Genomic DNA, 144,179 nt, shown 5'->3' on the forward strand with positions numbered 1-144,179 from the left:
GGTTGGTGTCGTCGTTCGGCCACGCCAAGCTGACCCCTTGGCCTTTTTATGCTATCGATCCATGTCTGAACCACCATGCTTACGTCTTGGCGAGGGGTGAGTGAGAATCGCAACCTCCCGAGATGCCAATTTGGCCGAGGCATCGTAGCGTGCCCCTTACGACGATGTCGCTCGGTCATGCCAAGTCATCGACGTGGCTTGCCATGCCAAGCCACGTTGCAGCAGCATTTCTACGTGATTGCCTCTCCTCGTCGAAGCATAATCACTGTTGTGGGAAACAACTTTTTTAGTCGTGGCATGGGGGCCGACGCGGCTCGGTTCGAGAGTCCGAATGACGGGGATCTCGCACGGCGTCCCTCGAGGTATCCCGATGGTCGATTGCAGTATTCTGGTCGGGACATCGCGTCGGGGGGGGAGCTTCGCCGCAGCGTCGGGAAGAGGCGATCCCATTCTCGCACCTGCACACAGGTCGGGCCAGGAGCTCGACCCGACCCCTCCGACGATCAAGTCAGCGATGTGGAGGGGATCTTGGATGAAGAGGTGCCTCTGTGTGTTTTTTGTCTGTGTCTGTCCGTCCCCCCCCCCCCCTCCCCCCCCCCCCCGTTCGTTTGGCCTTTGATGGCGTCTGACATTGCCATTGGAGTTGCGTGGAGAACCGAACTGCCACAGGGTATGGGCAAGCCTCTGTCATCGTCCTCCTTTGCCTCGGCCGAGCACGCGGGGTCAGACGATGAAGTCGATGTTTGGGAGCAGGTGACATTGGCGCACATCGAGTCGACGTTAATGCCCTCTTCCTCGGGCAGAGTGTCGTCCAAGCGTGGCTGACGTCGTGGCTCATCATGTCACCATTTTTACCCTTATCATATTCCCCCCCCCCGAAAGGAGCTATGCATCGGTTGTTGTAAAAGGGGAGTCTGATGCATGGCTTCTGACTTCAGGTGGGCTGGGCGCGCAGACGCGGTCTCGGGGAGCATGGAGCCGAGGAGCACGATGCAGGCGGGCTGGCCGCGCAGGTGTGTCTCGGAGGGCACGGAGCCGAGGAGCACGACGCAGGCAGGCTGGCCGCGCAAGTGTGGTCTCGGGGGGGCATGGCCGAGGAGCACAACTCAATCGGGAAGCCGAGCAGAGGTCGTGGTCTCAGACAACGTGCAACCGAGGAGCACGACGCAAGCGGGCAGGCCGCGCAAGCGTGGTCTCGGGCAACGTGTAACCGAGGAGCACGACGGAGGCTGCGCAGGTGTGGTCTCGGGTAACACGCAGCCGAGGAGCACGACGCAGGCGGGCTGGCCGCGCAGGCATGGTCCCGGGCGACATGTAGCCGAGGAGCATAACTCGGTCGGGCAAGCCGAGCAGAGGTGGACTCGGGATCCCTCGACTCAGGCGGATAGGCCGCGTTGAGGTGGACTTGGGCAAACTGCGACCGAGGGACACGGCTTAGGCGAGTGGGCCGCGCTGAGGTGGACTCGGGCAATCTACAACCGAGCCATGCGAATGCAAAAAAGGGGGTTAGGCCGAAGCTAACCGTGAGCCAAGAGGCAGTCATGTAGACACGGGGCCTTCGCTCGGAAGAGACTGAGGCAGGGGCTAGATTCCTTGCACTAGGGCTACACCGGATAGCGACCGTGGGTGCTCGACCTCTGCTGTCGAAAGTCGCTGCTCCTCCTCACGGCTACCCAGGCCTCCGCCGCGATGTACTGATTAGCCCGCTGGAGCACATCTGGCACCGTGGTGGGGGGTCGCTCCACGAGGGACCAAAGGAATCTGGAAGGTCGCAAGCCTCTCATAAACGCCTGCACTAACAGAGAGGGATGAGCGTTTGGCCACCCCCGAAGTTGTGTTGTAAAGCGATTCACAAAATGGGAGAGGGGCTCGTCCTCCCTTTGGTTGAGTTCGAGGAGCAGCGCAACGGACGGCTTTGGTTGAGCATAGGCTAGGAAGTTGAGCTCGAAGTCTTTGACGAGCTGATCGAAGGAAGCGATTGTCCTGGTCTTCAAGCCGCTGTACCATGTGCGGGCCGGCCCCCTCAGAGTCGTTGGGAACACCCTGCACATCAAGGCATCAGAAGTCCCATATAGCGCCATCTAGGCGCGAAAAGCGGCTACATGGTCCGCTGAGTCAACGGCGCCGTCGTAGGCGTCCAGCGAAGGGAGCCGGAAATGCGGTGGAATCACTTGATCTTGTATCTCGGGGGCGAACGGGGACCCTTGGTGTTTGTCTGCCCCGAGCTCTCCCTTTGACCTGAGAACCTCCTGTTGTACTTCGTCAAGTCGTTGACTAACAAGGCTCAACTGGGCTCGCAGGGCGTTCGTTGAGTCCACAGATAGCGCCTTAGGCTCAGGGTGACTCGTCGTATCTTCCGCCTCTCGATTCCCGGGCTAGGCTATTGGGTTCCGAGGCGAAGCGGGGAGCTCGGGAAATGGTGCACGAGTCCGGGTGGGGGCCCCCTGCTGCTGCAAAGGCCAGGTCATATGCGGGGGCGTCGATTGGGAGACGAGTGGGATGATAGTCTGCACCACGCCCATCAGAGCTTGAACTTGATGAGCGAGGTCATGAAAGGCCTCGGGCGATACCGGCGAAGGGACGCTCGGAGCGCCCTCGGGCGGAAGCAGATCCATGTTGTCGAATAAACGCCAGTAGCGTTCCGAGGTTGCGGGGAGGTCGTCAGGCTGCGGCCCGTCACGCAAGGGGTGCTCGGCCTGCACCCCTGTTAAGAACGATCCCTCGGCAGGGAGTTCGTCGGGGTCGGTCTGAGGATCTCTCGACATTCGGGCCCTCCTTCTAGCGCCAATTTGTTGTGGGAAACAACTTTTTTAGCCGTGGCCTCGGGGTCGACGCGGCTCGGTTCGGGGGTCCGAATGATGGGGATCTCGCACGGCGTCCCTCGAGGTCTCCCAGTGGCTGATTGCGGTGTTCTGGTCGGGACGTCGCGTCGGGGGGGGGGGGGGGGGAGGGCGGGGGAAGCTTCGCCGCAGTGCCGGGAAGAGGCAACCCCGTTCTCGCACCTGCACACAGGTCGGGCCGGAAGCTCGGCCCGACCCCTCCGACGATGAAGTCAGCGATGTGGAGGGGATCTTGGATGAAGAGGTGCCTCTGTGTGTTTTTTGTCTGTGTCCGTCCTCCCCCCTCCCCCCCCCCGTTCGTTTAGAACTCTGGGGTATTTATAGGTAAGTTTAGTGTTACCTGATGTGCTTGCCTGCAGGAGCAGGACCGTACCTCTGATGGCGTCTGACATTGCCATTGGGGTTGCGTGGAGAACCGAACTGCCGCAGGGTATGGGCGAGCCTCGGTCGTCGTCCTCCTCTACCTCGGCCAAGTCGATGTCTGGGAGCGGGTGACGTTGGCGCACATCGAGTCGGCGTTAATGCCCTCTTCCTCGGGCAGAGTGTCGTCCAGGCGTGGCTGATGTCGTGGCGCATCATGTCACCATTTTTACCCTTATCATATTCCCGCTGCATGTTTGACCCGTGATCTTGTCGAACGATTGCTTCTCCTTATACAACTGTATGTGATGCTACTGCTCGGTCCGACGTGAGTTATAGCTTCGGTGAGGCACGACACGTTGTGGGTATAAATTAGGTCAAAAATCGCTAAAAATTTTGTCAAAGAAGATTTTCTAATTTTTTTTGCATAAATATAGTTTTTAGTATTTATTTTTTTAATTTCAATTCAAAAATAGTGTGATAGTGTAACTCATGTTCATCTGAATTCTAAAATATCAAAATTTTTATCAAACCTTTGAAATGACTACTGATGCAAAAATTCTCACAAAATTCTGGATAAATAAATGGTCACATTTTCTATTTTTTGGATATTTACAAGTCCTATTCTCAGTTAATTTAGTTCTTAAAAAGCTAAAGTCTTTCCAACTTTTTTTTATCAGATCACAATGAAATTATAAATTTTAAATTTCATGAAACCATAAAATTATCTGAATGGCCACTTTTTTTTATTTTTGAGCTTTTAAATCATATATTTTCACTTAATTCAGTTTTTTAAAATATTAAAATTTCCTCTTTTTTATTTTTGTTTTGATTAATTAAAACTGATTAAATTTATAGCAGCAGAATGTGTTTACAATTCCAACTTACCATATACGGCAATAGATGTATCACAGAATTTCCAAAGTATAAAATACCAGCAACAACACATTCAAGGCTTCTTCTGTACTTGACACTCATCCTGTCGATGGTAAGCTCAAGACATCACATTAGCAACCAGCAAAATCTTCCATTGATGAACTTCTCTTCCTTGATAATTCATATTTAATGAGGAGTACAATGGAAAAATATCCACAAAAATTATTTATTTTTTATTTATCCCATACGCTCCGGGGAGGTGAACAATATATCCTGATAAAATAGAATGAATAGACAAAATACAAGTCAGGATTGACAAGATGCAAGCACCATTATTTTCTTACATCCTAGAACACCTCCCACTAATGAAGCAATTATATACAAAATTCAGATCACAGGCTGAACGATTCGCCGGTTACAACCCTAGTCATGGAGAAGAGGGTTTCGTCGCCTGGTGTCTGGTTCAGAATAGATATCACTGGTTCCACCGTTGGATCTTCCCACTCCAAGAGGGATTCACAAAGCCAAGACCTGCAGCGTTTTCGGGAGAATCTTGCATGAGCTCTTCGAATCATCCTATGTTACGTCTGAAGCATGTCATGTCCAGCCGTAATTGATTGCTTCCTGGTGTAGCACACAAGTTCTTCATCATTTTCAAAAAAAGTTCCATGTTAGTGGCTGATTTGGCATTTTGCTTAAAAATAATAAACCATGTTCTCAACCTGTATTCTATACATCAAGCTAGCTTAATAATTACAATCAGGGAAAAAAAAAAAAAAACAGGGACAAGAGTCATGATCGGATGTACAGAGTATGACCATTCCCTTTCAAACTACAAGCAGCTCTACTCCTATTGTTTCTAAATTAAAAAGAAAACAATCCATAGGACTCCTAAACATGTAGAAACAAGGCTGACCAATATATGTCACTAGATCACTCCAAATATGATCAGGCAACTCTTGCTAAAGATGTAAAGGTTATCGAAGTCAATAAACAATTATCCGCAGAAACAGAGTCAAAAAGGACATTTAACAATCTAGCTCCAAATTATGGACTGAACTCAATCACCTTATAAACAATGGTATCAATCAGATTTATAGCAAAGACAAAAAAATGGTTAACTGTGTTAGCTGATAATGAGACTAGAATATTTGTGATCCATCTATCCAATCCGCTTAGCTGTCTATAATGATATTGTTTCTGACAGAGCACCACACAGTTTCCTTTCTTTTCCCTTTATTTTGTTGCTTTCAGTCAATATGCAATTCAACCACTTTGATACTAGCATTAACAAATTGAGTCCAATTCAAAGGCTAGGTTATAGCAATAATTTTAATTCAAGTATTATGCAGAAACTTCAAATTCTGACTACATATGTTTGTTCTAACTGAACAAAAACAGGTCAAAGATTAATTTATCGAAAAGATACTGATCAGATATCCCATTTCTCGTGACAACTTCAACAGAATAGTAGAGACAAATAAGATCATGAATCCACTTCAAGCAACAACTTATAAAGAGAAAACAGTGCACAAAGAAGACCTTACATTTCCATTAAGTGGAATAAGACTGCTGAGAAGATCATCATTTACCGAGACGGTCCAAAGAGGCATCTGTGTCATCGACCCCGGAAGTTGGTTCATTGTTGCAGACATCACATCTACTCTGTAGAATGAATGGTGATGCTTATCAAACAATCATGAGGCAAGCATATAAGCCCTGGTAAGATAAAGGGCCAAAAAACAAGCAGTATTCTACCTATTCTCGATTGTTGAGATGTTATTTCTGATGTAATGAAATAAATTAATATTCTCTTCTATCTGCAATTGACAATATGCTTAGTAAGATTAGCATCCAAGAATGACCATTAAGATATACTAAAAATGGAAAAGTAACAACCATCAAGAATTTGCCCATATACAATTTCATCATAACCACTTATTCACCATCAACAAGTATGAACCATCAAGAACTAAAGTTTATCAACAAATTGGCAGCATCATAAGTTCATAATTGCTTATCATATGAAAAATTTGCAACAGTTCCATGCAAATATTACAAACTCCTCAAACTTCTGCATATCCTTTGTCAAACCTCTTAATTTTATCACAACTGTTTTAGCCAGAGACCAATATGCCTCGTCCATTGGCATTTACCACAAATTCTAATATTCCACCAACATTATCTAAAATAATATGCCTCGTGAACTGGGACATCCTTTTTAAATTAGGCTTCACTCAGCCCAAAAGCAACTTGTTCTCTGCTGATCCCTCAATTGCACACATTTCCTTGAAGTACTTATTAAGTTATTAGTACTATAAATGCATCATCAAGCTAAACATTTTCAAACCATTATTCTAACTATTTCAATAAGTTATGACCAAATCTATTTCAGATCAAGCCTACTATAACTTAAACTGCTAAGAAAAAAAAATTCAAAATTCTCTCATACCAGAAAGAAGCAGAATGACCGAAAAAAAATCTCAGATCTTATTTCTTTGGCAGTTCATTTTGTTCAGCCGCTTTAAATATTCCCATAAAAATATAATGACTCAAAACCTCAGTCATAGAAAAAATACAAAAGGATATTAGATAGCAGACCATGCCTCCCTCAAGATTTCTTGCAATGTCTTTCAGAAATCTTCCATTTTCATCCAAAAGGCACCTCATTTCTGCATCCGACGTGGCAACTATAAGCTAAACAAACAGAAGAAATGGCATGATGCCACTAACAATATACATGAGATAACAAGCAGTTAAAGTTAATGAAAAAGTAAAGATAGTCATCATGGATAAAAAAGTAAAGACCCAAACAATGCTTGAAGAAAATTTTCATACATTATGAGACTCCCTAGCCCACAAGAAAAATGCTTATGGAGGTTTTGAACTCCTAATTTACATAATACTTATTCTAATTTGCATAGTCCACTCAAGCCCTTTATAGCAAAACTTTTTGTGAGTGAGAAGGAACCACAAGATGTTACCAATTACAACAAATTTGAATATAAAACAATAGAAAGAACGCTCAAGTCCTTTGCATAAGACTTGTTCTAATTTGCATACTCCACTCAAGTCCTTTGCAAAATTAAAATAAACTCTCCTAATTTGCATAATACTTATTCTAATTCGCATAGTCCACTCAAGTCCTCTGAGAACAAGAAAGAATTTTAGAAATTTTCAAAAGATACCATGAGTGGCAGAAGTGGTAATTGTCCATACATAGGGACCTGGAGATGTTCAAATATGTATTATTTTAAAAAAGCACACAGACAAATTACATAAAGATCAAACACTTATTCTCTAAAGACAATAACATAGGGTGGTCATCGAGTTGGGTAGGGTTGGGTTGTACCAAGTCAGGTTGAGATGGAAGGCTAAGAACACAGTGCTGTCTCATACCTAACTTGGTCTCACCAATATGTCGAGATTTCTTAACATTAATCAAACCCATATACAAACCTGTATATTTAGTGGGTGGGATCAGTTGGAGTAGACAAGGGTTAAATTAAAAAATGCGGTTCAGACTCAACAGCTTTTGCTTGTTTTAAAGAAAAATACAATTTGGTCCAGACTGGGTCTTATTAACTTATGATCAAGGTAACATCTGCTTGGCAACCCACCCCAGCCATGAAACTAGATCATGAATCCTTCCTAGATAAGGACACAACCCATGAACTCAAATGGGTCAAATAAAAAGAAAAACATAGGCCAGATCAGATGAGTTCAGATTAAGATTAACATCTCTGGATACACCTGTTTGAATGCCTTCCTTCCTTCTTTTTCCACATGACAAAATCTCCAAGGCTGACAATCTCTCATGATTCAAATCCATCCATTGAGACCCATACATCTCATCATCAATCAGGTCATACCTACCATCAACTCCACTAGCCCTGGCAACGCATTTGCAATTTGAAGCACCTCAAGTGATCTCATCACTTCACTCCAACAGTAAGTTGTTCTACAGCCCAGAAAAGGTAAATAATAAAATTTTCCTTTTTGCCCTTTTGCCTGATTATAAAATTAAAATATTCTTTGAAAGTTCATAAATGCATTTAGCTTTCTAGTTTTTTTTCAACATTGTTGAGCATGACAACAATGAAAGGTACACTTGGTCATTCCCCATGTTGACAAGGTATGGCATGCTACACATACCATGTTGGCATAGGACATGTAAGGTTACGTCCCACTAAATAACAATCTATAAAACAAACCAAGCTGTAAGTTATTCAACGGCTGACAACAGGTAAATAAATTTTTTTTCCCCTTTGCCATGATTATAGAATTAAAATATTCTTCGAAAGTTAATTAATGCAATTAGCTTTCTATTTTCTTTTCAACATTGTTGAGCATGACAACAATGAAAGGTACACTTGATCATTCCCCATTTTGGCATGGTATGGCATGCTACACATACCATGTTCGCATAGGACAAGGTTAAGTCCCACTAAATAACAATCTATAAAACAAACCACTAGCAAGACCCATGATAAATTGCACCATGATTCCATAATGATGGAACATTTTCTGGCAGATCTACTCCATAAACTATGTAACATATCGGCTTTTAAATACTATAATAACTTCTCCAATTGAAAGATATCCTCAAACATTGATAACGCAAACATTCACAGAGTACACAGTGACTCAAAACTAATTCCAGCAATATCTCTTCCCAAAAAGACCACTTCCGACTACAGTTCCACATTTACTCGTGTCAGAAATCCTATCTTCAAAACGACCCATGCTTCACTAAATCACCCTCAGCTCAATCAAACAATTGGCTGAAAATCACATCAATTTGTAACATCACCTGCAAAAAGGAGAATCCCTGCAACTAAACTGCCATCATATTTTATGAGACTATGAAAATTACATCACAATGAAGCATGATCCCATTCCCTGAGAATACGCAGTCAGACAATTCTCTCAGATTAGTGAATTTAATTAATCTTCTTTTTCAATATATCTAATGTTCTATCAGAAAGAGTTGAGGAAGGCCAAATTCCATATCAAAGCCAAGAAAGACTCAATACAGATCTGTAACTATTATGATAGTTTATTATTATGCTCAAATATTTTCATGATACCACCAATGATTCTTTTGTAAAATAAGGAAGCTCTACCAACAAATGAGTATTTAAATTAACAGTAATTCTCTCAAAAAGATTTGGAGACTCAAATCCCTGTGGGTTTGTTTCCACTTGTTCAACAAGCACAGAATTTTGGCCACCCTAAAAAAGATTTGGCAACTCAAAGTCATGTTCATTTTCTTTCTTTTGTTTGGTGTTTTAGAGATTAAGGAGTTATTCTGCATACCAGTGACTAATTTATCCACCTCTAGTTTGCACTTTGCAGCAACTGCTGACATTTATAAACTCATTACCAAACAGTAATATTCATGGTTGATTTAGCTTGACCATGCCTGATATGGATGGATATGTGGAACTCCATATCAAGGTCTGTTATACCGAAACATACCGCCCATACCGGGTGGTACGTACCGGTCCGACAAGTTACCGGCACGTGGACCGCTCAGTACCACTATAGTGCTACAGTATTATACTGTAGCACTACTATAGTATGAAAAAGTATAAAATTATTTGGTACACCAGGGTGTACCGCTCGGTACGCCCTGATGTACCACCCGGTACACCGGTACCATATCGTACCGAGCCCAGGTCGAAATGCCGGCACGGTACGGTACGACGAACCTTGCTCCATATTGTCATCTTTTAGATCACTTATGTTGTGTCTAATCTTAAATGACAAAGCTAGATATAAACATTTTACAGTAAAAGAGTTTTAAATGAATTTCGCAAACTAGACGTTCTTCATTGACATAACATCATCATCAGAAAAGATGCACATCGGAAATTCTGGATGAATTTACTGAAACAGAGGGAGGTAGTCAATAAACCCAAAGGACTTCCATGAATATTCACTATAGAAGTAAACATAAGCATAAATGCATATCGTACAAGGTGGAAATCATCAACATCAAAAAAAGATTCTATGAGTGATTGAAGATAAACGAGGAATAGTCACATTAAGGATTCTCACACCTATTTTGTGTCAAAAATTATTTTCTTAAAGCTTTGGTAAGATATCTCAGTATTGCACCAACCTTCAGATGGAAGCTGATCATGGATGTTCTTATGATTCATGATAAATGAAATAGGAGCCATACAAATATTTGCTGTTGAAGGAGAACCCACCATCTGATCCTAAAACATCATCAGAACAAAGATAATCAAGATAGAATCCCATTAAAGGAATTAACAAGGTAAGATTTTCTTTAACAATGAATCATAGATTCATTAGCTTAATCCTGAAACTGCAATCTCATTATATTACATCAGCCAGCAAAGCAAAAACATTTAGGAGGGTAATTAATGAGAAATTGGATGCATATAAAATTCATATGCCAACAGAATAGGTCCCACATGACTCACATTGCAGAAAATTCTTTTACCAAGTCCCAATGCAAACTGAGAAAGGTGATACAGGAATTTCTGTACTAACTTTCTTAAAATATAATCAAAATAAAAAAAGAATTTGTTCACAAGATGAATGAAGCAGTAAGTATGCAAAAAAACCACAAGAACAAATTCAAGGTTACCTTCATTTCTTTCATCTTTTTTGCTGCATAATATTCTTCCATCTTCCTCCGTTTGCCATTTTCCTTATTCTGCAAGAGAAACTAATGTATTGAAATGCATGTAAAAGATAAATCAAAGGTTTCTTCACATTATTTTAGCACTTAAAATACTTTACACTATCATCGGGTCTGATAAATTTTATAACCCTGCCAATTCGTTTAAAAACCTGAGCTGGAAGGAAAGGTGGTCAACCAACATTTATCAGCATAAAAGTAGACCCTGTGTTGGAACCTGGCTTTGTCCCATTTTCTATAATATTTATCCAATGTTTATTTCATCCACATGTAAGCCTTTGTGCAAAGACCATATACTTTCGGTTTGCACTGTAATCCTAAGCTTATTCACATGCAAGTCTATGGATCATTCATTAGGCATGCTCAAAAGAGGGATGTTAGAGCTTAAAAATAAAGCTCACCCTGTTAGACTAAGTAGTGCACATCAATCTCCTACAAGCAGTCTGTTCAGCTATCTAGAATATTGGAGACTGTTGCATGCTGGACATCCTTCACAAAGACTGATATTAGTGAACTGCAAGAGGCCCAGTCACAATAAATTCTAGTTGACCTTAATAAAATGATGAGCTGGGCAGGTGTGTTTTCTAAAGGCTCGAGTTTATAGTACCAATCAATCAAACATATCTACAATTTTTTCACAGGATATTTTGCCTGATAAGCAGTTACTATTTGTCACCTATAGTACCAATCAATCAAACATATCTACAATTTTTTCACAGGATATTTTGCCTGATAAGCAGTTACTATTTGTCACCATATTCCTTTTAGGTTTATTACATAAAGAAACCAGAAAAAAATAGTTTGTATGTCCCTAGAAGAGCATTAAGTACAAAGGAAAGCCTAGTGCATGACAGCATGTAGCTCTCAATCAAGACAAGGTCAGGCAAGAGTCAGATGCACACTATGTACCATTCATCACAATATCACATCCATGCATAAATTTCAAAAATTGATGAGTTAGCGTGCGATTGGAATAATGTACACATGACGGGATGCAAACTTCTCATAGAGAAGATTCTATAATCATGAAGGACAAGTATAATAAAAAATACCCCTCCAAATAAAATATAAAACAAAATGATGGCTATGTTTGATGATGAAGACCATCGATTGCATACATTGTGATACACAATACTTTCATATGTGAAGCATAATGAAGTGACCAAGTAAGACAAGCATGCTTTCCACTAGGTTAGTTTCACACTAAGCACCAAAGTCATAATCCAGACTCTAAACAAATGTGAGATCTTATAATTTCATAATCCTAGAAGTTTCAACAAGAGAGGTCTTTCTCCCCTCTTTTCACATCACTAATTCTAAGTGTCACACTTCATTTCATCAATGTCTTTATAGGCTCCTTGGAACATGTCTATCCCACCTTATAAGGCTTCCCTCATTATGTCCATAGTCAAAGATAACTTTAATTGTTCTTGAGTATAGGCATTTCTTCCTTTTATATTCTGGTAATTGCTCTTGGTCATCTTAAGCCCCCACATCTTCATCTTGGCAGCAGTATTCTTTTGTATATATTTAATCAGAAAACATTATTATATATGTAGAGCATAACTTTATCACTTCAACATCATAATATACTAGCAAAATTCTGCTAAACCAGTTGGAGCAAGATATGACCAAAATCTTTTAGTCTCAACAGGTCCATTCAATGCCAACAAGCTTGGTCTATAGCGGCACACCACATATACCTAACACGTTGAACATTCTGTGCCATGTTATAGGTGTAGCTCTTGTGCATGCTACTAAGCTGGCTTCATGGTGTTTTGTTATTTGGGTTGCCACTTGCATCCAGTCACTTGGTTGTTTAAATTACATTCAATAAGATATTTGGTCCTACTAAATCATTAACCATACATGCAATCCGATGAAAATTAGTGTAGGTAGAAAACTGGAAAGTTATGAACTGTTGACATACTCATTGTCGCCGAATGCAATTGTTCTTTGGTGTTTTGATTGAATGGATTTTATTTGTATTAAGTTGGTTTACTTCAACAAAATTAAATAGCATGCAAAACCCAGATTATGGGTCCAAGGGAGGTAGGGTGATTCTAGTAACTATGGTGCCCCTATTATTTCCTATGATATAAAAGAAGATATGTGAAGAAAGCACTTAACATTGTTGTTAATAATAAAAGACAGTTACAACCTTGAAATATTGCTCTAATAATAATAGCAATTTAGTGTATTATAACAACTCTGTGATATGATGCAATTAAACCCTGAAAATATTGTCAAAAAAAGCTGATGTTGCTTCTAGACAATTACGTATAAACTTCCAGTTAATATAACAAGCACAAAATTAAAGCTGAAAAACCATATAAAATCATAGCAAGTGAAAAACTCACAATCATCCACTGACACCTCAGTGCAACATCTCTTATAGTCTTCTGAGGCAGCATAGCAGCTATCTTGGCATACTTCCGTATATTTGGTTCATTAGCATATCTGTCTTCCACAAACAAGTAAATTAATACTGGAAATAAAAAACAAGAAGGCAAAGCAGTAAACACAAGGTGATATACGGGCAGTACAAAGAAAAGCATAAAAAGACAAATCAGCAAAAACTTACAAGCATAAGTCAATCTGTTAGGAGATTATGATTTATATTCAATGCCCAATCATTGCAGAAACATGTGAGTATCAAACAAGTCATTTATAACATGAGAACCGTTTTGAACAGGTCAAGACTTCATGCAAAAAACTCATAAAGGCATATACCGTCTGTGAAGGAATATCCAAAACCAAATCAATTAAAAGATAAATAGAAAAAAGGGCAGCCCGGTTCAAAAGGCTTTGCAAATCACTTGAAAGATATATGTAACAGAATTTCCAAGGCATCCCCGTAGAAAATAAGAAAGGGAGAAGATGAAGAAGAAATCTTTTTAAAAGTTCCCCTACTAACCCAATTGTCATCTGAAATTTTTTTCTTCTATGATCTACAATAATCAATCATCCATCCTCACGCTATAAAGACGAAAAAAATGTTGAAGGAAACTTTGAATTGTGGAGCCAACATAATGAAGATAACAGTACATACTTGAGAAGGCCTATGCTCAACATATCCACTTCTTCCGAAGACCAATATGCAGGTGAGCCTGAGACATGTGTGAACCTCGGTTTTGGTTCACGAAGAACAGATCCTGCAGGGTACCGAGATTGAGTCACAGTATCCATATGATTGGTCATGCAAGAGGCAGCAGATGGAACCATGATGCTGTTCCCAGGAATCACCCCCATTAAGCTATCTGTTGCACCTGAGCGGAAAGAAACCATGCGAGGATGATGGAAAGAAGAAGGCGTGTTTGCTTGGTGAGAACCCATGTTAGAATCAGCCGCCATCTTACACCAACTATTCACGCTGACGGCACCAAGTTATCACGGCCTATCAGAAATTACTCAGCCTCAAACAACCTAAACGAACAGGTGATCACTGTCCTGGTTCATTATCAAAGAATCAGCGAGATCAAGCTTCTGGTAGGGTCGATTTCCAATACTGGACGGGCCAAAAATCTATGTTGCCAACAACTCGAATTGTCACTGCACCTGAGATCGAATCCCTCGTAGATGCGAAAAAAGCAACCTTTCCTGCAAATTTACAATGAAGTCAGTTAACTTCAGCAGACGAGTTTTATTAATGGTGAGTCCCAAATTCAAATTCCAAAACCTATGAGGTTTCACAGACCAACCGACCCAAAAACCCATAGATTCAATCTTCACTGCAACACCCACCGAGAACCTCCAAAATTCGCAATCCCGAAGCACATCAAACCGATTAAGAAGCCAAGAAAGGAATCTGTTTTCATTCATCACATTGATGAAAACCTTGACCTCGACCAACCAGCTTCCCAAAACCACATCAAGAAGCCGAAATCCCCCGACGTACGTCAAACTAAGCCGAGAAAATCCCCAGAAAAGGAAAAAAAAGGGGGGGGAAATTAAGGAATAAGCGAAAAACATAACAGAATGGCAACTTTCGATTACTCACCTGCCTCCAGCACATTCCGGTGGCTGTTCGTCCTCCTCGAGGGGGCAGAGAGAAGGAAAGCTTTGCAAGAATCGAAACTTTTTTTCTTTCTACTCTTTCTCCTCCTCTCCGGTGGGAAAGTAAAGGAAAATTCCCTCCTTTTGCTGAGCGCAGAGATCGACAACAACGGATCTTTGGATTTCAAAAGCAGGGGATACGAATCCCGACACCAGAATTAGATGCCGATACCTTCTCCTGGCTCGCGAACCACCCTTTTCCGGTCACCTCTTTCTCGTCGATTCTCTCGATCACTAGTATTTCTCCGCTCTCCCATTCTCGTTTTCGACTCCGGCCCCTCCGATCGTTCGCGCTCCTTCTCCTGCTCCCGAGATAAGATTTCTGGCAATCGGCGAAGTGCCCATCCCGTTCCACTTCCACGCCTCGCCTACTTTAGTCCATGACGCGGACCGCAATCGCCCCTCAATTCGCGATTTAATCACGAAAAAACCGTAATTTGGCGGCAAACCCTCCGAGCTCCACGGGAAAACGTGGCGAATCACTCACCCTCCGATCCGGTCGCTTCTTAGAGACGAGGCCTCGCGGGTGGGATCTGACGGTCAAGATCGCCCGATACGGATCGCCGAGGGGCACCATTCCGCTGCGCGTCGCCAACAAATACGCGATTACCGTACGGTCAAAACAGATTTTAAATTTGCGTCACGAATTAGGAGTGGAAAAGGCTCGTCATACCCCCTGCACGTATGACACCCGATCGACCACATCCGGGCCTCGTGTGCGGCCCATTGCGGGCCCCACAGATTTTGTTGAATCGCGGAATGCACGTGAGCGACCGAAGGAAGAGTGGTCGTCGCTGCGAGGGGCGGGTGTGAAGCAGGGTTTGCGTAACGGTTTTCGTGATTGGAATCTCCGGGCGCAGGGATCCGACGGCCACGAGGGTCGTGATAGAGAAAAGGACGGAAACGCCGGATATTTGAACTCCACTACGCCGTCACCACTTCCGCGAAAGACCACTCGGATCCGCTACAAGTGGCAGCGGACCAAACGAGGCCACGGTCTTCGCTCCGACGCGGGCCGAGCCTGACGAGACCATTCGACGGCTGGGCTCCGCGATTCCATTGTGAATCGCGTACAATAAGGAGAAGACAACGGCGCGGCGCGGAACACGTGGAGGAAGGCTAGTGGCAGAAAATGGCGGCAGAAAGGGCGTGACAATAATATATCACCCACCGCGAGTGGAAACCACCAGTTTTCCTCAAAAAATAAAATAATAATAATAACAATAACAATAACAATAACAATAATAAAAAGTAAAAGACTCAAAAATAGGAGACTCGTGACCCACTAAATGCTGCTGCCCAAAAAGGGCCGAGTTGTTGAATCGGTGATATGCTTGGCACGAGTATTTTTCAGCCTTAAAATTAAAATGTTTGTCCTCGTGGAATTCAAATTTTGATAGTTCCCCCTTGGCAGAGATAAATTTATACCGATTTGATCCAAATATTTACGAATTCATATTTCCTCTTTTGCTAGATGCTCTCTCGAGTATTTAAATTTACAAGTAAAGAATTAAAAGAACAAACCAAAAAAGAATTACTTTTACCAAATTATAAACCTCTTTTTTCCTGCTGGTAATGGATGTATTTTTCCAATTACTTTACGATAGATATACCCTTATCTCGTTGCATGTGTACATACATGTAAAAGAATTTTGTTGTAGGACGCGTAGCTGATGGGCCGTTATCTATCGACTATTATTCATTTGTTATTGTTATTATCATTATCGGAAAGAAGAAGAAGAAGAAAAGATACATATTGCACTACAAATGCTCGGATCCAAAGGACGACGGATGGATGGATATATTTCATTTCAACATGCAAACCAACTCGGATCGCACATGGAGCAGATCGACCTGATTAAAGATGTAAAGCAGAAATCACTAAAAGCGAGTGCCACTGAAGACGAGTTAAATCATAGGAAAAAGGAAATGGACGGACGATGACAAACTCTCGGGGGTGGGGAAAGGGTTAGTCGGAGTGGATGGAGTAAGTGGCCACGAGCCATGCAGCCACCACAGCTGACTCATCTTCCACACACACACACACACACATACGCTCCCTGTCGTTTAATATGCACGTATCTTTTTAAAGGCTGCTGTCCTCACATTTATTTATTCCTTGACTGCAAGCAAATCCGTCTCCCCATGCACTTCTTCCATGATTCAAAGATCAAGCGGACAAGCACTGCCCTCATCTCATCCTTTCTTCCCTGCTGATGGATGCTTTCCGATGGTCGCGCATCATCGATCCGCTTTCTTTAACTCTTAACCGTTGATTAAGACCTTATTCAATTTTGATAGTATATCTACGAATCTCTAAGACCTTATTCGATTCTATTTCCATTTCTAATCTAAAAACAAGTTAGGGGTATTATGATTGTTTTCCGCGATGATTGATCCAAAATCGAATCTAATTATAGTATACATGAGGCCTGATAACATATCTTCTATTTACTTTTTTTTTTTCATTGATATCGATGATCCTTTCTTACTTGAGATCTAATCTAGCCCATTCATGAATTCGCATCGTTATGTCATCTAACCTCATTTACATATAGTATTTTTCTACTTCAATTTTTCACGGTGTTCCAGCTACGTGGACCCTAATACCAATTATTATGACTCTATTAATCATTTTTAAGTAATCCAACCTCCGAGCCAAATTAATAATAGTTTACCATCAAAATTTTATAATTTAATTTAATTTTTATTCCACTCCCTACTCGAGGATTAAACTAGGGGTCTGGTGCTAGCATTTATTTTTTGATCATACTATAAGATTATATGACTCTATCTAATTATGTTTGATATATTATTGATATAATTGGATTCTGATTACGATTATCAGTCAATATAAAAGAAAGTCTAATTATAATAAGATTTATTATGAGATATCTTAATGGGAGGGATTCTTTTAATTACTTATCTTAAACTCTCTATTCTCACATATAAATAGACAATACATTATGGGTTATACATATGAAAAATATAATATGTGGATATGCAAATACGAGATGCGGATACCTCACATATATGATTCAGAAATTATAAATTTTCTCTTATTTTTTTAGTCACGTGAATTGAGAGATTATAGATCTTATCTCATATCTCATTTCTCTCAAAATCCATCAATATTAGTGGTCCTATAAAAGATAGGGAGAGAAAAAAAGATTAGTCTACTTTTTCTTGTAAATTGACATTATTACGACTTTCAGATCCTACAATAGTATGCTTACGGATCAGAAAAATATTTTTCTAAATAGTATCAAAAGATACACATCATAAATTTAGAGATATCTTGTTATTTGATTTTAGATTTTGGCATTAAAATTCATTCATAAAATAATAACATACTTTGTGCTAACAATTGGTGTTGGAGCAGTTGTTTTGAAATCCAATATTTTAGATCTCCTTGTTAGCCCCTTTAGCTCGTGAAAATGTGTTAATCATTTTTTATTTACAATGCATAAATAATTTGTCAATATTATCGATCTATTTTTCTATCCAATTCATTATATCGTCAAATTGTAAGTGATGTTAGGTTTCTTATACTTGATCGATAGACTACCGTTGACAACTTATTATTGATGATAGTATTATTGAGGGCGACTACCTCTCTGATGATTGGTCGTCTAATCATGGGCAACGGCTATACAATGTCGTTGGTGTGGCTAGCTACTGTAGTGGCTATGACAATACTGTTACGATTGTGTGTAGTGGTGATAGTCACATCTTGCACAATAGCGATGGACAATAGTTACGGTGCCTTGCATAGCGCGATGATCACGCTGCACATAGGTGACGGCGATCACACTACCATAAGATAAATCATCAATGATAAGTGGCATGACAACAAAATATTGCCTAATTGCTTCATATGAATGTTTACTTAGATTACGACTGGCTGTGCCCGTGTCGTCTTTAGCAATGTAAATGATTTTATCACCGTAATATTCTATTTCTTTTTTAACTTTAATCGGGCACTGAAATAATTTCCGATAAACTTTGAAAGAAATGTATTGATGGGTTCACTTTTACTTAATTAGGAAGGTTATACAAGTCATTTACTGTTTTGGAAGTGAGCATAGAGTCTACAAAGGCTGGTTCAATAAATCCACCTGATGAACAACTTAATCCTACATATTGTCTTGCTTTTAAATAGTCCATAGTAAGCTGTAAACTTAACCTGCTGGAGAATCCCTTCAACTTATTAAATCTACTTGTTGCCTTTGCTCAGTGAGTTGGACAAGGAAAAGGGATGCAAAGGACCAAGAAGAGCATACATAATATGAAGACATCCATCAACTAGATTAGCACAAGATTGCGTGGCCCAAGAATGATTGTAATAAATGTTCAAGGGATGTTCCAACAAAATAAATACACAACGAATTTAATAACATAGCCATATTAGCATTGCACTTGAACAAAAAAGTGTTTAAACTCTCTTAGGAAGAGTGCTACCTATCTAGATGTGTTACTTTTCCTGTCGTTAATCTTATGGAAGATATTGACTAATAAATGCTGCTACGAATTGTAAAGACGACGACTCATGTTACAAGCCTTGAAGGGTGAAACTTAGACTGTTGTTTGAGACAATAACAAGAATTTTCCAAGCTAAAGGACATAAAACATGTAACAGGTTACTGTGAACATGTAACAGGTTAGTGTAAAGGACATAAAACTTTTCACTATACTCCAGTTGAACTTGTGAACAGGTTACTTATACATACAACTACTGAAAGGCAGTGATATAATTTCATGTGGTGATCTTGTATATTTACAGGCCACATCATCTTCTCTTCCAGGTTTCAAATAGATTTGGCATCAAGCACGATTATATATAAGGATAAAAATTAACTAGTATGTAGCATGGATAAAATAACAGGTTATTTAGATGAGGTTTACTAGAAAAGAGGTGGATGCAAGGTGCATGGGAACATACATCACACCATATTCTCTTAAAAGGATAAATTAATATTAAAATTAAGTTGGCTTCTTCTAAGAAAATTCATCAGGAAAATTTCTTAACTCAAATTCATGATAATGCTAAAATCCACATCCCCTGCAAATAGAACGTCAGTCGAGGAAAATCCATGTTTTGCTACGCCTGGGTTCACCTTCTGCTAGGAGAAAAAGGAGCACATCTTGAAAGTTGGAAACATTGTGCAAGGCATCACCACCTATTCTTCGGAGGCTTAACTTTGTAGATCCGTATAATCCAGTTTGATGTTGTAAATGCCTCTTCCAGGTATTCAAGCTTGATGTCCTTGTTTCCAATTTCCACACCTCTGGCACGATCATACCTGCAATACAGAAAGTTACAAATTAATTACTATGATGTGTACGGTTGGTCGTGTGTAAAGATTAGTCGAATCTTGTACTGGACCAAAATATCTGGGCAAGAACATAATAGACATGGGAGTATGGATGTTTGCAACCATCAATGTTAAAACACCGTCAAAGATCGTCTGACAAATGCTAATCAGGACCTTCCAGCAGCATAAGCCCTAAGTTCTTTGATATTCCACAATCACTACCCTGATTCTTAGTTCACAACTTACAAGCTGCAGACACAAAAAGGATCTAAATCGAATGAAAGATTCAGGTAATATGTCATTTGTCTATTATATAGATGGTGGGCGTGTGTAGCCCAGTACATCTTCAATACCTACACACTCATCATATTCAGTAAGCACAATTTTTGAAATCCAGAGAAAATATACTTAGGAAGTTGGAAGTACTATATGTCATCATCCCTTTTTTCGGACTACACATCAAGTCCGAGCCTACTCAACATAGAAAGGATATACACATGCCAGGCTTTGGAAACATGGACAAATCAGCTATATATATATATATATGTGTGTGTGTGTGTAGCCCAGTACATCTTCAATACCTACACACTCATCATATTCAGTAAGCACAATTTTTGAAATCCAGAGAAAATATACTTAGGAAGTTGGAAGTACTATATGTCATCATCCCTTTTTTCGGACTACACATCAAGTCCGAGCCTACTCAACATAGAAAGGATATACACATGCCAGGCTTTGGAAACATGAACAAATCAGATATATATATATATATATATATATATATATATATATATATATAGATATGTGTGTGTGTGTGTGTGTGTGTGTGTGTGTGTGTGTGTGTGTGTGTGTGTGTGTGTGTGTGCTGCTTGCAACTTTGTTATGATTCAAAGTATTACATGAAAAATAAAAAGCAGATTTTTTCTTGTTTTCTCTAGTTGTCCAACTCACATCGGCATTAATATGATGTGCTCCTACTTCACTTTATAATCTTGGTCAGAATTCAACTCAGTAGAAAGTTCTTTTGCTAGAATTCTCTTTGGCATCTTCTTGGTGTTTTGAAATATTTTCCTTTTGTCATGGACACCAGTTGGCGGTTCAGATTTGTTTCTCCTAATCATATATTAGAAAGGCCTAGTATGGTATTGATTTGTTTAGATTTGGACTATATATATAGTTAACCCTTCTCGCAGACCACACATATAGTCCAAATCTAAACAAATCAATACCATTCTAAGCCTTTCTAATACATGATCAGGAGAAACAAATTTTAACCGCCAACTGAAGTCCACGAGAAAAGGAACACATTTCAAAAAACCAAGAAGACGCCAAAGAGAATTCTAGCAAAAGAACTTTCTACTAAGCTGAATTCTGGTCAAGATTCTAAAGTGAGGTAGGATCATATCATATTAATACCAATGTAAGTCAGACAACTAGAGAAAACAAGAAAAAATCTGTCTTTTATTTTTCATGTAATACTTTAAATTATAACAAAGTTGCAAGCAGCATATTTATGATACGTTGATGATGCCATGTGAGCTGCTTGAAAAAATACTAGGGGCATTGTTAACACAATACTGAGTAATGTTCTCAAAAAGGTTGTCTTACAAGTTGATGTGTAAAGGCCCAACTATTGTAATGTCAATGAACTATTTTACTGGGGAAATCATATGAACTGCAAAACTCAAGCTCCTAATATTTATCAGATCATTAGATATGAACTCAGGCAGAGTCAACTATGCAGCTGCAGGTTTGTATTGTTGGACCGAGGCTCATTCTTACAAAAGTTACCATGGCTGATGCAACATTAAATTTTTTAGTAATGAGGTAACAAATACAATGTAGGATATGGCAGATACAAGTAATAAAGCTCTATTTCATGCAAAAAACAGAATTTTGGGTTGTGTACGTGCTAATTAACCGTAACTATTGGCCCAAAGCACAAAAGAAATTATGCCACAAAAAACAATTTATCACCACGTGTCATATCTGAAGATCACATAAACTGTCAAGATACCAGCAACCTCTTAAGTCTACCTTTATCCTAATGCCAACTCTGCTAAACAACAAGTGTTTTATCCAAATTTCCTTTGTAGAGGATTTAAAAATAACACATTCTTAATTTAAACTTAGCCAGCCAGCTCCACATTCTCGAGTACCATCTTTATGTTAAGAACAAATATTTGAAAATAAAATGACCATATGCTTATCCTCACTAAAACTGAAGATTTGGTTGATTTTCTTTTGATCAGAAATATTAGTTATCATCTGAGTTACACACTACATTGCAGTGAACATATTAAGGATAAAATAAACAAATGGCTTACCCAGTAGGCTTCCCATATTCTGTAGTCACCTCTCCAAACCGGTAATAGGAGAGCTTGTACCTGGTCCATCAACAGATATAAGTTTGTCTAGAAACTATAGAACACCAAAAGCATTGTGAAAAACGGATGCGAGTTCTACTGATTTGATCACTGGCATTATGCATCTTCTACAAGTTCTAACAAGCAAACTAAGAACAAAGTCCAGGTTGAAATGTACAGAGTCCATATGGTTTGGCCCCCATGTGATAACAAGGTTTGGTATAGGACTATGGCAACCAAACAACTTCAAGATAAAGGATCAAATATGTATATCATAACTAATCCAATGATTCCGAACTACCTTTCTGGCCCAACTGTGTTTAGTTAATGTTTTGTGCATGCTTTGCCTTACAAAACAATGAACATACAGTGATGACATGTTTTTAAAATTGTATTTAAGTACTAATGTTGGTGCACTCCCCAGCAAGCACCCAGAGAAGCTTGTTTCCCATGCATATATGCCATCCAAACCAAAATAGTAGGCTTCATAAAGCTCATGTGTTTTCTCTGTAAACTTTTTATGCAAGCATTTCATACATCCATATATGCATATGCCCGTATCTACAGTAGATCTCCACAATCCATTAATCTCAAAGCAGACATTCAGCCTCCACAGCTAAATGCAGATGGTCACATATTTAATGAATAATAATATAAATTATACTCATCCAATGGCTTAAGACTATGTTATTTCATGAACTTACTAATTATAGTTGAAGTTCAGGTCTACATTAAATTTAATAGATGGTTGGTGAAGACTTTGAAGACTGCTAGCGGAAACATGTTCAAACTTACATGAGACAGTTTAACATCTTTGGTGCTGCTCCCTTGTCAACACGATATTCACCATTCACAAGATAATCTGGTTCCTTTATTACAGGAAAAACTCCACCACCAATTCGAACCATCCAAAGAAATCTACAAAATTGGATCCGAAAACATCAGAAGATTCAATATGCATGCACAAAAATACCAAAATTACCTGAAGCAATCATCTATATAATATTATAATGAAGAAGCCTGAGTTATAAATGCAATGATCAAATATGTGCTAAGCTAATGCCTTACTTGTTAATGTCATCTGAAGAATACCCAGTAAGACCTCCAAATACAACAAGTACATAATCTACATCCAATGACTGCATTATCTCATAAGCTTCATGCTCATATGATGACATTGCCCGCCCAACAGTGGCAATATGTGTATTGTTCCAAGTATTATTGTCCACAATCACAGTCCTATTTCCCATTGCAGTTATCTGGTAGCCATAGTCCCACCAGGACATCACTTTTGCATCTGGGGGAGTATTTTGACGAAGCCAATAATAGGCCTCACGATAATCATCAAATATGACCCTGCCACCATGGGCACCCCTGGCAGCCAAGACAATGGAAGGAGAAGAGTATGCCTCTGATGTGACCCAAGTGCAGTGAATAGCATATCTGCTAAGCAAGTAAAATGCACCAACAAGCACAGCAATAGCACCATTTCGTTGGAAAGGAAGAGATTGATCAAGCAATGCCTGCAACACAATAAAATGGAGATATCTGCCATATAAACATTATACATATCCAGACAAAATTTACATAAAATATTTATGAACAATATCATTTCAACATAAGGAAGAAATTATATTTTGCATTAGATACAGATGTCAAACAAACTCCATCATGAGGCTGATGAAAATAGAATAATAATTAAGGAAAGAACCATCAAAATAATTTATAATAAAAAATTAGAAGAACTAAAGCAGTACAAAACTTACAGCACCAACGTACATGAGAATATGCAGTAGATGTATAGTTCAATTGTGATAGATGCTGCTATTATATTAACAAGTTAAGGTGAACTTTGATGCTTCTAGTATCATATACATTCCAGTGATTTAAAAAGCGCTAGACACCAAAAGGCGCCAAGCTCCAAATACACCCAAGGCACTAGATGGTTGCCCAAGCGCTCGCCCGAGTGAAGTGAGGCTCAATGATTTAAAAAGGTGCTCGGGCGAGGCGAGGCGAGGGGAGGCCCGAGCGCCTCGCTTCACTTCCAGGCACTGGGCGCTTCGAGCGAGCACCTGGGTTAAACCAAGCGACCGAACCAAGATTTTAGGTTTGGTTCGGTCTCCGATGGTTAGTTGGTTCAATCGAACCAACTAAAACCAATATAAGTTGTTGCTGCCCAACCCTAACCCTGCTCGTTGTCGCTGCCGCTCCTGCTCCCGCTGCTAGCCGCTGTCGTTGTCGCTGCTCGCCGCTCCTGCTCCCGCTGCTGCTGCTGCTGTCGCTGTCGCTGTCGCCGCTCTCGCTGCCTCCTTACACTCCCACTCCCGCTCCCGCTTCCTTTTTTCTCAGTCAGCACCCCCTTACACTCATTTTCCTTCTTCTCCTTCAGTATACTATTAACAGTATATTAATAATAGTATTTATATTTATTAGATTAATAATATATTATTTTAATTTTAATACTATTAATTTTTATTTATTTAAAATTATTATATTTAAATAAGTATATTTAAAATTTTAAATAATTATATTTGAAATTTTAAATAATTATATTTATTAATTATATTATATATTTTTATATTTTAGTGCCTCGCTTCGCTCGAGCGAGTACCTAGCGCCTCAAGCGTTTTTGGACCTTGGCGCCTAGCACTTTTTAAATCACTGATGAGGCTAAAAAATATAAAAATATATAATATAATTAATAATATAATTATTTAAATAATTTTAAATAAATAAAAATAGCTGTATTAAAATTAAAATAATATATTATTAATCTAATAAATAAAAAATACTATTATCAGTATATAATTAACAGTATATCGTTAACAGTATACTAAGTTAAGTCGATATGAGAAGAGAGTAAGAGTAAGACTGAGGTTGCTGACTGAAAGCAGCGGCAGTAGTAGCAGCGAGCAGCGACAGTGGCAAGCAATGACAATGGTAGCGGTAGCAGCAAGTGACAATAACAACAGCGAGCAGCAATAGTGGTAGTGGTGAGCAACGATAGTGGCAGCGACAATAAAGAGCAGCAACAGCGGAGAGAGGCAACGGTAGTAGAGAGGAAATGTCGACGGTAGAATCACGAGCAAGGTTAGGGTTGGGGAAGTCGTGAGAGAGATGCTAGGAGGTCGATATCGATGCTTTAGTTGGTTCAATTGAACCAACTAACGCAAATGCGACCAAACTAAACCCAAAACGCTGGTTCGATCACCTGGGCCCTGGTTTAACTAGGCGCTCGCCCGAAGCGCCCGACGCCTAGTCTAGGGCGAGCGCCCAAGCGACGCCTCTTTGAAGCACATCGCCTAGACATTAAACGAGGTGCAAGGGCCTTGCCTCGCTCGAGCGCCTATTAAAATCGCTGATACATTCACAATCCAGGTAACATTGTCAAAAAAGGTAGCTCTTTTAGTTTGTGATTGTTTACCAACTAATAAATGTCCTAAATCACGAAAAAAAACAAGTATAACGACCAAGAACATCATCAACAGCCTGAAACATTGCATGTAACCACACACAACAGAAAAAAAATCTTACCACATGGCTAGTCAAGAAAGCACGATCCTTAGGAAACAAATAACCTAAAAGAATGTTCTATGGAACAAACTTTGCATATAACATCATGATTCTATCTATTGCAGGACAGAAATCTAATTTTATTTTAGTACAAGCAAGCAACATTCTTCATAAATCAATCAAGTGTCAAAACAGTTACTCTTTTGCATTTCTAATATATTTTGGGCCTCCTAATACACCTATAGTCCTGAAGGACAGAAGGCATAGAGTAGAAGGTTGGCCCCAATTGCTTAATTGTTATTCAATTAACTATAATCCAGCAGATATGCATCTCATTATAAAACTAACATTCCTCCATGAAGCATCCACGAACCAAATCTTGTTAACTAGAACACAATGGATGCTCTCTTTGTATTCTTAGTCCTAATGTCTATACTCCAAGTGGGTCAGAAGAAGGAACTGAATTAAGAGACAAGTTTAGATTGTAAAAAAGAAGCTTGCAGAATCATTCTGAAGTTTTATGAGGTGTGCAGAGGATGATCTCAACTACTGAGTAAATTAGCTTAGTCAGTTACAAAGTTATGACCATTTACAGATTCAAAAAAGTAGATTTTTCAAAAAGTTCAGGATAGATTATGACACATAATTGTAATCTAAATGCTGCAAATGATTGGAAAATAATATGAATGTTAGTGCTAAAATATCTGGTTGTCTTATGACTACACTTGAACATGATTAAGTTTTATTTAACAATATTCCAAAATTCAACGGTATATCTGATGGTAATATGGCTGTGCAACCTATGTTAATGCTTTATTAAAAATATTTCCAAATGCTGAGACACCTGAAAGAATAAATTATTTAAAAACACTATCAAGTTCAATATTTTATCATCATAACTTTCTGACCTAAATGGAGAATAACTAAAAATTGCATTGTAATATGCAATACATTCATCCAAATGGAAGACACTACCTTAGCTGAGGCCTTCAAGTTAGATGTCGCTTTGCTAGAAACTGTCAAAGCAGCCTTGCTCTTCTTGCGTATCAAAGTTGTTAGATTTTTTATCGTGGCAGAGATTGCGATAGCACTAATTAGGCAGACTGCAGGTGCAGCAACAAGGATCAAACGAACCATAACACTAGCGAAGTACATGCTTGTCAGGCCATACATGACTATGAATATAGTTGCATCTGACAACCGCTTAAAGCAGAAGTACAGGCCCGCAGGGAAAAGAATAAGAAGGATGTGGAAGTCAAACATAAAGGATGACCATGCTGTCGGTTGATGCTCTGAAACAGAGGCAATAATCGGAATATGGTCCTTCGCATATGTTGGATCAAGCAAGGAGTAAAAACGGCCTGTCCATGGAGAGATATAGCCGGATGCCATACCAATTCCAAGAGCAAGAGTACCAACACCTATTGCACACGTCAGAGTAATTTGCAAGAAGGACTGGAATAACTTTGTATCATTTAACATGTCCTTCACCCAGTATAGAAAGTAAAATACCTACAAAAAAAAACTGAAAATCAGGCTCATTGCAGTTTAAGTGGCTAAAGATCTATTAGCTGAACAGTTGAGCTAAATATAAAAGCATAACAGATGAAAATAGTGCTTCCATGATCATCCACATTACCAGCATCACTCACCATTAACATAAATCATATAGAAGCCTTAAGAAGCAAGAGTCACTGTGCAAACATTGATAAATTGTGAGAAAAGCTCGCAACTAAGAAGTAAGAACCATACAACATAATCCCCGATCCAAAAAAAAACAAAAAAGAATCATATTTTAGTAGTTGTACGTTCTTAAACCCCATTTTCTTGATGAATTTGGAATACTAAATTTTCTCTAATAGAGATCCAAATTCCAAGTCATATTTTCATCAAATTTTAAGGATCAGATTTTGAGTCTGCGTGGATGATTTCAAGCATGACATACATGAGTGGGGATTCATAAATTCTAGGAGCTAAAATTCCAGCAATGCCCCTGAAATTTAAATTATAGGATCAAGAGGGCGACACTGACTTAGACGATGGGCTTAGAGGATATCTGGCTCGAATCCATACGAAACCCCCATATGGACAAGGTTTGAACTCAATTTCTAGGAGAATTTGGAACATGTGATTTGAATATACTATAGGATTTAGAGGGTGAGACTAACTTAGAAGATGCCCCTGAAATTTAGATTATAGGATATAGAGGGTGAGACTGACTCAGAAATTCCAGAAATGCTCCTGAAACTTAAATTATAGGATCTAGAGGGTGAGACTTACTGAGATGATGTGTTTAAAGGATATCTGGTTCAAATCCTGATGAAATCCCCATATGCACAAGGTTTTGAACTCAATATCTAGGAGAATTTGGAAAATGCGATTTGAATATACTACTTTAAAGTTGGGATGACTATATCACTTAGGTTAAATTCACAGATGTAACAAAAAGATATTAATTAGGATCAGGTGATATAGTCATTCCACTATTATCGATCCAACCAGAAAAAAAAGGATATTGCCTTGGTAGACAAGTATAGTCATCAGAACAATATCTTTTAAAAGTAGGAACAGAAAAAGAATTTTTCTGCTTGGAGAGGATCCACAGTCATCTTTTCTACCTAAAATTGCAAAGCTTTTTGATAATTGTTAAAACCTTAGGTGCTGAAATAGGCCAACAATGGGATGGCTAATGTAACTTTCCCAAGGTGCTACACTCAACTAAAAAACAGCTGCTCATAACCTATACAGAACAATCCAGCTACAATGCAAACCCTCAGATTTACAGAAATAACTACATGGCTTTACCCAGCCTTCTCATTATGATCCATTTATACAAGAGGAATCCATCGAGGGCCTTTAGAAGATGGACTGTGCATTGGCATTTGTATGCCAGCTTTGGTGCTGCCATTCTGCACTGAACTATCAGAACATAATGCCAATATCAAACATGCATTTAGCCCCTAACTTAAAATGGAAATAACATTGTGTAGATGACAATAAATGTAAATTCACCATGCATGGGATCAGATGATCAGACTGAAGACTCTTAAAATCTGTTCAAATCTCAAACTAATAAGTGGCACAAACAGAAAGAGTAGTGATTTGCATGAGAAAGCACCTTCAGTATATGAATAAAGCAATTGCTAGTTCATAACTGCTTTAGGTGGTCCTAAAGTTTGAATTTTCTTTTTCTTGCAGTAAGACTTTAACCTTGAAGTGGAAATGGCTGATGGTAGCAGCCTTACTAATTCAATTGTCCTCACCGCAAGAGAATAACAAAAAAAATGGGCACTACTATACAACTGAATGTATAAAAATTAAATAGCTTCATGTTGAGATTTTAAGTCAGATTGAGATCGTATGAACATATTCAAAATGTATTGAAAAAAAGCAACCCTTCTAACATTCCTGTGGTCATGTGTACCAGGAAACAAGAAGCACTATCTTACGAGCTGGGAGAATCTATGGCAGAATACTATTCATGTATCACTTTTTTGCTTTGGTCGCTGAACCAAATAGAAGAAACAAACAAATCAGAATCAAGAAAGAAAAGAGAAGCTAAACCTGCATCAAGAAAAACACCCCCATGGCCGCCATGTGCTCTCCAGACTGCACATGCTGGAAACCCACAAACCTGATCTGCATGGCGAGCATCATTCCCAGCACATACATGCAGTTATACGCGACATAGAGCCGCATCGAATACCGCCCTGTCACCAGCAACACCAAAACATACAGGGGAATCAAGTTGATTATAAACACGTATCCTCCCCACGCCGACACCATGTAGAAGTACCCGAACGCCGAGGCCAGCGACCAAGCCAGCGATCCGGTGTTCACAGCCTTGACGAAAAGGTAGAACGTGAATAGAAGCGCAAAGATCGCGACCCCCTCGTTGTCATACGATCCGGCGACGGACCTCGAGATGTAGCCGGGGCAGATGGCGATGAGGGCGGCGGCGACCAGCCCCGCGCCAGCGTCCCAGATCTCCTTGCCAAAGAAGTAAGCGACGAGGGTGGTGTTTGAGGCAAAGAAGGGGGCGGTGAGGACACAGACTTCGCGGATGTGAACGGCAAAGGTGAGGAAGCGGAGGGCGCGGTAGATGAGGGCAGCGGTGACCATGAGGCCGGGGTAGAGAGTGCCGCCGATGATGCGGCCGAGGGGATACCAGCTCTCCGAGTCGAACCAGTTCCAGAACTCATAAAAGCCGTTGCGGGTGAGGAAAAGGGTGGTGCGATAGTTGAAATAGGGGTCGAACTCGTGGATCATGGACTCGTAGCGAAGAACGCTGAAGAGGCGGATGGCGAATGCAAGGACGTAGATGAGGGCGAGGGTGGCGGAGCGGATCAAGAGCTCCTGCTGCTTGGTCTTGAGCTTCACGAGGGCCTTGAAGGGAGGCGGAGAGGAGAGGGGCGGAGGGGGCTTGGGACCGTTCTCGGCCTTAGCGCCCATCGCAGCGGCGGAGGATGAGGAGCAGGAAGAGCAGATCTGGTTAGGGGTTTTGGAGGAGGGAGAGAAACCCTAGGAAACTGATCGGAGATGAAATCGGGGGTAGAAGACCAGCGGGGGAGTCTAGTCACCAGTGGTGAGCTTTAGATTATTTGGGTCACGATTCAGTGTCTGTTTAAGCATAATTACATTACTTATCTATTAAAAAATATAGTGAGCCAAGTGCAGGAGAGCGAAGTTACGCACTTACTTTGACCTCTAAGCCATCATTGATTTTAATTGACACAATGAGTAAGTATATTTACAAGTAATCATCAACTTTTTGAGTTGACTATTATATATATATATATATATACACATATATATATATACATATATATGTATATATATACTGGATACGAAAAGAAATATAAGTAATCTTCATTAAATTATTTATTATGTATTTAACTCCAATTATCAAATTCCAAGCTAAGACGCGGTACGAATGTTGTCGCGGAATGTATATCAAAATTAGCTCGGCAAACTAAAACAAATCGGTACGACTGATGTACATCTAATTCCCCCTTTTCTGTTGAACATAACTGACATTAAATCTACCGATAGTTGTTAGTGTAGTGGATGCTGATCGGCAATGACGTACATCTAAAATATTATTATTCGAGTAGGTGTTCTCCCTCTTATTAGTTGCTTAGACAAAAGAGATAGCTATATTATAATTATTTTTATTTTCATGCGGGTTGGTTCAAGTCAAATTAACGTGGTAAATGTAGGCTTTAACCTAAATTATTTTATCTTTTTTATTTACTTTTAGGCTTAACCCAAATATCTTTTTATTAGATAGTCCTCGAATTTCTCAAATATAACATACGAGAAGGCATTAAGGATTGGATGAAACCATATAATCGGATTAGAAAGATAAAAAAAGAATGAATCGTTTCACCGATCGATTAAATAAAATATATATGATTTTATAAATATAACTATGATTATTTAAATATCATTGACTTTAATTTTTTTAATTATTTATTTAAGATGATATTTATGTCAATTATAAAATTAGAATTAATATGATAAAAGAAAGAAAATGATATTCATGGCTTCTCTCTTCTAGCTACACCCTCTCTACCTGATCATCCCTTAGACTTTCGAAAGCTTCAAGTAAAGTATGCCAGATGACACTATCAGCATGGCTCAAGACATGAGGTACTCTCCTAAGGATCATGACTGAATCTCTCACGATCTACGTAATGGACATATGTCAACAAGTCATTTGGCCATGACCCCTCTTCGCTGTAGGCAACGACAATTTGATCATCAATGTGAAGTTGCATATATATTTGCTTAGATTCTCCCACTCACCAATGGGGTACATGCCCTGCATGTGCATTAGTTAAACCCTCATGTCACCATATGACAAAACACCAGTGTAACATTTGTCGTCGCACCCACCATTTATGACTCTTCGTGCACTCTCACACCTAGTCACTTTACCCTATTGCACTATCGCACCTGACTTCGTGGCCCTTTGTGCATCGCTAACACTTGGTTACTTAATTGTATCGTTCCATCGCGCTCAGCCTCATGATCCTTTATGCGCCCCCATGCCTAGTCACTTAATCTTATTGTGCCACCACCCTTGGCCTCATGGTTCTTTGTGCTCTCCCGCGCTTGGTCACTTGACACTTTCGGCCCATTGCACCTAGCCATAAAGCCCTTCATGTGCTCCAATGCTTGGCCACTTGACTCCACCATGCCACCGCATTCGACCCTATAGCCCTTCATACAACCCCATGTCTGGTCATTTGACCTGCAGTGCACCACTTAGCATAACTTCTCAATCCTCTACACATCGCCACCCTAAGTTTTCTTGAATAAGTGCATCATCATCTATCGAAACCTTGACTCTTTAACCTCACATACGACTCCAATAATTGTTGAAACTATGTTATCATGCCTTCATAATGTACTTCATGGTGGTACCATAGTCGGTCATACTCTTCTACTTCACCATTATTGCTAGTGCACCAAATTGGTAGAAAACCCAACGAAATGATCAAGTCAAATTAACTAAGTCAAATAAATTAACTCATACCGACTTTAAAAGAATTTCGGGATTATATCCCATATTCTTTTATATCAACATACCTTAGTGAATAATAGTTCACTAAGGTATGGTTATAGTGGATATATTATAGTGAATAAATTGACTTATCCCTATTTGAATTGGTAATACTACTCGGTCGGGGAAGTGGGGGGCATATGTTATAGTGAACATGATATGGTTAATACGTTAGTATTATATATAGTTAACGTGTCATCTTTTTAATCGCTAATGTCATATAGTACCCTATTGGGAAATCTTAGGGGCGACATCACATGTGCAGTGGAAGAATATAAAATAAAATCCCCAATTCTCAAATATATGTTTGTCGTCATGCGAAGATTGATGCAAAAAAATCTACGAAATAGAAAACCACATGTAAGATATATTGTGTTACATAGGGATATTGTATATTCCTGAATCCCTGTAGATCTTTAGAAGAGGGTGAAGGAGGTCAAGCGCCCTCATCTCTGACGGACGGTGATCCATATAATAGGGTTACAATGACGCTCCTTAAAACTCCAGGTCTGCTTTGAGGTGGAGAGGGGGAGCAGAATATGAGAGAAAACAAAAATCTCTAGCCTATAAATTATTGAAACCCTCTTATTTATAAAAGTCCCCTATCAATTTAACCCTAATGGATCCTCTCATATTGGGTATTGGATCTCTATCCAACCACACAAGTCTCTTAGATTAATGTATCTCTATCAAATAATCTCTCATGAGCTCTTATTGGATCTTATATATAGGATCCAATAATTCAAGGCCTTATTGGATATCCAATAAGATATGGGGGCTGATGGATATCTCATATCTGAACCTCTACTCATAGCAATGTCTATCATATATGTGTGTGACCTTCTAGGCTCAATATCGAGTTGGCTATGAGTCATAGTCGTCATAACTCCTTATGGCTCAGAAATTATTATCTCTATAATAATTCACTCGACTCATCGACTGCGGACATACTAGGCCACTACATCGTAGTCCCTAGATGATACAAGAGAATCCAATCCATTGGACCTATCTGTCCTCAGTTACCATGTACCTATAATCTCTCATCCATCTAATATCCAAAAGGTTATATACCGAGCATGGTGCTGTCGTACCCATATGGTTTCTACTCGAGTCCTGCTCTAATTGGATTCTCTCATAGAACTCTTTTTCTCTAAATCCGAATGACTATAGCTAGGGATTTGTCTGAGCAAGAACACATGGGACATTCCTCTCATGACACCGAGAATGAATGATCATCTATCGACACTCAATAGCCCTCGTAAGGTTGACTATCACTCCCAATAATCGATTTTGTTAGATCTGAGACATCTAAACCTGTAAGTTTGATATCAAAGAGTTGAACACTTATATAAGACATCATTGGTATCTCAAGTCTAAGAACCAAATATACCACCAGGACCATAGAATCGTTGTTTGACAATAAGGCATCATCAACCTTTCAGCATTCTGTAAGCGGATTAATTAATGAACTTATTCCTCGAGGAATGAGTACCTATATTGTATCCCTAGTGTCATCACACGAGGAGTTACGAGACCAGCTGCATCCATGACCAGTTTAACTAGTTTGGCTGATTGACTAAAAAAGAAATCATGTTAAATTTGTATTGGCTTCTAACTCAAATAATTCAAAACTGACTTACATATGATAAAATATTTATCTCACTATAATAAAATAAAAATAATCAAAATATAGTATCATATTACTATCATTACTTGATTGAAATAATCAAATGACAAACATAGTTTCGCTGCCCATGGTTGTGTACAGGGAGTGTTCAAACAGTTCGAACCGAACCGTTACAGATCAAATCGAACCAAAAAAGGATTCGATTTAGTTACAGTAAGATATTCTAAACTAGAACAATTTGAGACCTATCTAACCATTAAAAATCGGTTAATCCAATTTGATTAATCGATTTTTAATTTTAAATAATTTATAAAAATATATAAATGTAAAATGAGCTGGTTGGATGAACCGATTCAATTTAATTAAATTGACTTAGAATTTTGATTCAACTGAATCAATATTATAAAAAAAATATGTCACATATATCATTTTAAATATGCTTAAAGAAAAATTAAATATAGAAGGAAGAAAGGAATCAACAACAAGATAACACAAAGACAAAACTAAATTATTAATGAATCGGTTTGGATCGAACCAATTTGAAATTGATTCAGTTTAGGTTAGATTCAATTTTTGGATTCAATTTGAACACTCTATAACACTGAAACCCATCAGTGGAGCACCGAAAAGATTACCAAACCGACTCTGAAATCTTATATCTATGCGTTCAGATTTTGGATGGAAATATATAACATTAAATTTAAAGAAACAAAAACACAAATCACTAACGGAGATGTATACATGTAATTTATTTTTTTCTAAATAAAAAAATTGTTTATGTTTTCAACAGGCATATATATATATATATCCATGAAACTTAAATTTATAGGGATTAGTATTCATTTTGCTTATAATATTTAACTATTGTTGTAGGAGTGTGATATGACCGATATAGCCGTCGTGTTTTGATCCGTTATGACAAACCGTTACGACGGTGGAAAAGTTGTTGGCCGTTATTAACAATTTAAACTCGTTTAATGTTGTTTCGGCCCATTAAACCCGTTATAACGTGTTCGGGAAGCAAAACCCTCGTAAGACGTTCGCTCTCTCTCCGCGACAGCGGGCGGCCAACCCTCCTCGCCTTTCGTTCCTGGCTTATTATTCGGCCGAAGGCAGGCGAAGCTCGAGTCTCTTTTCTTCGCTTCCGACGTCGATCGCGCTTTTGTTTGTGCCTTCAGGTGTAAGAAGCTATCACCGTGCTCTGTTCCTGGTGTCGTCAAGCCGATGGCGGCTAGGGTTTGGAGGGGCTCTGCGAAGGACGCGTTGCTCAATAAGCTCAAATATATATACGGCGTGGGGCCAAGGCGATTTAGCGCGACCTTCGAAGCTGCCGCCGGTGGCGCTCCGAGGATCCCACATTCGTCTAAGAAGGTAAGGAGCCTTTTGCTCTCCTAAGCATTTTGTCGAACATGTGGTTGACGGTTTGGTTTATGTGCATTGCTAAAACGAATTACCGCGACGTAGTATTTTGTTCTTTAGGTAGTAAATGCTGTATTTTGCTAGATTTTTGACCTCATTCACGGAACACAATGTTATACCATTTCCTGTCCGCTTCATTCAAACAAGTGCATACTGCTAACAAGATGGTATACTTGTTATGAATGATCGACTTCTGACTAAGTAGTGGAAATTTTGAGGTATGCACTCCACGTTGGAAAAAAAAAAAGGTCAGTAACATCTATAATTTTTCCTGTGCTGAGGAGTAATGATATTGTACGAGCACAAGTTGTCATGTTGATGATAATCAGAGATGCTAAGGATGCTTTCAGTTTTAGTTCCTAGTTGAATTTGATCATCCTTTCTCACCGTCTAAAACCTACTGATTGTCCTGTATAGTACAAAAAGGTTTTCTGTCATAGAAATGCCTGCCTAAACTGAAACAAAATGTCAGCCATTTTAAGCTGAAATTGCTTGAAGTCTGCAGAGCAAATTAATGATGAAAATGATTTTGGTATGTCACTTAGCAAATTTCATGTATCAAAAATGGTAGTTAGGTATTGGACAGAGATCAGAAAGAAGTAAATCAGCATAAAGGGAAAGTAACTAATTGATCCCAGTCAATATGAAAAAGTTTTTCATGCTGCCACCTTTATTTGCATTTTTTTACTTAGAAAATAAAACTAAATAAATGAGACGCTGACGAAAGAGCCTTGGTATTCCAGGGGAAAGAAAATTTGAGAGAACAATGTGTAAAGTTAGGAAAAGAAGAAAGAGAAGTGATAAGGAAAAAAGAAGATGACAGATTAAGATGCTAATGAGGAAGGAAAACTTTAGGGGCACTATATCTAAAAACCTTGTTTATCCAGCTTGTGTAGAGAGAATGAGCACTTTAAAAGTTTCAATGACCTAGCTATGGATTTTATGGATTTGTTGACATCAAGTATATCCAAGGCACCTCTTTGGTGTTGTGGAAGTGCATACTAGATAGGATCAGCACAATTAGATGTTCAAAGCATACACAATTAAATTGTCTTTGATAGTTGTATGGTATGAAATCCCCTTACACTAAGCCAGCCACTTCCTATATGGGTTGATCCAACTTATAGCTTTGCCAAGCAAATGCAATAGCTAGTTTGTTATTCATTATTGTACACAAGTGATGCCACATAAGTTGAAGATAGACGACATCCATCTTTGTGCTAAGTTCTACCACAGTATCACGTGGGATTACCTAAAGCATGTGGCCCACGGGCAGTACTCATTTGTAAGAGTTACCTTAGACCTTTATCTCATGCAATGCGACTTGAACATAAAAGAAAAGGTTAGAAAGATAAATGTGTAGACAATGTCGTTATCACACGAAATGGGCAAGATAATCAGATCGCAAGCAACACAAAGCATCCAGCTTTTATTAGGCACAAAGTCTCTTGAAAGTGGGCTAAACAATCTCACACAAAGGGGGTTCCCAAAGCAAGTATAGGCCCAATGTTCACTTAGCACTTCTGTGAAATGGAAAGTTAGCATACTACAGACGTTGCAATATCCCTCTCTCAAACGTATAACCAATGCCCCATTCAATTCGGTGCCACCCATGGGTTCAAGGGTGTTGAGACAATTGACATTTCTCACCATAAGGCCATTAGCCAGGAATTGGCCTGTGCCACATGAGAACGAAGTTGTTTTGACTATTTTTTCCTCTGTACGACGTCGCACAACTAGAAACATTTTTGAGTTTTACAAGGTAGAAACAAAAAACAAAAATAAAAACATTGAAAACAAATCAAAATGGGGTTATAGGTAGTACTTTTTGCCTTGTACAAGTTGTCTACGAGAAAACACTTGAAAACATCGAACCGAAAAGCGTCATAGACATGCATCGGACATCTTGGCTGCATTGCTGCATGACATTCTCCCTGACTTGTTCTTTCAATGCCTTAAAGTTTTCTTGTAGGCTACAAATTGATAATCCTTAGCTTGTAATGTGCTTCTCAACTTTTATTGTTGAGTTGTCGACTTTGGTTTGCCCATTTTATCGTAACTCGCCACTGAGCTGGATCAGTTGGGGAAGTTGGTTGAATTGGAACTCTTCTCGTTGAATCTTTTGGATATGTTGGTCCGTAAGAGAAGAGCCTTTGGGCTTGCGTTTAAGTCCTTATGAGTTGTTACTCTACAAGAGCTTGATTGTTGCTTTACAGGATCGCATCTTTTCACAAGTACATCCAGAGCTAAATAAATGAACATCATTTTATTAATATGCATAAATTATAAATATTTATTATAATTTATTTTATCATCAAAATACAAGTCAAAATTAGCTCTAGGCCTTATTGAGAAACATAGTGATGTTAACTCAAAAATAAATCCAACTGGCTCTACCTAGCGGTAGAGAAGGTCTAGTCTCCATTGGAATTCGATCTTGTGCTACTGGGAGGCTGCTCTGAAAATAAAAAAACAAAGAAATTTCAGTAACGCTGAGTAGGACCCCTATAAGTCAAGCGCTCCCCCAACAGTGGATGAAGATGTTTTATCCTACGGGATGAGTTTGTGCTCTCCCAACTGCGGATGGAGACAAACCCATAACACACTCCCAATAGCAAATGGAGTTGTGTCTCGCACCCACTAAAGTGGGGACACGTTCCTTCCAGGAGCGGATAGCCAGCCGCCACATATGACGGCCCGCTAATTCCCGATGGGAATCGCCCTACTTGTCCCGCGCAAGGAAACAATATAATTTTATATTGGTCATGTCTATATCAGGATGAAATAATACATTGAAATATTTCTTTTGAACATCATTAATGTCAAATAATATCAGTTAACCCTTAACTAACTTGAACTATAGTTCAATCAATTCAATTGAACTCGATTTAACTAGAACCTAACTGAATCAGTCTCTAATCCTTATTTAACCGATCTAGAATTATCCTAGACTACTATAATTTGAAACATATTAGGTTCAATTTAGGTTAAACAGACTTGAATAAGTGAAACCGTTTCTGAATCACCTTGAATCGGTCTAAACTAATCAAATCTGATTTGGTTCACTCAATGTTTGGGCTCAAATCAAACAAAATAAGGGTAATGGGCTAGATTGCATAATATTGGGCTAGGTTGGGTTTCAGAATCACCTTAAATTGGCCTAAATCGATCAAATATGATTTGGTTCAATCAATGTTTGGGCCCAAATCAAACAAAATAAGGGCAATAGACTAGACTACATAACACTGAGCTAGGTTGGTCCAGCCCATATACTGGTCATGTGTTTTGCACATGATTGTGCATGCACCACATCAGACTGAGCCAGCACATGGATTGGTCATGTGCACTGCACATGACTGCCCATTTTGGGTTGGGCTGAGCTAGCCTGTAGGTTGGGGTCGAATCTGTGGGTTGGGTCTTGTGGGCTGTGGCCTAGCCTATTGGTTCATTTTAACTCAAATTCTAATCAATTCCTTCGATGCTGAATTATGACATCATAGAATTATAATTAAACATCTAATCATTAGCAATAAGTCATTAAAACATAATAAAAAAACAACAGATTGAAAAGATAAAATTGCATAAGGATGAAATAGTATTCTTATTCAAGTATTGTAGAAATCTAATAAAAATCAAATATCATGCATCCAAGATAAAAATTTTAGAAATGCATATGACATGAATAATTTTAACTTGTTTTAATCCCAAAATAAAAGTTTAAACCTTTAAAGGGATAAAAGAAGATTTTAGAAACTTCATATAACATGTTTTAATCCAATAATAAATTTTAGACATTTAAAGGAATAAAAGAATATTTTAGAACTACATATAACATGTCTTAATCCAAAAAATAAAATTTTAAACATTTAAAGTAATCGAAGAAAGTTTTTATTTTTCAACAAGGCCCGAAGAACCTCTCTCTCCTCAGTAAGATGCAACTCCTCATTTCTTTCGTTGCTAGGCTCGCTTGATGAGGAATTGAGAGGAATCCCTTCCCTTAAATAGGAGGAGGTGAGCCCTTCACCTAAGGTAAATTTTTTTAATTTTCGTATTTATTTAATATTTATTTTTGTTTAATTTATTGACAAAAATAACATCACCCTACTTAGTAGTATATAATATCACCTTTCTTGGTATATTGAATAATTATTTCCTAAATTTCATTAACAAGAAAGCAAATGAAAAATTATACCTAAATTAGGGATTTGATTACATTTCTCCCCTCCTAAAGGAACTTTGGTCCCCAAATTTAGCTTACCTCAATAAATAGCTACTCTCTCACATCTTCTCTTTCCTGAGTTGCATCTTGGTCCTTTATTAAGGGTATAACTTTATTCATTAGAACATGCTCTTTTCTTTCCTAGATCCATAATGGTTGCTTTACGAAGGTGACATCATCTCTTAGTTACATAGATTGGTAAGACGTGACATAGGATGGATCCTTGATATATCTTCGGAGTATAAAGACGTGGAATACATCATGGATGCAAGCTAAAGCTTGGGGCAATGCCAATCTGTATGTCACAGGTCTAACTTTCTATAAGATCTCAAATGGGCCAATGAATCTAGGGGCTAACTTCCCCCTTTAGCTAAACTTTATGACTCCCTTGGTTGGCGACACTTTCAATAAGACGTGATCACCAACTTTGAACTCCAGATTTCTTCGGCTTCGATTTGCATAACTTTTTTGGTGACTTTGGGTTGTTAATAATCTCTGATGTATAATTCGAACATTATCAGCATATCTTTAAATCAATAGAGGTTCAAAAAGTTTTTATTCTCCCACCTCATCCTAGTACACAAGTGATTTGCACTTTCTCCAATAAATAGCTTCAAATGGGGCCATCTGTATACTAGAATGATAGCTATTGTTATAAGCAAATTCAATTAAGTGCAAATGCATATCCTAACTTTTACCAAAGTCCAATGCACAAGATCTTAAGAGTAAGGTATACAGTTTCGAATAATATCGTCCGTATCGGGCGGTACGTACCGGTCTGTCAACTGACCGGTGCACGGACCGCCCGTTACTGAATGGTATATATATATATAGGCGACGTCGTCGAAAAAGGCGACGTCGCCCGTGTGGGAGTAGAAAAAAAAAATTTTAAAGGCAACGTCATGTCGCCGTCACCTTTTATAAAAACATTTTATATATAAAAAAATCTTATGTGTGTGTGTGTGTGTGTGTGTGTGTATATATATATATATATATATATATATATATATATATATATATATGTATATGTATACACACACACACAACACACCGAGCTGTACACCGAACGGTATATCGCTCTGTCATGACCTGAGCTGGAATTGCCTAAGGCGTGAGGCACCCTTGCGGCCAAAGACGCGAACTTAGCTTGCGTTGCCTAAATCGCGAGTCACCCTTGTGGCAAAGATGCAAACTTAGCTTGCGTTGCCTAAGTCGCGCTTCGCCCTTGCGACCTTGCTCCGCAAGGATCAGCCACTTTGTAACCTCTCGCAGGTCCCGAAGGACCTGTAAAAGAGAAAGAAAGTTAGATCGAAAGAACGAGCAACGGACAAGTCCCGAAGTCTCGTGAAAAGGGAAGCTTTACAAGCAATTCGACGAACACCTTGTGTGCACAAGAGAAAAGAGAGAGAGGGAGAAAAACAAGGCTTTCAAGGATGAACGAACAACTGCAAGCCCACAAACAACCGCTCACCTGGTCCCGGGCGCAAAACCAAGTTCCCGTAAAGGTCACATGCGAACTTGCGAAAGAGTGTTCAACGCCCGGTATATAACCGAAGCCCCATCCAGCCATGTGCCACCCGGGGGGTTCCTGGGGTCTGAGATGGCTGACATTTTGGTGAGCGGAGGCAGCTCTCCGCTCACCTCCCGCGGCACGCGAAAACGGAGCTGTTTTGGGGCTGTTTTGCTCGGTTCGGTGAGCGGTCGCTTTGCAACGCTTGCAGCTTGTTCGAACTTACATATTTACAAGCAAAATGACCCAACACCATAGGAAAACATGCTGTCAAGCAGCTGTACATGCGGGTGTGAGCGACGAACGGTTCGTTGAACGGAGTTGTTGCGGGTGCGCGACGACCGTTCGTGACATTCTCCCCCACTTAAACTGTCGACGCCCTCGTCGACGCTTGTTGGTAGTTGTTGATGACTTCTTCTTCATGTCGCAGGGCGTCTTCAGGCTCCCAACTTGACACGGACTTAGCTGGTTTTGCCTAAGTCGTGCGGCACCCTCGCGCGTCCGTCCGCAAAGGTCAGCCTCCCCGAAGCCTCCCATTGTCCCTTAGGAGCAACAAAAGAGAGAACGGGTTAAAGAGAACGCCTCAATCGGGATCCATAAGCAAACATGTCCGAAAAACACTTCATAGACAATGCAAATTACAAACAGACTTTACAAGCTCTGAACAGTTGCACAACAAAGGGTAAAATGGTCCATTACAGACCGATAAGCTCTCGCACGTGTCTACATGACACAACCTTTATTTACAAGCCTAAAGAGGCCACCAACCCAACTAACATGGGACTATTTAGCCTTCGGCCGCCCCTCTACCTGCTGTACAAGGCATAAACATGCCAAAAGACAACGGACAGACATAAGCATTACATCCAACATCTTGTTTAGAAGTTTGTCCGTTACATTCTCCCCCATTTATCCCTTCGACGTCCTCGTCGAAGCCTTTGTGAACACTGCAACTCTTCGCCTTTGCTGAGTCTTCAATCTTTCGCTCCAGCTGCAATGCGCCTCCTGGCTCCCAACTGCTCTCCATTGCTGTTTTTGAGTAGTCAAACCTTTGATCCGCCATGCTGCTTCAACTCACCAATGACTCTGACTCTGGTGTGGGGTTGGCTGAGTTGTGTTGATCCTTGTTGATTCCTGCGGATCCACCAAATGAAGGAAAAGACCATCCTTACTGCGCCAGTCTCTTAAAAATTCCACATGCTGCTTGAACTGGGTGGATGCTTGTTGGAGCTTTAACGAGCATCGTCTCGCAAACTTCTGAAGTTTTGGGTCCTTCCTCCACAAAATCTGCTCATTGACTCTTCTTTCAGTTAGTTGTCACATCCAAGTAGGTTCGCATCACTTCCGCTTTCGATTGGCATTTCGTTGGGAAATGAAGCGGACAATCTACTCTCAGTAGCACTGATCACCGTTGGTGAGGATTTGACAACTATTGTCTTCCATTATCTTCGAAGGGTCTTTGAACTTGTGCAGAGCTCCTCTGCTGGATAGATAAGAGAACTGGGGTACTCGGTTTCGCCCATTCTCTTAAGAGTTGAGAAGGCAAAGGTTACTTTGACTTCGCCCGCCTCCTCGAGGTTGTACTTCATGCATCGAGCTGGTTACTGGTCTTCGCCTGCTCTTTGCTCACACTTCTGAAGCACTTGAAGTGTTTGCACTCCTTGCGTTGAGTTAGCTACCGTGATTCACCTTCTCAATGCCATCGAACTTCTGGAATGCGGGAAGTTTTCACCCCAACTTTGAGTAATTCTCTGATAGATGAGGTCGCCTCTGGGATTGTACCGTCTTCTCCATCAACCCTGCCGCCTACTCCACTGAGTAGCAAAGGTACAGCACCGCGTACTGCCTGCTTCGTTCCTTGGTCGTGCACTCTTGCATGACCCGAAGTCCTTCACTTACGGCTATCTTGATGAGAAACTTGTTGACACCGGTCTTACGAAGTTTCTTGGCCTCTGCCCTTCAGCCTTGTCTCGGTACTTGGAGATTGCCTCTGCATGCTCCACCTCCTCGGCCCCTTTCACGACCAAGCGCTCTCCCTCCATGAGAGCAAGGGATCAATGACTTGCACGGAAGTCCCGCCTCTGCGGTACCATGACACTGCCATGCCCATGGCCATACTATCCGTCGCCTCGCCTCTGTATCCCTTTTCTTCACAATCAGTAGAGATGTCTCCGTGGCAATCCTCTGAGTCCACCTCCATTCTAACTGATGCTTGATTTTGGGTAGCTAAGTCCCTCTGGACTCATCGTCGCTTCCTCGCCCCTTTCGACCCCCTGCTTCAACACCTCTGTGTTCTCCAAGCAGTCCGTTTGGTCGATGGAAAGACAGACTGCAACTCCCATGCATGGCCTCTGCCATCACGTTGTAGAGTTTGCACCGATTCTGTTCTCCTTAGCTTCCTTGGTAGCAACGTTCGCTTACTCGACCTTGTCCTCTGACTTGTCGGGCTCCCTTAAGCGAATATGAGCTCTGGAGAAGTCCAACTCTCCAACTGCTTCGATCATACCTCTGCATGATCAAATCCCTCCCATGGAACTCATTGGTACTTGCATTCGAACTTTTCCCTTGGTGGAACCCAGCCCCCATATGCTGATGACCAAGGTTTTCATCCGATGCAAAATTCGGTGCACGCCCGGAAGACCCGCCTCTGCGGTACCATGGCCTTCACTCCTTGAATCCATAGCCCTTCTTGCCGTCGTGTTGTTCACCAAAGCTGAGCTCCCAGTAGCTCCCGATCATACCTCCATATGATCTCATCCCTCACGGGACCATGTCGTGTGTGTCGCATTGCCACGAACTTTTCCACCACGATCCGCTGCACCATGTCGCCTCCTGGTGACATCTCCATTGCATTCTGATCCCTGTGGAATAAACTCGAATTGTGAACCCTCCATGTGTGGCCTCTGCCAATACATCGCAGGGTCTCTTCCACCTTCGAATTTGTTCGCTCATTTGGCAATCGACCTTCATCCACCCACTCTTGGGTCACACCTAGATGAAGCACCGCTCTAGGACAGTCCGTCGCCTAGTAGCTCCCAAAGTCCACCGACTTCACTGTAGTTTGTGCACCATTGTCTGGATCCTGGGCCTCTGCCTCTACCAGCACAATCTCCGCTGCGCACTGCTTCCTTCATGGCAACTTGAATGGCAACACTGTGGCATATTCTTCAAGAGTACCCGCCTCTGCGTCCTCTTGCCCCGTGCTAAGGCCCTTCTGAACCCAACTTCGCCTCCGCAAATTGAGTCGCCTTAGTTCCTCCATCAAATGCTTCTCCGAGTTAAGGTGCATGAGCCGCGAAGCTCCCTTCGTCTTTGGCACCATGCAAGATGAGTCCGCTCCGTCATAAAGAAGGACCCATGGAACAACATGATCCTACTCTTGCCTCTGCAAGAGTTCATGTCCTTGACCTCTGTCTAAGGAAAGCACTGTGCCTCTGCTCCATGTTCCAACTTCTATGCTGGCTCCCTTCATGCGGCTTGGTTACTTCGCCAAGTTACACCCAAGTTGCTCCGCTCCTCGTTTTTGCATTGAGTCGATGGTGGCCCTCACGCCCACCATTCCACGGGTCAGCCCTCCCTTGAGTCCGATCTCCACATCGACTCCAAGTGTACCTTCATAAGTTGCTTTAGGTCGCTCCCCCACTTGATCTCGCAATGCATCCACCAATGCATTCTCTCAAGCGAGATCATGCGACGACTCCTCGCCGCTTGCTCAGTCCATCGAGCTTCGTGGAGTTGTTGTTTGTTGAGGTACTCCTCCTCAACATGTGAGGTCCATGTCACATGATTCTCCCTCTGGAGAGCCGAGACTTATCCCTCCTGGATAACTATCCCGTTGGAGCAACATCTCTCTTCGTTTTGGAGACCACCATCCCCTTGGACTACTCCGAACTGCTGAACAAACTGTGCACTGTTCTGCCTCCTGCAAATGCACTTGCTAGATTGCGATTTCATGTCAATACAGCCCCCGCTGCACCCCTCAAGGCCTAGCAACATGCTGAACTCGTTGCACACTTCAGCCTCCGACGGACGTATCCTTCACATGCCGAAGAGAAAGTTTCAATGCTCCATGGCGCCGAGTTTCGATCGCCTTGGGATGGCCACGAACATTCCATCGTCCGCATACAAGCCCATGCATGAGTACCAAATTCTTCGAGTTAGCAATTCCCCTCACCTCTGTGAGCTTTGCATAACTCTTTTGGTCGTTGAGCAACTCATTCCACCTTGCATGGTCTCATTCTTGCCAAGCGCCTCGCTTGCCTAGAGCACCATCAAGTATAGTTGTCAACGTTGAGCCGTAGCTCAAACTCAGCCATCCCAACCTTTGTGTGCTCCAAATTCTTCCAAGCTTGCCTGTTCTCGTGGTGCCTCTTGCGCGAAGGGTTGGCCATTCCTCTGAATGCCAATCTCAGATGCTCGCTCCTCTGAGCGACTCTTTTCCCTACATCTCCATGCCCGTTTTCCCTCAAACGGTCGCGCGTGTGCTGACTGCCCTCAACGCAGCCCCGCTAGGTCCCCCACGTTTGCATGTCAAGTGTTTCTATGAGTGCTTGTCCCGCTCTGATACCATATGACACGGACTTAGCTGGTTTTGCCTAAGTCGTGCGGCACCCTCGCGCGTCCGTCCGCAAAGGTCAGCCTCCCCGAAGCCTCCCATTGTCCCTTAGGACCAACAAAAGAGAGAACGGGTTAAAGAGAACACCTCAATCGGGATCCACAAGCAAACATGTCCGAAAAACACTTCATAGACAATGCAAATTACAAACAGACTTTACAAGCTCTGAACAGTTGCACAACAAAGGGTAAAATGGTCCATTACAGACCGATAAGCTCTCGCACGTGTCTACATGACACAACCTTTATTTACAAGCCTAATGAGGCCACCAACCCAACTAACATGGGACTATTTAGCCTTCGGCCGCCCCTCTACCTGCTGTACAAGGCATGAACATGCCAAAAGACAACGGACATACATAAGCATTACATCCAACATCTTGTTTAGAAGTTTGTCCGTTACAAACTGACTTTAGTTCAGGAAGCTTTCGCCACTTCACCAAGTACTCTGTCTGCTCCGCTCCGCTAGGTAGCTTTATCTTACGATCCGCCAGAATGGTTTCCACTCGCTTCTCGTAGGAGGCTGTGATGGGAGGAAGCCAAGTTGGAACACTTCGAGAAGCATCTTGCGGATCCGAATTGTAGGCCTTCAGGTTGCTGGCGTGAAGAACGTTGTGAATTTTGAACCACGCCGGCAGCTGCAACTTGTAAGAAACATTGCCTACTCTGCTGATAATTGGGAAGGGCCCTTCATACTTACGCACCAATCCTTTGTGAACTCTGTTCCTGAAGAATTGGAGTGATGCTGGTTGGAGCTTTACCAACACCAAATCGCCAACTTTGAATTCTTGTGGTCGCCTTCCCAAGTCTGCCCACTTCTTCATTCGTTTGGCCGCCTTCTCCAAGTAAGCTCGCGCAATATCGGCATTTCGATGCCACTCCTTTGCGAAATGATAGGCTGATGGACTACTCCCAGTATACCCAATTGCCATAGTGTGCGGAGTCGACGGTTGTTGTCCTGTGATAATTTCGAAGGGGCTCTTGTTGGATGCAGAGCTCCGCTGCAAGTTGTAGGAGAATTGGGCGATGTCCAACAGCTTCACCCAATCTCGTTGATTGGCACTCACGTAGTGCCGGAGATACTGCTCCAAGAGCGAATTTATTCTTTCAGTCTGGCCATCCGTCTGGGGGTGGAGGCTTGTAGAGAAGTATAACTTTGACCCCAACAATTTGAATAGCTCGGTCCAGAATCGTCCCAGGAACCGAGCGTCTCGATCACTAATGATATTGTGTGGGACTCCCCAATACTTCACTACACCCTTCATCATCAGTCTGGCCGCCTCTTCAGCTGAACAGTGTAGGGGAGCAGCAATGAAAGTTGCATACTTTGAAAACCGATCGACCACCACGAGTATCGATCCAAGTCCCCCTACAGGTGGCAAGCTTGATATGAAGTTTAAGGAAATGCTCTCCCATGGCCTTTCTGGTACGGGCAACGGCTCCAAAAGTCCCACCGGCTTCCGCTGCTCCACCTTGTCTTGTTGGCAAGTAAGGCATGTTCGAACATACTCCTCCACATCAATCCCCATCTTCGGCCAGTAGAAGGCCCTCTCCACAAGAGCCAACGTTCTGTGAATGCCGGGGTGTCCAGCCCAAAGGGAATCGTGACACTCTTTTAAGAGTTCACGCCTTAAATTGTCCACTCGGGGAACATAAACCCTATTCCCTTTTGTGTAAACAAGTCCCTCCTGGACCCAAAATCGTCGTGCCTTGCCTTCTTTGATGAGCTGCATCAGGATAACTGCCTGGGGATCACTATATAGTCCATCTCTGATTCGGGAGAGGAAGTTGGAGTGTAACTGACTTGCTTGGCCTCTGCCCTCCAGTTGTGCAGCATTCACGCATTCCACTTTCCGACTCAGCGCATCAGCCACGACATTCGCCTTCCCGGGCTTGTATTCCATTGCCATATCAAATTCAGCCAGGAAGTCCTGCCACCGTGCTTGCTTTGGGGAGAGCTTCTTCTGAGTTTGGAAATAACTCAGGGCGATGTTGTCTGTCCTCAGCACAAATCGCGACCCGAGGAGGTAGTGTCGCCAAACTCGTAGGCAGTGGATCACCGCTGTCATCTCCTTCTCATGCACTGGATACCGCCTCTCGGTCTCGTTGAGTTTGCGGCTCTCGTAGGCCACCGGGTGACCTTCTTGCATGAGTACTCCACCAATAGAAAAGTCAGAAGCATCTGTATGGACTTCAAAGGGCTCTCCATAGTTTGGCAATTTGAGCACTGGTTCTTCTAGAACAGCAACCTTCAGATCTTGGAATGCTATCTCACATTTGTCAGACCACTTCCAAGGCTGCTCCTTCTTTAGCAACTCCATCAGTGGGGTTGCCCGCTTCGAGTATCCAGCAATGAAGCGTCGATAGTAGTTGACGAAGCCAAGGAAGGATCTCAACTCTGGCACCTTCTTTGGAGTTCGCTATTCCGCAACTGCTTGCACCTTCGACTTATCCATCCGAATGGAGCCATCACCGATTCGATGCCCCAAGAATAGGATCTCAGTTTGAGCAAAGTAGCATTTCTCCCTTTTTACGAATAAAGTGTTCTCCCGGAGAACCTTGAAAATCGTCCAAAGGTGCTTGACGTGCTCCTCGAGCGTTTGGCTGTAGACGACGATATCGTCCAGGTAGACGACCACGAACTTATCCAAATACTCCTTGAATAGCTGGTTCATGAGAGTACAGAATGTGGCCGGGGCGTTGGTTAAGCCGAAAGGCATCACCAAGAATTCAAACGCTCCATACTTGGTCACACAGGTAGTCTTCGCTTCGTCGCCTTTAGCAATGCGCACCTGCCAATACCTCGACCGAAGGTCGAGTTTTGAGAAATACTTGGCCTTGCCCAGTTGGTCGAACAAGTCCGCGATGAGCGGGATGGGATACTTGTTCTTCACCGTTACTTTGTTGAGGGCTCGATAGTCGACGCATAATCGGAGGCTCCCATCTTGTTTCTTCTGGAAGAGAACTGGAGCTCCGAAAGGTGCTTTTGAGCTGCGGATGAGACCACCGCTTAGCAGTTCACCTAAGTGCTTCCTGAGTTCGGCCAACTCTGGTGGAGGCATGCGGTAGGGTGGTCTTGCTGGAGGCTTCACTCCTGGCTCCAGCTCGATACTGTGATCCACGCCTCTGCGTGGTGTGGGAGTCTTCGGCAACTCGGGTGGCATAACGTCTTTGAACTCCTTCAGGACGTTCGCCACCACAACAGGTTCTTGAATGGCCTCTTCGTTGAGTGGCTCTAGCTTCATAGCAGCCACGAATGTCAGTTCGCCTTTTCGCACCCCTTTCTTCAATTGTAATGCCGAAATGTGTTGGGGCTCCTTGGTTCCTCTCCGAGAGACGGGAACCACGCAGGGGTCATCGCCTCCCATCATACATAGGGAGTTCAAGAACGGCATCGGCACCAACTTCGCCGCGTGCATAAACTCCATTCCAAGAATCACTTGGAAGTCATCTAGTGGCACGGCCATCATGTTGGTGTTTCCGCTCCAAGTCCCGATTCTGATGGGAACTCCCTTCGCCAACCTGGAGATTCGCCTGGCCTCCGAGTTCACCGCTTTCATTCGGCTTGGGCTCTTCTCCAATGTCAACCTAAGTCGCTGTGCTTCGCGATCGGCTATGAAGTTGTGGGTAGCGCCCGTGTCCACCATTGCACGGGTCGTTTGGCCATTCAGCTTGATGTCCACATACATCAGTTCACTACTTCCTGCTTTTTGTGCCTTTGTCTTCATGTTCTCCCCCACTTGACCCCGCATAGCGTTCAACAAACGCATTGCTCCCATTCGGGGTCCTTGCGACTCCTCGTCGTCGCTGTTGGATTCTGAACTGCTTGAACTAAGAGCAACAGCTTTGCCCTTGTCCGATCGGGGAGGGTGGATGGAAGCCGTCAAAGCATTGAGTGCCTGTTTCTGTGGGCACTCCCTTACCATGTGCGGTCCTCCGCACAAGAAGCATCCTCCCGGTTTTGAGGCCTTGCCTTTCGGGTTCGGCCCTTTGTGGGAGTTCTTCTTCTTCTGTTCGCCCCCGAGCTCCTTCCCTCGAGAATGCTTTGGAGGGCGATTGCCTGAAGATTGTTTCCTTCTCGCTGGATCTTCAGAGGAAACAAAGTCGGTGAGCCTTTCTGTAGCTGCAATTGCCCTGACCACATCGGTAACATTCCTTCGGTTTAGCTCCTGTTGAGCCCATGGTTTCAAACCATCAAGGAAGCTGAACAACTTGTCCTTCTCGGACATGTCCTGTATGTCCAGCATTAGTGCAGAAAACTGTTTCACATAGTCTCGGATGGTGGTACTTTGGCGGAGTTGTCTCAGCTTCCTTCTTGCGACGAACTCTGTGTTCTCCGGTAGGAACTGAGTTCTCAACTCCCGCTTCAAGTCCTCCCATGTGTCGACTCGACACCGACCTTGTTGGATCTCCTCCCAACGAGTTCGCCACCAAAGTTTCGCATCTCCGTTCAGATACATTGTTGCTATAGAAACTTTGGTATCTTCAGAATCGGGCCTCGTAGCTCGGAAGTATTGCTCCATGTCGAACAGAAAGTTCTCGAGCTCCTTGGCATCTCTAGCCCCTCCGTATCCATGGGGCTCAGGTGCCCTCAAGTTTTGTGGCGGTGCAACGCGGGTGTTGCCTCCTCCCGCATTTAGCGTTCTTGTGAGCATAGCCACCTTTGCCGTGAGTTCCGCCACAACATCTTGTAAGTGCTGCACGGAGTCCTTGGTGTCATCAGACAGTCGGTCGACCAGGGCCTCGACCTTGTCGATCCTGGACTCCGCTTCCTCTTGCGAGCTCTCTACCCCAAGAAGTCTTTGTTGGCCATGGTAGAGTTCCTCCATGCTCGCTTCCAGAACATCCAGGCGGGTTTCCGTCGTCGTGAGTCTCTCCTTATGACTCTTTTTCCCAGTTAGCGCACCAGATTGTGCTTCCTCCGCTCGCGGAGAGTTGCCAACTTCTCGCTCATCCTGTTCACTGCCGCGATCCTCGTGAGCGGCTCCAATAGCATGAGAGCGAGTGTGCACATGCAGCCCACCTGCGGTTGCTTGGGGCAAGGGTCCGGCTTGCCCCGTCTTGCTTGATTCGCCACGATGCTTTGCCATGGCGAAGTTGCGAAGTTCGTTCGCTGTTCGATCGAAGAGCTCGCCCGCTCTGATACCACAATGTCACGACCTTAGATGGAATTGCCTAAGGCGTGAGGCACCCTTGCGGCCAAAGACGCGAACTTAGCTTGCGTTGCCTAAGTCGCGCTTCGCCCTTGCGATCTTGCTCCGCAAGGATCAGCCACTTTGTAACCTCTCGCAGGTCCCGAAGGACCTGTAAAAGAGAAAGAAAGTTAGATCGAAAGAACGAGCAACGGACAAGTCCCGAAGTCTCGCGAAAAGGGAAGCTTTACAAGCAATTCGACGAACACCTTGTGTGCACAAGAGAAAAGAGGGAGAGGGAGAAAAACAAGGCTTTCAAGGATGAACGAACAGCTGCAAGCCCACAAACAGCCGCTCACCTGGTCCCGGGCGCAAAACCAAGTTCCCGTAAAGGTCACGTGCGAACTTGCGAAAGAGTGTTCAACGCCCGGTATATAACCAAAGCCCCATCTAGCCATGTGCCACCCGGGGGGTTCCTGGGGTCTGAGATGGCTGACATTTTGGTGAGCGGAGGCAGCTCTCCGCTCACCTCCCGCGGCACACGAAAACGGAGCTGTTTTGGGTTGTTTTGGGGCTGTTTTGCTCGGTTCGGTGAGCGGTCGCTTTGCAACGCTTGCAGCTTGTTCGAACTTACATATTTACAAGCAAAATGACCCAAAACCATAGGAAAACATGCTGTCAAGCAGCTGTACATGCGGGTGTGAGCGACGAACGGTTCGTTGAACGGAGTTGTTGCGGGTGCGCGACGACCGTTCGTGACAGCTCGGTATACAGTATCATACCGTACCGAGCGAATGTCGAAACTTCGGTATGATACGATATTTCAAACCTTGCTTAAGAGGTCTTTAAGATTTTGTATTGTTCTCTCAGATTGACCATTTGCTTGGGGGTGAAAAGCTATATTAAATTTTAACTATGTGCCCAAGGATTTCTGTAGACTTCCTTAAAACTGAACCTTGGATCCCTATCAGAGATAATACTAATTGGCACCCCATGATATTGAATGATCTCTTTAATGTATAAACTTGCTAGTTTCTCCAAGAGATATTTCTTATTAATAGGGAGGAAGTGAGCAAATTTAGTGAGTTTGTCTATTACTAAAATTCCATCATATCCTTTCACAGTCTTGGGTAGTCTTGTCACAAAATCCATAGTGATTTGCTCCCACTTCCATTGAGGAATTAGAATCTTTTGCAATTTTTCCTCAGGTATTTGATGTTTGCCTTTAGCTATTGGCAAACCAGACATTTAGAAATAAACTTTACCATGTCTCTTATATATATATATATATATATATATATATATATATATATATATATATATAAGTTAAAAAAAAAGGGTGATGTCGCCTCTTTTCTGCCCATGCGGAGCAAAGGTGGGGAGAAGAAACCGTTTCCTTCTCTCCACACAAAAAAGGGCGACGAGGCATCGGTGTCGTCGCCTCGTTTCTTTTGCCTGCGTGGGGAGAAGAAATGCCACCTCAACGACGCTCGCTTTCTTCTCCTTGGGATGTCGCCGAGGATTATTCTCCCTGTGCGGATAAGGAGAAGTCGCCGATGACGCCGAGGCCTTGTCGCCTTAGACGAGGAGGGAGAGTGGCGTCGGATCTCCAGGTTCTCCTCTTCTTTCTTCTCCCTCGACTAATACCATTCGGTAGTGGGCGGTGATGATCGATTTAGAGTGGTAATGGGGCGGAAACAGTCTCAATCAACGGTACTGCCCGGTAGCGAGTGATATTATTCGAAATTAAAATCATTGAAATAACCATTGAAGTTTTTTCTTTATTAACTAGTGTAATCATGGATATTCATCAAATATTCCACCTTTCTTAATTAGTAGGAGCATTTCTTCTTTGTGGACTTACCAAAAAAAAATTTCTTCTTTGTGGGATTTCTTTCATTCAGTATATATTTGTTTTTTTTTTTTTTTTTTTTTGCAAAGGGTAAGTAGCAAAGGTGGGACTCGAGCCCAGGATCTTGCGATAAACTGACAAAGTCTTTACCTCTAAATATTTGTTATTTAGTATTTTAGTTATACCTCTATCATATGTCATATTTTTTCTCTGTGAGCTCATTATTATCACAGTCAACCCTTGGTCCTCTTCGTGTGCTTTGCACGTATAAAGATCCATGGGTATAAGAAGAAAGAAATATTAAGCATGTGCCTAGATATAAATATGTATGCTTCCTTTTGAACATGTGACCTGATGTTCACATACATATATGTATGTATATTTGTATTTTCATGTCTGTGTGATGGTACATGTTTGAACATATGGTGCAGGTTCTCGTGTTTTGCTATATCTCAGCTATGTCATTTTATTTTTTTAAGTTTCAGAACCCCAATTAACTGTAATTTGGTACAAGAACATATGGATCCATAGTAGACTGCTTGTCATCTTTGCAGGGAAGGTTTTTAACTGGAACCATGATAGGCTTGGCTATAGCTGGAGGAGCTTATGTCAGTACTGTAGATGAAGCCACATATTGGTACACTTTTCCAGATTTTTATGTGTGCTAATTGTTTCCAGATCCTGCTTTGGCATACTTGAAGTTGAATATTCATCAATAAGGATCATTTGTTATGAACTGTTTGGTGGGATTTGATAGTTGACATTTGATGTTCTAGGGCTTCTTCTTAGTGATGTGGCTAAGAATCTTCTTCTGTATTGTAAGTTAAAAATGTTTTATAATTCTCTTTTGTTTCTCGATGGTTTCTTACAATAATGTTAGATCTTACATGTTGGTGGAATTTATCTGTTTGTGTGATATGTCTTGTATCTAAACATTTATATGTACCTCTTTTGTGGCTTGTGCACTTCAGAATTTTGCATATTTAGTTCATTCTTAGCCTTTTTTTCTTTTTCTTGTATGTTTTCATTTGGTCCGATGATAGCACTTTAAATTAATGCATAAGAGGAACTAGAGACTATTTGTGTTGCATGCTCTGGGTAAGAAATATCAATGTGCGATAAATTTTCACTACCACAAGTATTTTGTTGATAATCATATACACTGTTTCTATGTTGCAAGTGTGATTTAAATAAAGAATTCTGCTACAACATATTTCAGTCTTATAACTTAAGCTTTCTGGAATGCATTCTCTAATGATGGTAATTTGACCAAGATCATAGTTTATTATTCTCAGTACGATGGTGATGGCAATGCTGCTATGGTGGTTGTTGTCACAATGATGTGAGGGTGTGGAAATTATGGAAACTATTTTTTTAGTTTTCCAAAGTCTAGTTTCCAGAATAAGAAACTATTTTAAATTAGTAATTTTTCTTAGAAATTTTTCTGGAGCTGGAAAAGTTTCCATTAGTAAACATGCCCTATATTCATTTGTTGCTCATTAAACATTAAGTTATTTTCCTTTGATTGAACATGGTAAGCTAAGAGTTCTCTCTGTTGCAATGGAAAATTTAGTTTCACGTTCTGGAAGTTCATAGCAAGCATTTGTAGAATAAGCTGCAAGCTGTTCTTGCAGGTGTTTGCCTTACTTTAATGACCTTGCAATCAGATTGAGATAGCAGGTATTAGTTGGTTGGCTATAGGTGAAGGATCATCAGCTTGATTTTTCTATAGACTGTTTTTTCCAAGGATTTTGTACTAAAGCCTAGATGACTGTTTCTTCTTGATGGTAAGCATTCCATGTTTCATTTATGGAGAAGCATCATGTTTTATTTTCATGCAACTATTTACTTCGCTAGTGGCACTTAATTGGATTAAGAACTTATCATTTCCTTGGTTGAGGTCCATAATTTTGTTATTAATTATTCTCATTGTGGAATACCGCATGCTCTTTGTTGTGAAATGTGCATAAATTCTTACATTGTTTCCATGCACTGTACTGTCAAATTAATTAAAAGGCTGTTGATATGACCTATTTTGTCTCAAACTTTTTGTGTCTGGTATCTCTGTGTTTGACCTTACAGTGGGTGGCTGTTTAAGGTTACCAGGATTGTCAACCCATTTTTTGCACTGCTAGATGCAGAGGTTGCTCATCGTCTGGCAGTATCTGCTGCTGCTCATGGTTTTGTTCCCAGGGAAAAACGACCTGATCCGACAATATTGGGTCTTGAAGTCTGGGGACGGAAGTTTACTAATCCCATTGGACTAGCTGCTGGTTTTGATAAAAATGCTGAAGCAGTTGAAAGTTTATTAGGTTTAGGATTTGGTTTTGTTGAGGTTGGCTCAGTCACCCCCATGCCTCAAGAAGGAAATCCTAAGCCACGTATTTTCAGACTGCCAAAGGAGGGGTAAGCATGTATGTTGCATCTACTTTTATAATACCCTAAGTGATCTATCACTTCTTGAACTTTCTGTGTTTGCTATTTTCCATGAAACAGAATTGTTGCTAAAATTAAATTTGGTACTTGAAATATGTGTCTACCTGTATAAATTTGTGTGCCTGTTCTGGTGGCAGTGCTATAATAAACCGCTGTGGGTTCAATAGTGAAGGCATAGTGGTGGTTGCGAAGCGTCTTGGTGCCCAGCATGGTAAGAGGAAAATGGAAGAAACTTCAAGTACTTCCCCTTCATTGACCGAGGAAGTCAAGCATGGAGGGAAAGCAGGTCCTGGCATCTTGGGAGTCAATATTGGCAAGAACAAGACAAGTGAAGATGCTGCTTCTGATTATGTTCAAGGAGTTCATACTTTATCACAATATGCTGATTACTTGGTATTTTCTTGGTCATAGGCCCCAAATTAATTGTTTGATTTGTACATTTAGGTCAGTGTGTTTCAATCATATTCAGATGGTCTTGTTTTATGTTGTTTAACAATTTCATCATCCATGATATTTCTTATAACTTTAAACTTTTATATTACTGCATTCTTGCTTACTGTTTGTGCCTTTCGTTTACAATTGTCACTTTAAGCTACATGTGAGTTAACTAAAATAATTTCATCAAAGGGGAAGTCATATGGGTTTATTTGTGTTATCATTGATACAAAATTTTCAGTCATGTATTTTTTGGACCGAAAAAGCTGATTTGAAGTACATTAACTAGATGGTAAGTATTTAACTTTTAGTTTCGCTGCTTTGAGGCTAAATTTGCACCCAGGTTAAGGTTTCTGGTGTCAGTACGAGAAGTTAGGAGGTTTTTAGTAATGGTTTTAAGTTTTAACATTATTGTGCATGTTCCGACCAAGGTTTAAAAATACGAGTCTTATACAAGTTTTGTGCAACCTATCAGTTTGGTATGTACTGGACAATATAGAGTATGATATCAACTGGTATGCAAAATAATAATAATTGTAATTATCAAGAATTGCCATCTCATGCCACTGATAGTGTCGATTGTGGCCCGAACTGGCACATACTGTTTTTTGGAAAGTTGGCCAGAAAATAGCCAAAAAATGTCTGAAAAATAAAAACCCCCTTTAAACCTAATTTTCCTAATTTAATTTAATTTTAATTCAATTTTAATAAGAATAAAGTCCAAATGAGTCAAATGGTATGTAATTATAGGCATTTTAGGTGCCTAAACTAAATAGAAAGACACTAATCACCACTAACTAGCTGTGATGAGGCAAAATTATTCTTAATTTCTGTCTAAGCTCTAAAGTATGATAATGGACCTATATGAGCCTAATATTAAGAGAAATATATTAATCAACCTTAATTATTCATAATAAGACACTAATAAATATATGTAATATACGTATATGACTCAAGTCAGGCCCTTGCGGCCCATTCCATGCGCTTGTGGATTGGACCAAAGTTTGATGTGAGCCTTTAACAACCCTTGTTGTAACTCGATTTGGGTTTGACCAGTGGCCCATGGCAGCGCAGCACCCAGATCCATATGCTGCCTTGGCCATGGTCCGTTGTGGCTCGGCTAGTTGCCCTTGACACTAGGTCTAGGGTGATTTCATATTGGTTCAGACCAATTCAAGATGGTTTGATCTAGATTGGACCTATTTATGTCCAATTAGATCACTTTAGGATGATTCCAAATCTTTCTATGAGGATTTGATGTCGGTTCAGTTAAGTTTTAGCTGAATTGAGTTTGGTTCGAGTAAATTGGACCAATTCGGATAGGGTTCAAGCCAGTTAAGGCTTTATTTGGTTTTGACTCATGATGAGATTGATGATTTATTTGATATGTTTTGAATGAATTTATAAGGTAGAATTGTCTATGAGATTGTTACGATATGAGCCTTGATATGATATTAGAACCATTCTTGATCTTGTTGAGGATAAGAAGGCCAATATGCTAGTTGGACAATTCCCTTCGGTATCTAGCAAGGTATCATACTTGACAACTAGAAGGTTCCTTTCATTCATTGGTTGGATGAATGTGTTCCCACTTTGGACGTAGGAGATGAATTGGATGGACCTATAGAGGTTTGATGAGTGTACTACTACTAATTTGGATTTATGCATCTTGGACCAATGTTAGATTCAACAAAATTAATAGGTTAGTTATTCCATCAGATTAGATTGTGACAGGAACTTCTGAAATGAGGCCGGTCCTTGTCCCACTTCGGACTCTAACCGATATATACCGGTCGATAAGAACCAAACCAGGAGAAATTGAATTCCTTGGTGTAATTATAATTACTAAGCAATAATGAGCCTAATTGTGGGAGAATAGTTAGTAGCTCATGAACTTGCTATCTAATCTTGTTTTTGGATGAAATTGTAGTTGCACAGGAATGTTAATTGTCTGCTACTTATTAGTTGAAGTCGTGCATGTGAATATCTAACTATTATTTTATTTTATTGATGCAAAATAGGACTTCTTGGGTAAGATATATTGGAGACACTCTCAATAACTTAGACTGGTTGAAACAGTTGGTTGGACATTAGTTGTCAGTTCTATGATTGTTGGATGTAATTAATCAACTAGTTAAATTGGTTAAACCATTAAAGATGATTGGACTAATCATGATAAACTAAACTTGGTCAATCAATGACTTAATTGTAAGAAACAGAAACCTACCTGTAATATTAATGTGGACTGAGAATGTTGTATTTCTCTCGTATAACTTCTTATACTTTGTCGTTGATTCTTGCAAGAATTTTGTCAGGTATTAATGAGTTACATTAAATATTCTGTGAATTATCATGTCAATCACCTTGATAAGACATTAAGACCTACATCCTATTGAACTAACACAAGGTTGAAGCCCTATCACAATTTAGGATCTAGTCGTAACCACTTAAGGTAACCACCCACTTCTCTCCTAGGAAAGGATGAGGGTGCCCATGGTTAGGGGCATTTTTGAAGGACATATTAAGTTTTATGAGTTATGACTACACTCCAATTTTTTCCTACAAGGACTTTTAAGTTTTCAGGCAAGAGAGAAGATGAGGGTTTTGGACTACTTGGCTTTAGTTTGTCTATTCATTTCCTGTCCGTTTTGAGTAATGTTCAATGTTGAAATTCCTTAACAGGGGTTTTCTATGAATGGATGTAATTGACTGTATTCTTAATCCTATTGAATTCTGGATGATGAACCCAGAGTTTTAGTTTCTCATTTTTAATGCATGATCTCCAAGGAAGACTGCCATTTTTGATTTGGGTTTGCATAACATGTTCTCATTGGATGACCTTGATCTAAAGCATTTGTAGCATATCTTTCTGCTAATTGAGTATTATTTCAGGTTATAAACATTTCTTCACCAAATACTCCTGGTCTTCGCAAACTTCAGGGAAGAAAACAGCTCAAAGATCTAGTTAAAAAGGTTAAAAACTTGAGAAGTATTCTGTATGCTTTTACCTTTAAGAGTCTGTTCTTTGATCATTATGATTGGCATATAGGTGCAAGCTGCCCGTGATGAGATGCAATGGGCAGAGGAGGGACCACCACCCTTGGTTGTAAAAATTGCTCCAGACTTGTCTAAAGAGGACATTGAGGATATTGCAGCTGTAAGCTCTTTGATGATCCTATTTTGCCCCATTGTAAATAGCACATATGCTTATCATTGTATTTTATCTAATTTTAGGTTGCTGTTGCTCTCCACCTGGATGGACTGGTAAGCTTCTATAACTTTTCTTTTTTGGGGCAAGATTCTATAATCCTCTTGAAGCCTTGCTTTTGTATTTTCAAATTAAAATAGACAATGTAGCTAATTAATGTTGGCTTCTCTTGTCAGAGAAATGCTGTGGAGGTGCTAGGTTATGATTTTTCACTTATAATGATTAGCTCCTATATGGTTTTTCGCACATGAGTTGATCTCGCTGTTAGACATACTCAATCGAGTGATTGTTCATTGTTTTCTTGTTTCTCCTCTTTCTTCTTGATCTTGTGTGATGTTAACTTTGAGGATCTTTGCAGTCTTGGATGACAAAAGTTTTCGTAAAGTGCCTCATTTTCTCAATTACCAAGTTGTAGAACATGAATATTTGTAAACATTCTTTGAAATTACTTTCTCTGCAATTTTAGGGCAGCATATTTTTTGTGCAGACATAGAAACATGGACATTCTTATGCAGACATTTCTTATCAATTTTATCTATAAATTTAAAGCAGGATTTATTTACCATTTGCTAAAGAAGTAATTTCTTTTATTAAGTTATGAACTTGGATAGTGAATTATGAACTTGTAGGAAGCCTGCAGGTTCTTTTTCCTTAACCTTACTCTTTCTTTGCTTAGTTCTGTCTAGAAATAATTCAATAACTAACTTGTCTAGTGTAATTATGGGCAATGCCTCCTCAGATCATATCAAATACAACAGTTTCGAGGCCTGATCCTGTAAGTAATCACCCATTAGCTGGAGAATCTGGGGGTTTAAGCGGAAAGCCACTCTTTGATATGTCCACCAACATTCTCAAGGAGATGTATATTCTCACTCGGGTACTTCCCCTCATTCTTATTTTTTTCAACTGGCAACATTTACTTTGGCCCTGAATTTGTAAGCCATTTTTGTGGTTTTTTACCTATGACCACAACCAAATTCCATCTTTCCAACTTATTTGATAATGCTGACATTCCTCTTAATTTTGCAGGGGAAGATTCCACTCATAGGTTGCGGAGGTGTAAGCAGGTAATATGACATTATAGTTGAACCTAAATTTGCTGGTTGGTTGGACAAAATCTCTTTTGAAGTTTGTTAAATATCTATTGAAATGCAGTGGTGAAGATGCATACAAGAAAATTCGAGCTGGAGCAACACTTGTCCAGCTGTATACAGCTTTTGCCTATGGTGGACCAGCATTAATTCCACAGATAAAGGTTTTTACTGCTACTGATATAGTTTGTAGTGTTTTAAGTAATTTGTACTTGAAAGTCCAAGTGTCCAACTTGTTTTCCATAACATATCAATGACAAAGTTTGCTTGCTAAATAGATGTGTAATTTGCTAAGTTGTAGGTTGGATGATATCAAAATGTTAATCTTTCAAATGAAATGACTTGTGACTTTAAATGAAATAGTGATGATTTGTGATTTTTTGCTTTTGATTCATCTTTTGTGCTTGATTTATTCTCTAGTTTCATGCACATTCATCTGTCAGATTTGTGTGTGGAGTTCTTGACTGAAAGCACCTGCTTATACTCTCGTTCTTTGTTTGATTGGTTAAGAAATGATCCACAGTCCAGTTTTGTGCTATGCAGTTTTTTTGGTGATTAGTTGCTCATTGAGGTTATCTACATGTTTCATTTTTTGGCCATTTAGGTTTGTGGAGGGCACATTGATGAACTCAAAATATGTTTACCAATTGATTCCATAGAAAATAGTTGCCCGATTTATTTGACCCTAGACAGCAACATAGCATATTCTCGAACCAGACTATGGGAACCAACCAAGACCACATTAGCTTCCAATTCAAAATATTCAAAATTTCAAATAACCTGGCCACATAAAATTGACTCATCAATTCTTAATTCTATCAATATGGAATACTGATAGACATAACTATGACAAACTCTATTATAGTAACTCGTTGATTGTGCTTTGCTTTCATTCATTTCTACTATTTAAAATAGCTTTTGGTGTTTCTGTGGATCTGCAAAATGAACTCGTGATGCAAGTTTTTTTATTATCAGGCTGAACTGGCGGAGTGCTTGGCAAAAGATGGTTTCAAATCTGTTCAGGAAGCAGTCGGTGCAGATTGTAGATAAACATTGCAAAGTAAGTGCGAAGTAACGACTGCGGTGAATGCTTTTGCTGATTGCAAGCACCACACAACCGATTGATTGTCTTAACAAGGTCAAAAGTACAACTTGCAAGGAATTAAGAGTTGGTGGTGCCACATGTGTTTGACTATCTAGTATCGGCAAATAAGTTGGCCTTGAATTCCGTTTTATCTCTTGGAACTTTGTTCCTTCAAAACTATGTAGTTTTATCTGTTACCGACAGCTTCCAAAGGCATACCAGGAGACCGTCAGATGACTCCAAAATTTTTGTAATGTTGCTTTTGTTTGTACCACCACCAAATAGTTTCATGATACAGATGGCAGAACAGAGCGAGGGAAAAACTCTTTATGGCCCTTGAAAATGTGCGATTGCGTTGCATGAAACTAATGGAAGTTCTCGCTCCTTATTACATAGTTGTGTACTTAATTAATTTGTCTTTGCTTATTTCGAATAATTATTATTCATCAGCATTGTATGTTTATGATATGATTCTTGCCTGCATAAATTGTGCAACACTTCCATTTGCCTATGTTGCTCTTAACCTTTCTGATCCTAAAAGGAATAGTAATTGGTGCCTCTATTTCTCATGCTTAATGTTCTCTTTTAGCTTATGTGCTTTGAACCGCAGATTAATTACTTATCTTCTTTCTTCTTGGCTTATATATTTCATTAGCATAAGTGCCAATAATTCCTCGGTTTCATTCAGCACATGGTGTTTGTTGTAGAATATTCAAATAAATTCATGGCAAGCTTCATCTCTAACTGAATTGTTCGTCTGTGATAAGGTTCATTTTTCTTGCCCACATTATTACTTGTTGGTGTATGAATGAAGTAGGCAGCTTAGAAACTAACGCTGGCAGAAACATGGCACCCATTCCTGCTTACCAAAATTGGATCCCCGATCCTATTCAACTTTCGGAGCTTAACGTTTGACCATATCCACTTCAACTGACCCTATTTTAAATCAATTTTAACTAAGGTTGTTTGAAGTCAAAAACTATCTAATATCGTTATTTCTAAAACCATATTTTAGAGTTTTGCTCAACTCTTTGAACCACAAAAAAAGGTAATTCAGAGTGATTTGTGTGACCCCATTTAAAACCATTGTATTGTAACTAAGGTTATTTGAAGTCAAAAACTATCTAACATCATTAGTGTTCCTGAATATTATCTCTAAAACCATATTTTAGAGTTTTGCTCAACTTTTTTGAACTACAAAAAGGTAATTCAGAGCGTTTTGTATGCTGATCATTTGGCCTTTAATTTCATGAACTTGAATGCCAAAACCATTCCATATGTTTGTATAAAGTTTTGGAGTGAATTTGGATGGAAAAGTGATTTTAAGATTCACTTGCACTAAATTACAGCACCTTAAAATTAGTATAATTTCACTCAAAATCATTGTATCTTGATTCGTCTAAAGCCAAAACTATTTAAAATCATTTGCATGTCCTCAAAATGAGTACTAAAACAACATTTGAGAGCTTTGGTAAATTTTTAATATTAAAACTATATTTTACATCGATTTCAACCCATTCAAAGTTGAAATTATATCGAATTGACTTTCTTTTATCATTTTGGCCATAATGATTTGGAGTCCAAGTCCAAAAATTCAATTCATTCTATATGTTTATAGAATGTTTTGGAATGAATTTGGATGTGAAAAATAGTTTCAATAACCATTGTAAATTAGTGCAAACTCGTTCAGAGCCATCGAAGCTTAAGTCGTTTGAAGCCCAAAATAACTACTAAATCACCTGAAACTCTAGGATTTTAGTTCTAAAATGATATTTAAGAGTTTAAGGATTTTGTGAACCTTAAAAATGATATTTTATAATATTATAGTTTATTGATAACTATAATTGTGCCCCCCTAATTTATGGATTTGAAGGGCAAAAAAAAAAAAAAAAACCCTTCTATATATTTATAGACATTTTCAGAAAGAATTTGGTTAAGAAAATCATTTTGATGCTGATTTACACTAATTTTGAATGAGTATGCATTGATTTTAGGCCTTATGGAAAGTGAGCGTGACACCATTCAGAATTTGTTTGAATTAGTGTAACTTATGTAATTTGAAGATAAAAATATGTAGAATACTTCCAACTCTAGGAATTTAGTTCTGCAGTGATATTTGAGATAATGGTATTTGAAATTTTTTTGGAATTTTAAATGATAGTTTACAGTGATTTCAACCCATTGAATCTATGGAGGGTCTTTTTAATTAGTTAGCCTCTACTTCTGAGGATTCAACACATTTATCCAAAGTTTTGTAAATAGAGATGGAAAGAACCTCTCTAACATTGCACTATATTGATTTTGAATAGGATTACATTCATTTGCATTAATTTTAGTCCCTACTGAAAATCTATGTAACCCTAAACGAATCGAGGTAACTTAGGTAAGTTAAAACTAAATACACATAAAAAGACCTAAAAACTTATTTTTGAAATAATTAGTAAATTTTTTAGCCTTAAAATGGCATTTTATATTGATTTCAACCCTTTGAGAGTTGAAATAATGCCAAATGGTGTTTTTAATTAGTTAGCTCATAACGTTATGGATCATAAGGCCAAAAACCCTTCCATCTATTTATACAAAGTTTTGGATAGAAAAATCTCTTAGAGTTTGAGTTACAATGATTGATTCTGAATGAGATTTACATGGGTTTAGACAATAAAAAATCAGTATAATCCCATTTAAAATTAGTGTGACTCGAGTCATTTTGAAGTCAAATGTACCTAAAATCAACTAAAAATTTTATAAATTTAGATCTATAACGATATAAAAATTTTAAAAAAATAAACCTTGAAATATATATATATATATATATATATATTTCAAGTTTGCCTACCTATGTCGCGCACCCATAGCTATACTCTACTTACCTACCTATGTCAATTGTGTTTCAAACTTTTTTTTTGAGTATCACAAAGTTTAATTTGGCATTGTTGCAATTGGTACTCCGATATTGGCTTGAGGCATTTCCTCATAATAACATTTACATCCTGTTCTCGAATCCTAGGTCACCCAAGAACTAGATTCACAAAGTTCAATCAACAATTAAGAAGAAACAAACATACTAATTTAAAAAATAGAATACTAATCTTTAAAAGCCATGATCTTGGAAGAACAGAATACCAGAATGATTTTTTTTTTCTCTTCTGAAGAACATTAAAAAAGCATATCTTAAATAATTCTAACAGTAAACATTTTAGTGCTGGCTATCCCAAAAATCATAAGTAACCTAAGAAAATTAAGTAACAATATCTTAAGTTTTCAAGATGTAAATGCCGTAAAACAAACAACATCTATTCAGGAAAATAGTGAGGATGACAAGTAATGTCCCCTTCAAGATCATTTAGCTCAGTCATGGTGAGAGAACTGCTGCCATGTCCAATTGTTTTGTTTGGGTTGATAGGAGAGTGCCTCCTATCACTTCTAGCTTTCTTGACATGTAATGTTGAGCTGCAGCAGTCTTCATTGACGATGAACTGGTTTCTACTGCTATACTGTAGTGAATCCAAAGGACTCCGCTGTGGCAATCCCTTGTTTCCTCTGACAATCTTAAGAGAGAATAATAATTGAAATAAGATGAAGGAAGAAGCTTAAAAATAAATAAGAAGCTTCAACAAGATCAAGCTTCATGAAATGATATTCTGAAAAAGAAACACCCTCTTCACATTTTTTGAATGTTTTATGTTTCTTTTCTATGTTCAAAGAAGGCAGAAGACATATATCTTACATGATTCCCGGATGTTGGATTCCTGTAGATGAATAAAAAGTCCCCTGCTTGAAGGCAATGTGCTCTGACAAAACGAGCTGATCATGGAAAAAATAAGAATGAGTTGTTGTCTAGAAACTATGAAGTTGTTCTTCCATACCTGTATTTTCCAATATATACATTCTACTCTTGTTGTTTGGCCAAAACCTATGAATAGTAAAAACAAAGGCAAAGAGTTACGTATTAATCATTATAAACACACACACACACACATACATACATACATACATACATACACACGCATATATATATAAAATACAGTATTTGTGAAGATTACAGCAACTTATTTATGATTTGCTACCAGTAAAAAGTAGTGTTGATTAAAAGCATCAAAAGGACAACTTCGATTCTGTTTAAGCAATCCTTTCTTTTCTACCTTGTTGCATGATCATCGGCATCAAGCTCAATGAACATAATTTACATCAAGAAATACCTGAACTTGAACTTCCATGTAACTGCAAGTGTCATGTCATCCATGTCAAGCAGGATCCCTTCTCTTTCAGATAATGGAGGAAGATAAGCCTCAGCCTCCCTCTACATGTAAAATTATCTCACAAAAATGATATTATAACAAACTGTAAAATTTGAGGAAAATACTAAACTAAACAAGTTTGTTAATGACTAATTTATCAACTATTAAAAACCTTCTCAAACTGTTTTCAAAGAGAAATGACGAGAAAAGAAGTAAATTAATATCATACCTTTGGTAGTACAATTCTCCCAATGTTTGAAACATCACTATTTGTCAACTCTTTGCATAAGATCATTTGCAGTTCTTTACAACTGAATTCCTACTATTTTAAGAAACTTCACATCAATCTTGCATACTATAAAATGTGTTGGCTAAGCACTAGAAGTGTTATCCTTCATGACAACATATGTCAGAAATGTCAATGGTTCTACAAATTGCAAGTGGCCAATGCACAGAACAACATGCAAAATCAGTGTACATGAGTAGGATCCATATAGGAGTCTCTCATGATTAATAAATGGCAAGTGATAGTGCTAAAGACGAACATTAACATGGAAAATAAGCTTACAAATCATCCAGATTTATGTGCTACAAAGGATCAATCAATTAATAGTCAAGGAACATCAACATAGATAAGAAAACTTAGTCAAATTTATGTGCTAAGAAGGAGATCAACTAATAAAAAACTCAAGGCCGCTTGAACTACAAAAGAGAAGCAAGTCAAAGTACACAATTCCTTACTTCTGATGCGAGGTTAAACATCTGATGATTTGATATTTGAAGCATTCCTAGATGACAGTTCTCCAATGTCGGAATCGCTCTGCTGCTGCTGTTGCTCATCCACTCCTGCCACAACATTCTTTTTCTTAGAAGCAGGCAATTAATTCCAGTTCTTTTAATACACAGGAATTTCCGTATGGCTACCTCTTTATTCTCATCCATCATATTCAACATATCACTTGTGACAAAATTCATGCACGAGCCATTATTTGGCACCGGAAAGACAATGTTTGAGAGCATTTCTTGTAAAGATCTAGAACTTGCTTGAAGTACTGAAAAAAGAAGTTTCAGAAGTTAAGCAAGAGCTGCCTCGAAAACATGATGTTAATATAATGAGTATCATGTTTAGTGGTAACTAAAGTTCTAGTGCAGGCATGTCAGCCAAAATTTATAGTGATTTGTGTAGTCTCAAGTAGGTTGACTATGCCAATGTTAGTTTCCAGGACATCAGTGGATCATGGAATGTGCAACACCTATACAGTCACAGACTAAAATATATTTTAACCAACTAATCTGTGTGACTGTCTATATTTCAGCATAAGTTCTGATGAAAAATAAAAATTACAAATTCTATCGGCAGTTTTGGACAACTGAAACATTAAGATACTAATTGTAGTCATAAAACAATACAACTTAGAAATAACTCCCAATCATAAGTCAAGATAATTCACACAAAGAAAAACATAAAACTTGAGTGAGAAGCTCATACCTGATTCAAAAGAACCATCATCGACAATGTTTTTCAAGGTGTTTATGGGTCGCATCAATCGCAAAAAAGAACTAGGAGGATTTTCTCTGACATCGCTCGCGAAGTTTACATATGGAACAATATCATCATGTGGGAAACCTTGATAAAACTTGAGCTGGTTATTTGTCACCCTTGCTTGCCCTGCATTATTTTCTGTCAGATAAATTGGCAGTGAATTGAATTCCATGGTAGCTTAGGAGAGTGCACAGAATGATAAATATAGAAAACAATAAAAGTATGAACATAACATTATTATCTACTCCTGCATGTTTTAATAAGCTGAATATAAAACTAGTAAAGAAAAAGCTGAAGAGGAAACTGAAAGATTCCTAATTGCATAGTATGAAGTAGACAACAAGAATGCTTGACAAAATACAAGAAGAGGGAGGACTTTTGATAAGATCAATCAGTCATGTGATGATTGATCATTCAAGCCTCACCCACTTGAACATGTTGTGATTCAAGAACAGAGTTCTACTGAAGCATATATCGGTTCCTGACAAGTCCAAGCCGAAAAATACTACTTGAATTGACTGAAAAATATCGGTTCCTGACAAGAAGTAATCACCAGTTGATACTTGAAATAGAAGCAAGACCATTGAGGCACTTAACACCATCATATCCGAAGGAAAAGTGGAAACTAAGGATGATAAAATTAAAATCTCTGAGCAAATTCCAACAGTTGACAGTGTTGTCATATTAAACATGTGTCAGATATAAACCTTTCCCTATCTCTTGAATTTCGATCGATATAATCGTATACGAAAAAGATTAAACCTATAGATGAGACATGATCTATGTTGAGGCTTTCTTTTTCTAATTGCTTAATTTTTTTAGATTTTTTTTTATAACCAAATTAAATTCCTTATGAGGGTATTACACCAAGCCATGAGTTTCGATGATGCATGTGTTTAATCAAAAAGATCTATGCAATAAATGTTCTAAATCTGGTTCACATGTGAACAATTTGCAATTAAGAGGGATGCTAAAACTTAGTCTCGGTCTAATAACTTGAGCTTGTGGATTATTGATCATGCAAGAAAAATCTTTATGGTATCTGATTGATATTCTTAATACTCACCCTAAAATATTGTTTATGAATATGATTTATACTCTTTGTTAAAAGGCGAACTCCAACTGAGGACACTTGCAATCATTTTTGATGCTTAGTCATACTCATATAACTAATGGGTCATTAGCGGCCTACTTAAAAGCTAACCTGAATTCAACCGGAAACCAGGAAACAGAAACCCTGCAGCATCGCTCTCCTTGTCACAGCCCCCTCCATTTCCATTTACCTTTCTCTCATTGCCCCAATAACTCAATGCTGAACCTGCCGGGGGTCTTGGTAGTGCATCTCTACCGCCGCCGTTCTGCACAACGCCACTGCAGCACTCCTCAGCCGAGTGGCCGGACCTACTCGCGCCCATTCTCAGCTGAGCTTCACAGTCCTGATGCCCAGAAAGCATAGGAGAATGCATGCGTGCAGACTAGCGGCGGAGTCGATCCGAACCTCGGCGCAGACGTAGGTGATGGAGACCATTATCTCGGTTTAAAGGAGGAGAGGGATTGGCGGGAGGAGTTCGAGATCGCGGTGGGAGGCGAAACGTCGGCCGCGGGCCGTTCTTTTTCGTGCCCGCGGCCATTAATGCCAATGTGCACGAAGTTTAAAGCGAGGGGGGTGGGTTGGGAAGAGAGGTGGGGTTGAAGTTGGGAGTAGCAATCTCGGATTCGCTACTTCGGAGCCACGTAGCGGTGTCAACTCGCATGGATGGAAAGGTGACACGTGGGACCTTTGGTGGAGGAGGCTGAGACGCGTCAGAATTTTGTGCCGGTGGATTACCCAAACGCTGCTCTAGGGTGCATTGGGTGACTGGAGAAACGTTTCCCGAGCCATTGGGCGGAGGAAAGCGCAGTCTAAAGCGCGATACAAGGCCGGCGGGGTCGAACGGGCGTGTCGCTCTTGAAGATGATTCTTCTGAGTAAAAGGTTAAGGATCCAACAAAGTTACATTATTCTAAGAAAAAAATAATCAACTAATTTATTGATTGATTAAAAAAAAATCAATTTTATTAATATGCCAAAACACAAAAAAGATAATTTCAGCAGCAGCACAACATTCGGAAAAAAATTATTCAAACTGGTTTGTGAAGCGGTCCATTGGGCTGCGACTTCCAATAGACCATAGTTTGATGTGCTAATGAATATACCAAAGTTATATGTGGGAAAACCATAGTTTAAAATACAACTCTATCAACTTAACGAAAAGACACATATGGTCATGATCTCAACAAGCAAAATCTAATTAAAACCTCTACTAACATTGTTTTGCTCATAAAAAAATATCACGACTAAGCATCTCCAGCTAACAACAATCCCATGCTCAAATCTATATCAGGAGATAAAACCATAGTATAAACTTGGGCAGATATCTCTGTTTACAAATAGCTTAACTGCTGTTGGGACTCATGGTTTAAGCTCAAATACATCACGGTTGGATTAAAATGAGTCACCTACTACTTTTGTAGAATGATCTGCTCTATGGTATTCTCTGCTACCTTTAGAAGCCAATAGGTACCTCCATTAAGAAGCTCATCCTTCTTACCAATTCAACAAGATGCGATACAAGAGAAACTGCATGTCTCGACACTAGCATGCGATTAGTTAAATCATCATCGGTAAGTAACTTGAGGATCTCACATCTTTACTGCTCCTGCAAAGAGTTACTGCAACAAGTTACTAAAACAATCACAATAGAACTATTTGAGATCTTTTGGCGCACTTGAGATTCGTAAAAAATCATCTCTTACTTCAAATAGTAATATTTAAATCTTTATTTATGATTTTCAATAGGATGTTTTTAGGTCTTCTGCTATCTCTTTTCGTTTCACTAATTGTAATTGTTTTATATATTTTAACTCCAACATTGATAGGTCTCTTATATATTTTTGATAAATCATATGATTGAGGGTTCGAAACCTCAACCGATACATATATATATATATATATATATATATATATATGAAGATATCAGCTAGTTTAGTTGGTAAATACTTTGGCAGTACATCGCAAGGTCCTTGACTCAGATCTCGTCTTCGCCACTTACCCTTTGCAACAAAAAAAAAAAAACATTGATAGGTCTCTTTAACACATGTCGATACCATTCTATTCTTTCTCAATTGATTCTCTATTAAAGCTATTACGAATGTAAATATTTTTTATTTTTATCTATCCTTAGTAACCCACTAATCAATCTACCACAGCATTCTCATCTCAGTTATACAATTTTTTTGTTTATATTATTTCTTAACTATCCAACGCTTAGGACTTGTAGAATTCTTCTTTTAATCTAAAAGAAAGGGTCACTAGTCTAATAATCCATAAAGCATCACTTGTATCCATAGTTCATCAAGTAGTTAACAAGCTTGTCAAGCAAATATGACGCTGACAGGTTCGGTGTTATGCACAGGTTAGTAGTTTTTTCACTTGTATTGCCAATTCCACGGTAACAACTACCCAAAACCAAACCTTTATACCAATCTTCAAACGTGATTTTAGATTCCTTGCATTTATCGTTGCAGATAGAACCATACTATAACTGTATCACATGCATGCATGTAGAGATTTAAGGTATCACCTAATTACTTAGGAGTTCAAAGTGAGACTAGTAACTTCAATCATTCGAAAGAATCTAAATAGTTTGGAGTTGCAGAATAAGTAGAGAACTTATCTCATTACTTCCTTTGAGGTAAAGAAGGTCACAATTAATATCAGCTAGACATGATCATCCATTTGGTACCTTTTAGCGAACAGCTTACCTCCATGTAGGGATGCGTCTGCATCAGGCCGGACCTCGACAAGCCTCCCGGTACGCATTCCTTTGTTCCGGTGTCCGCTTGCTGAAGATCTTTCTTCAGCGTCACCGAGTAAAACTCACGGAGTCGTCTCCCCTCAGAATCACACTGGGGTATATCCATGTTGTCGCGACCCAGTTCCACCCGTGTCCATGAAATGTTCCACCTTTTGCCTTGGCAAATCACCGTATTTGCGATAAAATTGTAGATCCTGCACTTGCCCTCCTCATCCCCAGCATAACGATTGTGCACCGTGGATGATCTCGGCCACCCCGTGACAGCACAGCTCCACCACTGCAGCATGGAGTTGGTTCTTGCCACGAAACGGGGCCGTGATGCCTTCAAGGTACCTCACATAGCGCCGTTCGTCAGCCACGATCAGCATCTTCCCTGATGGCTTTGGAGATGAAGCCGAAGTGGGGTTGTCGCGATGCGGGCCATTGTCATCGGAGGGAAGGCCGGGCTTGCGGTCGGTATGCGCGACCGTGGCTGCGGCGGATAGGGAGGATGGAGTCCTTTAGATCGGCTCACGGTTTGGAGAGGGGAGGGAGAGGAGAAGAGGGGAAGCAGAGGAAGAAACCATCGGGATCGGAATAAGGCCGCGAGGTGGGGGGAGACGAGTGCGGAGTGAAGGAAATTGAGAAATCCGATAAAGCATCGGATGCACATTCTTCCGGGTCGGATTCAATCGTCGGAATCCGTTTTGCACGGAATGGATAACAGAATTTATGCGTTCGTTTCAAAAATGTTAATTCGGATTTCGGGTCCATCTTCCGGGTCGGATTGAATTCGGTCTCCGGATCTCTCAGTTTCAAGCGGGTTTACATATACCGGAGTTCCCTTTCGCTTCTTTCTCGTGTTGTTCATCGGCCACGCAGGATCGGGAGAACGAAACAATGCTGGCTGGCGGTTTTCTCCCTTCTCCATTCCCAGCTTTCTCTCGGTCGCCTCCTCTTCCTTATGCTCTTTCAAGGAATTGTCTCCGATCATGTAACAGCCGGCATGTGCTCTCCCACTGCGCCCAAAACCGCGGCAGCAGCAGGACATGTATTGCGACCCGTTCTGCCGTTTCGAGAGGAGAAGATGATGATGAAGAAAAGGAAGGAGAAGGGGATGGGCGTTCTCCCGGAGTGGCGAAGGGGTCGGGGACGTCAGCACGAGGGAGGCGGCTGCTTAAAGTGAGGGAGGAGAAGCGCAAGAGGGAGTACGACCGCATCCTCAACTACCCCTCCTGGGCCAAGTCTGTAACTTTTTCCTTCTCTTGACGTTTAATTATTTTAACTTCTTTTCCTTTAACGAATTGGAGAAGGAATTATACCTTTTTTGCTATAAGCATGAATGGTTTTGTCTGATAGCTGGCTAAAATTGAAACTTTTGATGCGCAAAGTTTGTTTGACATAATGTCTGTTTGACTGTTTATTGGACGTTCACCTACGGTACTTTCTTCTTCTGCTTACCTGTAATTGTAATTTTATTTCTGGTGTCTTCTGCATAGTTGACATGCTTTGCCAATGCAATCATATTAATTCTTCTTTCTTTACTGCTATTAAGAAAAAAAAAAGAAAATAAATTCTTTACATGATAGTTTTCCACACCTGAATATTTAAATTAGCGATTAATTATTTTCAAGATGGTGCATCAATACTACCTTGTCACTGTGTTTTCCTCTGTGTTAAGGATATTAGAGAATGCATGCAAAGATGATGCTGAACTTCGTGCAGTTCTTGGGGATAGCATTGGGAACCCGGAGTTGATGAGAAAGAGGGTATGCCATACAATATCTACATTGCATGCTTATGAAGGAGAACAATGCTGGCTGTACCTGACAGAACTTATCTCTGTACTTAACAGGTTGAGGAAAGAGTTCGGACAAAAGGTAGAGACTTTCGCAAGTCAAAGACAGGATCTGTTCTTGCTTTCAAAGTTAGCTTTAGAGAGTGAGAAACATGAATCTATTATTTTCTCTTCTGTTTCTTTTCTGTCATTCTATGATTATTTTGTTGACCAGATAAATAGTTGGTAGAACTTCAGTAGAAAATGAGTGGCATGTGTTTGATGATGGTTTCCATGTGAATTTCTTTGCTGTTTGGACTAGCTATTATTAAGAAATAAGAATTGTGGATAACTTCTCTGTCTTGCTTAATATAACAAACATCTGTGTACTTATTGTATAACAAAGTAGAAAGAAAATGTAAATGGTTATATATGGATATGAGGGCTTATAATCTATAATTACTAACTAATAACTAGACATTATTTTCACTGTTTTTATAATTGCAAAACTTAAATAGCTAATGGAAGTATAAGCACTATTGTCTTCACTCCTGTGTATCAGGCACAATAGGCATGTATTGTATATTCTAGATATTGTGCAGGACTTCTGCTCTTTTAAGAATATGTATGTGCAATCATGATTACATTGGAAAGGAAACAATCACCATTTTCATTTTTATAGATCATGTAAAAAAAAAGAATAGGTAGTAAAAAGAAAGGTAATCATTCCCCCTTTTCAAATGTGCTATCATTGTATTACTTATCATTTTGGGAGTGCTTGACCTTCCTATTGCCCATATTGAGCTAGTGTCACAGTACAGTAAGGTAAGATAAGGCCACACCGTTAACAATCTAACCCAAGAGAAATTTTATATGACCATATTGTTGGAACTAGATAGCAATCAGAGACCACTAAAGATAACAAGATATAAACACAATGGCAACACAAAACTAAAGTAGATGATAGCTGATGGTGACACCATTTTTATTGTGCACAAGTATATTAGTGATCTACTGATTCTTGATTTCTGTCTGTATATTTTGAGTGAGCTCTCTACTTGATTACTTTTTGTCTCTATTACTAGAGCTCTTTACTTGATTTCTTTTTGTCTTTAATAGACATCTTTCTGTTTGGCTCTACTGAGTGCTTCTCTTTCTATTCTATGCAGTTTTAATCCTTTAGACTCATTCATATGGTTTGAACTTTATGGTGCTCCATCAGATCGTGATGTTGACCTTCTTGGTAGTGTAAGTTGATTGTTCTAGCAGTTTAGCATTTTTCTTCATCCTTTACCTGTGAGATGGTGCTATGCATTCATTTATTTCTGATTCAGGTTATTCAGTCATGGTATGTTATGGGGCGTTTGGGAGCTTTTGACTCTTCAAATTTACAGGTAGCTCAAATCGAACATGTGACATGATGCAGTTTCCATAAGTTCTTAGGTTATGTAATTTGTAATTTTTGAGAAGTTCTCGGACAAATTATTTTGATCAGTTTGTCTATCCTACTGGAATGAAATCAGATATAGGATTTCTGATGGATCATATATAGATGGAACATAAGTATTATCTTTCAAGTTGAAGCAACTGGAGCTTAACCTTGTGCCACCATTATTTAAGACATAGGAAGAGCAAAGCTGAGGAAGGACCAGTGCATTTATCAAGCTAATCATGGGAAACTAGATATCTCCGGTAGTATTATGCATCTCAGACAATGAAAAGTGTCTATAAGCAAATCTGTAACTACTTTTACCATTATGGACTTGAGTGTTAGTATGTCCCAGGTACGACTCTGATAAAGCTACTCATATCTTCTTCTTTGATTTGAATATGCTGCCACTATACTTGGTAATCAGCACTGTTTAAATAAAATTATGGAATGTTATTCAAGATGCATTAGGCTTGTAAGAAACCAGAAATGACTATCATGAGAAGCTCCATTTTCACATAGGAGTAATCTAAATAGGACAAATAATTCACATGGGAATGTTTGAAGTCTGCAGCATGTTGGTTGTCCAATGCAGCTTTCCTAGAGACACAGGAGCCAGAAGACAATAATGAGAATATTGCAATCTTCCTTTACATTTTTTGTGTTGTTTTCTTGTTTGGCTGTAACTCTCTCTAATTTGTCTACTTCAGTTGGCCAACTCATCCATGGACTACAATCCATTGTACGACTCTGATAAAGCTGTTCAATCAATGTCTTCATCCTTCCATGATATTGGTGATGTTGAATTTCAGGACAACTGGGGCAGGGTTTGGTAAGGAATTTCCCGCAAAGTATTGCCACTATCAAAGGATATCTTCCGTTTGTAGCCTGCTTTCAGTTACCTTGTTATTTTCATTGCAGGGTTGATCTTGGAACTTCTGATTTCTTTGCTGTGGATGTATTGCTTAATTGCCTTACTGTATTGAGCTCAGAGTAAGGCTCTCTTTAAAAAGATGTTTCTACTTACTGTGCTATTTCAGTTTAATGCTTAAAGTTACAGTTATTCTCATCAACTATTTGATTGTAAGCCTAGGAAAATCCTTTTACATCTTAATATTTACCTGCCGGTTTGATTAACAGCTTTTCTCATTTGGAAATGGAGACACCCAAGATTTCCTTGTTGATTAATCAGTTCCTAATCTTCTGACAAAACCAAAGTTTCAGAACAGTGGCATAAGCAGCGAAAAAAATTACAAAAAATTGTGTATCTACCCCCACTCTTATGGTTGTACGAGATTGAGTTAACATTAGATCATAAAAGACAGTGAAACTAAATTGATCACAAGATATGATGATAGTATAATTTAACTCCTGATCTGCACTTAGCAATTTCGGTTAATTTTTATGTTCCATTCATGCTCATCAGTTGTTCATCTTGGTTCTGTCTTGCGGGCAGATACTTGGGTATCCAACAAGTGGTATTCGGTGGGCGACGAATGGGCGACTGGGAAGAGGGCATGATGAGTGCAGAGTACGGATACAAGCACTTCAAAATTTGAGATGAAACAACACAAAGAAGCTGAAGTACAGATGAAAGAGTTTCACGATGTGACTTTATATCAGAATCTCAATTTCTCAGGCTAGCCAATTCTTTTGAAGCTGCCTAGTGGGAAGACCATACGGAAATCAGATGAGAATAAAGACCAACTATTTTAACAATTTGCTCTTTCTTGTGAAGCATGCTCAAGGAATAGCAGAATCGAGCTTAATTGGATCAGGGAGAGGTAGGGCTGTAAGACTTGCTTTTACATGGAAGCTGCAGTACAGATTGTGTTGCATTTTGCTACGATAGTGCAAACAATTTACTGTACACAAATTTGGCACTGTATTGAACGTTTGAAAGCACCGCCTCTAGTTTTAATTTGGAAGAAGGTGTCTCTTAACCGCGATGTATAGAGATGTGATATATTGATGCACATACAGATAATGATGTGAGTGATTGAGTATATATATATATATATATATATATATTGATTGGAATAATATATATAATAAAAATCAATGATGTCAAAGGTAAATGAATAGTGGGATGATCGTATAATAACTTCTTTTGTCAATTCAAATTCTAAAATTTATCCAAAGTTTTCACAAACGCTAGTTCACCTCGTTCAGCACTAATTCAAACCAACAGTTATGCCTCATTCGACTAATAGTTATAACTCAACTATATACTTTAAGATTTTCCACTCCCCAACCAAGGCATTCTCATGCTTTTACAATATATTTGTATATAGTTAGAAATTGTATTGGGATAGAGCTGAAATTTCTTGAGACTCGGGAGTAGAAACAGAGGATCTTGACTGGATGAGGTAAGATCAAGCAAAGTGCCTCAAAAAAGCATGCTTGCCTATTGTTTATGGTACATTTAGCTGAACCGTAACGAGTGCTATAATCACAACCAATACCTCGAACCGATAACAAAGAAAATATGAGGAATGAATGCAGTCTATAACTAACGGCTAACGATAATCTCACAATGTGGTGACTCATTCCTTCCAAATTCCAACTGTGCAGGAATGGGGGTACATAGTTGATGGAAGAAGAACGATTGGCAGCAGACGGTTCAGGAATTCGGGCAGTGAGATCTATTGATTTTGCTAAAGATTTTGAGATATTTTACAGTTGACTAGCGAGGTCAAAATAGGTTGAAGAATCGCCTGATGACATGACTTGAATTGGCAACATACAACTTCTGATGATAGTTACGGGTTAAAGCTATTCTTTTCTCAAAAATTATATATATATATATATATATATAATTCATCCGCCAGCCGTCCCATTCACCGGACCAGGACGCTTCGCGGTGCGAGGGAACCCCTCGGTGGGGAAACAGCAGAGAAACGGAATCCCCCGTTGCAACTCCACCAAGGATCTGTTTATCTAATCGCGGTGAAAGTCTTTGACTCATATTTTGCAACAACCCAAAGCCGCTCTTTCTAAAAAGCCCATTCCCACATTTTCCTTTCGCTGTACCCTCATCATACTCTTAACTAACCGTTCCTAATCCAATAACAAAATTATTGAAATTTAAACCACAATTATTTCGTATAATAAAGCTGGTCCGAAGGGATAGAGGACCGATGCGTCTCCTTTCTCCTTTCCCAAGGGAGTGCGCTCTTGAGCTCCTCTCGCTCTCTCCCGGTCTAACGCTTCGCTTAGGGAGGAGATGGGCGGACCGCTGGGAGCGATCATAGGGCGGTGCCCGGCGGCGGCCGCTTCGGGCGGCAATGAGGACGGGCGGATCGGTGGTGACGGTGGCATCATAAGGCACAACAGGAAGTGCAGGGATTTGGTGTTCCTCATCATCTTCATCGCCTTCTGGGTGGCCATGATCGTTAATTCCAGCTTTGGGTTCAACCAAGGAAACCCACTTCGGTAATTCTTCTCTCTTTCACCTCTAAATCCCGCATCTGAGTCTTTCTCTCGTTCAAGGAAAAAGATGATCTTTTTCTTGGGTCAAAAGTTTCTTTGTCTCTCCCTTTTCCCCATCTCACCCAAAATGTTATGCTTTGTGGTGAAATCGTTTCTTTCTTTACGAGTTTGTTGCGATTTCTTAGCTGCATTGCCTCAGATCATCGGGTTTGTTTGTGAAGCTGATGTGAAGAAGGTTGAAGAAACATGTCGAGAAGAAGGTTTTGATGTCTGGCTCGAGCAGCTTGTTACGGACGATAGAATCACCAAATAGCGAGATATCCTGCTTCATTCTTGTTGGGTGTTTGGATTCTTGTAGTTCATTCGGGTGTCTTCTTCTTGAAGCATATATTAAGATGCTGAAAAACTTTTACTGCATTCGTCTCTTCTGGAAGTGGAATTTTGGGCTTATATTCGCATATTTTCCATCTTTACGAAGTCATACATCTATTTTGATGGTAATTATTCTTCAAGTTTGCTTTTTCTGGTAATCCCTTGATCGACCGAAGAAAACTATCTGATGCAGGCTTATGTACGGGCTGGACTACAAAGGAAACATCTGCGGGAACAGGCATGCAGACCCTGACTTGCGTGAACTGGAGGTCAGATATTGGCTAAATCCTAACCAGGTCTACCAGTGTGGTCTTAAGAATAGCCAGTTCGATCTAGCTGATGCAAAGAGCATATGCTTGATGGAATGTCCTATTCCTTCGGAAGATGGTATCAACTGGGTCTGTGATTACCCAGAGGGAGACATCCGCCTCTCCGTGGATGATTGGATTGACAGGGACTATGACTACTATGAGTACCTAACAACAGAGACGAGGAATAGTTCTCTGCAGCTCCAAGGCCCATGCTACCCTGTCATATTTCCAAGTGTGAATGGTAAGTATTATAAATCTTTCTATAAGTGATTTTGCACTTGCTCCATGAAAGAACATCGATTTGCTATCATTACAAGGAACCAAAAAATTCTGTTACTTGCTCCTTGTGTTTGGCTTTTGTTCCTTGAGCTTTGTACAATACATGCTTCTCAACGAATGGTTGTCTGCATGGTACCGATGTCTATGCAATGGCATATGTCAGGACCAACAACAGCATGGATGATCCATATAGATGTGGTATTTTCTAGGATGCCTTTCAGAGTATTTAAATGGTTTTTCTAGTTCTTGTCATTCGGTGATTTGGATTCTTAGTTTCGTGATAAACACATTATGGCAAGGGCCATCTTTTCGTGCTTAAGTTGCATGCTTCGGATGGCGTTGCATGTATCATCATTGTCAAGTGTTCATTTTCAAAATTTCATCATACTATTATCTTTATTAAAAGAACAGTTAACCAAGTTACGTTCTTTTGTGACTTTAGTTTACTGGAGCTGTCAGTTTATTGCGCGTGCATCAAATGTTTCTTTGAAGCAGTGGCAGCAGATGGGCGGTGTTGACATTGATGAAAACATCATGATAGATAAAACTATTCATAGAGCCATCAACTCTCCATCAGCTGTATTAAAGGTTGGTGATTTTGTCAGAGACTGGTAGTTTCTGCCTTGAACATATACCCTTCAAGTTTTAGTTCTGTGGTTCTGCTCTGAGCTTTCTTGCTAAAAGTGACAATTTAGATTAGAATGACCTTTTCATCTAAATGCTGATCTAGATCACCCTATTCTTTTCAAATGTTCAGGAAACTCCACTTTTACCAGTTGGGATAAAATCCTGGAATGCAGCCAGCATTGGGGGATGAGTTTGATTTCTATTTGGTGTTAAAAAAAGAAGCTTAGAGTTTTTCGAAATAAACCCTTCGTTTTTTTTTTTTGAAGTGGATATGGATTATCTCATACTTCATTATATTCATGTTGAACGTGGACCCAAAATGACACTTATCATATAAGCACAACCTTACTTGTCATATATGCATTATCATTCTCTTTCCCCAAGAGTACCTCATCATCTGATTGAAACCATTGCTCATGAAATTTTCTGCTATGCAGAGATACATGGCAGATATTTGGAAAGCTGGGCCTGTCTTAGTTGTCTGCGGAGGAATTCTACCCCTCTTTTTGTCCATTATCTGGCTATTGATGATACGCCATTTTGTTGCTGGAATGACTTGGATAACAGTGATTCTCTTCAATGCCCTTGTAATATCTGTGGCAATGCTTTATTACAGAAAAGGTCAGATGTACATTTCCCACAAATGCTTTTTTGTAGTTGAGCAGTTATTATGCTGCATGTCCTGTTGACCAAATGTTTCTAGTACAAAATTGTTTGATGTCAACAATGAAAAATGGCCAATTTATTCATTTTCCAAATGTAAATACATCTCATGATCGAGGCTATGATTATACATTTCCATCTTATTTTCTAATGAAAACTTTCTTCTTAACTATAAGCATTGAACAGAAGTGTTATTTGATGTTTTTCAGCTGGGTGGATTGGTAGTGATGCCTTATCAGTTGTTATTGGTGAAAGCGACCCCTACGTTCACATAAGTGGCCGGGTTTGTCCCTATCATAAGACAAGCATTTGGTAATTGTCTCTTTGTTTTGGCTTACTTCAAGCGTCAATGCAGGAAATAAATCACCTTCATGTTGTAGCTGTTCTTATGACAATAGTCATGATTATTTCCTTCCTTTCTTCAATAGCGATTGTCCGCCGACTACTTATAGCAACATCTGTTTTAAAGGTAATTATGATTTTGAAAGCAGCTGAATCTGCAACTACAATTTCTTACATGAGCTGGCAAAATCCAGTTTGCTTTGTTGAGCATCTTCAAACTCACGTAGTATTTCAGAAACATCATGATCAGGATTTTGCAATTGGTATCTTCTTTATGCATTTTAAGAATAGTATGCTTCATCATGTAAAAGTAAAAGCTAACTTCTCTGTGCTTATTCAGGTTGCAGCTAAAGTCATAGGTGAAGTTCAGGCTCTTATAATTTTCCCAATACTGCCATATGTTATCCTTGCAATATTCTATGTTTTCTGGTTTTCTGCTGCCCTTCATCTTTTCAGCTCTGGCCAGATCCTAAAAAATGATTGCAATGTTAATTGCTGTTCATTTGACCTGAAGTCTAACAAGGTCAATTGTGATAATTGTTGTGGCTATAGTATCCATTACACTCCTCATATTGGAATATCTATCCTTTTTCACCTATTTGGATGTTACTGGGCAACACAGTTTATCATTGCATGCTCATCAACTGTAATTGCTGGATCGGTTGCCTCTTACTACTGGGCTCGTGGTGAGATTTCGGTAAGTAAAGCTGCAATTTTAGCTGTTTGAGACTCAGGATCTGTTTATATCTATGCAGGCACAATTCTGCATGCACTTAAGCTCACAGAGTTCGGAAATTTGAAATCTGGAAGTGTAGTTAAATCTTTAATAACTTCAGAAATTATATTAGTGCAAAAGTGGTCTGGTCATAACTTGATAGAAATCCTTGAAGTTCTCTTGCATCTTAAATTATTGTTATCTGGCTCTTGGGGTTCTTAGTAAATCCTTTTTTGTTGGGTGGATACCAGTCCAGAAATTAAAATCCTTGAGTGTAACAATATATTTCTATTTCAAGAAACACAGATGTCTTACATGTTTTTGCTTTTTATGTGTGTTGGCCCAGACTGGTACGAGTCCAGGACCCAAATTAAATATCCTTCAGCATAACAATAATTTAAAGAAGCCACAAATATCTTGCTATATTTTTTGTTTTTATGGTGTTCAGAATTCAGATGATGCAATGTCTTTATCTACCTTATTTAAAGAACATCATACTGTGCAACATGGAAAAGTTCAAATATTTATTGAGCTCAGCATGAACCTTATGATATTGATTATCCATTTTCTCTTGTTATTCCATTTTTGGTAGATGACTCTCTTAATTTGAATGCAGCAGGAGATTCCATTTCTTCCTGTATTTTCTTCAATGAAACGGCTCTTGCGATACAATCTAGGATCTGTGGCACTTGGTTCCCTTATTGTATCAATTGTTGAATGGGTGCGATTCATACTTGAGGCTTTACGCCGCAGGATAAGACATGGGGATCCTGCTCCAGTAACCTGCATTGAAAAGTTGATGTCCACTTCTTCTCAGTTCTGCTTAGGATGCATTGATTGGACCATCAAGTCTGTGAATCGTAATGCATATATTATGGTAAGATTTTGGATAGAAGCTTGTACTTCACGTCCATGCAGGACATGCAACATTTAATATTTCTGCCTCTAAAGAGCAGATAAAGCTTGCTCTCTTGTTCCTTAATTAAGTTGATTTTCAATTTGCGAAGTACTTCATAAAACTGATATGTCAATCAATTTTCTTATGTTCGAATTTCTTGTGTCCTTGGTGTTGCAAAGAATCTCAGAACTTTGACGAAGGCTTGAAAGAGCCTTACTTTCGACTTTGGCAACATTTTAAATGTCATTTGCAATCCCCTCCATAACTGAATTTTCATATTTTCTATACCAAAAAGGACAGATGAGGGAGATTTCTTTATTTCATTATTACATCTTCATTTGAGTGTATATAGGAGTTAAAGCAACTAACATCAACCACAAATTTATGATCATCACTAACTAGAATTAGTGCGACATTGTTCATTTGCAAGTCCTAGCGTGCTCTATATTTAAAATATTTTGTTTTATGGCAAACTTATATTGGTCATTTTTATCACACAGATTGCTATCACAGGAAAAGGATTTAACAGAGCATCTGCTATTGCTACTGGGTTGATTGTGAACAATATATTGCGCATAGGAAAGGTCAATGTCATTGGAGATGTGATTCTTTACCTTGGAAAATTATGTGTCAGCCTCTTTTGTGCATTATTTGCATTCCTCATGCTGGACACCCACAAATACAAGTCCGCCCATAACAAGATTTCATCCCCTTTGTTCCCTGTTCTGGTAAGTTTTCTTTTAAAATGTTACTTCCAATTTCTTTCGATTGCCTGGTTCCTGTGAGTTATTTTGTTGAGAGTTGCATATCATTGCACAAACCATACTCGATTGAATTTGAATTTCCGTAGAGACAAACTTGACCAATGCGCAATAGAAAATCAGCAAGACATCAGGTCTAGGATAGTCTTGGAGTATTTTATTTGGTGTATGGCATCAGAGGATTGCTTCATGATTCCTCAAGTTTGTCTCGGAAATAGTTCATGATTTCTCAAGTTTGTCTAGGAAATAGACTTATCTGAATTTTAATGAACAGCTCCCTGTGAAACTTGTTGCGATCATGCAGTGGTAGCGGCATAATATGTGTGTCAAACTGTCTTAAATCACTCTAATTCATTTGATGAGATTTCCGAAAGTTTTTCTCATTTCTTAATTACTGACAAAGGATGCAAAGCCAGCTATTGGATTTACGAAGCATTTTGCTTCATGCATTTTGTGCAATATGTCGATCGTCCAATATTCCTAATACATAAGAATTATAGTGACAAAAAAAGTTTCTTGATCCCTTTACAAGATTAGTTAACATTTATGCAACAAAGATGTACTTGGGATAGGAGCGAATAAGGAAAATAAACTTAAATGTCTTAGTTTAGGAAATTAAATTCACTTCTAATTTAACTATCAGTTTAGTCAAAGTGAAGTGTCTGCATAGTGGCATGAGTACAATTAGAGTAAACAACTTGCTGGTCAAATGTTCTTGGCATGGTCATGGGGTCTGTTTCTTGAAATCTCGAGTTCTTCATTCTTGTAAGGCTTGTCTCCAGACAGAAGCATTTCCTGCTGGATTATAATTATCCTTTGTTCTTGGAGATGTAACTTGAAGCCCAGAGTAACATGCTTGCATCTTCATGTAGGTAAGTTGGGGGCTTGGCTACGTAGTTGCAACGCTCTTCTTTGCAGTGGTCGAGATGTCAATTGATACAATCATACTCTCCTTCTGCCAAGATGCTGAAGAGCATCAAGGAACTGCACAATATGCACCTCCGCTGCTCATGGCAACACTAGATGGGCAAGGAGAGATGCAGAGACTGACACAAGGCTCTTAGGCTTGCGTATCATCGCCGAGTTTACCTGCCCTTTTCCGATTCTTCTAATCTGTTTTATTAATTATTGTGGCATTTCATTTGTATTATTCCAGTGTGATTTGCCATTTCCTGTTTAAGCCAACTATCCAACATATATGGTTTCGAAGCCCTTTTTGTACCACGGGCACGAGAACCTCTTGGGACCAGTCATGATGGCTATAAAGGACTGTAAGCACCCTCTTGAGCGACCATATAAAATTCTGTTATTAACTCTATTATATATATATATATATATATGGTAGAATCCAAATGTGTTTTTATTTTTGATAAAGTGATGAAGCTTGGGTGGTGGTTACTTCTACTGTATAATGACCATTCTATCAGATGCTGTCAACTTACTACACATTATTATGCTGCCTGTTGTTCATGCACATACACAACAGTCCTCGAAAATTTTTTGTGACACTTTGTACAGCCAATATCAGATACTATTTCAAATAAACTTAATCCTCCAGGACATCCATGTGGATTAATGCTTAACCTGATGCCATTTGAATCAACAGAATGTTTTTCAATGTAGAACTGATTGTGGAGATCTTATTTTGATTAAAAAAAAGTGAATCGATATCAAAATAGTACTTGAATATAAAAAAATTATATAAATGATTAAACATATTATCATTTTTCAATGGTATCGTTTGGTATGGGTGGTACGTATCGGTCCGATGGCATATCAATACGCGGACCGTTTGGTATTGTTCGGTACATCGGTACCGTATCGTATCGAGCCCAATTTTGATAATTAGTATTATTGGAATGAGAAAAAAAATAAAGATTTAATATGTATTATAATATTAATGACTTAAATATTATCAATAAAAATATTATATATTATTTAATTTTTTAGCATTTGATACTACATAGGACATTGGATAGGAGCTTATTGCTGGTTCGATGCTATGAATGAGGTTAAAGGTTCATTTTAGTCTTAAAGCTTCATTTTAGCCTTAGCCTATGTGGTTTTTGTTATAGATCAGTTAAGTTTCTATGATTTACTTATGTCTAAAATAATCCTTAGATTTTTAAAGATATAGTATATAAGTCTCACTCGTTAAATCTGAATTAATAGATATAATGATACATGTAATTTAAGTTAAAAAAAAAAATTCATTTTAGCTTTGTGATTTTGGTTATGGATCACTTAAACCTTTATGATTTTGTTTGTCTAAAATAATCTTTACATTTAAAAAAATGTAGTATATAAGCTATTTATGTCAAGTATGAGTTGACAACATTAGAATCGACTTACATGATATGCTGTCTTATAATAAATCATTAATATAATTATATGTATAATTTAATTTTTTTTTAAAAAATTTTATTTTATCGAGGAAGAGGAAACGATAAAGGCGTAGCGATAGACGAAAGCAAAGGTAGAAATAGGAGAGGTTAGAGGCAGAGGTGAGTGAAAGCTAAACCACAATGTCGTATGCATAATGAGTGAGGGTGCATGAGAGGACGAAGTGGGAGGCGATAAGGAGAAAGAGGGACTAGGATACCATTGCATGCTTAGCGTTGGATTTGTTGATACACATCCATCCGAGGTAAGATCAGAAGCTCGAGTGTGTCGTTAGTGCAAGAGAGGCTACGTGTGTATGATGCCTTACTAAGCAATAACAACTTGGTACTGTTGTTGGTGGTCGCTTCCACGACGATGTTTCCTCCCGTCATTGATAGTGATCTCAATTTTTTAAAATTAAATTATATGTGTTATTATATTAATAATTTATTATAAGTCAATATGTCACGTAATCATATTTTAACATATGTTCACTCACGGGAGGGGCTCATACGATATACTTTTTTAAATATAGGAGTTATTTTAGATAAAAGTAAAATTATATGGGCTAAAATAGATTCTTTTTTAAATATAAATTATACTTATCATTATATTAATAATTTATTATGAAGTTAACATGTTAGGTGAGTAGATTCTAACCTTTGTTAACTGAAACTTGATAGGAGGAACTTATATATTATATTTTTTGAAATATAAAGATTATTTTAAATATCAGTAAATCATTAAGATTTAAATGATGTAGGATCAAAATGATCTTAATCTTATATTTTACTAATTCATATATAGTTTTACTATTATTCTTTTATATATATTTTACTAATTAAAAGCGGAGGCAGCAATACAATAGGGTTTGGGAGCAGCCCGAAAACGGGCCAAACCGCGAGAAAAATAGAGGCGAGTTCGTCTGTAGTAACAGTGACGAGCATCCCGCAACTCGAGAGATCTTCGATTTGCTGGCCGCCATGGTGAAAACCGTAATCGCCGACGACAACCAGTCGAAGTCGGCGGAGGATCGCCTCTTCCAACACGGCATCCCCGCCCAAGTATCACTCTTTCTCTCAATCTCTGCAGCTTTTCTTCTCTTATCCCGATCTTACGGGTTCTGGTCGGTTTTCTGCAGGTTGGGCTTGTCATCGGACAGCTGAACCGCAGTTCCGATCGAGGGTTCGTGTACGATTTGATCCCCACGCCACCGACCGACGGGGGAGGCCCCGCCTGCTCCCTTAAATCTGAGGCTGCCGGCAAGGATGATAAGAAGAAGGGATCGAAGAGCGGCAAGCCCTCGGCGGAGTTGCCCGCGTCTCTTGTTGTTGATAACGATTGGGTTGCCGAGCACGCTCGGCAGGTAAAGATGGAATCTTTTTCGATGTATGCGAAGAGATCGGATCATGTTTTGTTACTTCAGTGGCTTTCTTTATCTCTGCTTTTAGGTGTCAAGAATGCTGCTGGGTGGTATGAATGTTGTTGGGATATATTTGTGGGCTTCTGAGGCCACGTTTAAGGCCACTTCACCTGCTGTGCTCTCTCAGGTGTATTTTTTTTTTCCCCAATTTCTGCTTTATATATAGCAAACTACCACTGGAACGAAGAAATTTTGCCTTTTCCGCCTTTCATCTTTTGATTTAATTAGAGAAATTGGAGAATGATACTAGTTTTGTTGTATTGCTGCGCGGAAGCTTTTAGTATTTAGCTATACTTCTTGTACACTTAACAACCAACATTTGTTTCGTAGCAGTAGCGACCATTAATCTCAAGTTGTAGTACGCTCTCTTACATGTATATCGGCTACCTAGTTTTCTTTTCTAAATTTCTGGGATGTGTCAAACTTGTTTCTGCATTTCTTGTTAATCTTGTAATTCATCATGATTTTTCTGCAGGCCATTAAGGGGGTTGCACAAGCAGCTCCTTTTGCTGATAATGAGTTTGAGGAGAGATTGCTTATTCATGTATCCTACAGCCCAAGAAGGTGTTTCACATAGTTTCTCTTTTTTCTGTTGAATATACTGTGAAGCGTTTGAATCTCGGTATTGAACTAATTGTGGTAATTTGTCCTTTTGTCCTTTTGTCATGTTTATGTATTGTTTTTCTGCATTGTTAAACCTGTCAATGGTTTTTCTTCTTTTTTCACCGCTGTTATTGTTTGATGCATTTAACCTTAAGTTGTCTCATCTTGAAGTGTTTATTCTTACACTTGTTCACTGATAAAACCACAGCAATAAGCATGTCTCAGAGGATGAGGTTTATGACATGCCTATAGAAGAATAAACACAGGAATGGCTACCATTCTATCAGATATTAAAATAGCCTTTATGATAGTTAAAAGAAGGGAGAGAAAAGCATAAGAATACATCTAAATCTATTCCTGAGAAAGACAAAAGAGGCATAGATGACGGATTAATATGTAATGGTTGTATGGTGAATTATAAATAATAAGATGCCATAACTCTTGTGACTAATCTGAGGATTGTTGCGTGTTCCAAGTCAAATGCCACAGGTATGCCTTCTACTAAGCATTGCCATATAATGCATCCTTTTGGCATTTTAAGTGTATAAAGCATTAATTTTATATCTCGATTTGTTTCATCAATAATTTCTTTTTTCAATGTCTACATTCGAGTAGGTGGTCTTGTCGAGTCTGCACTCTAGCATCAGGTGGTTTGCAGCCATGTGACTTCAAGATGGGCAAACTGCTAGCTTCTCTTCAAGCTTTTAGATGCACATATAATTTTGAGATAAGGTACTGCTTGATTGCAATAAAACTATGAAATGCCTTCTTACCTTTTACAGAAAGCTTGTGCTTATTGTGCTAATTCAGAGTTTTTCTTATTGGTTGAAGCATTCTCATAAAAAAATTGCTGATGCATTATATTAAGAGAAGCAATTTGTTTGCCATAGTTGCAGATTAACTGAGTTTATATCATATTTTTTAACAAAACCTCAGATGCTTCTTAAGCCTAGATGCAGGTATAGCCATCGAAAGATGATGCCCCCTTGTAGGATTGGTGTTACATTCTTAATTTGAGTCACTAAAGAAACAATAGCAAACCAATTTTTTTTCTTGCCTCCACCTTGGCTTTTCTATCATTCCATTTGTTGTTGTTTGAAATTGCTCTATCTAGGAAACATTTAGAAGGAACTTGGTACTCAAATCCTCCATGTATTGATTCTATTGGCTGTTCTTAGTCGCTAAGTGGTGGAAAGAGGGAGGTTTCTGCCGTTCCTTACCAAGATAGTGTTAGTACCAAGGATTACAATACCGAATGATATCGCTCGTACCGGGCGGTATCGTTGATCTAGCCCCGTATTGGACGATACGAGATTGTATCGGGTGAACTCGACCGTTACTACTCAAAACAGGTCGGTAACGGTCGATTTCGACCGTCGTCGCCTGCTATCAGGCGGTATCAACTTGGCTGCGACGAGGGAAGAAGAAGCGTCGAGGGAGAAGAGGGAGAAGGCGCTCGAAGAAGAGGGAGAATCAGGAGAACCTCAATGCTTTCCGATTCAGCGCCGCCCTCCCTCGACGATCTCAATCCAGGAGGTAACGGAGAGGTGGCGGCTTGATTTCTTCGCTGAAGGCCGAAGATGCCTACGACCTTTACCGCATTCTTTGTCAAAGGCTGGAGACGTCTGCGACTTTCGACGTCTTCTTTGAACACCACAGATAAGGAGAAGACCGCGATCTTCTCGTCTAAATACGACGAGGAGAAGAAAGGGAGGTGACGTCGTCGAGGCAGCATATGGCTCCTTTATATATATATATATATATATATATATATACACACACACACACACACACACACACACACGTACTAAGTGGTACACCTGCGTACTGCTCGATACGCTCGTACCATACCATATCGAACAAAATTCGAAACGTCGGAACGGTATGAAATTACGAACCTTGGTCAGTACTATGGAAAGAATTCATAATTAGAAAAGAGTAATGAAAATTTAAGGTCAAACAGTTGCCACAAGTTTTTGTTATTGTTATACTGATTTGTATTTGACTAATATATGGCATAACTTTTTTTTTCCGCAGATTACCTATTCCTCAATCTGGAATTTTAGGCATAATTACTTTCAAGGATCTTATTTGCAGAGGAATTGCTAATCTTGCCAAAGATTTGCAAAGTGCAAAAGCTTTGATAAACGGACATTTGGTAATTCTGCTTTTATGATTATGCATTTTGTAATTTTCTGCTATATGCTTGTAAAGATGAATGGTATGCTGGGAATTACTATTGGGGTTTACTGCAGAATTTAAGGGGAGTAGGGAGTCCTATTTGTTTACCTTTTTTTGCCTCCTAATTTTCTTGCTTAAATTATTTTCGTGCACTCAATTACTTACTTTGTTTTTTCTTGCCTAATTGAGCATGACTAAAAGGACATGAATACCTAAATATTCTTGTGTGGAGGAACAAGAAGGAAAAAAAGCAAGTGTTAGCATCTATCGACAAAACTGATAGTGGAACACTTTGCTTGTCTTAAATTTTTTTGTCAATTTCTTAAAGGAATTTGATAAGGTCAAGTTCGGATGGAAGTACAAAGAAAAGCTAAGAGAATTGCAACAGTTCATTATAAAAAGGTCATATTGTGTTTGAATGTTAAGGTCATCAACATATTATTTCTCGGTGTATCAAAAAGGGTAAATCTAGTGCATGAGGCTCCTGTCAGTGCGGGTCTGAGGAGATAACGATGCTTTACTTCTATATTATATGATGTATAATCTAAACATCAAAATTAATCAAGTACTGGTGGATATTTCGATGCTGTAATGTGGTTTTTTAATTTTGGTATCCATGAACGCAGTTGGGCTGGACAGAACAGTTCTCGAACTGTCACTGGTTATGAAAAATGATCTTTTGATTATTATCAAGATTGTTTCTGGTCTGCAGCCAGTCCTATATATAAGAGCTAGGCTGGTGATGGTGGTTGGATGTGGTTCTCTCGATCATAATCTTTTGTGTAGTCTTCTGATCTAAAACTTGCTTATTTGTTGTTGTGATTTTATAAGACTAGTTAAAGCTTGATTCAAAAGTAGTTTAAAATTTGGATATCTAAATGCATATAATATCATATTCTAGGTTAGCACCACCTTTGTCAGTATAAGTGTATAACCATTATTATGTATAGGATCATCTTCCAAGCAATGAGATAATTTATTGTGGTTGTGTTGAGCATGCTATTGTTCATGAAATTTTTTTCCACTTATATATAGAACTGCTGCTTATTTTATGTTGCCCAGGTGACTGAAAATGTGCATACATCTTCGGAGAGTCCACATGATGTCCAGTTCCTAGTTCCTTTCAACAAACATATATCTACTGAAGGTTTGTTGTTAATTCTTCTATAAACCTTTCCTTTCCCCCTCTCCTTGCAGTAGCCAAAAACACTACCAACAAGCTTTTGTCTTTTAGCATTCAAGTTGTTCTATATGATTTGGAAAAGGCTAATATTATGGAGTTTCATTTAAAGCATGCAGCTCCGAAGAGGTAGTTGGCCTTGTTGTCTTCAGCGGAGCTATATGTGCTTATGCATATATGGGTCCAAGAGAACCTATTTTGCAAGCTATATCTGACTTAAAGGTACTAATATTAGATATCCCTTGTTAAACTTATATCTACCTTGAGAATCTTTTCAAAAAATATTTATCAACCTTTGTACTGATTTAAAATGGGTACAGAAGACATATTTGTTAATTTTAATGGTTCATACATGTTGTATTATATTCATGGTTATTAAATATGCTAATTATGATAAAGGACAAAATGCATATAATATTTTTGTTTCTTAAGAGCAATTAAAATATTCATTAATTCTAATGTTTTTGGGATGTCTTGCCTGCATATTATGTGATTGTAAACTAGCCTACCATTACATAGGGTTGCCTTATCTAGACTTGATCCTTGATGTGGATCTTATAATTTTGTAGTTTGCTTAGTAATTTAAACTTATTGGTTACAAAAGATTAGTTGTAGCCTAGTTAGGTGTTGTCTTATGATGTTTTAACTTTTATCCAGTGATGGATAGAGGAAAGAATATGAAGATTATTGTCGGAGAATAAGTCCTATTTGTTGCATCTTGATTTCTCTTTTAGTCTCGTATAGAAATATAGTGAATTCAGTATGCTTTTGAAGCGAGATGCCTAGCACCTTTTGAGTCGCTTTAGTGAGCGCCTAGTGCCTCGGGTTTTTTGGATCCTGGTGCCTTTTAGCACCCCACGGCTTTAAGGATATTGCTTTTACCCAAATTTAACAAAAAACTAGTCTCTCTGTTAGATAATTGTCAGTATGTATATTGAGCAAGACAGCAAGAGAAGGAAGAGAGTGGTGGAGAGATGAATGAAGAGATGCTGGCTTTTTGTAGGTACTAATAGATAATGTTGAATGCATATGTGGCGTATTGCAAAATCCAAATGCATCTGTTCATTGGTTATCGTAATATAAATTAACATTTTTGTAAAGTAACTATTTCAGTAATTTCAATGATTGTCATTTTCTGTTATTGAGAGTTGAGACTAATAATTATGGTAGCTAAATCATGATTTGGCTGTAGGATCTTGCAATTTTTTGGCTCAGATCAAATAGGATGAATCAACTTAAGTCTCCAGACAGGATTCACATGGGTTCAGTTCAACTTGCAAGTCATTATCAGTTAACACAGTGACTTGTATGAGTCGACTTGAATTTTCTGAATCGACTCGGTAACCATATATTATATTCCTCAAATAAAAGTCTTCTCACTACTGCTGCTGCCTTACCGTCCCTTCTCCCTCTTCTCTCCCCTCACTCCACTTGGTCCATGGCCACAGAACATCTGTCATGATCTCTGACAGTGACAATCAATGCATAAATTTCAAATAAATTGCAAGATTCTTATCTTCATATCGAGCACTAGCAGAACTTGATCGTTCAAGCTCTTTCCAATGCCATTTTGAGGCGGCAAGTTGGGTTGATTTGTCTTTTTGGACTCCACCAGACAAGGAGGACATCTTGTGTTCATGTATTTGCTAAAGCTTTAAATTGTTTGTCTGTGGAAGGTCCAAACATTTGTGATGTTTGTATTTCTGCATTCAAGTAATCTAGGTAGGAGTGACGTGGAAATAAGACCAGTTAGTAACTCTGCTTTTGGGAGCATGATGTCTTTGATCATGCCATGTTGCTACAGGGATGATCAATGTATAGTGTAGTTATTCTTGATAATTGTCATGGCTTGCCAATCATTGAGTGACTTGATAATTGACAAGGATGCTTTGAAACCTGTAGGATCAAGATCAGATGGTTCCTTATGAGCAGGAATGCGTTTTTGTCATGCCCTTCAACTAAACTTGAAAAGAGTACTGTTTTTTTGGTTGATGAGCAGGAATCCTTTTGTCTGAGTGTGTTTCTGACATGTAATGGTACTTGAAATTGGATGATGAATATGATTTAGTTTCACTTTTTGATTAATGTATTTTTACATGTTCTTTGACATATTAAGAATATATTGATTCTGTTGATTGATACTCGATGTCGATGGTACATGCGACTATGTCTTCATCCACCAACTATGTTTTCATCCACAAGTAAAAAAAAAGAAACTGAAACTATGAAATTCATAACTCAAAACTTCTATCTCAATTACACAGTGTCTTTGTTTATACAAAATTCACTCGAGAGTTTGATAACCATGCTAATAGTCCTTGATTTCATTGCCTAAAGCCCCAATGTATACTGTGTTTGCTCTTCATGGGATGTCTTATTGTCATTCACTGCTTGTTATAATCAGAGTCTCCATTTTCAAACTAAAATTGTTGTACTTATTTGACATATATTTTCTCTAGTGCTTGCTGTTGTCTTGAAGAAACTTATGTAGCTTTCTTTTGTAAATTCAGAGTGACATAGTTTCCAGTCTAAGGAGCAGACTGGATATCATTACTGATGAGGCAGAGGAGGAAGTGGCTTTGTCCTTGGATGGTGGTGGGGAGTCAGGAGGAGATTCATTAGCTGAGAAATCCATCCATAAACTTGCCTTGCGGGAAGTAAGGTTGTCTTTTCTTCTTAGTAATGTGTAGTTACAGCTAAAGATGGTAGGCTTTTTTTGTATATTCTAATGTACCAGACAAATCAGTTTTATATTTGAATCCTATTAAATTCTCTCGTTATGAAATTGGTCTTCTTCTGTTTGAGATATATGATCTTCTTGATGTTCTTGATTTTCCTTCCAAGTAATTGTCTTCTTGAGCAGTATCTATACTGGAAACCGTAAACCTAGCTTCTGGCCTGACTTTTCTCAGTATTGTACTAGAACATCCTAGTGACGTCATTGTTTCATATCACTTGTTCACCTCAACCTTGGCTTAGGATGGCCAAATTTGTTATGGTTTCACCAGCTGTTAAAAATGCTTTCATGGGCATCTTTGATTCCAGTGACATGTCTGAGCATGGGTGAGCAATAAATTAAAAGTGTGATCATTGCAGATGTTTAAGCTTGCAGAATCCTTTGAATTTTCTTATTTGCATATATACCCATGTAATTTTCATCATTCCTTGAACACCTTATAAGATACTATGTATAGCTACACGTATTCATATAAAAGGTATATTGTTATTTGTTACAACATAAAAATATTGTAAATATGTATATATGCACCTCAAAATGACAAACTATAGATGTACTATACTAGTAATCTTTCATTTTGTATTTATGTGATTCACTCCGTATCTCATATTACATTCGATGTAAAATCTTACTACATTGACATGTTTTAATGATTTGTAAGCAGAAAACAGTGTACCTTGTTCTTCCCTAGAAGAATTCTTGTTCCATGGTATTCTGGCATATTCATCTGTGACTACCTACAAGCATTGGAGACTTTTGAGGTATTGCTAATAAACATTTAATTTTGTACAAGTGCTTAATTATCTTTGCTACTCTAGTAATGCAAATAGTTCATTGTTCAACCTAGTGATTTAAAAAGCGCTAGGCATCAAAAGGCGTTAAGGTCCAAAAACGCCCAAGGCGCTAGGCACTCGCCCGAGCGAAGTGAGGCACTAAAATATAAAAATATATAATATAATTAATAAATATAATTATTTAAAATTTTAAATAAAAATATATTTTTAAATTAAGAAAATTAACAATATTAAAATTAAAAATAATATATTATTAATTTGATAAATACAAATACTATTATTAGTATATTGTATACTGTTAACAGTATACAGAAGGAGAAGAAGGAAGAGGAGTGTAAGGGGGTGCTGATTGAGAAAAGTGGCAGCGGCAGCGGGAGCGGGAGTGTAAGAAGGCAGCGGGAGCGACGATAGTGGCAGCAGCGGCGAGCAGTGGCAGCGGGAGCAGGAGCGGCGAGTAGCGGGAGCGGCAGCGACAACGAGCAGGGTTAGGGTTGGGTAGCAACAGCTGATATCGGTTTTAGTTGGTTCGATTGAACCAACTAACCACCGGAGACCGAACCAGACCTAAAATCATGGTTCGGTCGCCTGGTTTAACCCAGGCGCTCGCCTGAAGCACCCAGCGCCTGGGCTCGGGCAAGTGCCCAGGCGGCGCCTCTTTGAAGCGCGCCACCTGGAAGTGAAGCGAGGTGCTCGGGCCTCGCCTCGCATCACCCGAGCGCCTAGGCGAGCGCTCGAGCGCCTTTTTAAATCATTGGTTCAGCCTCTCACATATAATCATCTCTGTTTTCTTTTTCATCAAGCATTGCCCTTAACCGATTAAAGATGTGGATAGACCTGATAGTTCCTCTCTAGTTGGAATTAAACCATTTTATATTAAGCAAAAACCATGGCACAAATTTGTCTTTCTTTTCCATTTTGCTAGAGACTATTCTGATATTAAACACTTGAAGGTTGGGAGCATTGGCATTTGAATTTGCTTTGGAAGATGAGGAATGGGTATCTTGTTTCACTGTGTGGATTGAATGACAGATGTTAGACAAATTGTTAGGATGCTCCTAATGGATGTGCCTCTCAAACAGAAATTGTTGGATACATGGGCCTTTTGCGCCTGCCTACAATCATCAATCACCTGTATTTTGTGTGCTAGATCAACTCTGTTGAAAAGGCTGATCAGTAACAGATGGATTCCACATATGATTGTGAGGTGTTTTTTCTTTCTCCCAAGTTATGGCATGCACTCATAAACCCATTTTCTTGTCAAAATCCTTTTTTTCTGGTCGACATTCATGGTGGTCACTTCTTTGATCTTTAAGTGAGGGAAATAAACAACTTGCTGATGCATGCAATCCTGCTTTCTAGTTTTGTTTGTTCACTTCTAAATCTTGTTGCAACTGTGGTGTTTGTAAACATTACTTATCTCTGTCCCATTGTGTTCCAGGACGTGAAAGATCACTGCCAAGAAATGATGTCCATGGATGGTCCAATAGAAACCACTTCAGTGGTAGATCCGGAGATGGCACCGATCTCAGCGGCCACAAGATCATTCTGGGATGTAGTTCATAAATGTACATCTAATCTTGTCAATGATTCCAAGACGAACAAAAACTCGATCCAAAGAGAAGCCGACGCTGGGAAATTGGAGAGGAACAATCTCAACTTTTTAACTGCTATTCTCGTCCTCCTATCAGCGCTCCTGTTTGGATGGGCAGTTGTTGCCTTTGGACCGACAAAAACTGCTTATTGACCATAATTATGCAAGAAAAAAAGAATATATTTAAAGGATGAGTATATCATTTGCAGCTTGGTCAAGTGAAGTATGCTAACTCGTGATAAACGTTTCATGAAAAAGAACATTTCATTTTGCACTTTTATTTTGTAAAATTATGATTTAGTTTTGTCCTTATCGGAAATAATATGTCATGCCCTGTGTTCCTCATCCTAATTAAATAGTGTTTTATCGCATATTTATGATGGAGACTTATCTAAACCCCTGAATTGAACTAAACTGAGGGGATTCTATGAGTATGAAAAGATATAGGAATATTTTCAGCCACATCAAATTTCTCAGCAATTGCACAGGGTGCATGACAGTACTTTTATTTTTTTCTTGCAATTTTTCTTGCAAGATTGTGAAGGCTAAAGGATCTAACCAGATCAATCTCAGCTGCAAGCGTATTTACCAACCAAGCAAACACAGAGACATAGTGCGTGAAAACAATTTTGTTTGGCATCTTTGATCTGAATAAATCCTACAAATATCTGTCTTATGCGTCATTGTAGAAACATGATCTGGAGTTTTACATGGTGTTGCATACACAAGGTGTTAGCATCTAATCGCCATCAAGTTCCTAATCCAAGAACAACTTATTAGCTACTATTTATTTAATCGTTATGAAAGCTTAGACTCTCGAGTTGCGGGTGCGCGATGACTGTTCGTGATAATATGTCTCATTTTTTTTATTATATATATATATATCGAGTGATACACCTTAGTGTATCGCTTGATACGCTTGTACCATATCATACCGAGAAAAGCTTGATACAATATGAACCTTGGTTGCCTCCTCATCCTTTTCACTTGGTTGCCATGCCCTCACCATCATCTCTTCTAATCTTCCTTTGCCCCCTCTCCTTTCACTAAAAGTGGGACGAAAACTTTTATGGAGATGACCTGGATGCTTTGGCGGAGGGAGGCTAGGTTGCTAGCCTAGGAGGTAACAGGGACGAGGGGCGACGATGTGAACAAGGAGCGTATATAAAAAGCAAGAGTCAACTTTGTATACAGATTGGTACTAGTTACACTACCGGGCAATATGCCCAGTATGGTAAAATCAAGACTCAGCTTTATATACAGATTGGTACTAGCTACCTTAATGGGCAAATACGCCCAGTGTGGTAAAGGTATGAGGTAGTTTACCCGGTATTGAACTTACTCGGGTGAAAATACCCGGTCTGTATACAAGTCCTGACTTGGACTGATACCGGATCATATTGTCTCGTACGGTTGAGACTATATTCCCTTGCACGTGTTAATTATTGAACATTAATACTAAATAATTTAATAATAAAATAATAATCATAATAATTATTGAACATTAATCAGTAAAAGAAAACTCATATGATTACCATGATATCATTATTTCATAATTTCAAATATATATACGTGAATAACTAAATGAATATCCAACAATAATAATTAGATTTTGTATAATTAATAATTCATATGAGAAAACTATAAAGTAAACCATAATTTATATATTTTAATCAAAATTAAATCCAATCAAATAATTAAAAATATAATCATGATTAAATCTAATCATAATTATAATAAATCATATTTATTAATTTTTTATAATTAAGAATATATACCAAATTTCTCAATTTCATAATGATAAATGTAAATATTTGATAGGATATAAATCAGAAATATGTAATTTATGAAGAGTAAAACTATAATTTCGAAGAAATTAGACTCGAGAATAAAACTATAAATATATTGACAGAACATAAACTAGAATTACGAAAATTTTAAAGGGCAGAACTATGATTTTGTAAAACCCTAGTCGTTGCGGTGGTTCCAGCTTGCGCCGTTGCTCGTGCGCGGCCGCTATGACCTTTCCTGCTTGCGGACAGCGCGCTGGCCGCGGCTATTGCTAGCGTGTGGCCATTGCGACGGTACCTGCCCACGCGCGGCCGTTGCCGCCGCGGGGGCTGCCTCTGTCCACGAGTGGTCGGTGGTTCCTGCCCGTGCGTGGCTGCTGCCAGCGTGCGGCCGCTGCCTATGCACGGCCTACCCACGCGCGGTCGTCGCCTGGGCTGTCTGCTTGCGTGTGGTCGATCGTTGCATGGACGGGTTCTGGCCGTGTGCGGTCGGCTGTCACATGGGCACTGTGATGCCCGCGCTGCGACACGCATGTTGCCCAATGCAAATTTACCATCAATAGATTCGCAGCAAGGTCGATCATTGGAGAAAAGGGATCAATCATGCATCATAAATAAAATAATATATCTAATATATTTGATCTCTAGAACCTAGGCTCTGATACCAATTATAAGCATAAAAATATGTAATATGCTATATTAAATACGGAAATAACCTTTATGCCAGGATTGAAATCAAATACTTAGATCTGGTGGAGATTGAGAGAAAAAATCTTAATTAGCCCTTAGAGTTTTTGTCTATTTATAGACGAGAGCAAAGGATCTAAGATAAGTTATTAGGAGAGTTTCTCCCATCAAAGTTATCTCCTGATAAATCATACTTTAGAATTTTTTTTTTATTGACCAATAATCATTATCAGAATCCAATCATATCTATAATCCAACGTTTCAACAGAGAATAAATGGAATGTCCAAAACACTTAATCTGACCTTCGGATATGCGAGTTGATGCTCAATAATGGGTCCAAATTAGACTACAGAAAGAATTGATGCTTTATAATGGGAATCAGTCTGACCTTCGGCAGAATTTGCAAGTCGCTCTGGTAAGCAAAAGTTAAGTTGAAATCGCTGCTGTTACTGAATTGACTAATCCGGAGAAGAAAGTTGAAGCCACCTTGGAATTAATTGCCCATACAAGGAACAGTAGGTGCTGCATGCAAGTTGCATTTGAATTTGAGGTAGTAATTCATGCTAGACGTGTATAGATTGTCACATAGCATTTGTTTTTAGTTGAGTAATTGGAGTCTTCATTCTTATTCTTACTTATGGTGGTGGTCGTCCATATTTAAAGTTGATGTGAGCAACCAAGTAGGGCATCTGTGATTTCTTTCAGTTTGGATGCTTCAAGGGGTGGGTGATGGGATATTTGTCCAAAGGAACTAATTAAGGAGATCTTCAGCAAAGTTTTGGCTTCTTTCTATTCTTTGTTAATATTTTATCAATTTTTTTTGTACATGGTACAAGGATTTGTGCTTCGATTATTTGTTTTCGTTTCTAACGAGACATCCAGATTGATTAATTCATGTTGCACAAAATAAAAGATATCAGTTTGGGGTCCAATTATGAGCGTACACCATTTAATATAATAAAAATATTTTTTTAATTAAAAAAAATTACCTGCTTTCCATGTTTAATAGATGTTGATAGATAGATATGTCTGAAGAGATCTTCATTGACTTTACAATAATATCCAAACAACCTTCTTCTTCCTGTTGTTTGATAAAATGCATCCCGATGCTACCAATCGCTGTTGCACCGTAGGTCACCTTGTTTGCCGGAGAATGTCAGGTCTCTTTATACGTGTTCTTTCATCTGACAGTAATCATAGATGCATTCTTTTGGTAGAAATCATCCAGAGCTTTTACATTGATACGGTAGAACTAAACACAAGCAAGTGCCGAGAGATCGGCATCCTTTTGCAGCTGCAGCATGCACGCCATCCGGCTGCTACTTGGGCTGTTGTTGCACCACCTGGACGAGGAAGTCGAAGACATCAGTGTTCGTGACGGCGGCCGCCACGTCCTCCTTTAGGAGGGTCCGCCTTTTGCGGCGAAGGGCGGCCGCCCAAGCTCGTCGCACGAGCACCCCGATGAGGAGCTCGCAGGCCTTGGAGAACACGACGGGCGCCTCGGCTGAAATCATCCTCACGTCGTCGCTCGACTGCTTCATGATCCTCTTTATCCGGGCCAATGGCAGCGAGTGGGGGCCGGTTCTCCCTGATACGCCGCCAACGAGCATGGAGGAGTACGCTCCGGCCTGTCTCATGCTGCTTCGATGTAACTGGAACAGATGCTTGGTTCGATCTGCCACAGAGCACGAAGCAGGTACGTAAAAGATTCTTAAATACTTTCCACTGGAGTTTGGTTGCCGGCCTTTGTTGACGGCCGGCACGCGGACCGATGATGAAAAAATAAGCTAAATTATATTAAATTAAAACAACATAAAATATAAATGAAAATATCGTTTAGGAATGCAAATTCTATAGCAATGAAACTTTTGAATGACGAATTTGCCCTTATACCCTTCTATAGAGCACTCATGTATTCCACCTTCTTAAAGAACCCTTGGTTAATTATTTAAATAAAAGTTTTAATGTAAAAGGTAAAATTTGAATTCAAGTAAAGAGTCGTCAACCAGTTTGTTATTATTGGACATTTGATGCTCGCGCTAATGTTTAGTGTGGTGCGTTCGGATACAAGCAAATTTAAACGGTTTCCGTGTTAGAATACTTCATGCACGTTCAATATAATAATATCTTTCAACCAAATACCTATTGATAAGATATATTTTGATCCCCGGATGAGTCACCACCAACATCACACGCCACATCCCAATCAGTATTAGAATCCGATACCACACGCCATCAGAACCTCGTGATGCACGCCAAGTTGGGTCCCGTGCTCGAGACACTATGCGACACGACTATCCCAAGAGCTCGGGGCGGTGCCGTCTGATACCGCTCAGGCATCCCTAAAGACGTCAGCTCATCAGAAAAGACGTCCCATCTTACAAAGGTCAGCGGCCACACCAAACCGAGGCGTAACCAATCCTCGCACACTAGTATAAAAACCCATGGTCGGCACTCGGCCAAGGGGGGGAAAATCGAGATAAAAATACTCCATTGACTTACTCGTTAGAGGGGCCAAAATCGGGGAGCACCCGACGAAGGCCATTTTGCAGAAAGGCGGTCACACCCGAGCGGCGAGCGTCTCAACCCGGGAATCGCCATCTAGTGCACGAGGACGCGCTGCCATTTATCCCGGAGTCGGAGAGACATGACCCATCACAAACGGCGCCCAGGTCAACAGACCAAGGAACACTGATCAACATCCTCTCATGAGGGCCCAATTGACCCCGCCAACCCGACTCTTGCCCGAGTCGCTCCGAAACGGCCACCCCCAAGCGGCGAGTGTCTCGACCTAAGAGATACCTTCTATCGCACAAGGGAGAGCAGTGAGCCGGCCCGGACCCCGACCCACGCCAACCAGCATTCCTTCTCGAGGGCGTGGCCACCTCATCATCCTACTCACTCGGCAAGAAGTTCCCGACATCGGCCCGCAAACTTAACCGTGCTGACTCACCAGCCATGGTACTTTTGTTTACTAATATTTTAGCGCTAGAGGAAGGGCTCGATGTCGTCGAAACAACTGGCAGGAGTTCTCCCCAGGAGAGAACCACCGACCGACCTCCTTTCCGTCGAACCAGAAAGTCAGGCCCTCCCCGCCCCCGGAGACGGGGGGATCCGGCTTCGACGCCAAATCGCTACTGACGTTTGTTCAACGATCTGGGACTATCACCCTCGGGGCTCACCACAGAGCCCTCGGTTGTGACACCCGAGGCGTTCCTTAGCCTGACCAAGCAAGTGCAGGCCATGGTGGGCATGATGCAGACGCTCGCTTTGATCATTCCTCAGATCGTGCGGCTAGCGATGCCCCCGACTGACCCGACCCAACAACGGCCGAGCTGGGAGCAGGTCGGGATCGGAGAAGCCCGAAAGTAAGCAACGGAGTCGAGGGGTCCTCCCGGGCAGAACATACCCGCGCCATGCCGAGTCATGCTACCTCATCTCGAGCCTGACACCATATCATCCGACTCGGCGAATGACTCGCTTAGAACCCAACTGTCCTGGGTCAACTAACGCTTGGATGCGTTCTAATGCGAGTTTCAAAAATCGCGGAGTGAGTCCAGCGAAGGCGGCTCGGGCGGGTCCCCTTTCACTCAAGAAGTATAGGATATGCCAGTACCCCTCAACTTCAGGCTGCCGACATTGGAGACATACGACGGTGGCTCCGATCCCATGGAGCACGTCTCCGCATTTCGGGCCTAGATGGCCCTCCATGGTACCTCTGATGCATTGATGTGTTAGGCATTTTCGACCACTCTGAGGGGATCGACACGAACATGGTTTAGTCGGCTATGCCAATCCTTAGTCTCATCCTTCGACCAGCTTGCTGGGGAGTTCGAGCAACATTTCCTTGCTAGCACGCGACCTAGGCCTTCGATGGCCACCTTGCTCATGCTATCCCAGCACAAAGATGAGTTGCTCTCTCAGTTCGCGGCACGTTTTACCATCGAGATACGAGGGTTTCCGGATGCTCAACCCTCTCTAATCTTGTAGCCCTTTCTGATGGGTTTGAAGCCTTCGAGGTCCTTTTGGTCGCTGATTGAGAAGTCGCTAGCGACCATCTCCAAAATGCTCCAACACGCCAACCAGTATGTCACCCCCGAGGCGCTGGTGGCGAGGAGGCGCATGGAAGGCAAGAGGCCAAGGGCGGAACTGTCCTGGGGAATGACCTCAGCGACCCTAGCACCACCCCGCCGTGGGCTCGATCGACAAGAGCTACCACTCCCGAGGCCCCCGCCTCTCCCCCTAAATACATCCCGTACTGAGATCTTCCTCCAAATCAGGGAGAGGAATATCCCATGTATTCTTGCTCAAACAAATCTCTGGTCAGGGTCATTCGGATTGAGAGAGAAAGAGTTCTCTAGGAGAATCCGATTAGAGCGAGACTCGAGAAGAAACCGTATGGGTCTGACAGCACCATGTTCGATATACGGTCTCTAGGATATTAGATGGATGAGGGACTATAGGTACACGGTAACTAAGGACAGACAGGTCCAATGGATTGGATTCTCCTGTATTGTTTGGGGACTACGACGTAGTGGCATAGTATGTCCGTAGTCGATGAGTCAAGTGAATTATTATAGAGATAATAATTCACTAATTTAGAAGGAGTTCTGATAGGTATAACTCATGGCCAGCTCGATATTGGACTTAGAGGGTCACACACATATGGTAGGTACTGCAATGAGTAGAGGTTCAGATATGAGATATCCGCCGGAGCCCCTATCTTATTAGATATCCAATAAGCCCCTGAATTATTGGATCCCATGGACGAGATCCAATAAGAGCCCATGAGAGATTATTGGATAGAGATCCACTAATCTAAAAGGCTTGGGTAATTGGATGCAGATCCAATACCCACTAGGAGGGGTTTGATAGGGGACCTCTATAAATAGGAGGGATTCAGTGGTTCATAGGCTAGAGCCTTTGCTTGCCTCTCCTATTCTCCTCCTGCTCTCCACCTCAGAGAAGGCCTAGAATTTTGAGGAGCGTTGTCGCAGTCCTACTGTGTGGATCACCACTAGAGAAGAGGACGCTTGACTTCATTCACCCTCTACTAGAGATCTGCAAGGAAACAGGGATATACGATCTCCCTAGGTAACACAATCTATTCTATACGCAGTTTGTTTTGCGGATTTTTGCGCACCAATCTTTGCACGATGACGAGCATCTTTTTGGGAAATTGGAGATTTTGTTTTCTTGTTCTTCCGCTACACATGTCATGTCACCCCCAAGATTTCCCAATACTCTAGAATCAAATAGAGGCACTGATCTGGAGAGGCCACCTCGGATGGTGCCTCAAATTCCGAGAGGCCACTCCATGCCCTAGGGGACTTGCCGAGAGACAAATCGATGTCATCTCCGGGGGACTAGCGACCGACGGTAGTAGCTCTACGGTGAGAAAGGCCTACGCCAGCAACATGATCAAGAAATGTCCCTGGCCCGAGCTTGAACCTGAAATCACCTTCGGGGCCGGGGAGGCCGAGCGCTCCCATCATGACGACGCTCTAATGATCTCCATTCAGATCGCCAACGCCCGAGTCAAGAGGGTGATGGTTGACACCGGGATTTCCGCCGATGTTCTTTACTTCGACGCCTTCAAGAGGCTCAGCTTGACTAAGGGAGACCTTACCCTTATGGCGTCAGCACTCACAGGATTCATAGGGGATTCCATCTCCTCGCTCGGGACCATGGTCCTCCCCATCACCATTGGGGAGGTGCCAAGGACAAAAACAATAATGACCACCTTCATGGTAGTCGATCTGCCCTTGACCTACAACGTCATCCTCAGTCGCCTAACGCTCAACAAGATAAAGGCGGTGGTTTTCACTTACCATAGGACCATCAAGTTTCCGACCACGACAGGGATTGGGGAGGCCCGAAGTGACTCAGGGGAGTTAAGGCGATGCTACCTTACCGTGGTTACTCTCCCAGGAAAGCCATGCCAACTCCGGTTCCTGATCCCCGTGAAGAACCTGTACCACAGGTGTCACTGGAACCTCTCGAGCCACTCATCGAGGTACCCCTGAAGAGGAGCCGACCCGACCAGACCGTCAAGTTTGGAGCCACGCTCCTTGAAGCGGACCAGCTCCACCTCATTGATTTCCTGAGGAAGAACGCCGACATGTTCGCATGGTCCCCCGAAGAGTGCTAGTCATAGGTGCCCAGCAAGCCAATCACGTGAGTGATGGCACGTGTGACTTGATACAGAATCTTTTTGCTTATTATATTTTGGCGTATATCACATTATAACTATTGCATAAATACATATATATATTGTGATGTCCTTGGATTTGTGCAATGGGAATCGGATCGTGATGAGATCACGATAATGAGATCGATTCACCTTTAAACACATATCCTAAATAATCCAGGTCATAGGTTACTCGAGAGGGACATCGTGATAACCGGATAGACTGGTGTGCTGTATACCCGTCCATATGATGGATGCAGCTGGTCTCATAGCTGCTCGTGTAGGGACACTAGGGATACAGTACAGGTGCTCATTGGAGAATGAGTTCACTGATTGATCCGCTTACGGAATGCTGGATGGTTGATGATGCCTTATTGTCAGACATCGATTCCGTAGTCCTAGTGGTGTATCTGGTCCTTAGACTTGAGACACCAAGGATGTCCTGTATGAGTTCTCTACTCTTTGATACCAGACTTATAGGTTTGGCTGCCCCAGATCTAGTACAGCTGGTTATTGGGAGTGGTAGTCGACCTTACGAGGGCTATTGAGTGTCGACAGAGGATCATCCACTCTCGGCGTCATGAGAGGAATATCCCATGTGTTCTTGCTCAGACAAATCCCTGGCCAGGGTCATTCGGGTTGAGAGAGAAAGAGTTCTCCGGGAGAATCCGATTAGAGCGAGACTTGAGTAGAAACCGTATGGGTCTGACAACACCATGCTCGATATACGGTCTCTGGGATATTAGATGGATGAGGGATTATAGGTACATGGTAACTGAGGACAGACAGGTCCAATGGATTGGATTCCCCTGTATCGTCTGGGGACTACGGCGTAGTGGCCTAGTACGTCCGTAGTCGATGAGTCGAGTGAATTATTACAGAGATAATAATTCACTGAGTTAGAAGGAGTTCTGACAAGTATGACTCACAGCCAGCTCGATATTGGGCCTAGAGGGTCACACACATATGGTAGGCATTGCGATGAGTAGAGGTTCGGATATGAGATATCTGACGGAGCCCTTGTCTTATTGGATGCAGATCCAATACCCACTAGGGAAGGACCCATTAGGGTTTGACACGGGATCTCTATAAATAGGAGGGATTCACAGCCTCATAGGCTAGAGTCTTTGCTTGCCCTTCCTATTCTCCTCTCCCTCTCCACCTCAGAGTAGGCTTGGATTTTTGAGGAGCGTCGTCGCAACCCTGCTGTGTGGATCACCGCAAGAGAGGAGGACGCTTGACCTCCTTCACCCTCTCCTAAGGATCTGCAAGGAAACAGGGATATACGATCTCTCTAGGTAACACAATCTCTATACGCAGTTTTGTGTTTTGCGGATTTTTTGCGCACTAATCTTCGCACGACGACGAACATATTTTTAGGAATCGGGGATTTTTGTTTTCTTGTTCTTCCGCTGCGCATATGATGTCGCCCCCCCATGATTTTCCAACAGTGGTATCAGAGCCACGTTGTTCGTGCGAATGATTGGTTTTGAACTGCGTGTGTTGTGTTTAGGAAGAATATTGACGTCAAAATCGTTGACGCAAAAGCGAGGAAGGGCAGCAACAGTTGCTGCCCTCGATCTGCATGCCTGCAGCCACCTGCAGCGACAGTCGCAGCCGTAGCCAGGCAGCACAGCGCCGGCGCATGCGCAAGCGCTGTGCCTGCAACAACCGGCCGGCGGTCTGCTTGCAGCAGGCTTGCTGCTGGCGGGGCTGGCAGCCCACGGGCAAAGGCGCCGCAGGGCAGCGGCGGCAGGCAGTGCCCTCGCCCCGCCACACAGGCCGCCGCCGGCACGGTGGCGGCGGCGACAGCAGCGAAAAGGGGAAAGGGTATTAGGGTTTTCTGGGCAAAAGATAGTTTTGCCCCTCGGAATTTGAGAAATTCCAGTTTCTGTTTTTTGTCCAAATTACGAAAATACCCTTAGGAATTGAGAAATTCCCTACATGTCCCTGATTTCAGAAAAATATTAATTAATTAAAAGGTTTAGTTGATTATTATTTTTATTATTATCTACTAGTCCTACATGATGATGATTATTTATACATGTGATGTATGATGTGTGGACGGATGATCATGGACCGTGTGATGTGTGTACTCGTGATTATTATTATTGAGGTATGCGAACCTCCATTATATTTCTCGTTTATTGTCGGGCCTGCGTGCCTATGATTAAGTTGTAATCACATGAGGAGGCACAGCAGGAGCGTGGATGCGATAGCGGGACCCACGAGACGGACGATAGTGATGCATGGAGATGCATCAAGATGTCGACGGAACCGACGAGGACGAGATGGACGATCACAGGGCATGGAGATGCACCGTTGCACACATAGATCTTGATGTGAGTGATTAGACCTACTGGCTTGGGCCTAATCATATTAGGTTGTGGTCCATGATCATCTGATGTGATTGCTTATACACATACTAGATATGTATATATATATTTGCATGCGATGTAGATATATATTAAATATGTATATGTGTGACATGTCATATTAGGAGACCAAATTATAGAAACATCTCTCGATAATATTAAGTCGGTAAACGTGAGGCAATTAGATTGACCCATGTGACCTTCCATCGTTATGAGTAGGAACCGATTCCCGGTGTAGGTTGAGTTGGTCGAGTCCCTCGAGACTCACCTATATCGCGATTCGCTATCTTGCTTACGACATAGAGATGTCATCGGTGACCTGAGGGCATGGTATGCTTGGTCGAGTCCCTCGAGGGTATATCATCAAATCAGACTCATCTTGTAACGAAGGTGTTGACTTAACTAAGCATCATGGTTGGTCGAGTCCCTCGAGGCCATGGTGATTCGGAGGCCGAACAGGACGGGAATCACAAGGAGTTGTGATCGGCAAGAGTTGCCTACCTTTTAGGCTTAGTGTGATTGGTCGAGTCCCTCGAGGTTACACTAAGACGCTGATTGGATCCTGATCCCCACTAGAAGTCTGCCGGAGACTTCCGTTTCACGTGCTGAGGGTGTCGCGTGACTCGTTAGTAAAATAGTGGGAGCATATTAAGATAGAAGTCAATATCTTGATAGTTTATTTCTTACAAAATCTGAATGTTATTCATTTCTGCTACATCTTTATTTTTAGAAAATGTCGCTTTCAAATCCCTTACGTGGCATACTTGATGTCAACCGCCTCACTGGTCCAAATTATACGGATTGGCTCCGTAACTTGAGAATTGTTCTCACAGCGGAGAAAATCGTGTACGTCCTTGATACAGTGATGCCTACGCCCGAAGAAGGGGCAAGCGAGGATGAGATCGCTCGCTACGTGAAGTACATTGATGACTCCACTCTTGCTCAGTGCTATATGTTGGGCTCTATGACTCCAGAGTTATAGAGACAACATGAAAAGATGGATGCCAGATCCATTCTCCTACATGTCCGCAAATTGTTTGAGGAACAGGGAAGGACTCAACGATATGAGATATCCAAGAGCCTTTTCCGCGCTAGGATGACTGAGGGGACACCGGTTCAGAACCATGTCCTAAAGATGATTGAGTGGATAGAGAAACTCACAGGTCTAGGAATGGTCCTAGAGGATAACTTGTGTGTGGACATTGTGCTTCAGTCCCTACCAGATTCCTTTTCACAGTTCATAATGAATTTTAATATGAACAAGCTTGAGGTGACTCTCCCAAAGCTCCTCAATATGTTGAGGGAGGCAGAGAGTACTATTAAGAAAGAGAAGCCAGTTCTCTACACTGGTGAGACCAGAAAGAAAAGGAAAGCAGAAAGGTCCCTTAAGAAGGGAAAGGGCAAGGGCAAACAAGGTAAAGCAAAGGTTGCTAAGAAAGACCCAGCAAAGGACAAAGGCCAGTGCTTCCACTGTGGTAAAGATCGGCATTGGAAGAGAAACTGCAAAGAGTACCTTGCAAAAAGGGTGAAACAAAAGCTTGATGAAGCTTCAGGTACATTCATGATCAGTCTCCATTTGTCAGACTCTTATGATAACACATGGGTATTGGATACCGGTAGTGCTTATCATATATGCAATTCGTTGCAGGTTCTGGCAAGGCCTAGGAGACTAGAGAGAGGCGAGATGGACCTCAAGATGGGTAATGGAGCAAAAGTTGCTGTATTAGCTGTTGGCGAGGTCGCCCTACATCTGACTAGTGGAGCTTTTATTGCATTAGATGCATGTTATTTTGTTCCTTCTATTATCAAAAACATTATCTCCATTTCATGTTTAACAGTTAGTGGATATAAATTTATTTTTGAGAACAATGGTTATTCGATATTATTAGATGATAAGATCATCACGAAAGGAACATTGCATAATGGTTTATTTATGTTAGACACCACTCCACATATCATGAATGCATATGTGTCCAAAAGGAAACGAGATGAGTTGAACAGTGCATACCTGTGGCATTGTAGGCTAGGTCACATCCATGAAAGAAGGATTCAAAAGTTGCTAAATGATGGATATCTAGATCCATTCGACTATGTGTCATATGCAACTTGTGAGACTTGCATTCGTGGAAAACTGACCAAATCTCTATTTAGTAGAACTGGAGAGAGAGCCAATGAGTTGTTGGAACTCATACATAGTGATGTATGTGGACCCATGTCAACTCATGCCATTGGAGGTTACTCTTACTTCATTACATTTACTGATGATTTCTTAAGGTATGGATATGTGTACTTAATGAAGTACAAGTCCGAGGCCTTTGAGAAATTCAGAGAGTATAAGAATGAGGTGGAGAACCAGACTGGAAAGAGTATCAAAACTCTTCGATCAGATCGAGGAGGTGAATACTTAAGTACAGAGTTTACTCAGTTCCTCAAGGACCATGGGATATTATCCCAATGGACACCTCCTTACACACCTCAGCTCAATGGTGTCTCTGAAAGGAGAAATCGTACATTATTAGATATGGTACGGTCCATGATGAGTTTCGCTGACCTACCCATCTCATTCTGGGGATATGCCCTAGAAACCGCAGCTTACCTTCTGAACAGAGTTCCAACTAAGTCGGTAGTGTCTACACCATATGAGATATGGAAAGCGAAGAAGCCTGATCTTAAGGTTGTTAAGATTTGGGGCTGCCCTGCCCATGTTAGAAGACACAACCCCGATAAGTTAGAATCAAGGACAGAGCGATGCAAATTTGTGGGATACCCCAAGGAAACTTGTGGGTATTATTTCTATCATCTCGAGGACCAAAAGGTCTTTGTAGCTAAGAGAGCAGTGTTCCTTGAGAAGGAACACATTCTTGACGGAGACAGTGGGAGAATGATAGAATTGAGCGAGGTTGGAGAACCAAGCTCAAGCACCACTCTACAGCCCGAGTCTGTTCAGGTACCTAATACACAAGTATCAACTTTACGCAGGTCTGATAGAGTATCCCATCCTCCTGAGAGATATGTGGGACATATTAGAGCAGAGGATGTAGAGGATATTGATCCTCAGACCTACGAGGAGGCTATTATGAGTATAGACTCCGGGAAGTGAAAAGAAGCCATAAATTCTGAGATGGATTCTATGTACTCCAATAAGGTTTGGAACCTAGTTGATGCGCCCGAAGGTATTGTACCCATCGGTTGCAAGTGGATCTTTAAGAAAAAGATCGGAGTAGATGGAAAGGTAGAGACCTATAAAGCAAGGCTAATGGCTAAGGGGTATCGTCAAAGGCAAGGTATTGACTACGACGAAACTTTCTCACCCGTAGCAATGCTAAAATCCATCAAAATTCTATTGGCTATTGCAACACACTATGATTATGAGATCTGGCAGATGGATGTGAAAACCGCATTCCTCAACGGGAACCTCGAGGAGGAGGTGTATATGATGCAACCTGAGGGATTCGTGTCCAAGAACTGCCCAGATAAGGTGTGTAGGTTGCTTAGATCCATTTATGGACTAAAGCAAGCTTCCCGAAGTTGGAACATAAGATTTGATGAGGCAATCAGATCTTATGACTTCGTTAAGAACGAAGATGAGCCTTGTGTATACAGAAAGGTAAGTGGGAGCGCTATCACCTTTTTTGGTGTTATATGTGGATGACATCCTCATCATTGGGAATGACATAGGAATGCTATCCACAGTAAAGGCTTGGTTATCTAGACACTTCTCCATGAAGGACTTAGGGGAAGCATCCTATATTTTGGGGATTAGAATCTATAGAGATAGATTCAAGAGGATGCTTGGCTTGTCCCAGTCCAGGTACATAGAAACCATTGTCAAAAGGTTTGGCATGAAAAATTCCAAGAGAGGTCTCATACCGATGAGACATGGGATATCGCTTTCTACGAGTATGTCCCCAAAGACTCCAGAAGAAAGGGCGAACATGGATATGATACCTTATGCCTCAGCAATAGGGTCTATCATGTATGCCATGCTATGTACTAGGCCTGATATAGCGCATGCTCTGAGTGTCACGAGCAGGTATCAGGCGGATCCAGGCTTGGAGCACTGGAAAGCAGTTAAGTGTATCCTTAAGTACTTGAGAAGGACTAAGGATCTTTTACTAGTATATGGAGGTAATAGCCTTATGGTTGAAGGCTACACTAACTCAAGTTTTCAGTCTGATGTCGATGATAGCAAGTTGAATTCAGGGTATGTGTACACCTTGAATGGAGGAGTAGTGTGCTGGAAGAGTTCCAAGCAAGATACCACTGTTGACTCGACCACAGAGGCGGAGTACATTGCTGCATCAGATGCAGCAAAGGAGGGAGTCTGGGTGAAGATGTTCATCACAGATTTGGGAGTCGTTCCGAATAGCGAGAAGTCGACTTCCTTATATTGCGACAACTATGAGGCGATTACTCAAATAAGGGAACCCGAGTCTCATCAGAAGTGTTCTGAGGAGGTTCCAGCTTATCAGAGAGATCGTAACCCGAGGAGATGTAGCAGTGGAAAGAGTTCCATCCGAAGATAACATTGCAGATCCACTAACAAAGCCGTTGTCTCAGATTGTCTTTGAGCGTCATAGGAGTCTGATGGGGATCAGACACATAGGTGATTGGCTTTAGGTCAAGTGGGAGATTGCTAGTCATAGGTGCCCAGCAAGCCAATCACGTGAGTGATGGCACGTGTGACTCGATACAGAATCTTTTTGCTTATTATATTTTGGCGTATATCACTTTATAACTATTGCATAAATGCATATATATATTGTGATGTCCTTGGATTTGTGCAATGGGAATCGGATCGTGATGAGATCACGATAATGAGATCGATTCACCTTTAAACATATATCCTAAATAATCCCGGTCATAGGTTACTCGAGAGGGACATTGTGATAACCGGATAGACTGGTGTGCTATATACCCGTCCATATGATGGATGCAGCTGGTTCCATAGCTGCTCGTGTAGGGACACTAGGGATACAGTACAGGTGCTCATTGGACAATGAGTTCACTGATTGATCCGCTTACGGAATGCTGGATGGTTGATGATGCCTTATTGTCAGACAGCGATTCCGTAGTCCTAGTGGTGTATCTGTTCCTTAGACTTGAGACACCAAGGATGTCCTGTATGAGTGCTCCACTCTTTGATACCAGACTTATAGGTTTGGCTGTCCCAGATCTAGTACAGCTGGTCATTGGGAGTGGTAGTCGACCTTACGAGGGCTATTGAGTGTTGACAGAGGATCATCCACTCTCGGCGTCATGAGAGGAATATCCCATGTGTTCTTGCTCAGACAAATCCCTGGCCAGGGTCATTCGGGTTGAGAGAGAAAGAGTTCTCCGGGAGAATCCGATTAGAGCGAGACTTGAGTAGAAACCGTATGGGTCTGACAGCACCATGCTCGATGTACGGTCTCTGGGATATTAGATGGATGAGGGACTATAGGTACATGGTAACTGAGGACAGACAGGTCCAATGGATTGGATTCCCCTGTATCGTCTGGGGACTACGGCGTAGTGGCCTAGTACGTCCGTAGTCGATGAGTCGAGTGAATTATTACAGAGATAATAATTCACTGAGTTAGAAGGAGTTCTGACAGGTATGACTCACGACCAGCTCGATATTGGGCCTAGAGGGTCACACACATATGGTAGGCATTGCGATGAGTAGAGGTTCAGATATGAGATATCCGACGGAGCCCTTGTCTTATTGGATGCAGATCCAATACCCACTAGGGAAGGACCCATTAGGGTTTGACACGGGATCTCTATAAATAGGAGGGATTCACAGCCTCATAGGCTAGAGTCTTTGCTTGCCCTTCCTATTCTCCTCTCCCTCTCCACCTCAGAGTAGGCCTGGATTTTTGAGGAGCGTCGTCGCAACCCTGCTGTGTGGATCACCGCTAGAGAGGAGGGCGCTTAACCTCCTTCACCCTCTCCTAAGGATCTGTAAGGAAACATGGATATACGATCTCCCTAGGTAACATAATCTCCATACGCAATTTTGTGTTTTGCGGATTGTTTGCGCACTAATCTTCGCACGACGACGAACATCTTTTTGGGAATCGGGGATTTTTGTTTTCTTGTTTTTCCCCTGCGCATATGATGTCGCCCCCCCATGATTTCCCAACAAAGAGATGCTCGATTTGGGAACGAGGTCAATCATGTTATGAATGTCGGATTCATTACTGAGGTTAAATACCCCCGGTGGCTGTCGAATGTAGTCCTAGTTAAAAACCTAATGGAAGCTGAAGGATGTGTATTGATTACACCGATCTCAACCGGGCATGCCCCAAGGACGGCTATCTGCTCCCCAGGATAGACCATAAAATCATTTTTTTGAATGAAATTTCTTATACACTTCATATATCATCTTGGCTTCTATCTAAGATTGATCTATTAAGAAAATTCATCTCAAAAAATGATTTTATGTTGCTGCAAATTTTCGTCGTATCCTGCTGAAATTTTTCGACGAGAATTTTGCAATTGCAACTTGCACCAATTTCCTTGCTGTTATACTGCCGAAATTTTCTTGATTAAATTAGATATCCTTGCTGTCATATAAATTGTGATTTTGCTATCAATTCCCTCCTCAATTCTCTCACGTTTTTGGTGGGAATTACGTCGAGAAACCGTTGTTTCTTCGACGACAATTCTACTCTTACAAGACAGCACATACTTACTGCAACTTCCATTGATTTCTACCAAACCTTTGCTACCATCTACCACATATCCAAAACTTTTTACTACCGCCCTAAAACTCTACCAAACCACACCCTCAACCTGCACCCAAAATAGCCACAAAACGAGCCTAAATCGTAGCCTACATCCACCAATCTACCAACCCTTTCGACCATCACCTTTCTTAACCAATACATACCTTTAACCCGACAACAAAAGAGAGATCTTGATATCACAGATTAGACGGCATATACTATGATATCTGAGGAGGTATTCAATGCTAAATTCGAAGCCTTCGAGGCGCGAATGGAGGATAAGATTGGGATGCTCTTTACCGAACTCAGATTGGGCCGACCACTAAGCCCGAAGAAATCACATCAAGGAGAGAGCTTTACCCAATCACACCAAGCCCAAAGATATGACTTCCAAGAGAGGAGAAGCTCTATGACCAACCTCAACTATCCATGCATGAGAGTGGACTTCCCTAGATGGGAAGAAGGAGACCCGATTGGTTGGATCTCACACGCGGAGCGATATTTTCGGTACCACAAAATCGCAGATGCATCTTTGGTGAAAATTGCAGCTATACATCTTGAAGGGGATGCTATACAGTGGTTTAAACAGTTTGAACATACTTATGGAGTCCTTTCATGGCAACAATTCAAAGAAGGACTACTGATCCACTTCAGACCAACCGATTACGAGAATATTGACGAACAACTAGCAAAGATCCGACAAACCTCCACCATTCAGGAGTACCAAACCAGGTTTGAAAGGTTATCTAATCAAAATCATGATTGGTCTCAAAAACAGCTATTGAGGACCTTCATTGAGGGCTTGAAGCCGGAGATCCGAGGAGAAGTTAAAGCGCGACAACCGTATACGCTTATGGCAGCCATCTCTTTCGCACAACATCAAGAGGAGCAATTGAACCATGAAGCTCGGAGGACTAGGGTCGTTCCTCAACCAGTAATATTGAAGCCCTCAACCCCCCCTACTGTCGACCAAGTCCCTACACCAAAGAGGTTAACAAGAGAAGAGCTTCGGGAGCGATATACGAAGGGGTTATGTTGGCATTGTGACGAGCAGTGGAGCCGTGAGCATCGCTGTAGTAAAGGGGGACTTCTTATGATTGAACCGATAGAAGAAGAGGTCATTGAACATTCAGAAGAGAGCCTTGAAGAAAAAGATGCAGAAGAAGAGCCACAACCGACTGAAGTTACGGTACATACACTAGCTGGTTACTCAAACCCGCAAACGATGAAAGTTGAAGGCCTTCTCAAACAACAACCAATCACTGTTCTCATCGACACGGGAAGTACTACTAACTTCCTAAATAGTAAGCTTGCTGTTCGAATATCATTACCTATCAAGAATCGCTGCAGGTTTGATATTAAGGTCACAGATGGACGGATTTTAAATTGTGATCATAGGCACCCGCAGGAGAAACTATTGCTGCAGGACCAAGAGATAATTGCAGATTTCTTCCTTCTCCCTCTTAATAATCATGAGGCCATGCTCAGAATTAAATGGTTGACGACATTAGGTGATATTTCCTGGAATTTTATGAAACTAATTATGAAATTTTACAGTAAGGAGAAACAGGTGACATTGCATGGGAAACGTGGGGGCGACATAACAACGATTTGCACACAACAAATGGAGAATGTTTTGCATAAAGTATATAGCGGTTTTTTGGTACAACTTGAGCAGCAAACTAAGGGAGAGCCAACAGAATTTGAAGATCCAAATCTACTTCCTTTGCTTACTGAATTTTCAAATATATTTGACGAACCGCGCAACCTACCTCTTACCTGTTGGCATGATCATTGTATAATGATTCTTCCAGGCAAATCTTCAGCAAATGCTCAGCCATATCAGTATCAACATCTCCAGAAGGATGAAATAGAAAGGATTATAAAAGAGATGCTCGAAACAGGAGTTATTCAGCCAAGTTGCAACATCTACTCTTCGCCGGTGCTACTTGTACGCAAGAAGGACGGAACAAGGCGAATATGTGTTGATTACCGAGCTCTCAATGGCATAATCATCAAGGACAAATACTTTATTCCAATAGTAGATGAATTGCTAGATGAAAGGGAGCACAAATCTTTACAAAGCTGGACCTTTGATCCGGGTATCATCAAATACGAGCATGCGAAGAAGACATACGGAAAACCACCTTTTGAACACACAACAACCATGAATTTTTGCTTTCTTCAACAAAAGGTGGAATATCTTGGGCATATCATATCAGAGGAAGGTGTGGCAGTGGACCCCTTCAAAATTGGAGCAATGCAAAACTGGCTGACCCCGAGGAACATAAAATTGCTACATGGCTTTCTCGGTTTAACAGGCTACTACTGCAAGTTCGTGAAAAACTATGGAGAGATCAGTGCACCACTTACTTCCTTTCTGAAAAAAGATGTCTTCCAATGGTCGAATAGAGCCTCTGTTGCCTTCGACAAACTTAAGGCAGCCATGACGATGATGCCGGTGCTAACACTACCAGATTTCAACCGACCCTTCATTTTTGAGGCCGACGCATCTGGAGTCGGAATTGGAGCAATTCTCATGCAAGATGGTCGACCACTCGCATACACTAGCAAGGCATTATCTCCCTCCCATCAAAATAAGTCAACATATGATAAGGAGATGCTCGCTATTGTGCGCGCAGCAACGAGGTGGAGACCCTACTTGATTGGTCGACGATTTCAAATTAAAACCGACCATAAAAGCCTCAAGTACTTTTTGGAACGAAAGATATCATCCCCTGAGCAGCAAAACTGGGTAACAAAACTTCTTGGATTTGATTATGAAATCACTTACAAAAAGGGGAAAGAGAATGTTCTTGCAGATGCGCTTTCGCAACTACCCGAGCAAGCTGAAGTTTTGGCCATTTCACTTCCGACCAGCGACTTCCTTGAGGATATTAAGATGGAATGGCATCACTCACAAACCGACGGCCAGACAGAAGTTGTAAATAGGTGCTTGGAGATAGCCCAAAGCCACCCACCAAATATGACTACCCAAGGAGGACTTCAGACTCAGCCAAGTGCCATTATTGATCGACGGATTATGATTCGACGACGACGATCCACTACTGAATTGCTAATACAGTGGGCAAACCTACTAACAGAAGATGCCACTTTGGAGAACTATGATGACTTGAAGATCAAATTCCCAAAATTCATGAATCGTCAGCCTTGAGGACAAGGCTGATTTGAAGAGGGCGGGTTTGTTAGGACTCTAGCTAGGAGAGTCCTAATTGAGAGGGACATTCATGTAAAACTGTTAGAACTTTAGCTAGGAGAGTCCTAATTGAGAGGGACATTCTGTTAGGACTCTAGCTAGGAGAGTCCTAATTAAGAGGGACATTCATGTAGGAGGTTTTTTCTTAGAGAAGAATTAGGAGTTGTAAGGGAATAGGAGTCTTGAGTAGGAGTCCTATTAGGAATCTTGAGTAGGAGTCTTAATTGAGTAGGACTCTTGAGTAGGAGTCCTATTAGGAGTCTTGAGTAGGACTCTTGAGTAGGAGTCCTATTAGGAGTTAGGGTTTAGAAACCCTATAAATAGCTATGTATTCATCCTCTTTTGATAAGCAATAGATGAATCTTTTCTGCAGCCTTTGAGCAGCAACTTGGAGGGAGGAACCCCTATAGAGTTCCAAGGAGGCCGATCCCCTAAAGAGATCAACCCCAAGTTTAGAATCTGCAAGGGTTCTAACAGCTATATACCCGTCCATATGATGGATGCAGCTGGTTCCATAGCTGCTCGTGTAGGGACACTAGGGATACAGTACAGGTGCTCATTGGACAATGAGTTCACTGATTGATCCGCTTACGGAATGCTGGATGGTTGATGATGCCTTATTGTCAGACAGCGATTCCGTAGTCCTAGTGGTGTATCTGTTCCTTAGACTTGAGACACCAAGGATGTCCTGTATGAGTGCTCCACTCTTTGATACCAGACTTATAGGTTTGGCTGTCCCAGATCTAGTACAGCTGGTCATTGGGAGTGGTAGTCGACCTTACGAGGGCTATTGAGTGTTGACAGAGGATCATCCACTCTCGGCGTCATGAGAGGAATATCCCATGTGTTCTTGCTCAGACAAATCCCTGGCCAGGGTCATTCGGGTTGAGAGAGAAAGAGTTCTCCGGGAGAATTCGATTAGAGCGAGACTTGAGTAGAAACCGTATGGGTCTGACAGCACCATGCTCGATATACGGTCTCTGGGATATTAGATGGATGAGGGACTATAGGTACATGGTAACTGAGGACAGACAGGTCCAATGGATTGGATTCCCCTGTATCGTCTGGGGACTACGGCGTAGTGGCCTAGTACGTCCGTAGTCGATGAGTCGAGTGAATTATTACAGAGATAATAATTCACTGAGTTAGAAGGAGTTCTGACAGGTATGACTCACGACCAGCTCGATATTGGGCCTAGAGGGTCACACACATATGGTAGGCATTGCGATGAGTAGAGGTTCAGATATGAGATATCCGACGGAGCCCTTGTCTTATTGGATGCAGATCCAATACCCACTAGGGAAGGACCCATTAGGGTTTGACACGGGATCTCTATAAATAGGAGGGATTCACAGCCTCATAGGCTAGAGTCTTTGCTTGCCCTTCCTATTCTCCTCTCCCTCTCCACCTCAGAGTAGGCCTGGATTTTTGAGGAGCGTCGTCGCAACCCTGCTGTGTGGATCACCGCTAGAGAGGAGGGCGCTTAACCTCCTTCACCCTCTCCTAAGGATCTGCAAGGAAACATGGATATACGATCTCCCTAGGTAACATAATCTCCATACGCAATTTTGTGTTTTGCGGATTGTTTGCGCACTAATCTTCGCACGACGACGAACATCTTTTTGGGAATCGGGGATTTTTGTTTTCTTGTTTTTCCCCTGCGCATATGATGTCGCCCCCCCATGATTTCCCAACAAAGAGATGCCCGATTTGGGAACGAGGTCAATCATGTTATGAATGTCGGATTCATTACTGAGGTTAAATACCCCCGGTGGCTGTCGAATGTAGTCCTAGTTAAAAACCTAATGGAAGCTGAAGGATGTGTATTGATTACACCGATCTCAACCGGGCATGCCCCAAGGACGGCTATCTGCTCCCCAGGATAGACCAATTAGTCGATGCCACCGTAGGCCATGAACATCTTACGTTCATGGATGCATTCTCAGGCTACAACCAAATCTGGATGGCAACCCAAGACCAAGAAGACACTGCCTTCGTCACCAACCAAGGGGCGTATTATTACAAGGTGATGCCCTTCGGCCTAAAGAACGTTGGGGCGACTTACCAAAGGATGGTTGGCAAACTTTTCAAGCACCAGCTCGGGAGGAATATGGAGGTGTACGTAGACGACATGATTGTAAAGAGCAAGGTCACAAGAACACACCTGGCTGACCTGGCGGAAACGTTCCAAATGCTCAGGCAGTTCAACATGCATATGAACTCTGCGAAGTGTGTCTTCAGAGTTAGCTCGGGGAGGTTCCTCGGCTTTGTCATTCACTAACGGGGGATAGACGTCAACCCAGAAAAGGTGTGAGTCGTTACCGAGATGCGTTCCCCCCGCTCGGTCAAAGAGATGCAACAACTTGTCAGGAGGTTGGTAGCGCTCAGTAGGTTCGTGTCGCATTCATGAGACAAGTGCCTCCCCTTCTTTCGGGCTCTGCGACGGGCCGACAACTTTACATGGACTCCATAGTGCGAGGAGGCCTTCGAAAAGTTGAAGGTGTGCCTCGCCCGCTTGCCTCAACTCGCCTCGCCTGAGCCGGGCGAGACCCTCGGTCTCTACTTGGCGGCCTCGGTGCAGGCCATCAGCTCGGTGTTATTAGGATCAAGAGCACTAAGAGGGGGGGGGGGGGGGGGATTAGTGCAATGGAAAACTTTCGTCGGTTAAAATGACTTTCGTCCGATAAAATCTGATTTCGATGAAAACCATTTCGAAAAGATCTTTAAATTGAAAGCATGTGAAAGTATAGTTGATGTAAAGCAATGAAGGCAGTTTGCAGTTAAGATAAAAAGTAGAACGTAAATGCAAACTGAGATTTAGAGTGGTTCGGTCAATCTTGACGTACATCCACTTTTGGCTTCCTCCTCCGACGAGGTCACCGACGTCCACTAGAGGCCTTCCTTCAATAGGCGAAGGAAACCACCCTTTTACAGCTTTTCTCCTTTTGACGAGCTTAGGAGACAACCATTACAAGTTTTCACTCATCTCTTGAATGATCAACAATTAGAAAGAAAGAGAAAGAAGAACTCCTGGGAGATTAAGTCTCTTGGGCGGTGCCACCGCCGGCCCTAGCGGTGCCACCGTCGGTTAGGAATTCTGGGTCCGAATGGGCTGTTCCATTCGGCCCAATTTGGGTCTATTAAGGGCCCAGTTGGCCCCTGATTAAGTTAATGGGAACACCTCCCAATCCTAACTTAATCAACATACTAACTACGATAATTAAGATATCGTTACTACAATTCGTGTTCCGGTGCGTCAATCGCTTCTTCCGGCGAGCTTCCGGCGAACTTCCGATGAATCCTCGGTGATGCTCTGGCGGACTCCCGGCAAGCTCCTAGACTTCGCAACGATCTTCTTGGCGAGTTCTGACGAGCTTCTTTGGCAAGCTCCTGGACTTCTCAGATGGTTCCTGCAGAACTTCCGACGAAATATCCATACTTCCGATGAACTCTCGAACTCCCAACGTGATCTTGGTCTTGACTCTGGCTCAATACCTGCTGCATGTCTTACTGCCATCGTAGTTAATCCTGCACACTTATCTCAACATATAGATTAGATAAATAAATGATAATTGACTTCATCATCAAAATTCGAGATTCAACAATCTTCCGCTTTTTGATGATGGCAATCAATTGATGACAGAGTTAACCTTAACTCCCCTTATCTATATGCCATACTTGAGATAAGTCATTTTTGAATTCAAAGCCTTTGAATTCAAGAGACATATTGATAAGTTAAGTTAATTTAAACTTATCAATACTCCCATCATGATTCCTATCATCGTGTAACTTTTTGAAAATGATGTCAAGGCATGACATCCATTTTCAAGTCTTATATTTCAAAAATGAAGGATAGCATTCATAGCAATTCATCATATGGTAAGATATCAACATTGTAAAATTGCAATGTAAGCTCTAGATATCTTAACATAATGCAAGCAATTCATTCTATTTCAAACATGAAGGATAGCAATCATAGCAATTCATCATACGGTAAGATATCAACATTGTAAAATTACAATGTAAGCTCGAGATATCTTAACATAATGCAAGCAATTCATTCTATTTCAAACATGAAGGATAGCAATCATAGCAACTTATCATATGGTAAGATATCAATTTGTAAAATTACAAATTAGGCTCTAGATATCTTATCATTAATGCAAACATTTCAAGTATATAGCAATTCATTCTATCATCAATTTATCACATATTTGTCCCCCTTTGTCATTAATAAAAAGGAGAGCCTTTCAACAATAAGTGTGGTAAGGATTCATGTCATTTTTCAACCATAAGTGGTAAGATACCATTCAGACAAATTATTTTTCAAGCAACCATGACATGGTATCATTCAAAAGTTCATCAAGGAGATAGCTTTCATTACTTCTTCGCTTTTTATTTGTCATTAACGTTTTGCATGAAGGAGGAAACCCATTGAGTTAAAAACAATAAGAGAATGATAAAGTCATGCTTTATTTTTCACAAGGATTAAGATATACATTTGAAATTAAATCCTTGCAAGTGTTCATCTCAAAAGGAAATATTCCTTCATCAAGAAGGAATTCATGTGAAAGAATCATTACATCAAATCCATTTCTCGATTAAAATTCATTTTTCACAAGGTAAATCCATGAGAGATGCATTTGTTAATTAATTCCATATGTCAAAAATCATAGAGCATTGATATGAAATAAACTTGATATGACATAGGCTCATGAAAGCTCCATTCAAGAAATATATTAAGTCCGGAAGAAAAAAACAAAATCATGCATTCAGATAAAGTCTTGTTATGGCTCTTCAATCATGAAGGTAAAACATGCTTATCATCATGAAAATCAAGACACAGTTTCCAACATGTTATTGAAGCATATAATCATGTAAAATTCGTATAATAAGACTTTCAGCATTGAGTTTTTAAGTGATTGATCAAAGAGTCAAGAAAATCCAAAAATAAAATTTAACAAATTCATGTATTCGGACAATGTTTTGCCATAGTTTTTCAATCAAAATTATTAGTGTTTTAGTAGTACTTAAATATTAAGAATCTGATGTATGAATGAACCTTCTCAAATCACAATGAGAGTATAACATGCTCATCGTGGAAACTTTTAGCACCAAGGCACAAAATTTTCAACTTTAAAGTAAACACGTTATTGAAGCATTCATTCACGTCAAATTTGTATAAAATTTTTAGCATGAAATTTAAGTGATCAAAGAATTAGGAAAATCCGAAAACGAAGTTCAATTAACATTAATATTCCTAACTCTGTAAATGCTCACAAAATAATACATCAAGTCATAGATACCAATGGTTAAACATATTAAGGATTTGCGATCATCAAATTAAGTGGCATTGCGATCAAGGTGAGGAGCATAAAAAGTTTACAATAACATAGTTTTACAGCATGACAAGAAGGAATTGTGTCCATCTTTTCTAAATACATACATATGCTCATTTAGGTAGTGGAAAGTTAAAATGTCTAAATAAAGAGTCAAATTGTCGATGAATCTGCTACAGCTCAGATAAGATTTGATCTTGGCGATGCTCAAGTTGATCTTATCTTTGTTCAAAGTGATCCATCTGAATCCCTATATCTTCGATAGATGATGAAGGTACTTGCTCAATTGGATGTGATTCCTCAAAGGGACCAGTTGGAGGAGATTGATTACCCCTAAAGATTGGTGTTTCTGGTTCTAGTTCAGGTTGAGCGGGATCGGTTCTTCTAAGTATTCTAACCCACAGATCATTTCTAAATATACATCTCATTCGTTGAAGTAGATTTTTATATATGATGCTAAATCTATCTAGCTTTATAACCTCTTCATCGGGTGGAATTGCAATATTGTAGGCATGGAGAATTCTAATGATTATGCCACCATATAGAAGCATCATGTCCTTTTTAGATATTTCTATCATATTTTATTAGATAAGGTAACCAAAGCAATTGTTGTATCCCTTCATGATCGAATATATGGTTCCTAGTTCCATTTGGCTTACTTCATCATGATGGTATTATTTTAGGAGAATGATACTAATTAAGATGTGAAAAAGTATTTTAGTGCTTAATGGTTATAGATGTTCACAGCTTTTTGGAAGTATCTTTAAGTTGGGATTGTCGAAAATTATTCTTAAGGCATCAATATACGTGGTCCCAACTGTTTCATCATCCCATTGTCCTCTGAAATAACAACCTCTATCTTTTACAGGGATGCCTATGATGTCACAAAGGGATCTATCCGTAATGGATATATGACTTCTTAAAAGATAGGTAGACACCCTTTCTTCTTCATCTATATGTAGATTATTATAAAACAACCTAACAAGCCTAGGGTAGATAGGTTCACTTATTTGTAAGATTGGGAGAAGGTCTAGATTTGCAAACCATTGAATTGGTTCTAAATCGCTTAGTTCATTTAAATCAACATACTTTCCCTTATGAACATTTCTAAATTCTATGGAAGCAAATTTTTAGGCATATAGATTTGAATCAAAAAGTGTGGAATCATAGTTTTCTTTTAATCTTCTCTTCCCTTTGTCCCTAAAGGATCTTCTAGAACCCATAAACACTGTTATTTAGGAAGATAAATAATGAGCAAGAGTAGATGATACAAAACAGAGATCAAAACATTTTAGAGAATACCTTAGTTGAGATCTTCAAGAAGATGTAGGATTGATTCTTGATCTTGCAGGAAATAGGAAGTTTTGAGCAGCTAGAGGGGAAGAATGAAATTGAAGGAGGGTTTAGAGCTATAAGGGAGAGAAGAAAATGAGTTGTGTTCGGTTCTACCGTCGGCCCTAGCTTGGTTTTAAAAGGGGGCAGGTTGCAGGCGGTGGCACCGCTGGCTAGGTGGTGCAACCGCCTGCCACCCGTGACAGTTGGCAGTGCTATCACTAGCTGGGTGGTGCCACCGCCTACAGGCAGTGAGCACTGCTTTTAGGGTTGTGTGAGCTGATATTGGTGTTTTCAATTTGAAGGGAGTTTTTATTTGTGGAGCAACCAACCATAATTACATAATTATGTAAAAATTTTCATCACAAGATAAGAAATTTTGTACGTTCATGATAGATCTTGTGAAATGCATACTCTACTCTAATGTCATATAGAGTTTTCAATATGTTCATGACTCATCATGCAAGCTTGTAAGCCTCGCTAGTTCATGATTTATATCATACAAGAATTCGTATGCAAACTTGGCTTGCAAGACATAAGTTCATGATCTTGTAAGATATAATTGGATCAAAAAAAAAAAAATTGAAGAAGGAATGCATTCGATGAATTCGAAAATCCAGAGGATGTGTGAAGGGGAATTCATGCATAAGAGTTTACGAGTTTCGAAATTTAAGGGATCAAACTTAAGTGTATATCACACAAGATTGTATCAGTATCATTTTGTAATTGATAGTTTTAATTTTACTAATCCTCTTTTTGTCATTTTAGCTAGATAGCGTTATGAGTCATTTTTGGATATCTGGTCATAGGCCTTGAACACCCAAAAAGCAAGATATAATTTCTTTCTCCTAGCTTGTGATGGTATATGTTTCTACAAAAGAGGATGATTTTTAGGTACCCATTTAACCTTGGTTGCCTTAAAAACCGATCTAATTTGCTTCTCATGTTGGATGAAATTTTTTACGGTTCCTTTAGGAACCCAAATCAATTTGCTTGGACTAACCTTCTTGAATAGACAACGATAAACTCTATATCCATGTTTGCAACAAAAGTTGTGTTTGTTTTGGTGCGAAATATGCAAGATAGGGCCTTTAATGAAAGTGGTTGGATTTTGGTGAGAGTTTCTCACAAATCTGATTCCACTTCTTTTATGAACGTGACCCTTATTGGTAAGGATCATGTTCAAGGACTTGCTACCAACCTCAAATTTCTTCAAGGTGTCCTTGAGTAGCAAGTTCTCCTTTTGGAGTATTTCTAAGTCATGACATTTCTTAAATGGAGCTAAACTTTCATTATGCTCAATTTTTAATTTATCGAAATTACTAACAAGAGTATCATGCTCCTTTTTGAACAATTTATATTTTCTACTAATTATTTTGCATTCATCAAATAAATCATAGAAAACATTTAATAATTCATCAAATGATAAATCTGCATCAATTAAATTTATTACCTTATCTCCAATGGCCATAAGTGCATAATGAACAACTTGCTCGGTGTTGGGATCGTCTTCTTCGGATGCACTTGAGTCATCCTATATTGTTTTAAGCGCCTTCTTCTTTAGTGTTCTCTTCTTGGCCTGGGGACATTCACTTTTATAGTGTCCCGGTTTCTTGTATTCATAGCAAATTACTTAGTCCTTTTTGGGTTCAAATTTATTTTTAGTGTCATTTTAAAATTTGTTTCTTTTAATAAATTTTTTGAATTTTCTTGTTAAAAGTGCCAAGTCATCGTTAAAGTCCTCATCACTTGAGTTTTCTCTCAAGTGGTCTTCTTGAGTTCTAAGTATCATATCCTTCCTGTTCTTTGGAAGGGTGTCCTCATGCTCTTCATGAGCTTTGCAAGTCATTTCCTAGGTCATTAATAACCCAATTAATTTTTCAAGAGGAAAGTTGTTTAAATATTTGAACTCTTGAATGACCGTGACTTTAGAGTCCCAACTCTTTGGAAGGGATCTTAGAATTTTATTAACGAGCTCGAAATCCGAAAAACTTTTACCTAGTCCTTTTAGACCATTGACGATATCCGTAAAACGGGTGTACATGTCTCCTTGGTCTCACTCAGTTTCATTCGAAAAAGTTCATAAGAATGTACTAAAAGATTGATTTTTGACACTTTCACTCTACTTGTGCCTTCGTGAGTCACTTCGAGTGTATGCCAAATATCAAATGCAGTTTCACAAACCAAAACACGATTGAACTCATTTTTATCTGGTGCACAAAATAAGGCATTCATAGCCTTTGCATTTAGAGCGAAAGTCTTCTTCTCCAATTCATTCCAATCGATCATTGGAAGAGAAGACTTTGAAAATCCATTTTCTACAATATTTCAAAGATCAAAATCCATGAAAAATAAGAAAGATCCTCATTCGAGTCTTCCAATAGGTGTAATCCGTCCCATTGAACATGGGCGGACGTGTAATAGAGTGACCCTCTTGGTTCCCGACAAATGCCATATCTCTTGGGTTTTAATCCAACTGAGAGTGAACCCGCTCTGATATTAATTGTTAGGATCAAGAGCACTAAGAGGGTGGGGGGGGTTGAATTAATGCAGTGGAAAACTTTCATCGGTTAAAATGACTTTCGTACGATAAAATCCTATTTCGATGAAAATTATTTCGGAAAGATCTTTAAATAGATAGCATGTGAAAGTGTAGTTGATATAAAGTAATGAAGGCAGTTTGCAGTTAAGATAAAAAGCAGAAAGTAAATGTAAACCGAGATTTAGAGTGGTTTGGTCAATCTTAACCTATATCCACTTTTGGCTTCCTCGTCCGATGAGGTCACCGACGTCCATTAGAGGCTTTTCTTAAATAGGCAAAGGCCAACCACCTTTTTACAGCTTTTCTCCGTTTGATGGGCTTAGGAGACAACCCTTACAAGTTTTCACTCCTCTCTTGAATGATAAACACTTAGAAAGAGAGAGAAAGAAGAACTCTTGTGTTTTACAACACTTTTAAGCCCTCAAATACTCAAAATTAAAGCAAGCTTTCGGTGCCCTTTCATACAAGAAAGGGTGGGGTTTATATAGGCCTAAATCTGTTTGAAAATGGAGCTCAAAGTATCCATTCTCGGATTTTCGTGGTCCTGGCGGTACCAACGCCATAATTGGGTGGCACTATGGCCTGTCATATGTCATTGAGCGATACTACCGCTCAATTTGGGCGGTATTACCGCTTGACAACGCTCGAAGACCGAGCTCAAGCGGTACCACCGCCTGATAGGGGCGGTACCACCGCTGGCAGTAATAACTACCGATGGTACCACCGCTGGCAGTAATAACTGCCGGTGGTACCACCGCCTGACAAGGACCGTACTACCACCCAGAACTCCTGGGAGATCGAGTCTCTTGGGCAGTGCCACCGCTGGCCTTGGCGATGCCACCACCGGCTAGGAATTCTGGGTCCAAATGGGCTATTCCATTCAACCCAATTTGGGTCTGTTAAGGGCCTAGTTGGCACCAGATTAAGTTAATGGGACCCGCATAATTGACAGAAAGTTGTACCGAAGGGCCTTCTCTCAACCCGTCCTATGCAACCTCGTGCCATCGGAAGCCGAGATGGTCCTCGTCGAGCTCCATGAGGGGATTTGCGGGGAGCACATCGAGGGACGAACCTTGGCCTTCAAAACCATCCGGCAAGGGTACTATTGGCCAACCATGCGCTAGGACGCCATGTCATATGTGCAGTAGTGCCCGTAATGCCAGCGACACGCCCAACTGCCGCACCAGCCAACGATCCCCCTTACTTCGATAGATGTTGTTAGGAAATCTTGGGGGCGACATCAGATGCGCAGCAGAAGAACAAGAAAACAAAATCCTCGATTCACAAAAAGATGTTCGTCGTCGTGCGAAGATTGGTGCGCAAAATCCGCGAAACTCAAAACTACGTATAGAGTAGATTGTGTTACCTAGGGAGATCGTATATCCCTATTTCCTTGTAGATCCTTAGGAGAGGGTGAAGGAGGTCAAGCGTCCTCCTCTCTAGCGGTGATCCACACAGCAGGGTTGCGACGACGCTCCTCAAAACTCCAGGCCTACTCTGAGGTAGAGAGGGAGAGGAGAATAGGAAAGGCAAGCAAAGGCTCTAGCCTATGAGGCTCTGAATCCCTCCTATTTATAGAGGTCCCCTGTCAAACCCTAATGGGTCCTCCCCTAGTGGGTATTGGATCTGCATCCAATAAGACAAGGGCTCCGTCGGATATCTCATATCCGAACCTCTACTCATCGCAATGCCTACCATATGTGTGTGACCCTCTAGGCCCAATATCGAGCTGGCCGTGAGTCATACCTGTCAGAACTCCTTCTAACTTAGTGAATTATTATCTCTGTAATAATTCACTCGACTCATCGACTACGGACGTACTAGGCCACTACGCCATAGTCCCCAGACGATACAGGGGAATCTAATCCATTGGACCTGTCTATCCTCGGTTATCGTGTACCTATAGTCCCTCATCCATCTAATATCCCAGAGATCGTATATCGAGCATGGTGCTATCAGACCCATACGGTTTCTACTCGAGTCTCGCTCTAATCGGATTCTCCCGGAGAACTCTTTCTCTCTCAACCCGAATGACCCTGGCCAGGGATTTGTCTAAGCAAGAACACATGAGATATTCCTCTCATGACGCCGAGAGTGGATGATCCTCTATCGACACTCAATAGCCCTCGTAAGGTCGACTACCTCTCTCAATGACCAATTGTACTAGATATGGGACAGCCAAACCTATAAGTCTGGTATCAAAGAGTGAAGCACTCATACAGGACATCCTTGGTGTCTCAAGTCTAAGGACCAGATACACCACTAGGAATACGGAATCACTGTCTGACAATAAGGCATCATCAACCATCAAGCATTCCGTAAGCGGATCAATCAGTGAACTCATTCTCCAATGAGCACCTGTACTGTATCCCTAGTGTCTCTACACGAGCAGCTATGAGACCAACTGCATCAATCATATGGACGGGTATACAGCACACCAGTCTGTCCGGTTATCACGATGTCCCTCTCGAGTAACCTATGACCGGGATTATTTAGGATTTGTATTTAAAGGTGAATCGATCTCATTATCGTGATCTCATCACGATCCGATTCCCATTGCACAAATCCAAGGACATAACAATATATATATGCATTTATGCAATAGTTATAAAGTGATATACTCTAAAATATAATAAGCAAAAAGATTCTGTATCAAGTCACACGTGCCATCACTCACGTGATTGACTTGCTGGGCACCTATGACTAGCAATCTCCCACTTGACCTAAAGCCAATCACCTATATGTCTAATCCCCATCAGACCCCTGTGACGCTCAAAGACAAAATGAGACAACGACTTTGTTAGTGGATCTGCAATGTTATCTTCGGATGGAACTCTTTCCACTGCTACATCTCCTCGGGTTACGATCTCTTTGATAAGCTAGAACCTCCTTAGAACACTTCTGATGAGACCCGGGTTCCCTTATTTGAGTAATCGCCCCATAGTTGTTGCAATATAAGACTCGGGTTACTTCTCGCTATCCGCAACGACTCCCAAATCTTTGATGAACTTCTTCACCCAGACTCCCTCCTTTGCTGCATCTGATGCAGCAATGTACTCCGCCTCTATAGTCGAGTCAGCAGTAGTATCTTGCTTGGAACTCTTCCAGCACACTGCTCCTCCATTCAAGGTGTACACATACCCTGAATTCGACTTGCTATCATCGACATCAGACTGAATACTTGAGTCTGTGTAGCCTTCAATCTTAAGGCTATTACCTCTATAGTAAAAGATCCTTAGTCATTCTCAAGTACTTAAGGATACACTTTACTGCTTTCCAGTGCTCTAAGCCTGGATCCGCCTAATACCTGCTCATGACACTCAGAGCATGCGCTATATCAGGCCTAGTACATAGCATGGCATACATGATAGACCCTATTGATGAGACATAAGGTATCATATCCATGTTCGCCCTTTCTTTTGGAGTCTTTGGGGACATACTAGTAGAAAGCGATATCCCATGTCTCAATGGTATTAGACCTCTCTTGAAATTTTTCATGCCAAACCATTTAACAATAGTTTCTATGTACCTGGATTGGCACAAGCCAAGCATCCTCTTGGATCAATCTCTATAGATTCTAATCCCCAAGGTATAGGATGCTTCTCCTAAGTCCTTTATGGAGAAGTGTCTAGATAACCAAATCTTAACTGTGGATAGCATTCCTACGTCATTCCCAATGATGAGGATGTCATCCATATATAACACCAAAAAGGTGATAATGCTCCCACTTACCTTCCTATACACACAAGGCTCATCTTCGTTCTTAACGAAGTCATAATATCTGATTACCTCATCAAATCTTATGTTCCAACTTTGGGAAGCTTGCTTTAGTCCATAAATGGATCTAAGCAACCTACACACCTTATCTAGGCAGTTCTTGGACACGAATCCCTCAGGTTACATCATATACACTTCCTCCTTGAGGTTCCCATTGAGGAATGCGGTTTTCACATCAATCTGCCAGATCTCATAATCTTAGTGTGCTGCAAAAATCAATAGAATTCTGATGGATTTTAGCATTGCTATGGGTGAGAAGGTTTCGTCGTAGTCAACACCTTGCCTTTGACGATACCCCTTAGCCATTAGCCTTGCTTTATAGGTCTCTACCTTTCCATCTACTCCGATCTTTTTCTTAAAGATCCACTTGCAACCGATGGGTACAATACCTTCGGGCGCATCAACTAGGTTCCAAACCTTATTGGAGTACATAGAATCCATATCAGAATTCAAGGCTTCTTGCCACTTCCCGGAGTCTATACTCATAATAGCCTCCTCGTAGGTCTGAGGATCAATATCCTTAACATCCTCTCCTCTAATATGTCACACATATCTCTCAGGAGGAGGCGATACTCTGTCAGACCTGCGTAAAGTTGAAACTTGTGTGTTAGGTACCTGAACAAACTCAGGTTGTAGAGTGATGCTTGAGCTTGGTTTTCCAACCTCGCTCAACTCTATTATTCTCCCACTGTCTCCGCCAAGAATGTGTTCCTTCTCATGGAACACTGCTCTTTTAGCTATAAAGACCTTTTGGTCCTCGAGATGATAGAAATAATACCCATAATTTTCCTTGGGGTATCCCATAAATTTGCATCACTTTGTCCTTGATTCTAACTTATCGGGGTTGTATCTTTTAATGTGGGTAGGGCAACCCCAAATCTTAACAACCTTAAGATCAGGCTTCTTCCCTTTCCATATCTCATATGGTGTAGACACTACCGACTTAGTTGGAACTTTGTTCAGAAGGTAAGCTACGGTCTTTAGGGCATATCCCTAGAATAAGATGGGTAGGTCAGCGAAATTCATCATGGACCGTACCATGTCTAATAGCGTACGATTCCTCCTTCTAGAGACACCATTGAGCTAAGGTGTATAAGGAGGTGTCCATTGGGATAATATCCCATGGCCCTTGAGGAACTGAGTAAACTATGTACTTAAGTACTCACCTCCTCGATCTGATCGAAGAGTTTTGATACTCTTTCCAGTCTGGTTCTCCACCTCATTCTTATACTCTCTGAATTTCTCAAAGGCTTGTACTTCATTAAGTACACATATCCATACATTGAGAAATCATCAGTAAAGGTAATGAAGTAGGAGTAACCACCAATGATATGAATTGACATGGGTCCACATACATAACTATTTATGAGTTCCAACAACTCAGTGGCTCTCTCTCCAGTTCCACTAAATGGAGAGTTGGTTAGTTTTCTACGAATGCAAGGCTCACAAGTTGCATATGACACATAGTCGAATGAATCTAGATATCCATTATTTAGTAACTTTTGAATCCTTCTTTTATGGATGTGACCTAGCCTACAATGCCACAGGTATGCACTGTTCATCTCATCTCGTTTCCTCTTAGACACTTACATTCATGATATGTGGAGTAGTGTCTTGCATAAACAAACCTTTATACAATATTTCTCTCGTCAATCTCCCCTCGGCTTTGCTAGAATTTACAATAAATTGTAGATGTGATAAGCAATACTGGTATCCAATACCAATGCACTATCACAAAAATCCGACAATTGGAGATTGATCATGAATGTATCTGAAGCTTCTCTAAGCTTCTATTTTGCCCTCTCTACAAGGTACTCTTTGTAGTTCCTCTTCCAGTGCCCATCTTTACCATGGTGGAAGCACTGGCCTTTGTCGTTTGCTGGGTCTTTCTTAGCAACCTTTGCTTTACGTGGTTTGCCCTTGCCCTTTCCCTTCTTAAGGGACCTTTCTGCTTTCCTTTTCTTTCTGATCTCACCAGTATAGAGAACTGGCTTCTCTTTCTTAATAGTACTCTCTGCCTCCCTCAACATATTGAGGAGCTCTAGGAGAGTCACCTTAAGCTTGTTCATATTAAAATTCATTATGAACTGTGAAAGGAAATCTGGTAGGGACTGAAGTATAATGTCCACACACAAGTTATCCTATAGGACCATTCCTAGACTTGTGAGTTTCTCTATCCACTTAATCATCTTTAGGACATGGTTCTTAACCGGTGTCCCCTCAGTCATCCTAGCGCGGAAGAGGCTCTTGGATATCTCATATCGCTGAGTCCTTCCCTGTTCCTCAAACAATTTACGGATATGTAGGAGAATGGATCTGGCATCCATCTTTTCATGTTGTCTCTATAACTTAGGAGTCATAGAGCCCAACATATAGCACTGAGCAAGAGTGGAGTCATCAATGTACTTCACGTAGCGAGCGATCTCATCCTCGCTTGCCCCTTCTTTGGGCATAGGCATCACTGTATCAAGGACGTACACGATTTTCTCCGATGTGAGAACAATTCTCAAGTTATGGAGCCAATCCATATAATTTGGACTAGTGAGGCGGTTGACATCAAGTATGCCACGTAAGGGATTTGAAAGCGACATTTTTTGAAAATAAAGATGTAGCAGAAATGAATAACATGTAGATTTTGCAAGAAATAAACTATCAAGATATGGACTTCTATCTTAATATGCTCCCACTATTTTACTAACGAGTCACGCGACACCCTTAGCACGTGAAACGGAAGTCTCTGGTAGACTTCTAGTGGGGATCAGGATCCAATTAGCGTCTTAGTGTAACCTCGAGGGACTCGACCAATCACACTAAGCCTAAAAGGTAGGTATCTCTTGCCGATCACAACTCCTTGTGATTCCCGTCCTGTTCGGCCTCCGAATCACCATGGCCTTGAGGGACTCGACCAACCATGATGCTCGGTTAAGTCAACACCTTCATTACAAGATGAGTCTGATTTGATGATATACCCTCGAGGGACTCGACCAAGCATACCATGCCCTCAGGTCATCGGTGACATCTCTATGTCGTAAGCAAGATAGCGAATCACGATATAAGTGAGTCTCGAGGGACTCTACCAACTCAACCTACACCGGGAATCGGTTCCTACTTATAACGATGGAAGGCCACGTGGGTCAATCTAATTGCCTCACGTTTATCGACTTAATATTATCGAGAGATGTTTCTATGATTTGGTCTCATAATATGACATGTCACACATATATATATATTTAATATATATCTACATCGCATGCAAATATATATACATATCTAGTATGTGTAAAAGCAATCACACCAGATGATCATGGACCACAACCTAATATGATTAAGCCCGAGCCAGTAGGCCTAATCACTCACATCAAGATCTATGTGTGCAACGGTGCATCTCCATGCCCTGTGATCGTCCATCTCGTCCTTGTCGGTTCCGTCGACATCTTGATGCATCTTCATGCATCACGATCGTCCGTCTCGTGGGTCCCGCTATTGCATCCACGCTCCCGCTACGCCTCCTCATGTGATTATAACTTAATCATAGTCACGCAGGCCCGACAATAAATGAGAAATATAATGGAGGCTCGCAGACCTCAATAATAATAATCACAAGTACACACATCACACGGTCCATGATCATCCGTCCACACATCATACATCACATGTATAAATAATCATCATCATGTCGGACTACTAGATAATAATAAAAATAATAATCAACTAAACCTTTTAATTAATTAATATTTTCTGAAATCAGGGACATGTAGGGAATTTGTCAATTCTAAGGGTATTTTCATAATTTGGACAAAGACAAAAACTGGAATTTCTCAAATTCATAGGGGCAAAACTGTCTTTTTGCCCAAAACCCTAATTCCCTCTTACTACTGCCGCCGCCGCCACCCTGCTGGCGGTGGCCTGTGCGGTGGGGCGAGGGCGCTGCCCTCGCCTGCCGCCGCTGCAGGTGGGCGCCCCCGCGGGCGGTTCTGCCGGCGGGGCAACGCTCGCAGGCGATGCTGTCCCGCCGGGCGACCGCCCTTGTGGGGGGGGGGGGGGGGGGGGGGTTTGCCCGTCGGGCGCCTCACCCCGCGGGAGAAGCGGTCGCAGGTGCCTCTACCGCGGGCTGCCAGCCCCACCCGACGCAAGCCTGCTGTAGACGCAGCCCCTGTGCTGCCCACCTTCGGTTGCGCTACATGCACGTAGATCGAGGGAAGCAACTATTGCTGCCCTTCCCTGTGTTTGCGTCAACGATTTTGATGTCAAAATTATTCCTAAACACAACACACGCAGTTCAAAACCAATCATTTGCCCAAACAACCTGGCTCTAATACCACTGTTGGGAAATCTTGGGGGCGACATCACATTCACAGTGGAAGAACAAGAAAACAAAATCCCCGATTCCCAAAAAGATGTTCGCTCGCGGGTGTAGCGGTGGTAGGCGCCGCTGCTCTGTGGCGCCTCACCCAGTGGGAGAAGCGGTCGCAGGCGCCTCTGCCGCGGGCTGCCAGCCCCATCGGACGAAAGCCTACTGCAGACGCAGCCCCTGTGCTGCCCACCTTCGGTTACGCTGCACGCACGTAGATCGAGGGAAGCAACTATTGCTGCCCTTCCCTGTTTTTGCGTCAACGATTTTGACGTCAAAATTCTTCCTAAACACAACACACGCAGTTCAAAACCAATCATTCGCCCGAACAACCTGGCTTTGATACCACTGTTGGGAAATATTGGGGGCGACATCACATTCGCAGCGGAAGAACAAGAAAACAAAATCCCCGATTCCCAAAAAGATGTTCGTCGTCGTGCGAAGATTGGTGCGCAAAATTTGCGAAACTCAAAACTGCGTATAGAGTAGATTGTGTTACCTAGGGAGATCGTATATCCCTGTTTCCTTGCAGATCCTTAGAAGAGGATGAAGGAGGTCAAGTGTCCTCCTCTCTAGCGGTAATCCACACAGCAGGGTTGCGACAACGCTCCTCAAAACTCCAGGCCTGCTCTGAGGTGGAGAGGGAGAGGAGAATAGGAAAGGCAAGCAAAGGCTCTAGCCTATGAGGCTCTGAATCCCTCCTATTTATAGACGTCCCCTGTCAAACCCTAATGGGTCCTCCCCTAGTGGGTATTGGATCTGCATCCAATAAGACAAGGGCTCCGTCAGATAACTCATATCCGAACCTCTACTCATCGCAATGCCTACAATATGTGTGTGACCCTCTAGGCCCAATATCGAGCTGGCCGTGAGTCATACCTGTCAGAACTCCTTCTAACTTAGTGAATTATTATCTCTGTAATAATTCACTCGACTCATCGACTACGGACGTACTAGGCCATTACGCCGTAGTCACCAGACGATACAGGGGAATCCAATCCATTGGACCTGTCTGTCCTCAGTTACCGTGTACCTATAGTCCCTCATCCATCTAATATCCCAGAGACCGTATATTGAGCATGGTGCTGTCAGACCCATACGATTTGATGATGGCAATCAATTGATGACGGAGTTAACCTTAACTCCCCCTATCTATATGCCATACTTGAGATAAGTCATTTTTGAATTCAAAGCCTTTGAATTCAAGAGAAGTTAAGTTAATTTAAACTTATCAATACTCCCATCATGATTCCTATCATGGTGTAACTTTTTGAAAATGATGTCAAGACATGACATCCATTTTCAAGTCTTATATTTCAAAAATGAAGGATAGCATTCATAGCAATTCATCATATGGTAAGATATCAACATTGTAAAATTGCAATGTAAGCTCTAGATATCTTAATATAATGCAAGCAATTCATTCTATTTCAAACATGAAGGATAGCAATCATAACAATTCATCATACGGTAAGATATCAACATTGTAAAATTGCAATGTAAGCTCGAGATATCTTAACATAATGCAAGCAATTCATTAAGGATAGCAATCATAGCAATTTATCATATGGTAAGATATCAATTTGTAAAATTATAAATTAGGCTCTAGATATCTTATCATTAATGCAAACATTTCAAGTATATAGCAATTCATTCTATCATCAATTTATCACATATTTGTCCCCCTTTGTCATTAATAAAAAGGAGAGCGTTTCAACAATAAGTGTGGTAAGGATTCATGTCATTTTTCAACCATAAGTGGTAAGATACCATTCAGACAAATTATTTTTTAAGCAACCATGACATGGTATCATTCAAAAGTTCATCAAGGAGATAGCTTTCATTACTTCTTCACTTTTTATTTGTCATTAACGTTTTGCATGAAGGAGGAAACCCATTGAGTTAAAAACAATAAGAGAATGATAAAGTCATGCTTTATTTTTCACAAGGATTAAGATATACATTTGAAATTAAATCATTGCAAGTGTTCATCTCAAAAAGAAATATTCCTTCGTCAAGAAGGAATTCATGTGAAAGAATCATTACATCAAATGCATTTCTCGATTAAAAATCATTTTTCACAAGGTAAATCCATGAGAGATGCATTTGTTAATTAATTCCATATGTCAAAAATCATAGAGCATTGATATGAAATAAACTTGATATGACATAGGCTCATGAAAGCTCCATTCAAGAAATATATTAAGTCCGGAAGAAAAATACAAAATCATGCATTCAGATAAAGTCTTGTTATGGCTCTTCAATCATGAAGGTAAAACATGCTTATCATCATGAAAATCAAGACACAGTTTCCAACATGTTATTGAAGCATATAATCATGTAAAATTCGTATAATAAGACTTTCAGCATTGAGTTTTTAAGTGATTGATCAAAAAGTCAAGAAAATCCAAAAATAAAATTTAACAAATTCATGTATTCGGACAATGTTTTGCCGTAGTTTTTCAATCAAAATTATTAGTGTTTTGGTAGTACTTAAAGATTAAGAATCTGATGTATGAATGAACCTTCTCAAATCACAATGAGAGTATAACATGCTCATCGTGGAAACTTTTAGCACCAAGGCACAAAATTTTCAACTTTAAAGTAAACACGTTATTGAAGCATTCATTCACGTCAAATTTGTATAAAATTTTTAGCATGAAATTTAAGTGATCAAAGAATTAGGAAAATCCGAAAATGAAGTTCAATTAACATTAATATTCCTAACTCTGTAAATGCTCACAAAATAATACATCAAGTCATAGATACCAATGGTTAAACATATTAAGGATTTGCGATCATCAAATTAAGTGGCATTGCGATCAAGGTGAGGAGCATAAAAAGTTTACAATAACATAGTTTTACAGCATGACAAGAAGGAATTGTGTCCACCTTTTCTAAATACATACATATGCTCATTTAGGTAGTGGAAAGTTAAAATGTCTAAATAAAGAGTCAAATTGTCGATAAATCTGCTACAGCTCAGATAAGATTTGATCTTGGCGATGCTCAAGTTGATCTTATCTTTGTTGAATCTCGGATTTTGATGATGAAGTCAATTGTCATTTGTTATCTTTGTTCAAAGTGATCCATCTGAATCCCTATATCTTCGATAGATGATGAAGGTGCTTGCTCAATTGGATGTGATTCCTCAAAGGGACCAGTTGGAGGAGATTGCCCCTAAAGATTGGTGTTTCTGGTTCTAGTTCAGGTTGAGCGGGATCGGTTCTTCTAAGTATTCTAACCCACAGATCATTTCTAAATATACATCTCATTCGTTGAAGTAGATTTTTATTTATGATGCTAAATCTATCTAGCTTTATAACCTCTTTATCGGGTGGAATTGCAATATTGTAGGCATGGAGAATTCTAATGATTATGCCACCATATGGAAGCATCATGTCCTTTTTAGATATTTCTATCATATTTTATTAGATAAGGTAACCAAAGCAATTGTTGTATCCCTTCATGATCGAATATATGGTTCCTAGTTCCATTTGGCTTACTTCATCATGATGGTATTATTTTAGGAGAATGATACTAATTAAGATGTGATAAAGTATTTTAGTGCTTAATGGTTATAGATGTTCACAACTTTTTGGAAGTATCATTAAGTTGGGATTGTCGAAAATTATTCCTAAGGCATCAATATACGTGGTCCCAACTGTTTCATCATCCCATTGTCCTCTGAAATAACAACCTCTATCTTTTACAGGGATGCCTATGATGTCACAAAGGGATCTATCCGTAATGGATATATGACTTCTTAAAAGATAGGTAGACACCCTTTCTTCTTCATCTATATGTAGATTATTATAAAACAACCTAACAAGCCTAGGGTAGATAGGTTCACTTATTTGTAGGATTGGGAGAAGGTCTAGATTTGCAAACCATTGAATTGGTTCTAAATCGCTTAGTTCATTTAAATCAACATACTTTCCCTTATGAACATTTCTAAATTCTATGGAAGCAAATTTTTGGGCATATAGATTTGAATCAAAAAGTGTGGAATCATAGTTTTCTTTTAATCTTCTCTTCCCTTTGTCCCTAAAGGATCTTCTAGAACCCATAAACACTGTTATTTAGGAAGATAAATAATGAGCAAGAGTAGATGATACAAAACAGAGATCAAAACATTTTAGAGAATACCTTAGTTGAGATCTTCAAGAAGATGTAGGATTGATTCTTGATCTTGCAGGAAATAGGAAGTTTTGGGCAGCTAGAGGGGAAGAATGAAATTGAAGGAGGGTTTAGAGCTACAAGTGAGAGAAGAAAATGAGTTGGGTTCGGTTCTACCGTCGGCCCTAGCTTGGTTTTAAAAGGGGGCCGGTTGCAGGCGGTGGCACCGCTGGCTAGGTGGTGCAACCGCCTGCCACCCGTGACAGTTGGCGGTGCTATCACTAGCTGGGTGGTGCCACCGCCTACAGGCAGTGAGCACTGCTTTTAGGGTTGTGTGAGCTGATATGGGTGTTTTCAATTTGAAGGGAGTTTTTATTTGTGGAGCAACCAACCATAATTACATAATTATGTAAAAATTTTCATCACAAGATAAGAAATTTTGTACGTTCATGATAGATCTTGTGAAATGCATACTCTACTCTAATGTCATATAGAGTTTTCAATATGTTCATGACTCATCATGCAAGCTTGTAAGCCTCGCTAGTTCATGATTTATATCATACAAGAATTCGTATGCAAACTTGGCTTGCAAGACATAAGTTCATGATCTTGTAAGATATAATTGGATCAAAAAAAAAAAATTGAAGAAGGAATGCATTCGATGAATTCAGAAATCCAGAGGATGTGTGAAGGGGAATTCATGCATAAGAGTTTACGAGTTTCAAAATTTAAGGGATCAAACTTAAGTGTATATCACACAAGATTGTATCAGTATCATTTTGTAATTGATAGTTTTAATTTTACTAATCCTCTTTTTGTCATTTTAGCTAGAGAGCGTTATGAGTCATTTTTGGATATCTGGTCATAGGCCTTGAACACCCAAAAAGCTGTTAGGATCGAGAGCACTAAGAGGGGGGGGGGAGTGAATTAGTGCAGCGGAAATCTTACAGCAATTGAAAAGCTAAAGCTGCGTTCGTCCGATAAAAAATGATTTCGATATAAAAGCAGAATCACAGTGCAGTTTGTGTCTAAGCGCAGTTTTGCGTCTAAGCGCAGTTTGCGTCTAAACACAGTTTGCGTCTAAGCGCAGTTTGCGTCTAAGCGCAGTTTGCGTCTAAACGCAGTTTTACGTCTAAACGCAGTTTTACGTTCAAACGCAGTTTTACGTCAAAACGCAGTTTTATGTCTAAACGCAGTTTTACGTCTAAACGCAGTTTTGCGTCTAAACGCAGTTTTGCGTCTAAACGTAGTTTTACGTCTAAACGCAGTTTTACGTCTAAACACAGTTTTACGTCTAAACGCAGTTTTGCGTCTAAACGCAGTTTTGCGTCTAAACGCAGTTTTACGTCTAAACGTAATTTTACGTCTAAATGTAGTTTTGCGTCTAAAAGCAGTTTTGAACCTTGAAAAGCGTTTTACGTAGAAAGCAATTTGCAGTTATAAATGGAATCCGAATGTAAGCGTAAACCGCAGTGTGAAGATCGTACGAAAACACGATTTACGTTTGAATGCAGATTCTGAAAGATCAGAGCTTAGAAACTCGTTCGTAAAGGCGCAGAGGGCAGTAGCAATGTAGGAGGTTTGCAGTAATGATAAAGTGCTCAAGGTAAAAGCAAACCAGAGATTTAGAGTGGTTCGGTCAGTCTTGACCTACTCCACTTTTGGCTTCCTCCTCCGACGAGGTCACCGACGTCAACTAGCTGCCTTCCTTCAATGGGCGAAGGCTAACTGCCCTTTTACAGTTTCTCTCCTTTTGACAGGCTCAGGAGACAACCTTTACAGATCCTTTCTCTCCTCTCTTTACAACTCAAAACTTGAAGAACAGAAGGAGGAGAACTTTAGGACTTTACACAAATTTGAGCTCTTAGAATCACTGAAAAGATCAATAATTCGGTGTGGATCTGTTACTTTTCAGTGCTGAATGGGTGGGGTATTTATAGGCCCCAACCCAATTCAAATTTGGAGCTCAAAACGATCAAATCGATCAAATCCCAGAATTCTGGGATCAGGCGGTTGCACCTCTTGACTGGAGAGGTGGCACCGCCTGGCAGAGCTCGAAGACTGAGCTCAGGCGATTGCACCACTCTGCCAGAGCTCGAAGACTAAGCTCGGTGGTTGCACCGCCTGGCAGAGCTCGAAACTTGAGCTCGGTGGTTGCATCACCTGGCAGAGCTCGAAACTGAGCTCAGGCTGATGCACCTCTCTGCCAGAGCTCAAAGACCGAGCTCAGGCGATGCATCTCCTGTCCAAAGAGGTTGCACCTCTCTGCCAGAGCTCGAAGACCGAGCTCGGTGGTTGCACCTCTTGGCAGAGCTCGAAACTTGAGCTCTGGCGGTGCTACCTCTTGACAGAGGAGGTTGCACCGCCCAGTCTCGCTTGGAGACTGAGCCCTGGGCGGTTGCACCTCTTGGCTGGGGCGGTTGCACCGCCCAATCTCGCTGGGAGACATATCCTGGGCGGTTGCACCTCTTGGCTGGAGCGGTTGCACCGCCCAGTCTTCGCTGGAAGACATAGCCTGGGCGGTGCTACCTCCAACCCTGGCGGTGGCACCTCTTTCACTATTCCAGCTCACTTGGTTTGGCTCCAAACTTGGTCCAAACCAGTCCGAACTTGGGCCTAATTGGCTCCTACTTGGGTTATAGGATTAACACCTAATCCTAACCCTAATTAACGTGCTAACTATGAATTTAAAGACATTTTCTAAGCTATTACAAAGTCCGCAAGTCAAGACTTCTTCTGGCGAGCTTCCGACAAACTTCCGGCGGTCTTCCGATGAATTCTCGGAAACGATTCTGCGGACTCCCGGCAAGCTCCTAGACTTCACGATTTGATCTTAGCGAGTTTCAACGAGCTTCGTCGGCAAGCTCCGCGAACTTCCAACGAACCTTCCGGCGAGCTTCCGAAAAAGCCTTCGGCAAGCTCCCAACTCATTCTCGGCTAGTTCCGGTATCATTCCCGACGAACCTTCGGACTTCCGTCGAACTCTCGAACTCGCAACAAATCCTTCGCGCTTGACTCCGACACTTTGTTTCGCTTTATGTCTTCATTGTTATCATAGTTAATCCTGCACAACAAAACAAAACTTCAATCGAGACAATTAATCCTAAGCAATTAACCAAGTTGTCCGACATGTCATTGGTCCCTCGACGCTTCGTCCGATTCTTCGGCGCATCGTCCTCTCGTGCAGCCTATTGCCCAATCGGCCAGTTGACTCCGCAACTCCGATATCCTTGGCACAATACCCGCTCTTCTTGGCCCGATGCCCGAGTCCACGGCCCGAAGCCTTCTGTCGATACGCCGACCGATCCACCGGCCCGACGTCCAATCTTCTGACATGTTCCTTCGGCACAACATGATTTTCCTGCTTTAATTGTCTCATCCTGATCGAAGCATCCTGCGTCACTCAAAACGCAGATTAAATCATAAACATATATCAAGTAGTTTCATCATCAAAATACGAGATTCAACAAAAGCAAGATATAATTTCTTTCTCCTAGCTTGTGATGGTATATGTTTCTACAAAAGAGGATGATTTTTAGGTACCCATTTGACCTTGGGTGCCTTAAAAATCGATCTAATTTGCTTGTCATGTTGTATGAAATTTTTTACGGTTCCTTTAGGAACCCAAATCAATTTGCTTGGACTAACCTTCTTGAATGGACAATGATAAACTCTATATCCATGTTTGCAACAAAAGTTATGTTTGTTTTGGTGCGAAATATGCAAGATAGGCCGTTTAATGAAAGTGGTTGGATTTTGGTGAGAGTTTCTCACAAATCTGATTCCACTTCTTTTATGAACGTGACCCTTATTGGTAAGGATCATGTTCAAGGACTTGCTACCAACCTCAAATTTCTTCAAGGTGTCCTTGAGTAGCAAGTTCTCCTTTTGGAGTATTTCTAAGTCATGACATTTCTTACATGGAGCTAAACTATCATTATGCTTAATTTTTAATTTATCGAAATTACTAACAAGAGTATCATGCTCTTTTTTGAACAATTTATATTTTCTACTAATTATTTTGCATTCATCAAATAAATCATAGAAAACATTTAATAATTCATCAAATGATAAATCTGCATCAATTAAATTTATTACCTTATCTCCAATGGCCATAAGTGCATAATGAACAACTTGCTCGATGTTGGGATCCTCTTCTTCGGATGCGCTTGAGTCATCCTATATTGCTGTGAGCGCCTTCTTCTTTAGTGTTCTCTTCTTGGCCTGGGGACATTCACTTTTATAGTGTCCCGGTTTCTTGTATTCATAGCAAATTACTTAGTCCTTTTTGGGTTCAAATTTATTTTTAGTGTCATTTTAAAATTTGTTTCTTTTAATGAATTTTTTGAATTTTCTTGTTAAAAGTGCCAAGTCCTCGTTAAAGTCCTCATCACTTGAGTTTTCTCTCAAGTGGTCTTCTTGAGTTCTAAGTATCATATCCTTCCTGTTCTTTGGAAGGGTGTCCTCATGCTCTTCATGAGCTTTGCAAGTCATTTCCTAGGTCATTAATAACCCAATTAATTTTTCAAGAGGAAAGTTGTTTAAATCTTTGAACTCTTGAATGGCCGTGACTTTAGGGTCCCAACTCTTTGGAAGAGATCTTAGAATTTTATTAACGAGCTCGAAATCCGAAAAACTTTTACCTAGTCCTTTTAGACCATTGACGATATCCGTAAAACGGGTGTACATGTCTCCTTGGTCTCACTCAGTTTCATTCGAAAAAGTTCATAAGAATGTACTAAAAGATTGATTTTTGACTCTTTCACTCTACTTGTGCCTTCGTGAGTCACTTTGAGTGTATGCCAAATATCAAATGCAGTTTCACAAACCAAAACACGATTGAACTCATTTTTATCTGATGCACAAAATAAGGCATTCATAGCCTTTGCATTTAGAGCGAAAGTCTTCTTCTCCAATTCATTCCAATCGATCATTGGAAGAGAAGACTTTGAAAATCCATTTTCTACAATATTCCAAAGCTCAAAATCCATGAAAATAAGAAAGATCCTCATTCGAGTCTTCCAATAGGTGTAATCCGTCCCATTGAACATGGGCGGACGTGTAATAGAGTGACCCTCTTGGTTCCCGACAAATGCCATATCTCTTGGGTTTTAATCCAACTGAGAGTGAACCTGCTCTAATATCAATTGTTAGGATCAAGAGCACTAAGAGGGTGGGGGGGGTTGAATTAATGCAGTGGAAAACTTTCATCGGTTAAAATGACTTTCGTACGATAAAATCCTATTTCGATGAAAATTATTTCGGAAAGATCTTTAAATAGAGAGCATGTGAAAGTGTAGTTGATATAAAGTAATGAAGGCAGTTTGCAGTTAAGATAAAAAGCAGAAAGTAAATGCAAACCGAGATTTAGAGTGGTTTGGTCAATCTTAACCTATATCCACTTTTGGCTTCTGTTAGGATCAAGAGCACTAAGAGGGGGGGGGGTGAATTAGTGCAGCGGAAATCTTATAATAATTTATAAACCAAAAGCTGCGTTCGTTCAAAAACTATTATGATGCAAAAGCAAATTCTCAGTTTGTATCTAAGTGCAGTTTGCGTCTAAGTGCAGATTGCGTTTAAGCGCAGTTTTGCGTCTAAGCGCAGTTTTGCGTCTAAGCGCAGTTTTGCGTCTAAACTCAGATTTACGTCTAAATGCAGATTTACGTCTAAACGCAGATTTACGTCTAAACGCAGTTTTACGTCTAAACACAGTTTTACGTCTAAACGCAGTTTTGCGTCTAAACTCAGATTTACGTCTAAATGCAGATTTACGTCTAAACGCAGATTTACGTCTAAACGTAGTTTTACGTCTAAACGCAGTTTTACGTCTAAACGCAGTTTTATGTCTAAACGCAGATTTACGTCTAAACGCAGTTTTACGTCCAAACGCAGTTTTACGTCTAAACGCAGATTTACGTCTAAACGCAGTTTTACGTCTAGACGCAGATTTACGTCTAAACTTTGAAACTAGTTTGTATACTCGCAGAAGGCAGTATGCAGTTGAAATCAAGACGTAAACGTGAACTGAAATCTGATGATTGAGCGAGGAAAGCCGATTTACGTCTGAATGCAGTTTTACGTCTAAATGTTGAAACTCGTTCGGAAAATCGTAGAGGACAGATTGCAGTTATTAATAGGATTAAAATGTAAGCGTAAACTGCAAGGAAGCTCGTTCGTAAAAGCGCGGAAAACAGTTCTGTAGAATCGAACGTAAACGTAAACTGTAATGTATGAAAATACGAAGTTACGTCTGAATGCAGATTTGGAAGAACAGCTCTTAGAACTTGTTCGTGAAAGCGCAGAGAGCAGTAGTGATGAGGGAGGTTTGCAGTAATGATAAAGTGCTCGAAATTAAACGCAAACCAGAGATTTAGAGTGGTTCGGTCAGCCTTGACCTACTCCACTTTTGGCTTCCTCCACCGATGAGGTTGCCGAC

The 144,179-nt window shown here is 40.5% G+C and overlaps 8 protein-coding genes and 1 long non-coding RNA gene across 15 annotated transcripts; 4 read left to right on the plus strand and 5 right to left on the minus strand.

Moving 5' to 3' along the window:
- Positions 1–4,286: 4,286 nt before the first annotated feature.
- Positions 4,287–15,169, minus strand: LOC103977307 (uncharacterized). Of its 5 annotated transcripts, XM_018822840.2 has the most exons (10): positions 14,753–15,169; positions 14,458–14,656; positions 13,805–14,352; positions 13,113–13,212; positions 10,699–10,767; positions 10,204–10,303; positions 6,678–6,748; positions 5,835–5,896; positions 5,624–5,741; positions 4,287–4,719 (listed from the first exon to the last, which is right to left on the minus strand). In XM_018822840.2, the coding sequence occupies exons 3-10, from the start codon at positions 14,104–14,106 to the stop codon at positions 4,648–4,650; spliced, it is 894 nt and encodes a 297-aa protein (XP_018678385.2). In that variant the 5' UTR covers positions 14,107–14,352; positions 14,458–14,656; positions 14,753–15,169; the 3' UTR covers positions 4,287–4,647. The 5 variants fall into 5 exon arrangements, with proteins under 5 accessions (XP_018678385.2, XP_009391066.2, XP_009391064.2 ...); XM_009392791.3 differs by lacking the exon at positions 14,458–14,656 and having other exon boundaries at positions 4,287–4,700; positions 14,753–15,168; XM_009392789.3 differs by lacking the exon at positions 14,458–14,656 and having other exon boundaries at positions 14,753–15,168.
- Positions 15,170–19,761: 4,592 nt separating this feature from the next.
- On the minus strand, positions 19,762–30,597 carry LOC135633647 (dolichyl-diphosphooligosaccharide--protein glycosyltransferase subunit STT3B-like). The gene is made up of 6 exons (XM_065143375.1): positions 29,567–30,597; positions 26,978–27,514; positions 23,558–24,012; positions 23,285–23,407; positions 22,451–22,510; positions 19,762–20,111 (listed from the first exon to the last, which is right to left on the minus strand). Exons 1-6 carry the CDS (start codon positions 30,452–30,454, stop codon positions 19,982–19,984), a joined length of 2,193 nt encoding a protein of 730 aa, XP_064999447.1. The 5' UTR covers positions 30,455–30,597; the 3' UTR covers positions 19,762–19,981.
- A 4,625-nt stretch (positions 30,598–35,222) lies between these two features.
- On the plus strand, positions 35,223–61,307 carry LOC135632261 (dihydroorotate dehydrogenase (quinone), mitochondrial-like). Its single transcript, XM_065140676.1, has 11 exons — positions 35,223–35,568; positions 53,498–53,580; positions 55,026–55,349; positions 55,517–55,772; positions 58,707–58,787; positions 58,864–58,971; positions 59,049–59,078; positions 59,762–59,899; positions 60,052–60,089; positions 60,178–60,277; positions 61,089–61,307. Exons 1-11 carry the CDS (start codon positions 35,422–35,424, stop codon positions 61,161–61,163), a joined length of 1,380 nt encoding a protein of 459 aa, XP_064996748.1. The 5' UTR covers positions 35,223–35,421; the 3' UTR covers positions 61,164–61,307.
- Positions 61,308–64,435: 3,128 nt separating this feature from the next.
- Positions 64,436–68,631, minus strand: LOC108952358 (uncharacterized). The gene is made up of 9 exons (XM_065141739.1): positions 68,183–68,631; positions 66,925–67,104; positions 66,360–66,487; positions 66,177–66,281; positions 65,665–65,754; positions 65,397–65,497; positions 65,064–65,110; positions 64,925–65,001; positions 64,436–64,745 (listed from the first exon to the last, which is right to left on the minus strand). Exons 1-9 carry the CDS (start codon positions 68,442–68,444, stop codon positions 64,491–64,493), a joined length of 1,245 nt encoding a protein of 414 aa, XP_064997811.1. The 5' UTR covers positions 68,445–68,631; the 3' UTR covers positions 64,436–64,490.
- A 614-nt stretch (positions 68,632–69,245) lies between these two features.
- On the minus strand, positions 69,246–71,425 carry LOC135632340 (uncharacterized). Its single transcript, XR_010494682.1, has 2 exons — positions 70,782–71,425; positions 69,246–69,676 (listed from the first exon to the last, which is right to left on the minus strand). It is a non-coding gene; the product is annotated as an uncharacterized LOC135632340 (long non-coding RNA).
- Positions 71,426–71,681: 256 nt separating this feature from the next.
- On the plus strand, positions 71,682–75,968 carry LOC135633248 (uncharacterized). 2 transcript variants are annotated; one of them, XM_065142509.1, is made up of 8 exons: positions 71,682–72,057; positions 72,495–72,582; positions 72,669–72,754; positions 73,760–73,838; positions 73,925–73,984; positions 74,730–74,851; positions 74,941–75,012; positions 75,476–75,968. In XM_065142509.1, the coding sequence occupies exons 1-8, from the start codon at positions 71,714–71,716 to the stop codon at positions 75,576–75,578; spliced, it is 954 nt and encodes a 317-aa protein (XP_064998581.1). In that variant the 5' UTR covers positions 71,682–71,713; the 3' UTR covers positions 75,579–75,968. The 2 variants fall into 2 exon arrangements, with proteins under 2 accessions (XP_064998581.1, XP_064998582.1); XM_065142510.1 differs by having other exon boundaries at positions 73,934–73,984.
- A 1,189-nt stretch (positions 75,969–77,157) lies between these two features.
- On the plus strand, positions 77,158–83,732 carry LOC135633241 (choline transporter protein 1-like). Of its 2 annotated transcripts, none has more exons than XM_065142472.1 (10): positions 77,158–77,454; positions 78,017–78,375; positions 78,856–79,001; positions 79,478–79,661; positions 79,913–79,986; positions 80,059–80,172; positions 80,386–80,742; positions 81,377–81,637; positions 82,159–82,386; positions 83,292–83,732. In XM_065142472.1, exons 1-10 carry the CDS (start codon positions 77,246–77,248, stop codon positions 83,481–83,483), a joined length of 2,124 nt encoding a protein of 707 aa, XP_064998544.1. In that variant the 5' UTR covers positions 77,158–77,245; the 3' UTR covers positions 83,484–83,732. The 2 variants fall into 2 exon arrangements, with proteins under 2 accessions (XP_064998544.1, XP_064998545.1); XM_065142473.1 differs by having other exon boundaries at positions 81,380–81,637.
- A 1,926-nt stretch (positions 83,733–85,658) lies between these two features.
- On the plus strand, positions 85,659–95,681 carry LOC103977314 (uncharacterized). Its single transcript, XM_009392805.3, has 11 exons — positions 85,659–85,865; positions 85,943–86,167; positions 86,253–86,351; positions 86,700–86,788; positions 87,443–87,559; positions 88,865–88,985; positions 90,071–90,155; positions 90,301–90,410; positions 92,699–92,850; positions 93,590–93,686; positions 95,158–95,681. Exons 1-11 carry the CDS (start codon positions 85,785–85,787, stop codon positions 95,461–95,463), a joined length of 1,482 nt encoding a protein of 493 aa, XP_009391080.2. The 5' UTR covers positions 85,659–85,784; the 3' UTR covers positions 95,464–95,681.
- Positions 95,682–99,107: 3,426 nt separating this feature from the next.
- Positions 99,108–99,425, minus strand: LOC135632496 (nuclear transcription factor Y subunit C-3-like). The gene has a single exon (XM_065141102.1). The coding sequence runs from the start codon at positions 99,423–99,425 to the stop codon at positions 99,108–99,110; it is 318 nt and encodes a 105-aa protein (XP_064997174.1).
- Positions 99,426–144,179: the final 44,754 nt, after the last annotated feature.

The sequence above is a fragment of the Musa acuminata genome, chromosome BXJ3-3 (assembly GCF_036884655.1).
Source record: "Musa acuminata AAA Group cultivar baxijiao chromosome BXJ3-3, Cavendish_Baxijiao_AAA, whole genome shotgun sequence".
In the NCBI taxonomy this organism is placed as follows: Eukaryota; Viridiplantae; Streptophyta; class Magnoliopsida; order Zingiberales; family Musaceae; genus Musa; species Musa acuminata.

Excerpts from the sequence above, each read along its gene's own strand:
- LOC103977307 (XM_018822840.2), bottom strand. The coding sequence starts at position 14,106 with ATGGCGGCTGATTCTAACATGGGTTCTCACCAAGCAAACACGCCTTCT. Across the intron at positions 10,304-10,698 it reads AAAAGATGAAAGAAATGAAG|GATCAGATGGTGGGTTCTCC; the intron begins GTAACCTTGAAT and ends ATGATGTTTTAG. Across the intron at positions 6,749-10,203 it reads TGATCAGCTTCCATCTGAAG|AAATGAGGTGCCTTTTGGAT; the intron begins GTTGGTGCAATA and ends CGTCGGATGCAG.
- LOC135633647 (XM_065143375.1), bottom strand. The coding sequence starts at position 30,454 with ATGGGCGCTAAGGCCGAGAACGGTCCCAAGCCCCCTCCGCCCCTCTCC. Across the intron at positions 27,515-29,566 it reads GGGTGTTTTTCTTGATGCAG|GTATTTTACTTTCTATACTG; the intron begins GTTTAGCTTCTC and ends TTTTTTTTGTAG. Across the intron at positions 23,408-23,557 it reads TCTTCAGATGACATTAACAA|ATTTCTTTGGATGGTTCGAA; the intron begins GTAAGGCATTAG and ends CCAATTTTGTAG.
- LOC135632261 (XM_065140676.1), top strand. The coding sequence starts at position 35,422 with ATGGCGGCTAGGGTTTGGAGGGGCTCTGCGAAGGACGCGTTGCTCAAT. Across the intron at positions 55,773-58,706 it reads CACAATATGCTGATTACTTG|GTTATAAACATTTCTTCACC; the intron begins GTATTTTCTTGG and ends GTATTATTTCAG. Across the intron at positions 59,079-59,761 it reads CTCTCCACCTGGATGGACTG|ATCATATCAAATACAACAGT; the intron begins GTAAGCTTCTAT and ends ATGCCTCCTCAG.
- LOC108952358 (XM_065141739.1), bottom strand. The coding sequence starts at position 68,444 with ATGCATTCTCCTATGCTTTCTGGGCATCAGGACTGTGAAGCTCAGCTG. Across the intron at positions 67,105-68,182 it reads TGGTTTCCGGTTGAATTCAG|GGCAAGCAAGGGTGACAAAT; the intron begins GTTAGCTTTTAA and ends AAAATAATGCAG. Across the intron at positions 65,755-66,176 it reads TGTTTAACCTCGCATCAGAA|GAATTCAGTTGTAAAGAACT; the intron begins GTAAGGAATTGT and ends TTAAAATAGTAG.
- LOC135633248 (XM_065142509.1), top strand. The coding sequence starts at position 71,714 with ATGCTGGCTGGCGGTTTTCTCCCTTCTCCATTCCCAGCTTTCTCTCGG. Across the intron at positions 73,985-74,729 it reads TTGACTCTTCAAATTTACAG|TTGGCCAACTCATCCATGGA; the intron begins GTAGCTCAAATC and ends TGTCTACTTCAG. Across the intron at positions 74,852-74,940 it reads GACAACTGGGGCAGGGTTTG|GGTTGATCTTGGAACTTCTG; the intron begins GTAAGGAATTTC and ends TTTTCATTGCAG.
- LOC135633241 (XM_065142472.1), top strand. The coding sequence starts at position 77,246 with ATGGGCGGACCGCTGGGAGCGATCATAGGGCGGTGCCCGGCGGCGGCC. Across the intron at positions 81,638-82,158 it reads ATCGTAATGCATATATTATG|ATTGCTATCACAGGAAAAGG; the intron begins GTAAGATTTTGG and ends TTTATCACACAG. Across the intron at positions 82,387-83,291 it reads CCCCTTTGTTCCCTGTTCTG|GTAAGTTGGGGGCTTGGCTA; the intron begins GTAAGTTTTCTT and ends ATCTTCATGTAG.
- LOC103977314 (XM_009392805.3), top strand. The coding sequence starts at position 85,785 with ATGGTGAAAACCGTAATCGCCGACGACAACCAGTCGAAGTCGGCGGAG. Across the intron at positions 90,411-92,698 it reads AAGCTATATCTGACTTAAAG|AGTGACATAGTTTCCAGTCT; the intron begins GTACTAATATTA and ends TTGTAAATTCAG. Across the intron at positions 92,851-93,589 it reads CTTGCCTTGCGGGAAGTAAG|AAAACAGTGTACCTTGTTCT; the intron begins GTTGTCTTTTCT and ends ATTTGTAAGCAG.
- LOC135632496 (XM_065141102.1), bottom strand. The coding sequence starts at position 99,425 with ATGAGACAGGCCGGAGCGTACTCCTCCATGCTCGTTGGCGGCGTATCA.